At 48.7% G+C, this 141,402-nt stretch overlaps 2 protein-coding genes across 5 annotated transcripts; one reads left to right on the top strand and one right to left on the bottom strand.

Annotated features, from left to right (window-relative positions):
* Window positions 1–4,291: 4,291 nt before the first annotated feature.
* On the top strand, window positions 4,292–91,558 carry TTYH3 (tweety family member 3). 4 transcript variants are annotated; one of them, XM_068146657.1, is made up of 15 exons: window positions 4,292–4,556; window positions 48,335–48,504; window positions 57,334–57,445; window positions 59,394–59,614; window positions 60,387–60,482; window positions 63,364–63,436; window positions 63,781–63,856; window positions 71,837–71,892; window positions 73,151–73,243; window positions 73,352–73,444; window positions 74,173–74,309; window positions 76,317–76,493; window positions 77,954–78,029; window positions 80,200–80,301; window positions 85,793–85,876. In XM_068146657.1, the coding sequence occupies exons 1-14, from the start codon at window positions 4,434–4,436 to the stop codon at window positions 80,278–80,280; spliced, it is 1,584 nt and encodes a 527-aa protein (XP_068002758.1). In that variant the 5' UTR covers window positions 4,292–4,433; the 3' UTR covers window positions 80,281–80,301; window positions 85,793–85,876. The 4 variants fall into 4 exon arrangements, with proteins under 4 accessions (XP_068002758.1, XP_068002759.1, XP_068002760.1 ...); XM_068146658.1 differs by lacking the exon at window positions 85,793–85,876 and adding an exon at window positions 80,479–81,217; XM_068146659.1 differs by lacking the exon at window positions 80,200–80,301 and having other exon boundaries at window positions 85,793–91,558.
* Window positions 91,559–99,671: 8,113 nt separating this feature from the next.
* Window positions 99,672–111,381, bottom strand: LFNG (LFNG O-fucosylpeptide 3-beta-N-acetylglucosaminyltransferase). The gene is made up of 8 exons (XM_068146661.1): window positions 110,931–111,381; window positions 103,927–103,975; window positions 102,942–103,041; window positions 102,641–102,794; window positions 102,451–102,536; window positions 102,010–102,175; window positions 101,641–101,726; window positions 99,672–101,546 (listed from the first exon to the last, which is right to left on the bottom strand). Exons 1-8 carry the CDS (start codon window positions 111,330–111,332, stop codon window positions 101,480–101,482), a joined length of 1,110 nt encoding a protein of 369 aa, XP_068002762.1. The 5' UTR covers window positions 111,333–111,381; the 3' UTR covers window positions 99,672–101,479.
* Between the last annotated feature and the right edge of the window lie 30,021 nt (window positions 111,382–141,402).

Raw genomic sequence — 141,402 nt, forward strand, 5'->3', positions numbered from 1 at the left:
TCTCCGGGTTCCTTTCCAGCAGGGTTACCAGCCAACAAGCTGAGGTTTGCAGTTTGCTTTGGTTGACTGCAGAACTGCTTTCCAAGCAAGGGTGATTTACTGTTAGCTTTTATTCTTGGATGTCATAGCAGTGGCTTGTTTGTTTATTTTGCTTTGGCAAAACAGAGCATACCTATCTGTGTGAGGAGGGGAAAAAAACCTGCTGTGATTTAAACAAGAGCCTTGATAACTGTCTTGTTGTCATGCAATCAAGAATTAACTGAATAGGATCAAATGAGAGATGCTAGAGATGGAAGAAACACAAACACTGCTTCATGATGTGGTACAACAGGCTGCAGAGCCCTGCCATGGGAAGCATAGTGACTTGCTAGATCCTGTCATTTGTTTCTTATTCCTAGTTTGAAATCATTTGGACATTAGGAAGTGCTTTACTACAAGTGTGGTGGAACACTGCAACAAGTTGCTGAGGGAGGTGGTGGAGGCCCTATCTCTGCAGACATTCAAGGTCAGGATTAATGGAGCACTGAGCAGCCCATCTAGTTGGGGATGGCCCTGCTTACTGCAGGGGGCTTGGGGTAGCTGACTTCTAGAGGTTCCTTCCAGCCCAGTGCATTCTGTGAAACTCTTCATATTTTCTTATGTTATTATAAATGATTGCTGGGGAGAAATTTAAACTGCTCATGCTTCTGTTTACTTTGTAATCCCAAATCCTCCTTCTACTCCAATTTAATCCAGTTGTCTCTACAGCAGATGACAGAGAGGCATGCACACAGTGCTGCTCACCCTGCTCCCTTCCCCACTTACCCGTTGTCCCCCTTAAGGCACCTCAAAATGCCACACTGATATTCAGGTGCTTACACCATCCTCCTTTAATGGCATCCATTTGTTTTTCTGTTGTTTGTTCCAAAGCCTTTTGTCAAACAATATCTCAGTGCAGAGTGCTTGCTGCCTCTGCTTCTAGTCCCTGCCCATCGTTTTGCTGACAAAGGTACTTGGGCTCACAGCCTGGTGGGGTTTGCTGTCTATCTAGAGGTCTGTGGCAGCAGAAGCATCCACAGGGCAGATTCTAGCCTTGAGCATTTTGGTGCCAAATTGCATAAACTGAGTGGCATAAGTGGCTTACATAGAGAGATCTCTTGCCCCCAGCCAAGTCTCTCTGCTCCTCTTTGGGCTGTTCAAAGTGAAACACGTTAGATCACCGGGCTTTAAAATAATTCCTTCCTCATCCTTGCTTTCACTCTGTGTAACACAAAAACAGAGGAGGGAAAAATAGGAAGGAAACAAAGCTGTCTGTCATTCAGCTGTCTCCCTGCAGAAATAAAAACTTTTCTTGAAGAAGGCTGGAGGCAGTTGTGGTCTTGTATCTTGTGGTATATCTTGTGCTTGTGCACACACTGCGCGGCTGCGAACTCTCTGACGTGTCTCTTAATGCTCTTTGCGGACGATAAGATTTCTCTTTAGCCGTGTTGATAAATGAAAAGCCTGTCCTAGTCAAAAGCTATTATAGTTGATGCTGTAGTTCAGAGCATCAGCAGAAATGTCTCTGTTTGCTCAGAGTGTGTTAAGCAGCCCATCTTCTAGCATTTTAGGGGTGTGTTTTGCTCTCCTTATGTACAAAATGTATCAGTGAGGGTAGTGTAAAGTGTGAAGTCCTGGCTGCATTTGGGAAAAGTCATGCAATCACACTTGCAGAAGAGATGTCTCTACACTACCTGCTGACCTGCCACCATTCAGGGGAAGAATGCAGTTGGTATTACTTTTTTCTGTTGGTTTTTTTTTCTCCCCAGAGCACTCCAATGCTTGTTGAGTTTTCTTGGACCGCGGTGGTTTAGAATCCGAAGTGGTGCTAATTAGCTGAGGGTTTCTCAAGCCTCTAAGGCACAAGAGACATTTGCTTGAAGCTTGTTAGAAGGGTGGTGGATGGTCCTTTTTTTTTCCTGCTTCCAACTCCAAATTGCATTGAGTGATGCTTAAACCACATTGCTTTCAGCTTGTGGAACCAGCAGTGGGTGAAATGTACTGCTGCAGAGACTTTGGTTTGTGTGACCATACAGAGAGAGAGCAAAGGCCCAGGAGAAGGTGGTCTGAATAGACTGGTCATGTTTAAGAACTGCTGCATTAATGCTGGACCACACTGCATAGTTACAGAATCACAGGATGGTAGGGGCTGGAAGTGACCTGAAGAGATCATCCAGTCCAACCCTCCTGCCAGAGCATGATGACCTATACCACATCACACAGGAACACATCCAGGTAGGTTTTGAATATCTTCAGAGAGGAGGACTCCACAACCACCCTGGGCAGCCTGTTCCAGTGTTCTGTCACCCTCACAGTGAAGTAGTTCTTCCTGTTTCTGTGAAACTTCCTATGCCTCAGCTTCCACCACTTGCCCCTTGTCATTGGGCATTACCAAGCAGAGCCTGGCTCTATCTTCTTGGCACTCACCCTTTATGTACTTAGAAACATGAACGAGGTCACCCGTGGGTCTCCTCCAAGCTGAAGAGCCCCAGCTCCCTCAGTCTGTTGGAAGAAGAATTATTTGATCTATTTCTTGTAAAACAAATCAGCAACTATTTTTATATATTGAAATTGTAAGAGGAACAGCACAGTTTCTGTAAAGAAAGGTTGGGCTGGATGATCTTTGAGGTCTCTTCCAACCAGGTGTTTTCTGTGATTGTGTGAAATGAAGGAACCTGGGATTGCCACTGCTTACTGGTATCTGTCTTCAGTTTGCTGTGCTGTCCTAGAATTATCCAGAGTGTTTATGTACTTCTGCTTTCTGACACCTCCTCGAGGGGGTATGCACCTATTAACCTTTAAAATCAGTTTGATGATGTTGTGTTCAGAAAGAAAGGAAAAAGCTTTTCCCCTGATGTCAGGGTATGGTCCTTGGGAAAGTTGTGTCTGAGTGGCTCTTTGGGGAGCTCAACACACACAGTTGTGTTATGCACACCTCTGCACCAAATACTTTGTTGCATTCACAGCTCTGATGTATGCAGACATCAAACCAGGCTGCTAAGTCAGGTCCATTGAAGCTGAGGCAACAATGTAACTGTTTCCACCAGCAGTAGGGAAGTGATTCTGTCCCTCTAACTCGCAGCTTCAATACTGGGTTCAGTTTTGAGCTCCTCACTACATGAAAGGCAGTGAGGTGCTGGAGCATGTCCGGAGAAGGGCAACAAAGCTTGTGAAGACTCTGAAGAACAAGTCATATAAGGAGCAAGTGATGGAACTAGGAAGAGGAGGCTGAGGGGAGACCTTATTGCTCTCTACAGCTACCTCAAAGGAGGCAGGCAGGGTCGTGTTGGGCTTTTTTCTCCTATGTAACTAGGAATAGGATGAGAGGAAATGGTCTCAAGGTGCCCCAGGGGAGGTTTAAATTTGATATTAGGGAAAAATTTCTTCGCTGCAAGAGTGGTCAGTCTCTGGAAGAGGCTGCCCAGGGAGGTGGTGGAGTTACCATCCCTGGAGGTGTGCAAAAGACCTGTAGACATGGCACTTGAGGACATGGTTTAGCTCTCATTTGGACCTGATGATCTTTGAGGTCTTTTCCAACCTTTATGATTCTCATCAGCTTTAGGTCAGGATCTGGAAAAGCCCGAACTTTTGCCTGCAGAGCAAATGGTGGAAGATAAACCATGTCTCCCTGAAGCAGGTGATTATGTGGCACACTTGAACATCACCAGGGGCCTATCTGCATGTTTAGTCACCTTGGTTCTTCTAGAATTTTCCCCTGGCTTTTGGAACAGGCAAGGCAGGCTGGGGAACAAACGGCAAGACAGTGCCATGGGAACGTGTGTTGCACAAGGTGAGTCACCTCGAGTGGACACCTTGGTGTTCAGAGATCTGGGAACTGCACTTTCCTCAGTGGCACCCAGGCAAGTGAAGTGCATTTTGGGGTTATTTTGTGGGGGGAAAGTGCTGGTAGGACAGAAAGGGAGATCTTTTGATGGCCTGCGTGGGACATCCACCCTGGGCACCAGGCCACCCTGTGTTCCTGCACGAGTCTTAGCGGTCAACGCGCGGCTGCTGCCTGGGCTGCCGAAGGGCAGGGGACCTTAGAGCTGCGTCACGAAGGTAACACCGACCTGCCCTGGCCAGGAAGCCGCCGTCCCGCTTCCTCCCGCGGGCACCTGAACCACCGTGCCGGGGGAGCCCTTAGGGGCCGGGGCGGGGCGGGCCGCGGCGGCGCCAATGGGAGCGGGCGGGCGGCGCCGGGCGCGGAGGAGGCGGTGGAGCCTCTCGGCGAACAAAGAGGGAGCGAGCGGCGCGGCGGGAGGGAGGAGGCGGAGGCGGGGGTTGCCGGCCATGCGGGGCCGCCAGCCGGGGAGCGGGTGAAGAGCGAGAGAGAGAGGAGGGAGGAGAACGAGCAGGGCGGGCGGCGGCGCTCCATGGCCGGCGGCTTGGGGTGAAGTGGAGCGGCGCGGCCGGGCATGGCGGGCGTCAGCTACTCGCCGCCCTGGTGGGTGAGCCTCCTGCACCGTCTGCCGCACCTCAGCCTGCGCTGGGAGCTCACCGCCGCCGACTTCCGACCGCACGACGCCGAGTACCAGCAGGTGGGTCCCGGCACGGGGGCTCTGTGTGTGTGTGCGTGGGGCTATGTCCCTCCTGGGGTCTCCTCGCAGCCTTCCGCTCCCCCAGTCCCTGACTGTCGGAGGGGGCTCCATGCCTTAGGGAGTTCGGAGGAGGAACGGGGACAGGTCTTAGCTGGGGCTTCTCGGGTGGGTGTTTGTGGGTGCCATGTCTTCCTGTGCCGCTTGATGTGTGCCCTCCCAGCGGGGGGGCAGGTAGGGGGCTGCTGCCTAGCTAGGTCGGGGTGCGGGAAGTCTTGGTGGCCTGCGCTGGGGGCAGGAGGCTATTGCCCCTCGGCGGGGTAAGCAGGGCCCCCCAGCTGTTTCCAGCTTGTTGGAAACCCAAGTTCTTCGTGGCAGAAGGTGAAATGACACCTTGCAAGGGGAAGCAGGAGGCAGCCCTGGCCCAGTGTCCTCGCCGGGTTCCTGCTCTGCTGCAGACTGCTGTGTCCCGGTGAAGGCACCATCCTGACCTGATGCCCCCGTCCGGGTCATAACCGCTCATGGCCGAGGATAACGGCGCTGCCCAGTGCACAGCATCATCCATCCCGCCAGTCCCGCACCGCCGAGACCTGCAGAGAGGCCAGCGGTGCCTTCCCCAAACCCACTAAGTGCCTGCTGGAAAGCAGATGACTTAATGCATGAGAGCAGCGTTAGCATCAAGTGCACGGGAAGATGCTCTCAGAACGTTTGTGTGCCACTATTTTTATTTATTTATTTATTGTAAACGCTGCTTAGCCTGCATCCTGTGCTTGGTTGGCTAGGCACGTAATTAAAATGATTGTGGAGTGAATCTGTGTGCTCTAACATCTGTGTTCTCTGCTGTCATCTTGGAACAGAGCTGCAGTGACTCTGCTGCCTCGTTTTGCCACGGTCTCTGGTTTTGAAAACACCATTTTGCTTTTTCCAACATACTTGCAGTGTCCTATATACACAGCCTGCTACCATGCACATGGGCAGAAAGGCCAGGGCATCTGAGTGGTGCTTGTTTATCCTGCAAGTCAAAGGTATTAGAAGTACTTTAGAGAGCAGTATGTTTGGGCTTTTTGTTTTAGACATAGGAACAGGTCTGTGGGGTGAAGCCACAACAAAATGTGAGAGATGTGTTTAAAGAGCCATGAGGTGGATACACAGAAACGTATTTAAACCTGCAAACAAAGCGGACTTTTGACCTAACTTTCGCGTTTGGGGCTACAATTTGTTGATTTGTTTTAAGTTCCCTTGGTTTAGCAGAGTTCAAGATGGCCACACAGTGTACAGCAGATTAACTGTATTTCCATGACCTCAGAGGGTAGCAGCCTTTAAAATCAGGCATACGAGATGCTGAAGATCAGAAGTTAAGAGTTCATGGAAAGATGTTGTTGAGAGCGTGTTATCATGAAGCAAGCACTCCTTGACCTTTGAATAGGCAGTGTACATACTGGTTTTCACTTGAGTTGCCTAAAAGCATTCCTCACAAGAAGTCTGGGGTTGTGTTCATTTGTCAGAGATTTTTTTCCACAGCAATCATATTCCAATGTAAAGCCTTCTGCTGTTCTCCCCCCCCCCCCCCACCCCGGGGTAGCTGCCTTCCTCCCTCCCTCGATGATATTAAGGACTTCTTGCACAGCAGTAGATGGCCTTTTAAGTCTTGACATCATCTCGCAAGAAACTGCCTTATCAAATCCAAACCTGAAGGTCTGGATTGCTGAGGCGTCTGTCGTCAGGAGAATGGTTTGAGCAGCAGCAGCCTGGCTGCTTTTGGCGTTGGTGATGGATAGCGAGCAGGCTCCAGCAGCGCAGCCCTGTGTTATCGGTGTCGCTGGTTATATAACGAAGCTGCTGTGGCTCTGCAAATTGACTCTGGAGTTCATAGCCACGTAGATTAATTCTAATGCAGTGAAACAGGGAAACTTAATCCAGCAGTGGGAACTGTAATGCTGAATGCTCTCTCTCACGCTTTAAATAGTTCTGAAGGCCTTTTGGGTTTGAATTCTAGCTTTCCCTATTAGCTTTGTTATCAAATCGGTGTCTCTTGCTTTGTTTGCAACCTGGGCTGCCATAGCCTCCTCTCTTCTTTGGAAACCTTTCATATTTAGCAGGTGAGGTTGTAAGGCAGCCTGGAAATAAGAAACTCCACATTTATTTGTTTGGTTTTAGATAAATTTTGCACGTTTTTCTTTGTAGATTTCATTGGCAAAAATTGTGTCTGGTTTTGTCTTGTGTTCCATCAGTGGTTGATAACTTGGTTCTCAAGTATAAGCTGTTTAACTGCACACTGCACTTGAGTTCTCCATTGGCTGAAGGGAGGTCAGTGGGAGATGCCAGCTGGGAGCTTATGGGGATGGGAAAGGACAGAGTATCCCTAGTAAGATAGGGTATCTCTATCTGTAGTGAGGAAAGATTACCTTTGCTATACTGAAAATACCTTTGCATTTTCATGCCTTCAAGACCTTGGGTAGCTAGACTGTTACAAACAGGCACAGAGCAGGGCTCAGTGTCCATTCTCACTCTGAATTGTTAAGAGGAAGGAAGTTACATATCCTTCCTGATTCTTCACTGCTTCTCTATAAAAGATTTCCCCTCTCATGACCAAGGGAGAACATTGCTTTCCTTATAAAATTGTCTTCTTTAGTAACCTTTTAGTGAAGACCTACCTTTTTTGTACTCATGTTTTGAGTCTCTGGAGTTGGGGAGATTCGGGCTAGATGTGAGGAGGAGGTTCTTCACCATGAGAGTGGTGAAACTCTGGAATGTGTTGTCCAGGGAGGTGGTCGAGGCCCCGTCCCTGGGGGTGTTTAAGAGCAGGCTGGATGAGGCTCTGTCCAGCCTGATCTAGTGTGGGGTGTCCCTGCCCATGGCAGGGGGGTTGGAACTAGATGATCCTTGTGGTCCCTTCCAACCCTGAATGAAACTATGAAACTATAATAGGCTTTGAACATGTGCATCAACTAAACCTTCATTCCACTTCAACCGAAAGCAAAACACAGTGGCTTGGATTTGAGTACTGTCTTGTCACTTGTTGCTGTGCCATGTGCTCCTGCAGGTGAGGAGGCTGCTGATTTAACAGGCTTTCCACCTCTTCCTAGCAAGGATTACTATAATGCCCAAGCCACTATTCCACTGAAGCAGCAGACAGGCTATTGTGCCCTGAAACCTTTCTGGAGTGTGTGTAGCTCGCAGATAAGCACATACCACTGGTCTTTGAAGTCTAGGTCTTTGTTTTGTCTTTGGGGACCCTAGATGATGGGGGAATATTTAGAAGGATGTATATCTAATGGCTAGTTCTGCTGTTCTGTCCCCTTAGTCCCTTTGGTCAGAGCAGGCGGGACACCCACTGTGTACTGGCCTGTCTCAAGGCAGCTGCATGCATTGTGTACCAACCTACAGGGCTTCCTCCTTTTGTCTGACAGCATGAGAAATACTTATAGCAAAGCTGTTGCCAAGGGCTGAGATCAATGCAGCTGCATGTTTTGGCTCTGTACCTTCTTCACCTGAGTCAGGCTCTAAAATGCTCTCTCTTGGCATTCCTGATCTTCTCCCACAGCATATCGTGTTGCATCAGGCTGGATCAGTGTGTGTGAGTGTGGAGGAGCTGAACAGATCCTTCCCCTCTGGAACAGAGTGTTTAAAAATGTATGTGTACACGTGTGTCCTTCAGGTGCTTTGCTGGCATCACAACAAGCTGTGGACAACAGCACAACTAGCTGTTCCTTTTTTTCTGGGGGAATGGAGGTGAGCTTCAGTGCACAATGAGCTGGGATTGTGATCCTTCTCCAGAGGGATTGGCATGTTGTTGAGTCATGTCAGAGCTGCCTTCATGTGCTGCTTCCAGGACTTGCTCCATAGAGTCAGCCCAGTAGAGGATCTTATCAGACCAGTTCTCTCCCTAATCCTCTGTGACTCCTTGGGTTTGGAGATATCTTGATATGAACAGTTTTGTTCTGCCTGTGTTCTCATCTGAGTCATACTGCAGTGCTCTGCAAAGCCTTTTCATTGTGTAGTGAGTCACAAACTCTGGAGTGAAGGGAATGTAAAAATGGAGCAAAGCTCATGTTCCTTCTGACAGCATCATGCTAATACTGGTTCTGGTCTTTGTGCCTTTTCCTGCTAAACAAATAATGGTCTTACCAGGGCTGCCTACTCACTTTTCAGCTCAATTAACAGGACTAGTGAGATGGTCCTGAGACTGCTGTTGTCAATAGCTTAACCTATTTAGTAGTGTAAGTACTTGTGACCAACTTAGTTGCGTGGCACTGAATTCACTTTGTTTCTCAGGGTAAAGTTGGTTGAGAGTCTTGATGTTGCATGCAGATTACATGCTGGAAAGAAGCAGGAAAGCTGAATAGCTTTTTAATGCAGCACAACAAGAAGTAATGAAATATCTGCTGGAGTCAGGGTGTCTTTTGTACTGACAACACTTTATTGTAGCTCTTAAGTCTCACGGTGTGCTGAGAAGTGTACAGTAAACAGCAGAGAGGAAGGAAAGAGGCTGCAAAAGCTAAGCTGCAGCTACAGAGAACCTTGACTTGAGTTTCTGCTTCTTAATTGCTGGGAAATGGCAATGCTGACCCAAATCTTTGTGAATGCATGGCTTGTGTGTGAATCAGGCTAGAATAAGCCAAAATGCTTCAGCATCTTTGAAACTCTTTCCTTGCACGATTCTCATGCCTTTTCTGCCAGAGTCAGAGCTGCAACTGCACAGATAGTAGGTGTGATGGCAACTGTCTGCTTTAGAAAAAGACAGGGTGATTGATTCATACCATTTAGGATTCAGAACCATGCTAAAGAAAGCACTGATAACAACAGTATGCTCTAGCCTTTGGTTTCGAGATGGTTTCCTTAGTGTAGTCGCCCCGGAGTTTCCTATCGTACATCTCCCAGCGCTTTTGTGTTGTACCATTCCTTTGCTACTGCTGTGTGCCAAGGAGGGATCTGGCAGGGAAAGGTGCTGTGGAGGCATCCAGCAGGGAAAGGTGCTGTGTGAGCCTAATGATGCTTCCCTTTTTTCAGCTTGCAGACTCTAATCCAAAGGATGTGTTTTTGAACCTGTAGGCAAAGGTTCAGCAAGGAATTAATTCAGGCAGGTACTCTCTGGCGCTGTGAGGCTGTTTCTCTACACATAACAGCTAATGTTGTCTTTGGAAGTGTTTCTTGGCCGGAGAAACATGATGGAACCTAAACTGCCAAAAAACTTGGATTAGAGAGATTGTTTTAGAACTTCCTCTACTGTACTGGCGTCTTATTTCAATTCTGAAACCAAGAGTCTTTCTGTAAATTGGAAACATGTGTATTAGTCAAGGAGGGTGACGTGGGGCTTTTTTGTCTAGTTGGCTCAGATCCAGAGGGTAATGTGCCTTTCTTCAAGGGGTTAGGCTGAAGGCTTCTTTCAAGAATAGATGGACCCCTTCCAAGGTCTGATCAGTTATCCTGCTGTAGCACTAGTTCACTGGTATTTCCAGAAAGGTTAGGTGACCCCAGTTAGTAGGGCCCAGTGTTTTCTAATTAAATTGAAGTTGCTTTTAGGGTTTTTTTAAGAGCCTCTTATCAGCAAGCTGGTGTTGTAGTCTGACTCCTTTATTCCATGTTTGATCTGGAAGGGCCTTTACTGGGCAAGTTCAGCATGATGAATAAGTAGAAATGTCGAATCAAGACATTGTTTGATGGCTGGTTTGTTTTTTTTTTACCAAAGGCAGTATCACAGTATGACTAAGGTTGGAAGAGACCTCGAGGATCATCGAGTCCAACCTGTCACCAGACCTCATGACTAGACCATGGCACCAAGTGCCACATCCAATCCCCTCTTGAACACCTCCAGGGACGGTGACCCCACCACCTCCCTGGGCAGCACATTCCAATGACGAACAACTCGCTCGGTGAAGAACTTCCTCCTCACCTCGAGTCTAAACCTCCCCTGGTGCAGCTTGAGATTGTGTCCCCTTGCCTGGGAGAAGAGACCAACCCCTTCCTGGCTACAACCACCTTTCAGGTAGTTGTAGAGGGCAATGAGGTCTCCCCTGAGCCTCCTCTTCTCCAGGCTAAACAATCCCAGCTCCCTCAGCCTCTCCTCATAGGGCTAGTCATACAATGGGTTCTGTTGGCCATGCATCCACTCATGCAGGAACATATGGTATACAGACAGGAAAAAAAAGTCAACCTTTGCCAGCTTTCTGTCCACAGCCTTACTTTTTTTTTTGCTGACCCATGCTGTGCAGATGGTCTCCTGAGAATTGACAGTTTCTGGAAACCCTGACTGTAGTTTACCTTATTCTCATAAAAAAAAAAGAGGTAACTATTCTGAACAGATGGATTTAGCAGACCAAAGTACACACGTGGCTTGAAAGGTAACTTGGAGAAATGTGAAACACATTTTGGAGGGAGGAGGAAAGGAGGTGCAAGTGAGTGTGCATAGATGCAGACCATGCTTGCTTCATCTGGATGGAATCCTAGAAGTACCCTGCACAAAGAAGTTGTAATTGCCAGGCTTGGTGATCTTCCTAGTCTTGGGAGACCTCTGTGCAGCATGTGTTGTTCTGAAGGTATCAGTGCTGGTCTTACCTGGAAGAGCAGAACCATCAGTCTGGTCAGATGGTGGCCAGCCATTGGCATCTTGGTGATTCTGCACCAAACCAACATTTATCCCCTTAACAATCATTTTTTTCCTACATCAGTGTAACAGCTCATGTTTCCTGGTCTGGATTTATGCATTTATGACATAAATATTGGGTAGTGCAGCTCTGAGTGCTGCCTACTTCTTGCACTTACCTGTGTGCACAGCAGTGGGTTTTGATTTATAAGAATAAACCTTTATTAGAATAAACCAAACCAGGTTGGAAGAGACCTTCAAGATCATCGTGTCCAACCCATCAACCAATCCAACCCACCCAAACAGCTAACCCATGGCACCAAGCACCCCATCAAGTCTCCTCCTGAACACCTTCAATGACGGCGACTCCACCACCTCCCCAGGCAGCCCATTCCATAGCGCAATCACTCTTTCTGTATAGAACTTCTTCCTAACATCCAACCTGAACCTCCCCTGGTGCAGCCTGAGACTGTGTCCTCTTGTTCTGGTACTGGGTGCCTGGGAGAAGAGACCATCATCCGCCTGTCTACAACCTCCCTTCAGGTAGTTGTAGAGAGTGATAAGGTCACCCCTGAGTCTCCTCTTCTCCAGGCTGAGCAACCCCAGCTCCCTCAGTCTTTCCTCATAGGGCTGTGTTCCAAACCCCTCACCAACTTTGTTGCTCTTCTCTGGACTCATTCCAGCAAGTCAACCTCCTTCCTAAACTGAGAGGCCCAGAACTGGACACAGTACTCGAGGTGTGGCCTAACCAGTGCAGTGTACAGGGGCAGAATGACCTCCCTGCTCCTGCTGGCCACACTGTTCCTGATGCAGGCCAGGATGCCATTGGCCCTCTTGGCTGCCTGGGCACGCTGCAGGCTCATGTTCAGCCTACCACCGACCAGTACCCCCAGGTCCTTCTCTGCCTGGCTGCTCTTCAGCCACTCTGACCCCAGCCTGTAGCACTGCATGGGGTTGTTGTGGCCAATGTGCAGAACCCAGCACTTGGATGTGTTCAATCTCATGCCATTGGATTCTGCCCATTTGGAGGAGCTGATGTTCAAGGCCCTTACATTTTTCATTTACTTTGGAAAAAGGGAGTCTAAACAGGAACTGAAAATGCAGATGAGGGTCTCTAACCTTCAGATTGCCTCCAAAATGATGTAGCTACTTAGGAAGCTTATCTTGGTGTCCAGCTGCAAAGCCTAATCACTAGCATTCTTGAGACAGGGCTAATCAGAATCAGTTCAGTTTTACTGTCTCTTCCTTTTCTTATTCCTTTTTTCCCTTCTTCCCAGTTCTTGATGCCTTCTCAAGCAGAGGAAAAATCACACTTCAGGTTAACAAAAAGCTTTTGTTTAAATGTTGATCCAATAAAAGCAGCAGTGCTTCAAGCAGATGCTGGTGTGGATTTTTAACTCCTCTGTATTTTTCTTTATTAGGGAAAGTGAGAAATTCTCACCCAGAGGAGCATAACCCATTAGGCATGACTCTGGAGATTAAGGGTAGCAAATCAGGTGCTTTCTTCTGACTTAATCCCAGGGCTTTGAATGTGGATTAAGGAGCTGTGCCATGAATTGTCTTGATCTCTTACTTGTATTTTGGGATTAGATTTATTTTTGAACCTGTAAACAAACAAAAAAGCCCAAATCAGTCAAGTGAGACTGAGACAGACAAAAGTTATAGGCCTTTGGCACTTCAAGTTTCTTGACATATATGTCTTCAGGACAGACAATTGGAGGGGCAAGCGCCCAACAATCCTTTTTTTCCCCTTCCCCCACCCCCCCTTCATCATCATCTAGGACAAGGCTGATTTTACACCTCTTCTCCCCTTCTCCCAGCACACCTAATGATGGAAAGGCTGAAGTCCAGAGCTGATGGTTCATGCTATTCCCATTAATGTGCTGTGGCAGAGCTTGCCCAGCCAGCTCCTGGGAACGCTTCTCTACCTGTAAGGATCATTATGCTGAAGACTAAGCAGTGATGGTTACTCTTCTGAATCATTCTTTACTTTCTTTGATGTCAAGTGAATAGGCTTGGGTGGCTGCAAGCAAGCACTGAGTAAGATGGTGCTCACTTAATTTTCTTGAGATGGGGGAGAGTTAGCATCTCGTTTGCAACTTAACCTCTTGATGACTGTCAGTTCTCCTCTAGTTTCTGTTTTATCTTTTAGTAGTAAACCTTCCACCAGTTACATTGAGATTTCCCATTCCCCTTGAGTGGGTAGGAGAACTTGGCTTGTTTTCAACTCCCGGTGCTGGGAAAGGGGACGTGATGTCTGGGAATTTAATTGCTCTGAGATTCAGATGAGACTTGAGTAACATTGGGATATATCAAGCTTACCTTCTCTAGTGAACTTCAATTCCCACTTTTAAGACCTGGATAAGACTCCAAATACCCAGGGACATATTGATACATGCTGGAGAGTTGTCTCTAATAACAATAAACCCAAACCCCAGTAACCCTGCTGCTCTTTTAGCAAGGCTGCCTGTGCTTTATGGGGCTGTCATCCTAACAGCTCTTTGTTTTAACTGACAATGATGATTAACAAGACAGGTGAGCTAAAGTCAAGAAGGATCAAGCTCATGCAAGGTTTTTAGTTCTGCAGATGCATTTAGGTGACAGTCTACGAGGGGGGACAAAAAAAAGCCATTGCTGTTAGAAATCCTTCCCATTCCTCCACTTCAGGAGGTGACTGAGGCTATTGGTTGTATTGCAGTGGTGGAAAACCAGGAATTAGCTCTGTTAATCTTCAAGCCAGAAAAAGCTTTTGCTGCCTGATGAAAGGGTCTGCAGCTATCTAGTGAACAGTCACTCTAGGGCAGCACCATCCTGATAGTGGTTTTGTTGTTTTCGTTTGGTTTTCGTATGGGATGAGCTAGGACAGGGCAAAACACAGAGCACTTTCATGCTGCTGAGGCTTCAATTTCAAGCTATTTTTATTTATTTGGGTTTTTTTAAGATTTCTGGGGAATGAGCCACTTGCAGCTTTCTGAGCCTGATCTTAGAATTGTGAGCTTTAGGGTTTGGTAAGCCACAAATGTGCACGTTCTCGCAGAGTAGTCGTTTGTGTGCTTAAGGCTGCAAGGCTATTCTCTTGAAAAACAAACCAAACAAACAAAAAACCCACCAAAAAAGAAAGTGGGTTAGCATGCAAGACATGGACACAGCAGTTGGTGTAACTCGGTCACAATGCTTGTACTGATTGCTTTCTTCTGAGCATTTGGACATGAGGGTAACATTTAGAATAATGTCTGCTCTCACATGGTTATCAGGTTGCTTGCCTCAGCAGATGTAATGTTTGCCAGACTCCTTTCAAGTTGTTATTTTAACAAATGAGCATTTCTGTGTCAATAGTAAGAGCAGCAGTGTAACCAGCCAGGAGAGAGAGTTGACCCTCCCCTTCACCCCCGCTTAAACAGGAGCCGCACACTCAGGTTGTGATTTCCTCGGTCAATGCTAAATGCTTTTTCTGGCTGATAAACCTCAGAGCGGTGCCACACGTGCATGTGCATGAAAGCCCTTTGTAGTGTGACATCAGGGATGAAAGATATTGCTAATCAGCCCTAACAATGCCAGTCTTATTCGTGGGCAAGGGGAAAGGGAATGTGGGGAATGGCTGTTTCACAAATGTATAACACATTCAGGCGTGTTGTTATGCCAGTGTCGGTGTCTGTGCATGGGCACCCTTTTCAGCCTGTGAAATGCTGCTGTTCATGCAGAGAATTTCAACAAGCCTTCTATTCAACACTGAAATTCAAAATAATGCCAAAATCCAAATGGAGGCACTTCAGTTGCATAATAGTGTCTGTTACAAGGAGGACTTGGTGCAGGAGCTGATGTAATGCTCCTTAAGATAAGGCCCAGGCTGGGGGGGATAGAGGAAAGAGGATGTTGGTGAAGGAACCATTAAGGCCATTAGTAATGGTATCAAAGCTATCCGTAGGGTGTTAATTAGAAAACCTGAAGAACTGCATAGTTGATTGGGTTACAACTGTACATGGGGCAGAAATGACTCATAGCTTAGTGCTACCTTGCTTTCTCTGATGATTCTAACTGCTTTAGTGTCAAACAGCAGGCTCGGAGTGCTGTGGTGGGCAGAGTATGACCTCACCATACTTCATGCTCTTTTCTGGGGGCAAACTTTGAGTTTGGCAGTCCACTCAAGTTCCTGTGGCTGATCAACTGGTCGTTTTGCTACTTGCTTTAGCAGCTAAGATTCCTTCAGTCAACCAAAGAGGTGCTTTCTGTTGCATTGCTGGAATCGTAATGTTTAGCATCTGGGCTGTGCCTGTAGCCTTGCTGTTTAAGTGCTAGTTCTAATGGATATGTTACTGCTTTGAGGCCTCTGGCAGTTTGTTGCTCTCCTTCCTCCCTGAGCTTATGTGTAGCATATGCTTATTTCCTTCAGTTTAGGAATAGTCCTTTTTTTTAATGTCGCTTCCTTGCTTCAAGTACCTCTGTAGTGTCTTGGCCTGGCATGGTCAGAGGGGTCGTCTATGATTGCTGCCTCGTATATGGCCCCCTCTGTCCCCTTTCTCCCTTGTTTTACAGTATTCTCTCCAGGAAATGCTGAGAAAGTTGAGAGTAATGGAATTCATGAAATTCAAGCTGTGCTTCAATGAAAACGTGTTTTCAATTTCTGCCTCCTTGGGAGCCTGAGACTGAACTGTAATTGTTGGCGCTGGGTGGGGGCTGGGGCTGTGGATGAATGAAAGCGGTGGAGTCAGCGCTCTGCAGAGCCTCTCGCCCAGCATCTTACCACTGCTCAGCATTCAAAGGCTGGTGTGTGCTTTGTGGCAGCTTCAGGAAGCATTTTTGTATTCAGCTGTCCAAAGGGCCCAGGCGTTTTCCTGCTGGGTTTGATCTGGCCCTGTCAGGGTCTGAATGACAGTGACAGGTTGGAGAGGAACGTGATGGGGGAAGCATCAGCTGGGGGTGCTTTATCCCCCCCATCTCTGCTCTTGATCCTGCTCATGCTGTCCTTTGAGTGCCCTGATACTGATTAAGGGTGAGAATTATAATGGCGACTCGAAAGCCTTTGGTAAAACTCATTAATTCATTCCTCCTTTAATTACACATCCAGCCATGGGCTTATAATTTTCAGAGCCTAGGAACGTTTGCAGCAGCAGTAAGCTGTGCAGAAATTGCAGAAAGGAATGGATTTTTTTGACCAATGCAGATGTGGTGGTGCTTGGACTGGGGTTTTTTGTGAGGAGTGTGGAAGGCCATGGATGCGAATTTCAGTATCGGTTCACACTTACTGTTGTTTATCTGCTTCAAAAGAAAACCAGAAGTCATTCTGCCCCTGTACTCAGCAATGGATAGGCCACACCTTCAGTACTATGTCCAGTTCTGGGCTCCTCAATTTAATCACAGAATCACCAAGGTTGGAAGAGACCTCAAAGGTCATCAAGTCCAACATTGAGACGCTTGAACATGTCCAGAGAAGGGCAACGAGGGTGGGGAGAGGCCTCGAGCACAGCCCTACGAGGAGAGGCTGAGGAAGCTGGGATTGTTTAGCCTGGAGAAGAGGAGGCTTGGGGGAGACCTTATTGCTGTCTGCAACTACCTGAAAGGAGGTTGTAGCCAGGAGGGGGTTGGTGTCTTCTCCCAGGCAACCAGCACCAGAACAAGAGGACACAGTCTCAAACTACACCAGGGGTGGTTTAGGTTGGAGGAGAGGAGAAAGTTCTTCACAGAGAGAGTTGTTAGCCGTTGGAATGTGCTGCCCAGGGAGGTGGTGGAGTCGCAGTCCCCGGAGGTGTTCAAGAGGGGATTGGACTTGGCATTTGGTGCCATAGTTTAGTAGCCATGAGGTGCTGGGTGACAGGTTGGACTTGATGATCTTTGAGGTCTTTTCCAACCTCATTGATTCTATGATTCCATGAAATAAAGGCACTAGCTGGGAGTGTGGAGTGGCTGACCTCTGGCTGAGTCTTGCCTCTTGGTGTTGAGCTAAGAGGAAAGGGTGGAGTTGTCCTTCTTACACACACTTAATGTTTGTTTTTTCTTTTGGGAGGTGCAACAGTGTAACTTTCAAGGAGAGAAAAGAGGAAGGAGAATCTAATGGGAAGTTATGCAAACATCTTCTCTTGAAACTTTAGCAACTGAGGGGGTTTCGCTTTGGGAGCTAAGAGTGTAACAGGAGCAGCTGCAGGGTTTGCAAACGGTGCCTGTGTTGCTGTTTGGCAGTGAGGGAATGGCTGAGTGTTCTACAACAAAAATTACCAGCTACTCTCTTTTTGTTTTTGAGTCTTCAGAGACCATGTTCTGGGGCAGGTTGAGTGTTCCAACAGTGAACCTCTTGATCACTTCAGGGGTTATATTTTTTTTTTGAGCTTTTTCAGCCTGACCTGCTGCAAGTTGAAACCTCTTCAAACCCAAGGTCTTCAAAAGCATTTTAAATGCTTTGGTATTAAAGGGTAAACTAAAGGTGATGAATATAGAATATGTCCAGTGCTGCTGTAAAAATTCTCTGCGTGGGCAAGCGGTACTCTGGGACGTGCTTCCAATGCCTGCATGTTAGCAGGCAGCTCCTGGAGAAGCCCTGTGAGTGATAGTAGATGCTGGGAGCATTTTGCTGAGGTGTAAATAACAGGGTTGGACAGTTTATGCTGGCTCTGCTGTTTTTATTAGTGCAGCTTAGCTTTCGCCTCGGGCGGTGTGGGGGTTATGGGAGAAGAAGGAAGGGACAAGCTGTGAGCTTGCTCCCTCTCCCAGCAGAAGATGATGAAGTGTGGGGGTCTTGTTACCCTAATCCCCCCTTGGCTTGTTAATTCTTCTTGTCCCTATACTGTATCTTAAGTCTGAAATTCTTACTGACGCAACTGCTCGCTGTGTCACGTGTGTGTCTCACTCCGGTGCCCTTTCAACCTTGTTGGTGTCTGAGTGGATTTTGTGGCAGCTGTTAAAATTCAGTTGGCAGCTATAGCATTTCATTGCTGTTAATTTTGTTCTCGAGAGAATGTTGCTCTGAGAGACTGCTGCTGGTCTTCTTTCTGCTCCTGAATACACTCAGTGGGCACTTGCTAGCTATTGCATCTTCTGCCTGGGACTGACCCAACTCCTGATGTGCTCCTGGTGCTGAAGAGGAGTGCAGATCCAAGTTTGTCTAGGAGGTAGATCAGAATCATTTTCTGCTAATGTCAGCTACACTTTAGCTTGGGAGGAGATGTCCCTCTGGTACCACAGCAGTGACATATCAAACAGGTGAAATGTAGCTCTGCAAGTATAACCTAAAGGCAGGACTTTCAGCACTGACTTTATTAGTTTTGATTTACTTGCTGGCTTCAGTGAGAGTCATCTTGAATATTTGAAGCAATAAATTAAATTCTAAGGTTCCAAAGGAAGCTTCAAGGCCAGGCTTTGAATGCTCATCAAGTTTTCTGTTCAAACAAGGCATGTCTGTGTTTCTATTCCCTTCCAAAGTGAAGTTTGCTGCTGGATCTCTGATGTAGAGAATGCTGAGTTTTCCAACACCTGTATTTCCTACTCCCTCACACACCACCACTTCTTTGATGCTAAAACTTGTCTTATGAGCCTTCCATGCTTGGGGATGTACTCAACTGGCCTTTGATGTGCTGTTGCCTTCTGACAAGTCACTGGTCACTTCTCCTGGGAAAATAGATCCTGAGTATTTTCTGCACAGCTGCACTCAGACCTTGGTCTATGCCTGGTGAATATAGGCTAACTGTAAACAGGGCTGGATGCTTCTGGAAGCTATGATGTAGTCCTCAGCTTTGTTCTCAGTGAGGAATACTTTTTTTCCCCCCTCTTAGACCTGTGAAGCAGAACCACTGCTGTAAGGAAGCATTACATGGTGCAAACTGATGTTAACTGCAAACTAGATGTTCTTACAGTGAAAACATTAACTATACTGAGATAACAATCTTGTTCTTGGTGCATCTGTGGTTTGGATTGTGCAATGGCTCTTTGGGTTCTACTCTGGCATTTCTCTATCCCCTGATGTAGATATGTGTCCTGATGGCTGAAACTGTGCTATAGGCCAGGAAGAGTTCAGAATCATCCATCCATCTCACCCTTCTGGGGAATGGTGTTACACATTGCATGGGAGCACCAGTGCTACACTTGGGGTGCTGGCTCCTTGGAAAGTCCTGCATTTAAAGATCTTTAGGGAGCTTTAGAGACTGAAGGAGCTGGGGCTGTTTAGTTTGGAAAAGAGGAGGCTGAGGGGAGACTTCATTGCTCCCTACAACTACCTGAAAGGACATTGTAGAGAGGCTGGTGCTGGTCTCTTCTCACAGGTAATTAGTGATAGAACAAGAAGGAATGGCCTCAAGCTACAACTGGGGAGGTTTACACTGGACATTAGGAACAAAATTTTCACAGCAAAAGTGGTCAGGGATCAGAATGTGCTGCCCAGGGAGGTGGCTGAATCTCCAACCCTGGAGGTGTTTAAAGGTCATTTGGGTGTGGTGCTTGGGGATATGGTTTAGGGGTGACCTTTGTAGAGTAGGGCTCTCAGTTGGACTTGGTGATCCTGAGGGTCTTTTCCAACCTGAATGCTTCTGTGATTCTGTGATCTAACGCTCCTCCAGACCTGCTGAGAGGGGTCTCAGTAGGAAGGAAGGTGTCCTGTTTGATTCTCAGCTGCTTGCATGGAATAGAGTCTTTGGGCTATTAAGCTGCACTCCTAGCTGTCATGTACTTGTGGGGGTTGGTCTCTTCTCCCATGTAACCACCAATAGAACAAGAGGACACAGTCTCAAACTGCACCAGGGGAGGTGTAGGCTGGATGTTAGGAAGAAATTCTTCACAGGAAGAGTGATTGGCCATTGGAATGTGCTGCCCAGGGAGGTGGTAGAGTCGCCATCATTGGAAGTGTTTAGGAAGAGGCTGGATGGGGCACTTGGTGCCATGGTTTAGTTGATTAGTTGGTGTTGGGTGATAGGTTGGACTTGATGATCTCGAAGGTCTTTTCCAACCTGGTCTATTCTATTCTTATTCTAGTCTAGTTGTGGGCAGCACCCAGATAGCCTCCTTGCGCTTGTGCCCCTGGTAAACAGGCTGCCAAGGGGGGTTCCGCATTCCAGGCACGCAGGCTGCCCTGCTCCGCTGGCTCAGCCCGGGTCAGTCATGCGTCTCAGCGCCCGTGGCAGATCCCAGACGCTCTGTCTCTCTTGCTCCTGCTCTCTGAATCCTTGCTCTAGAAAAAAGACAGTAAGCAACAAAAGGGCAGTTAGTTATGGAACTTGGTTCTGTGATTTTTGTCACTTCTTTTGCCCCCATCTCTGGACTAGGGAGATGGTGTATTGAGTGCAGCAAAACAATCAGGAGCCTGGGAAAGTGGCTTGGGATGGCAGTGCTCAGCTGCAGGGCACTGTCTGGAATGGGCAGAGCTGATGACAGGCAAATCTGATTTTTCTTTTTTCTTTCCTTTTTTTTTGGTAATCTTTTTCAGGGCAAAAATAAAAGTGAAAACTTCATGCCATGCTGTTTCTTATGGTCATATTTTGTGTCTGGAAGCTACTGTTAAAGCCACTCTCATTACGTGTGGGGTGGCACTGCCATGTCCTGAAATGTGTGCCGAAACCTGCTCCTGTTCCTCCACTTACACATTTTCCACCTGAAGGTATAATCTAGTGACAATGCAATCACTTCTATAGCAATCAGCACGTCATAAACAGGATTATGGTGTATAGGAGGGATGGAGGGCACAGCATTTAGGAAGGAAGTACACCCTCATGTAAATACCCTCATTAACGTGAGGAAGAGCAAATACGGTGACACACGGGCAGAGAGCAGCATCCTCTCTCCTGTGCTGTGTGACACCTGGGAGCCATGCCACCAGGACAGGGGAGGAGGAAGAGCACACATAGAATTAATTACATAGAATAAACCAGGTTGGAAGAGACCTTCAAGATCATCAAGTCCAACCCATCAACCAATCCAACCCACCTAAACAACTAACCCATGGCACCAAGCACCCCATCAAGTCTCCTGAACACCTCCAATGACAGCGACTCCACCACCTGCCCAGGCAGCCCATTCCAATGGGCAATCACTCTCTCTGTACATGCACATGTGACATGAGATGTGTCCTTAAACTAATGCAACAGGGCCTTAAGAAGGTGAATCCTTGTTGTTGGTGAGCCAAAGTAAACCCAACAAAGAGCCTGTTACTGATCTCAAGGTGCAAGAGCAGCAGGCTTCTTTGTCTCAGCTAATGTGATTTAAACCCTGAAGGCACTAGGGACATACTGTATTCATCTCTCTTCTTGCCTTCCTTCTTTCCACTCCCCCATGAAGAGCACCCTTACCCTCCAGTCTGGAGAAGGTGAGATTTGTCTGCTGCAAAGTGGTGCATTTTTTCCCTGCTAGCAGTGTCTGGAGGAGGAAATTAAAATGCTTTCTCTTTCTAGTAAAAACTTGAGCTGGCTGTTTTAGTGTTCCAAGTTGATGGGAAGAACCAGCAAAATCAAAGCTGCTCTCCTTAGTTCCTTCTGCAGTGAAGACTAACGATGTCTTGTGATGTTCTTCTGCAGACCCATAAAGGAAAGAGCTACTTAACGTGCACACAGTTACTGCCAGAGGTATCCTGGTGGGTTTTATACTGCACAGAGTTAAGCGAGAACAGTTACCGAATGCTTCGGAAGAGTGTTTGAGCAGATGCTCTGTTCTGCTTTGTTCTGCAGTTTATGCACCACTTGCTTTCATTCAATAAAAAGCAACATGAAGACATGAGAGTTATTGCAGATATTTGCTTTGTGGCTTCAGGCTATCTTATCTGAGGGCTACTCAAAACTTCTTTCTAGTGAATTGCTCTCACTCTTCTTTTTTTGCAGTGTTTGGGTGATGTAACGAAAGGTTCGATTGCTTCAGTGAGTCCAAAGTACTGCTTGGCTCTATCCCAGAAGCTTTAACACCTGCTAAAAGGGTGAAGAATTCCTGGCAGCTGCTGCCAGCCCTTAAGTGCTGTGAAAAGTCTCTTGTCAAAGATCCAGCTTTCTGTGTAGGTTGGGAGTCAGATAATGTTCCCCAGTAACCTAATGTGGTTTGTCGGAGCAGATCTAACTCTCTGTGTTACTTCCCAAACTCCTCTTCTCCTTGGGGTTTTGGTTTTCTGTCCCAGTGAGCTGAGTTTGTGGCAAGGGATGATCAGCAATGGTGATACAAAAGAGGTGACAAAGCTAAGGAGGGCATGGCTCTCCTCTTTAGCTTCAGAGAATCTGCAGTGAATGCAGTTTTATTGCTAGTCCTGTGGTTAATGAGGTCTGTCAGCCCCACTTGATTAGAGAGTGAGCTTCAGCAAGAGGTGCTGTGAGCTTAGTTTTTGCTTCTCTTTGTTCTTGATTAGGCTGTGCTCTGAAAATAAGCTTATAAATGAAGCTTAAAATACCTATCTATAAAGAGTAGAAAGAAAAATTCCATTTAGGGAAGGGTGGACCTTATCTTTGGGAGCTCAAGTGCTAGTTGAATGTCTCGTGCAACCTGGGTTAAAAATACCTATAAAACAACTCAAACAAAAGAAAAAGACCTGCCTGGCTCCTTCTGGCGTCTTTTATGGGACAGTCCATAAACAGCCTGGGAGGTTTCTGCTTAGACATTGGTGAATCCAGCTTTATGATAATGTTCCGAGGCAGGGAAGCTGCTGATCTGCATGAGTAACAAGGCACTTGGTGCTTCAAGAAGAGCTGCTATTTTCAAATGCAACAGTTAACTGCGAACATCAGTGTAAGTATTAACTCTGGCAGTTATTATAAAGCTAAGAGATGTGATTCAGCAGTTGAGAGAGCTGGCTGAAAGTCCATCCACTCACAGTAGCGAGCTGACAGGCGCTGAATTAAAAGTAAACAAAGCAGGAGATGGTTGGCAAGTAGCAAGTAAGTAACTAAGCACCAGTTCCTGGTGCTGACCTGATGAAAACGTGTTTCAGGAACCACAGCAAGCAGAAAAGGTGAGATCATGTATTTCTACACTCAGCACTGGGGAACTGGCTTGGTGGCAGCCCTCTCAGCTGTTCCTAAGTAGCCCAGTTTTAACTTACATTGATTTATTTGGGTTTGTAATGTTTCTGTAAGCACTCTCTGGGTTTGTTGTTGTTCGGTGGGAGTGGCCAACCTTGGCGGCATTACAAACATAGTGAAGTCATTGTGAAGCATCACAAAGCATGTGTTGGATGGCTTGCATAGCTGAAGATCAGAGATAACCACAAGGATGCTCATGGCAGCAATGAGTTGCTGCTGAGTTGTCAATAGCTGTGGCTTGGATGTTGTGTGAGAAGGTTGATTAAGTATCCCTTTTCCCAAGAGTTTCCAGGGCAGGAATCTATCCTGACTGTGTTGCTTCAAAGTACTCTAGTACATGAGTGTGTAATACTGTCCGTTGGATTTCTTCTTCCATTGCTGGATCCCTTCTGGTTTCCAATTTGAATGTCAGGGGGATGCTTCTGACCCCAGCTGTGAGGTTAAAAACAAAACAGCAGAGTGCTCCTGGGTTTTCTTTCTGACAGGTGTGGAGATGTTGGAGGACAAGGCCCTGGTTTGTGTTTGCTGTCCCTCACATGACCATGTGTAGACATGGTGAGCAGGGGGTGCTGTAGCCAGGTTCTTCAGCTGGTGCTGGTGTGGCTACTTGTGGAGTCCTGATGGTGGCTGCTTACTCATGCAGCAGATGCAGATGCCATGATGCAGGGAGGTGTTCACAGTACATTTCAAGTCAAGAAGCCTTTCTCTTGAGACATATTGGGTGGCTGTGCAAGCACCTCAGGCTTGGAACTGTTAAACTCTTCAACTGTAGTGTTGTTGGCTTGTGATTTTTCAAGGATAGGGAGGATTCATCTCAAGCACTGGTTGTGCATCTAAAGGTAGCATTGAAAAGAGACAAAAATACAGAGTATATCCAGTAATTATGGTATAGCTAGCTAGAGACAAAATACAAAGAGGTTGCTGGGAAGCCCAGCTCAGGATTACTCTGAGGGAACTATCAGCCAGTTTAGGATGTGAAAGAAAATGCACTTCCTCCTCCTACTTTATAATTTTGTCCTCAGTGAATAGTGTTGCTGCTGCTAGCTGAAGGAAGGCTTCAGCATGTTTTAAGGCTTGCATGTTTAAAGGTACAGGGCTACTGCCTAGTGGGGCTGTCTATTGGTGGGAGGATGCTTTCAAAAGGCAGGAGTGCAGTGTTGAGGTGCAGAGTGGGTGGAGAAATGGGGAAAGCCTTTGCATCAACAGCAAATGTCTCAAATGGCTTATATTTCCTAATGAAATACATGGTGAAAAATTGCAAAGGGCAAGTTGATCACAAATGTGAAACCAATTTGCTTTTAGCTTGTGAAGATCACTCTTCTTCCTGGACAAAAGTCATCATTTAATGCACCTCTTCATCAGTAGCAGCATGTAAATCATGCATTGAATTGTCCTAAAAGAAGAGGGTTGCCAGGTGAAGGCATGTCAGGGTGCTGGCTTCCCTCTCTGGGGTTATCAGAAGTGACAATAGCAGGGAAGCTGTTTGCTGTTGTCTCAGTGCTAATGCTGGTACTCCAGGCCCAGCTTTGGAGCAGCAATCCCAAGTACTGAAGCATGCTCACACACACGGTTCAGCTAGCACCAAGGGCTGGGCTGGGCTGGCATGTATTGACAAGGCATGGATCTAAGCAGCCACAGCTACAGCAGAGCATATGGTGTTTGCATTTCTGCCTCTAACACTGGTCCAAGAAGTGCTCTGCTGAGAGGTAGATGCTTTGCTGTAGTTTCTTACCCAGATGTAGCTGCTATGAAAACAAATGGTGAAGGACTTTCTTCACAGGGGCCTTTTCTATCCAGGGTGCTTCAGCGTTCACAAGTTACTGGATTAGCCTAACAGAGGTGGCTTTAAGCAATGCTGATAAAGGCAGAGTATTTCCTGCTTAAAATTATGACTGAGCCACTTATAATTCTGCTGTCTTGCACATTTTTCAATCACAGACTTAATAGGAAAGCTTTGGCTGTCTGAAGTGTCACCACTTCCTCTTTTGTATCTGTTAAGTTGCAGGAGGATTTACTGCTGTCCAAGCCTGCAGCACACAGATTTGGGTTAGTGTTAGAAGAGGTCACTTTTTGTTCTGGGAACTGTAAAGCATTGCAAAATGTTTCCTCCCTTGTGCTGTGTTTGGAAAGACCATTCTTCCTAAAAACACAGAGAAATGGCTTTCTGAAGTCCAGTGTGGGTTGGAGTAGGGGGGTTGGTTTGTTTGTGGGGGTTTGTTTGATTGGTTGGTTGATTTGGGGTTGTTTGCTTTGTTGTTTGTTTGGGTTTTGGCTTGTTTTGCAGCTGCTTAGCCTCAAAGGGCCCAAGTGAAAGCTTACTGTTGTAACTTTCCTTGTAAGTTGGACAAAAGTTTTGAAGGTGCTTAAAAAGCAACACCCACCCACCCCACCCCCCTTTATGTTGTAGAAGTCCATGCAAACAAATTGACTTTAGGTTTGCTTCTCTGTAAACTGAAAATCCAAGAAATATCATATTTCTACAGGTGGGGGATGGTCTCTTCTCCCAGGCAACCAGCACCACAACAAGAGGACACAGTCTCAAACTGCTCCAGGGGAAGTTTAGGCTTGAGGTGAGGAGAAAGTTCTTCCCAGAAAGAGTAATTTGCCTTTGGAATGTGCTGCCCAGGGAGGTGGTGGAGTCCCTGTCCCTGGAGGTGTTCAAAAAAGGATTGGACATGGCACTTGGAGCCATGGTTTAGTTGTCAGGAGGTGTTAGGTATTAGGTAATAGGCTGGACTTGATGATCTCTGAGGTCTTTTCCTACCTGGTTGATTCTATGATTGTGCACAGTCTGGACCTCACTGCATGGTTTGTGCTTGCTGCCTGAATGTGTGAAGAACAAATCCATTTCTCTGCAGTGACAGATGTTTTGTTTTGCTGGCTTTTTAAACAGCCACAAATTGTTTCTGCCAAGCAGGTCATGACTGATTTTTTGTAATGTACATTGGAAATGGCTCTTGAATAACTCACAGGAGGAGGTGACAGTGCACCTTCTGCTGGGTGCTGAGCTGGGTGTCTGGATTCTGTGACAAGCTGAGTTTTGAGTGCCCTGGAAGGTGGCTGTGCTGCACAGTATCATAGAGTGGTAGGGGTTGGAAAGGACCTCTGGAGACCACCTAGTCCAACCAACCCCCTTCCCAAGGCAGGTTCACCTAGGGCAGGCCACACAGGAGCACATTCAAGCGGCTTTTGAAAGTCTCCAGAGAAGGAGCCTGTTTGCAGACAGCAGAGGTGGAGCTTTGCTGCTGCTGGCAGTCCCTAAACCACCTAGAGGTCCAAGGTTGTAGGTACCCAGTTTTTTGTTGATGAAATTCTAAGTAAAGCAAACACTAAATAAAAGTTAGTGCAAATCTCCAGAGGAAGTTGTGGTGAGGGTTGTGCAAGAGTGTGCAAGCTGCAATGCCAAGCTGTGAGCAGAGGAAGGTGTGGGGTGCAGGAAGCAAGGTTCTGAGTTCTGCTATTATCTGCAGCAGTATGTTCAAAGTCTCATTTGCAGCTTTTTCTTCTCCACAGAAGTCGTTTGCACATAATTTAATACAGAGCTGCAGCCATGGAAAGGCAGAGTATTTTTTAATGGCATCAAAGACATCTGCTTCTGAACTCCTGTGGAATGGCACTGCTGTATCACTGCTGCAGTGCTAAGTCCTGTGTGCATTGGTGGGGCTGCTTCCAGCGCCCATTTGGAGTTGATATCTGCACGTTCCTTGTTGGACACTGTTCCTGTACAAGAGAAACAAGAATTGTAGTACAGTATCCTCCCATACTGAATGTGATGTAAAATTAGGCCTGGGCTGTGGATGTTTGTCTGTGCTAGACCTCAGTGGAGAAATAATGCAAAACTCTGATTTCAGCTCTGTGCCTTTTGTTTGTGTAAATGGGACCTAATCCTGAGGGCCTCCAGGGAGGGCATCCTAAAATTGATGAGACTCTTCCACCCCTAATAAGTGTGCAACTTCAGATCCTTTAATCATACCTATCTGCTGGGGAAGCTTGTGGTTCCTGAGGTAGGAGGGTAGCTGGAACACTGTGCGCTCTGGAGCTCCTTGGTGATTAAATCAAGGCAACTGACCTAGTTGAAAGCAGGTTCGAACAGCAGGACAGAGATATGTGTGATCCAGGTTATAGTGTAACTAGCCCTGTTGCCAGGAATAAAAAGAAAAGGCAGTGCTGCTAACTGGAGGCCAAGCTCTTTGACCAGCTGCCCAGTGAACCAGGTCGAGCACCCGATCCAAGTGTAAAATGCTGTTTCTTCTTGTCAGAGGAGTTGTTGTAACCCTGTTCAGGCACAAATATGGGGAAGAAACCAAGTACCTGCGCTTCATAGCGCTTCAGCACTAAGAATCAGGTGGAACAATACAGGACACGCAAAGCTTTGTGTTGGATCTCCCTTTTGGAACATTTTGGGGTGTTGAATCAGTAAGCAGAATTTAGGAGCCAAATAAAAAGTTCCTGGCTGACTCCTGTCTTCACATGACCCCACTGGCTTTTGTCTAAACCGTAGCTGCCCTTCTTTTTTTTTTTAAACCATCATGGAAAAAGCACACTTCTGGGTTTGGTTTATAGTTGAGCTGTTTCCTGCCCTTTATGGCTGCTTTCTGGTTTGGAGTCAGAAACGCTGCTGAAATCTGATAGAACAAACCACTGTTACCACTAGTGAAAAGAGTCTGTAATAGCTTTTTATTTCTGGCTATTTTATGACCTGCAGAATTGTAGCTGAGCTTGGAATATTCCTCTTCAAGTAGTGGTATCAACCTGTCCTTTTCAGAGCTTATTCTTCTTTTGTTTCTCTCTGCCCTGAAGACCGTGCACTCACTTCAGCTTGAGCTGCTCTCACACACACAAACACTCAGGTTGGAAAAGACCCTCAGGATCACCAAGTCCAACTGAGAACCCTACTCTGCAAGGGTCACCCCTAAACCATATCCCCAAGCACCACACCCAAATGACCTTTAAACACCTCCAGGGTTGGCAATTCAACCACCTCCCTGGGCAGCACATTCTGATCCCTGACCACTTTTTCTGTGAACATTTTTTTCCTAATGTCCAGTCTAAACCTCCCCACTTGTAGCTTGAAGCCATTCCTTCTTGTTCTATACAGAGAGAGTGACTGCCCATTGGAATGGGCTGCCTGGGGAGGTGGTGGAGTCACCATCATTGGAGGTGTTCAGGAGGAGACTTGATGGAGTGCTTGGTGCCATGGTTTAGTTGTTTAGGTGGGTTGGATTGGTTGATAGGTTGGACACAATGATCTTGAAGGTCTCTTCCAACCTGGTCTATTCTAATTCTATTCTAATTCTTATTCTATTCTTATTCTATTCTATCTTTGAGGTATCTTCCAACCTTATTGAGTCTTCTATGATAGACCCCTGGAGTTGGGCTGCATGTCTGTAATATAGCTCCAGTCCCCACTGCTCCTGCAAGTTCTGTTGTTGCAAGTCTGTCAGCATTTTGCAGCTCTTTGCTGAGCTGTACTTCTTTAAAAGACTAATGAGGTTGAAAGCAAGATACAGGGCTCTGTGACTGGTTTGGGCCCATCCATTCATCAGGGAAATTGTTTTCTGGTGCTGCATACTGATAGAAGGTGTCAAGCCTGATAAATATGCTCAAGCTTCTCCACTTCCTCACGCTCCCTAGACCCTAGTCTCTAGAAAGAATTGTTGATATGTGAAATGTTTGAGATACTCACCAGGGACCAAGCTGGAGTGGAGACAGGGCAGGATTATTTGAATTTTGAAACTGGCTGGGCAAACAGTCAAACGAACAAACAGTTTTCTTTTGTTTTATCAAGGCTTTATTTAACAAAAAGAAAAAGGAAGGGAACTCAACTTCATACATTGAAGTGTCTGGGAGGGAACATCCTTTCAGACATTTGGTGTGTTGGAGATAACAGCACCCTTCCTTTAATCAGTAGCCTTTTCCCAAGTGGTTTTTTCAGTGCAGGGTCGAGTCAGTGAGTCTGGGCTTCTGGGCATCTTATTTCTGTGCTCTGGTCGAAATAGCTCTTCCTGCTGGAATCCGAGTCGGAAATGACCTGAGTTACACATGCTCAACAAGAGGAAGGTGGGGAGTGGCTTGCTGGCTGGAAACTTGTTAGTTCTGCTTATCTGTTCAGTAGATTGGAAGTGATTACTTCTGAAATGTTAGGAATTTGACCAGTGGGAGCGTTCACTGCCTTGTTGGCTAGGGGAGTATGGTGTTGGGAGGGGAGGAAAAGTGGTGTTCCCCTTGTAAGATTTTAGTTACAGTAAAATTTGTGACTAATCTGCATCAGCCTTGTTAGTCTGAATAGAGATTTCCCCATGTTTGGTGTACAGGAGAATGGGAAGCCAGATGTTAGCCCTGCATGGGGTATGGCTGGGCTGTTACATTGGTTTGCAATGTCACGTTGGTCACACAGTATTTAAACACTACACTGTTTTTCCTGGGCTTCATGCATGAAATCTCAACTGTAGAACTGAGAATCTCTTGAACAAATTCTTTTTTCTTGCAATATTGGTATGTGGGGTCAATATTCAGAAGAGTTGCTTTGTCTTAAAGTTGGTAACTTATACTGATACTTCTTGAATGCTCTTATCTGAAGTGAATAAATAAAAAGAGCTTCTTCTCTTAATTGTTGTGGGGGTAAATCTCTCCTAATGCTTGCTAGGGAGTAACCAACGGATCTAGATTGTGGCTATAGCTTAAAGTTTATCTGCTCAGTTGCAGTGGAGAAGAAAAGAAAAAGGGTGTCCCTGAAGGACATGTTGAAATGGCCAACAAGTCTTAAATGTGAATGATGAGGTCTTCCTAAGTGTAAATGCTTTGCCCTGCCACTCTGAGTGCTTTTATATTTGCTTTAGGACCGTCACTTTCTTCAGACCAGCAGTAGTTCTCAGGGATAGTTGTGTTTTCCAGAGGGAATGATTATAGGAATGGAATTCTCTGAGTAGCAGATCTTTCCTGCTACTAGTAGGAGAGCCTAGAGAAATCACTAAGGACATGAGCAAACAGGACAGAAGACTAAACCTAGTTTGTCTAGAGATCAGATGCTCTCCTACAGGGAGCTAAGATGGTGCTTGGTGCCTAGAGCAATGAGCTACATGAAATAAGCCTGCTCAAGTCCTGGGACATCAGAAGCTTACTTTAAGTTGACCTCCTGTGAAAGGACTTGAAAAGACAGCCCTTGCAATTCAGCTTGTCCGACTTGATTAGATTTTATCTGGAGCTTGATTGAATTTGGGGACAAGATTATGAAAAGCAACATGACTGTCAATGAAGTGAGCAGTCTTTGAGGGGAAATTTGCTAGTATCCCAGAGGGTTGAGCTTTTAAGTTCAGTTATGAATATTAGAATTCCTTGATTTAGTTACAGACTCTTAATAGGACATTCTTGCTGCTGTGCTGTCAATGACAGCAATTTAACACACATCTGACGTGCTGCTTTTTACCCTGGACTTGCTGTTCACTTAAGTATCCTGAAAGTAGAGAGTTTTCTTCCCATCTTAGCTGTTACCAAAGTGGTCTTAGCCCCTGGGATCATAGCTCTTTAGGGAAAAGCTGAGAGCCCACAAGCACAGCAGCAAAAATAACCTTGCTTGTTAGGGTGGAGTTGCATCTGCTGAGCTTTGTTGCTCTTGAGGGTCAGCTTGGATAGATGATGACCTCTGGGTAGCTTGTTTAAACAACACACATGAATGTTTGTGTAGTGGATATCAGCTGAACTCTTTTGAGGACATAGGGGTGGCCTTTTTATAAGATTAGAGGGAAATGGAGGAAAACCTTTATCTTCCTCCTGCAGATGGGGTAAAATACAAGTTTCGGTATCAGCAGTGCTGCCTACTCTTTCCTAGCTCTGTTATAGTCAAGTATGGCATTGTCTACAGCTCAGAGACCACACCAGTGGCATGTTGAAGGGTTGCTTGAACCCAATGAGAGCTAGCCCACCCATCACAGCACTGAATTGTCACAGCATTTCCCTTGTTGGTGTTCTTGTTTTGACTTCTGTTGCTAAACATTCAGTAGTGATGTTGGAGAAGAGGAAGATCTCTGACCCGTTCCTATACAGCTGTGAATGGGGGAACTAATACTTTGTCAACATTAGGGAGATGTTGCTTGTTAAAACAATGCCTTTTACCTCTTTTTGCTGAAGACACAACAAGTTGATGGAGAAATAACGATTCATAAGCTAAGCTTATCTGTTTGACTTCATGTCAGTGCTTCTCATCTGCTTCAGTGCAGTCTGATCAGCTGAGGGGCAGGCAGTTTAGGGGAGGGAGGGACATAAAGCACTGTTGTTTCTGCAGTGCTTGTCCTTTGGTTTATAAAGAGTGGGAAGCAGGTAGCTGTTATAGGCTGTGCAAATAATTGCTGTAATTACAGTTAACATGATGGCAAAAGAGAGAGATGTCCATGCTTCTCCACCCTCTAACACACTTGGCCAGTGAAGAGGTGAAGATGACAGTGTTGTATGTGATGGAACTCCTCAGCTCTGAGGCAGCCTAGAGCACTGAAAAAAGCGAGAGAAATTGTATGTGCTTGTGTTGGAAAATACCTTCTCTCTGCCCCAGAATTCTGTCATTTTCCCCTCCTGGGTTCCTTGGGATATCATATGGGCCTCAGCATTAAATTGTCACACTCTTTCTATGGAGACTATGCTGCCCTAAGACCTTGCCATGGACATTGGTTTTGTCCTCAGAGGCTAACTATGGAATGTAACAGCAGAGAATTTTGATTTGCTTTCTTTCAAAAATGGTAGAAGTTGAGGTGTTTTGATTTGCCCTTCAGTTTTTAGCTGCCTTCCTTCTGCCAGGTCTGCTTTTCAAAGCTGAGAGTCAGCACTGTGCAAACAGCCACTGGCTGCTAAGATGCACCTGACCAGTAAGGACGGTTCACAGCACAAGCACCTCCTACACATACTGGGAGGTGGGGAAAGGGAATTCAGAGTATCCTTTGCTTGCCTTTAAGTACTTCTGGGAGATGATTTTGGACATGGGCAGAAGGAATTCCAGAACTTTCTTGTGCTTAAAGCCTGCAAACAGTTGCTTTGAGTTCCTTGTCCAGTTGCAACCTCTTTTTGTGAGTGTGTGCATCTGTCTTGAAGATTAATTTCTGCTCACATCTGATGTTGTTTTGGTTTAGGTGGTTGTGCTAGGGGGAAGCTGCAACACACTCTCCTGCTGTGAGCCATTGTGCTCAGGCACTAGAGCTACTTTTCCTCCTACACATCCAACATGTTTCACGATCTGTGTTGTGGCTGCAGTGGTGGAAAGCTCAGCAGCTGGAACAGTTGCTTGTCCACATTATGCTGGTTTCTGTACTCTGTCCTGCTTGTCCTTCTGTGCAAAGCTCTGATCTCCTTTTGTAAATGTCAGTGTGATCTAGGACCCTGGGATTGGAGCCCTCTTCACAGGAAAGCCGAAGTTTAGTGTCTCTTTCTGTGGTGATCGTTTCCTCCCTCCCTTTCCTAAATTAATGGAGTGAAACACCTACAAGAGCAGCACTCATGCTGTGCAGTGCTGCCTTGGAGGAGCATTGATACCTTTTGGGTGTCAGCACGCCTCTGATGTGTATCAGACACAAACACAACTCTAGATCTTACCCCTTCCCCTCCATCCTTATTTCTGCAGTACCATACTCCCCTTGCCAAATAAAACCTGAGCCATGGGCAGAGGTAGAACATGGGATTACCCTGTGCTGCTTTTGTTCAATTAACCTGGTGTGGCTGCTCTACATGGTGCTGTCATTCGCTTAACTGAGATCCTCCTTCCTTTGGCTGGCTGTCCCTGGTTGACCTCTGGTGAGGGAAGAGCGATCAATAGTGCAGTTAGCTGGGGAGCTGGAGCAGTAGCGGTGCTTGTCAGGCTGGGCTGTGGGGATGCGGAGGAGGGGTTGAGCAGGGAGCTCTCATGCGTGCTGGCAGCCTCCCACCTCCCGGGCTCGTTGCTGTGCAGCTCTGGAAGGCGGCAGCCAATGGGATGCAGGAGCATCCGTGCAGTTGGGCTCGCCGAATAACTCCCGAGGTGCCTTGGTTTCAGTCTGAAGCATGTAACTTCTCCATTTCTGCTCCCCCACCCTTCCATACCTCTCCTTTCCTTCCCCCTTGGCTGTCTGTCTTTATTGTTTTGAGGAATAACATCCATGCAGCTGAATTTCTCACGTGGTCTCATCCTTGCCACATCTCTCACCCACAGAGTGACAGCATGGAGGGAGATCTGTCACCTCTTGGTGCTTTGTGACTGTTAGGTGGAGTAGGTCATGTAACTGGAGGCAAAACTGGGCTTTGAAGGCTTGTGCTTTTCCTAGCCTTCTAAGCAAGCTTAAAATAGCCCTAAAATGGGGTCATCAGCCATTTCATATGCATGGGCTCTCCTCCAGTTATGTGTGCCAGCATAAATGCTGTATAACTGCAGAATGATTTGGAGCCCCTAGTGCAGGAGAGATGTTGACTAACTGGAACGCACCTACGGGACGGCCACCGAGATGGAGCCTGGTCTGTGAAGAGAGGCTTCGTACTCTTCAGTCTGGAGAGGAGAAGGTGAAAGGAGGGATCCATGCATAGCTTTCGCATACCTGAGGGCAAGACTTGGAGAAGACAGCATCAGGCTCCTCTCAGAGGTGTCCAGCAAAAGGACAAGCCACAACAGCCACAAGCTGCAGCGGGAAATGGTGCTTGGGTGTGAAGTGCAGCCACTCCTGAACGTTCTTCTTTGCAGTGCTGGAGCAGAGGCTGAGGAAAGCTTTGGGAACGGCAGTCTTAGAGCCACTCAAAACTTGCCCGGGCAAGGCTCTGAGCAACCCATCTATTAAATTAGCCCTACTTCAGAGGCAGATTGCACTACAGTGACCTCCAGAGGTCTCCTCCAGCCCATTGTTTTCTATTCTGTGGGATCTTGAGAAATTAAGGTTTGTCTCTGAAGTCTCCTAACAGGAGCATGTTGATTGAGTGGAGTGAGTGCTATAAAATCAGAGCTTTAAACGTGGACACTGAATGTTTATGAGAATGGATCTTTCTGGTCTCTGCCTGGTTTAGAGTTGCTGGGAAAGGGAATAACATGACTCTGAGCACTGCTTTCCCCCTTCTCCTTGAGGTGCTGAGTTGAGGCTGAATGATGCTTTGTCTTCCCAGTTACACCCCCACCTCTGTTAGTGTGATCATTATTTAAAGAGTATGCTTTGCACTCGCTCTCTCCATAGAGTCCTTTCAAAGCAGTCAGGATTAACATGTGAAGAAAGCAGTCATCTTATCTTTATTAAAGTTCAGGGATATGCAAGTGGGTTACAATCTAACTGTAATGAAAAGCTAATCACCAGCCTTTTCCACCCTCTGGGATCCCAAGAGATTACTGGAGCAGCACACTGCCCCAGTTTCTTCCTCATGTGTGTCATGATTGAATCTTTTTGCTTTGTTTGGTGTTTCAAGCATGACTCTTGATAAGCTACTTTGATAGTTGGCTGCAACACGTAAGGCCAGCTTTTGACAGATGACTTCAGAGGGGGGAAAGCAACTTAAGTAGCTTAATAGGATTTAGCTCTGTCTACACTGTCCTGCCAGAGCGTGTTATAAACCACTTCAGTGGGATTCCTTCGTTAAATATAGCCATGACATCAGTGTAGGCAGAACCTCTGAGACATCTCTGGGAACTTGTCTGAAAAAATTGATCTCGAGATGCAGTTCAGAGGAACTGATGAATGAATATCTGCCCAGGAGCTTGAAGAATCCTAACAGCACTCATCTTGCAAGCAGGACAGAAGGATCTCTGAAGGAGGGCTGTGTGTGCATTATTTTACAGATAAATTTCTGGTGGAAATGATCTGTCTGTATTGGGAAAGCAGAGCAGCTAATAGAAGATCCTGTTAGACACAGTGGGGCAAATCCTTGCTTCTTTTAACTGCTATAACTGCTGTTAGAACAGAACAGCCCTGTGTCCCATGTAGTCCCAAACCCTAGTGATAGAGGAAGCTAGAAATGAGGCATATTTGTCCCCACATAGCTGATACAAAGCTGTTATGAAGCAGTTTCAAGGCCCAGCTTGACAGAGTGCTGGACCATCTCATTTAAACTGTATTCTTAGTCTGAAAGGTTGGACTAGCTGATCCCTGAGGTCCCTTCCAACCTGGTATTCTATGAATCTATAAATACTTTGATGAGTATTTTTTCTTCTTTTCAGGCCAGTGGTCCATGACAACTTTCTGCTTTGCAGCAGACAATCCCTAAGAGAACTGAACAGCTTTGCTTAGTTGAAGGGAGACAATTTCCTCTCTTCCCCCAGCCCTGTGGGGAGATAAGCTGTGAGAAGAGCTGCTGAGACCCAAAGATGCAGCACAGGATGCCCTCTAAATACATGTTGAGGCATTGTATTTGACTTGTAACTGCAAAGGGGTTTTAATCTGTATGTGCATCCACTGTTAGCTGCTTCCCTGCTCTCATGAGTGGCAGTCAGGAGGTGAGTTTGAAAAGCTTGTGCTCCTCTTTTTCTCAGCATGAGGACTGGGCAGCAGAAGTGGAGGGATAAGGCTGCGACCACTTGCCAGAATGCTGCTCTTGAGGGGGGCAGCATCTGACTTTCCCCTGGTTGCTGAGAGGGCCATCTGCAGCTCCTCTCTGCTTAATGGGGAAAGCTGTAAAGAAAGCATCTCTATTCAAATTGCATCTCCCTTCAGTATAGCTGCCGGAGGCCCTAATCCCTTCTTGGATTTGGCGAGGAGCCTGCATGAGGCCTTTCTTAGCTCTGTAGCTTCTCTGGTGCAGGCTGCAGTGCTGAGCAGAGAAGTGGTTAATGACGCTCCCACTCTTGTCAGCGGTGCAGAAACACAGGCTCCAGCTGTGACTGTGGTGGGTCTTGGCTAGCTTCAGTAGTTTTTTTGATCTGCTTCCTCTGTTCGTCTCTCTCTGGTATTCTTTTCCTGGATTTGAAGGTTCTCAATAGCGAATATTGGTTGTCTTTGTTGCTGAGTTGTTTTGGTTTGGGTTTGGTTGGGATGGGTGGTTTTTTTTTTTGAGAGAGAGAGCTTTTCTTTTAATTCTTTAAAGAAAGAAAAGGAAGAAAAAAAATAAATCAAAACCCCCCCTAATAAACCCAAGGAAGGTTCAAGGTGGAAATGTTTCCTGCACAAGAATAACCCTCCTTTGGGAAAGGGAAATCTGCAGCTGTTAAGTCAAAGGAAGAAATTTCCTTTTTCCTTTCCCCCCCCCCCCCTGTTTTTTGTTGGTTTGGTTTTTTGGAGTTGTTGTTTGTTGGGTTTGTTTAGTTTAGTTTCGTGGTGGGGGTTTTGGGGTATTTTTTTTTTCCTCCTTAGCTCTGATTAGCAGCCGTCAAAGAGGAAGTTTGGAGGGAATTTATGGTGTGAAGCGTGGCACTTGTTTGTCTCTGGCAGTTATATGGCACGTTTGCCTTGTTTGTGCAGGGAGGTCAGTTCAGGCCTGCACTCAATAGATGGGTCAGAGGTCTGTGCTCCTCCCTCCCCAACTTCCAGGAGATAGCCCTGTGGGATATTGCCCCTCTCCAGTTCTTCGTGGCCTCTCCACATGACTGCCATACTAAATTAAAGCTGACTTCAGATTACAAATTATTTTAAGGAAGCTGTCATAGGGACTAGTAGCTGTAGCACAATGGGTTGTGGCTTTTTAAAGATGTAGGGCAGTCTGCCTTTGAGCCAGCTCTTTGTCCTCTCCCAGAGGTCAGCCATCAGGGCAGCTAGGTCAGAGTGATTTGCTAATGTAATGGAGAGTGCTGTTTCTCTCACCCTGTAGTAGGCTTCCTGTGTATTAAGAACTACACTAAGATTTTGCTGTGTAACCAGCCCTTTGTTGTGCTTCAGTGGTGTAGACAAACACCTGTGGAGCTGAATGGGGTAAATAGCCCTGGCAATGCACTGCCCTGTTTTGATTTGTAGTGTGCTGAGGTTTTTTTGTTGGTGTTCCAAATTTTTCGCTCCAGATTCTGAAGACTGACTTCAGGTTGCAGACTGAGCACAAACAGGCCATGGATCTCCATGTCAAAGACACCTGAGTAGCACTGATCTACCCCTTTCCTGTCACTGGTGTTTAAGTTAATTGGCCCATTTATAACAGCTTACCTTCCTGTACGTTCGCTGCTAAGAGAAGCAGTTTCTGAAGCCACTTGCAGTCTTGGCCAGGAGGTATCTCTCTTCCTCCTAATTAAATTTTGGGTTTTTTTACAAAAAACCTCACTTGCCTTGAGTGCCACAGTGTATGCTGGAGCTTCTTTCTATAGCTGCTGTGTTGAAAGATGACCTCACCAATATAGGCTGGGCAGAGGCACTGGTATAGGCTGGGCAGCGACTGGCTTGAGAGCAGCCCTGAAGAAAAGGACCCGGGGGTGCTGGTGGATGAGAAGCTCAGCATGAGTCACCAGTGTGCACTTGCAGCCCAGACAGCCAATCACAACCTGGGATGCATCAAGAGAAGCAGAGCCAGCAGGTCAAGTGAGGTGATTCTCCCCCTCTACTCCGCTCTGCTGAGACCCCACCTGGAGTACTGTGTCCAGTTCTGGAGCCCCTAGTGCAGGAAGGATCTGGAGGTGCTGGAAGGTGTCTAGAGAAGGGCCGAGAGGATGAGCAGAGGGCTGGAGCTGCTCTGCTATGAGGACAGACTGAGGGAGTTGGGGCTATTCAGTCTGGAGAAGAGAAGGCTCCAAGGAGACCTAATGGTGGCATTCCAGTATCTGAAGTGGGCTACAAGAAAGCTGGAGAGGGACTTCTTAGGGTGTCAGGGAGTGATAGGACTGGGGGGAATGGGAAAAAAAAAAAACAAAAGAAATGGGTAGAGTCAATGTTTGGCAAGAAAGGTAAATCATAGAATCAATAAGACCTCAAAGATCATCAAGTCCAACCTGCCATCCAATACCTCATGACTACTAAACCACCGCACCAAGTGCCATGTCCAGTCCCTTTTTGGACACCTTCAGGGATGGTGACTCCACCACCTCCCTGGGCAGCACATTCCAATGGCTAACCACTCTCTCTGGGAAGAACTTTCTCCTCACCTCCAGCCTAAACTTCCCTTTGCACAGCTTGAAACTGTGTCCTCTTGTTCTGGTGCTGGTTGCCTTAAAGAAGAGACCAACCCCTACCTGGCTACAACCTCCCTTCAGGTTGGACAGCAAGACAGCAAGAAGGTCACCCCTGACCCTTCTCTTCTCCAGGCTAAACAACCCCAGGTCCCTCAGCCTCTCCTCATAGGGCTTGTGCTCAAAGCCTCTCCCCAGCCTCATTGCCCTTCTCTGGACACATTTAAGAGTCTCAATGTGCTTTTTAAATTAAGGGGCCCAGAACTGGACACAGTACTCAAGGTGTGGCCTAACCAATGCAGAGTACAGGGGCACAATGACTTCCCTGCTTCTGCTAGTCCTGTTGTGTCATTTCTCCCCAAAGTGAGTGAGCTTCATTCCTTGTTTGGATCTGACCACTGAGCATCATTCTGATTACAGTCCCACCAGAATGGACCTGGCGGTTGAAAGCCGTGAGTGGAACGAGGTGCCATGCCTGATCCTGTACTGGAAATTCATGGAAGGCAGCCTGCCCTGGCTTTCCAGAATCACTTCAGTCCAAGTTAAAAATATCTTCTCTTAAAATGAACTCTCTTTTTATTCTTTAATGTGGAAATTTTGGAAACACATTTGGAAACTCAGGGTGGATTTTTATCGCTTGGGTGGAAGGGAAGTGGCCGCACTCGGAACTGTTTTCCTCTCAGCTGCTTTGATATGTCTGCCAGTCACGAGCTGCGTGGAGAAGATGCCAGAAAGGCGTAGTGAGGGGAAGAATGCTTGTGCTGGACATCTGTCCTCCTGTCCTGTGCAACTGAATGCATACACTGCTAAGAAATTCCAAACAAATCTTTGCCCAGCAAAGCTTCCTAACTAACACAAGGGATGTGATGTTGTCTCTCTGAAGACAGAAGTGAACAGAACCTCGTTATCTACAGCTGTCAGGCTTATGGAAACACCATGATACCTGATGATAGGAAGGACTAACCCTGTTGATGGGTTGATGTTCCTTTGGGGGAAGTTTCCACACTGGAACAAGGTTTTGTTTTCTGTTCCATTTAGGGGTGGCTCTGTTCATTTCCACCCTCCGTAGCCTCCCTCCCCAGTGCCTTGTTTATCCTCTTGCAAACAGAAATGATTTGTGAGAGCCTCTCACAGTAGACTGGTGGCTGCCTGCTAAGGGGATACTGCATGGTGGATGCAGCTTGCATTGACCTCCCTGCCAGCTTTTTCTTGCTCTGAACACCGGAGCTGAGGGTTGAGTTCATAGAACCATAGAATCAATAAGGTTGGAAAAGACCTCAGAGATCATCAAGTCCAACCTGTCATCCAACACCTCATGACTACTAAACCATGGCACCAAGTGCCACATCCAATCCCTTTTTGAACACCTCCAGGGACAGTGACTCCACCACCTCCCTGGGCAGCACATTCCAATGGCCAACAACTCTTTCTGTGAAGACTTTTCTCCTCATCTCAAGCTTAAACTTCCCCTGGCATAGTTTGAGACTGTGTCCTCTTGTTCTGGTTGTTTCTGTCTTCAAACTCTGTACTGGCTGATTTATTTTGTTCTTTGGAGATTTGGTTGACTGGTTTGAGAGAAGGTGATTAAAGAAGATCAAGAAGCTATTATGAGCCTAAACATGGCATTTAATATTAATCAGTGCCATGTCATTGCCTATCTGGTCCTGGAAAGGATAGGAATAGGACACTTCTGGCCAATGCATGTCTTCACCTCTGCTGAGAGACCCTGTCTTTGTGCAGAGCAGTACAAATTCACAGGAGCAGTATGAATGCTTGGGTTTCAAACCATATCTAATAAGAAACAGCACCAGCCAAAGAGAAGCCCGCCTGCAGTAAAGCACAGATTCCTACAGCTGGAGGCTTGAAAGAGAAGTCCTTGAGCCTGGCATCCACTCAGGAGCAGGCACGGTCAGCATGGAGAGATAAAAATACACAGCCTCCCAGTGCTTTGCTTGACAGTCTGCAAGGCTAGGCACTTAGGAGGGGGGTCGGTATTTATTTTTTCCATCTAAATGAAGTGTATTGTCTCTGAGAGCCTCCATTGTAGGAGGGGGAAGGGAAAAAGGATGGAAATTGGATTAAGTCACTGGGCTTCAAGCCTAAGCATTTCCTGCCTATTTTTTTCCTTTTTTTGGTTGGCTCTTTATGATTATTTTATGAATACACCAATGCTGCCTTGCTCATGTGTTGGGCTGTGCAAGTGTGCCCTGGTCCCTGCCTGGCTGCAGTGGGCAGCTTGGCAGTGCCACGTCTTGGCTTTGGAGAGTTCCAAGCCAGCAAGCACATAGCTGAGCTCCCAGTGCAGAGCTGAGGATGGGGAATTGTCTTGGCATGGGAATTTATGCAACTCGTTGGGCTCAAGCCAGGTAATGCAGGCGGTGTTTGCTTATCCCTGAGTTGTAGGAGCATTAAATTCATACTTCCTTTATAGCATGGGGTTTCTTTCCATTATCCAGTTTGCTGGAAAATTACCTTGTGAGGAGATTGTTTTCAGACTTTAATGGATGATACAGCTTTCTACCCAAGGAACTAAAGCTGCTTCTAAAGGGCCTCAAGTAGAGAAGCTGCTGTTGAGCAGGAATGCGTGAGCTAATCTGTTATGGGAAAGGAATGTCTGGGGAAATTGTGCAGATCTGTGATGTGTGAGTTGGGCAAACTGAGCACGGACATGAGTGGTGCTGGAGACCCTCTGAATTCCCCCAGCTTGCTGTCCTTCACCTCAGTATTCCAAATACTTATCTGATTCTTGCCTCTAAAAAGAGAGTTGCAACCATGAACTTGGTCCAACTGGGAATACAAGGGAGGAGTAAACTTCTAAAGCTGAAGGCCTCTTCCCAAGAGGATTCCTTACACAATTTTCTGGTCTGGGATTCGGGACAAAAACCTGCATGAACACTGATGCATCTGTGGTGGCTTTTTTAGAGCCCTGCAAGGGAATCTGCAGAATCCCCAGAAAGGAAATCCGCCTTTTCAGTGAGAATGCTCATTTGACAAGCTGCCAGTTCTGAGCTAAGCCTCATTTAATAAAGATTTAGTCTGTGGGGACCTGTCAGTGGAAACTGAATTTGGTGAGAGTGTCTCATTCTTTTCATTGCTGTAGTGCATAGAGGCTTTCAGCCAGCATTATGGAGAAACTAGGGATAAGAACATCCAATTTAGAGGACCCCCTTACCTCTGGGAATGTTTCCTTGCTGTGTAAGATGGAGATTGCTGAGTTGGTAACAGCTAAGGGAATAAATGGGTTGTTATTTGACTTCAACCCAATAGGACTCCAGTGTTCACTGTTGATTAGCATGGCTTAGATCTGCATTTGTGGGCAGAAAAAAAAATTCCAACCCAATTGTTAAGCAAATCCTTTCTGCTCAGCACTTTCCTTCTCTTTGGTTTGTGATATGAGATGCTCTGATGAATTCTAGCAGCTGGCCCTGTGTAATCTGTGGAGGTTGAGGTATGCAGATGGATCTGTGCTATATGTTGTTTAACCACAGCTCTCACAACTCTGGTGAGGATTGTATTGGCCTGTTGGTTACTGCAATAAACCAGGTATCAGCAAGGCTGTGTCATTTTGGCCTCTGCCCTGGTGGCTTCTGTGAATTGGATCAAACATAAAGGCAGTGGTGAAAGCCTTTAATTATGAAATAAGGGGTCATGACTGTTAGCATGGAGGAAATGATGATGAATCTTTAATCAACCTAACCTTGTTCTCAGTCCTTGCCTGTAGAAGGGCACTTGAGAAATTAATCTGAATTAACTGGAGAAATAAATTTAAAGCAAATTAGTTAAACCACTTTAAATGCACTAAAGTGAATTAAACTACGCTGAATTAAAGCCATTCTAGTTAAACTACATTAAAGCCCTGTGTGAACACTCGTTTGTAATTAAAGTGGCTTTAGTTCACAGCTCTAGTGCCAGCTTGCTGTAGAGTGCCCTTGCCTGTGCAAATAGCCTCTCTATCTGGAGGAAGCCAGGCTGTGTATTTAACCAACTTGGTTAAATAGACTTGAGCTGTCCAGTCATGCTAGGAGGTGTTTCAGCTGTAGACCTGTTTTAGTCTGATGTGTCTCCTGTATTGTCTTAAGGTGATTTTAAATAATAAAAACTCATGACATAATCCTTGACATTTTCTCCTTTCCAGAAAGGAAAGGCAAGGGCCAAAAAAAGCTAAAGGCAAAGTGTTGTCCTATATTGCTTGCTCAAGTGTGGACTTGCCCTAAATATATGTAGCCTACTGCACTCTCTTAGCAGTGTGCTTTCCCTGGAAGATGTCTGTATAAGGAGAGAAGACAGTGGAGCCTGTCTTTTTTCACTGTGCTCTTCCATGCTGCTGAGGGATCCCTCACGATGGAGAGTACATCTCCATGCTGTGGGAAAAGCCTCTTCCACAGCTTGTTTCCTGCCCTGCCTTGCTCCTCTACTGTGTTGTGTACAGTAATTGGCCTGGGAAGGCCTGTCCCCCCGGACAGAGGAGATAGGGATGGTTTAGTGCTGAGATCAGCAGTGGTTTCCACATCCTCTCCCCACGTTACATTTGCCAATACACGGTTGGCTTCATTCCCTACCAAAGCTCATATCCTTCTGTAGACTGTGGGATGAATGACATCCTGAGATGCTTCAGTATCTCAACAACCACCACATACCACACTTTTCAGAAGCAAGAGTCGAGTCTCTGAACACATAACATGCTCAGACAAGTCGGTGAGGGAGTCTGAGTGTGTTCCTCACGTTGCCAGCATTACTAAAAAGAAAACAACAACAACAACAAAGAAAAACCCCAACCAATTTGATAGGACACAGTTACTTATCTATGAGTAAGCTGCTTATACGTGTCCTGAAGTCTACAAAAGAAAATGGTGTGGGAAGTAGTGTAGGCATGACACTATCCCACAGCAGTTTCTTTTCTTGCTAGGAAGACTTCCGTCCTTCATGGAATAAATAGAGATGAGTGCTCCTTTGGCAGCAGCCCAGTTTGCTCCATTTATTCTTCTGGGTGAACGTTTTTCTCTTCCCACAGTCCTTTAACCTCTTCTGTCTGCTTTATTACTACCATCTCAAGTTGCTGCATAGAAATCCAGAAGGAACATTAGTTGCAGATTCAGTGGAAAGCTTTCTTTTGGCAAAAGCTAACGTTAAGGTAAAACCATAAACATTTCTACATCTGGCAATGATTAAGGCAGCTGTGTTGTTGAGATGCTCACAAGCTGTAGCTGTTTTGTCCTGTGGGTTGAAATGATGAAGTTTTAAGATGAAATGACTTAAAAATGATTGATGGGTGCTTAAAAGCAAAGCTGTGTGCTTTTCAGGAACCACCTGAAGGCTTCAGCTTTGCTCTCAAGTTACTTAATGAGGTTTTAGTTGACTTTCTATCTAGTAGTAGAGTAGCAGTGCTACCCAGAAACAGCTATCATTTATTCCCTGGGAAGAGCTCACTACACCATGCCGCTGTTAGTACAGTTGAGGTCTAATGGATGTGCTAATTGGAAGTTGGATAGGTTGAGATTGGCAACACTTGTACTTAATAAAGCATAAATATTATTTTGAGCCCATGCATGTTCAGAATTAACATTCTAAACCTGTTTTGATCCCTGGACTACTTGTGCCAAGTAACCTTCACGAAGGAAGGGACCTGGTGGTGCGAGGAAGGGTCCCTAAGCCAACATTCCTCGGTACAGTTGGATGATGAACAAACAGCACTTAAGGCAGTGCTAAATCTTGACACTTAACATGAATGCAACCCAGTGTTTACCTTCTGCCTTAGTGTGTCATGGCTTTTTATAGGCTTGCCCTTCTAAGGAAATACACTCAAATATATCTTGTATATCCCTTTTCTCATGTTCTTACGTAGAACACTTCTCTTTGTGACTATGTAGGGAGGGAGGGAGAGAGTATATATCCCTTAAGTGCATTTTCAGCAGCTAAAATTAGCCTTCCAGGACCACAGTCCACAGATTTGGTTAACTGGTGATGTGGATCACAGTTTGGAACTTGCAAGCTGAAAGTGACTGGGTTTTGTATGGGGATTTTTCATGGAGTACACAAGGCTGTATATTGGTTTAATTGATCCACAGTATCATAAAGCATGGTCTCAGAGACCAAAGATTGTTCTAGCTGAAGGCTCATCTACATATATATGCTTGGGTATAATATCAGCATCTGTGGGTAGCCTCACGGCACACAAAAGAACTGAGCAGCCCCTGGGTACGTTTGTGGGGGACGTTTTTGCTGTGCCCTGTGTTTCTTACTGTGATGGTGTCCCTGTCTGCATGGTGAGCTTGATGTTTTGTGACCCTTACTTCTAAAATGAGAGCGAATCCTGACACCTATGATGGAGCTGAGAAAGGATATTAACACTGCAGCAGCCTATTGAACACCACCCCTGCACAAGGCCAGGTGTATTCAGGTCTCATGGTGCCTTCCCAAGCTAGCAATGCTGCTCCTGGTTTCTTCCCTGTCTACTGCTGTTAGCTTTTATTTTGAAAGTGCATCTGAACACTGTAGCTTCGTCTCCTGCCAGTCTGGCTGATACCATTTGGATTTACACTCATTTTCAGGGACTGCTCTGTCTCCACTTCTGCCATTAGTGTCAGCAGAGTGGTAAAATGTTGCTCTTCCAAGTTGTCTCCATTTTCCTGTAAGGGCAGTTCATGCATCATTTGCTATAAAGGTTCTGATAGCTCAGCAAATGTTCGAAAACGAAGGGATGCTCTTTTGCGGCAAAAGGCCCGGTGCATAATTTTACATTTACTGGGGGATAATGTGGCCTTGGATAACCAAGTCCCAGATTTACTGCTTCAGGATAGAGTGTCTGAGGGTTTATCCAGCCTCACCCCCACCTTTTAAATACTGGCATTTAATCCTGACAAGCAGGCACAGGCATATCTTTGGTTGCGACCACTGCCAGCCAGTCTTCTGGATCCTAAACTGACTCATCAGTCAGAAAGATTAATAACTGCTCTGCTGGATGATTTCACTTGTTGTCATGGCACATATCCATTAATGGAAAACAAATACTCTCTGGAAAATGAAACACAGATCATGGTGTCGTGGCTAGCCAACTCCTTTTGGCCAGATACATAAATTAAAACATATATTGTGTCCCTTCGAAGCAAGAGCTTCAGGTTGCTTGCTGCATGGCAGTCTTTAGTGATTTCCCCCCTCCCCCCCTTTTCATATATATATGTTTTCTCCCTTTTAATGGGGGCTGCTCCCCTACACCTGGAGCTGCAGCATGCATTTATTTTTCCTGATAAAGAGTTGGTGGGAAGATGTTTTCCAGCGAGTTTCTTTCCAGTGGCAATGTCTTTTAGCGTGCGCAGGAAGGTTGAGGGTGTGAAGAAAGAAGTGCAGGCAAGCAGCACAGGCAAGCTTTACATTGCAGCAGCCTGACATGTTTAAAAAATAAAGAACATCCCTGAGGAGCTTTGGTATGCCAAAAGTGTTAGTTAAATTAGTATTGAGTGCTCGTACATGGCAAGCCTTCAGAAGTGGGAGAACGTGGGGCTCTGAAGGCAGCTTCCCTCTCGAAGGCCCCTCTCCGCTGAGGAGCTCTAGCAGCGCACACACCATCTGGTGTAACCATGGGAAAGGGGGATAGGCCTCCTTCCCTTCCACCCCCACTCTTCTCTGTTAAAGATCCCAAAGTTCCCTTTCTGCAACGGGACCAAGTTTCTGCTGTTTAGATGGGGAGTGCAGCACCTCCATCCCAGGGCGCTTGATGGGCTTCATGTGGGTTTCTTGGGGCTGGGAGAGCGAAGAGCATGGCGCAAGCGGAGTGTCAGTGCTGCAGGGGTCAGATTTAAGTAGCGTGACTCTCGTTAGCTATGGCCATGGGCCCAACACTGCACTCTGACGTGTGCTTGGCTGGAAAGTGTGTTCTGTGGCTTGGGTAGCTTGCCAGGATAACTCAGCAGGGAGTACCTATGGAGCAGGCCTGAGGAGGGGAGGAAAGAAGGGGAAGAAAAGCATACGAGGAGCAAGTTACTACCAGGCTCTTAGAGGGTCACCAGTTTTGTTGAGAACCTTGTTTAATTGCTATATTCATTGGGTTCTTTGTCCAGGAGGGAGCTCTTTCAATCAGGAGGGAGCATGAAAATGTTCTTTAAGGAATTTCTGCATGAGGAGGAAAAGATGAGTGATTAAAATAATCCCAACCTTTTCCTTTGCTGTTGTTGCTGATAGAGATCTATCTCTGCCTTCCCAGTGCTAGGGCAGCAGTAGGTGGCTTAGAACCTTTCCACATGCTTAAATCATTCCTAATAAGTTGCCATTTGCCACCACTACCAGGGGTTCACACACAATATCACCAAGGTTGGAAGAGACCTCAAAGATCATCACATCCAACCTGTCACCACAGACCTCATGACTAGAGTATCTTCGCTGAGAGAGTTGTTAGCCATTGGAATGGGCTACCTAGGGAGGTGGTGGAGTCATCATCCCTGGGGGTGTTCAAGAGGGGATTGGATGTGGCACTTGGTGCCATGGTCTAGTCATGAGGTCTGTGGTGAGGGGTTGGACTTGATGATCTTTGAGGTCTTTTCCAACCTTGGTGGTTCTGTGATCCACCTGGGAAAGTGTGGCTGGATTTGGTGTTAGAATGGATTTATCTCACAGTATCACATTGACTTTAAACTCTGTTTAACAAAACAGTTTTGCATTTCTGGGGGGTTTTGCCCAGGATTTTCTGAATAAAACAAAACCAACCTTGGAATGGAGTTAAACACTTCTTGCTTCCCATTCTCTCCAGGAACATCTGACTAGAAATAGGCATAACACAATAACTCAGCTTCAAGCCAATGTGTCTGTAGCATCCACGTTTTGTTGTACCTATATGGGGATGGGGATGGTATATGGAGGGGTTTAGCATTTATTCTGGGTCTACCTTGAACAGAAGCAGTGCTTGGGGATTCTTTTTTTCTCTCTCTCTTTTTTATTTATTTTTTAAATCAGTCTCATGCATGTATAATAAATTCCACCCCCTTTCAAACCCACTCATGCACTTGGATTTCTAATGAATAAGCCTGCATATTTATTCATGAAGATTAAAGAACTGTACAGATAGAGGCAGCTGGCTGAACTATTTTTCTTCCCCCCCCCCCCCCCCACTTTAAATCTGCTGACCTGTGATCAGGAGTAAAGAGGATACCACCCTCCCTGAGTCACTCAGGCTGTTTGCAGACTGGGAACAGACAAAATGGCTCAGCTAGTCATTGCTTTGGTACAGAACATGGTTTCATCGAGTGGGATGCAGCGTGGGGAGAAAGTGGGACTAAAATAAATAATAGGTCACAGAATCACCAAGGTTGGAAGAGACCTCAAAGATCAAGTCCAACCTGCCATCCAACACCTCATGACTACTAAACCATGGCACCAAGTGCCACATCCAATCCCTTTTTGGACATCTTCAGGGATGGGGACTCCACCACCTCCCTGGGCAGCACATTCCAATGGCTAACGACTCTCTCTGTGAAGAACTTTCTTCTCACCTCCAGCCTAAACTTCCCCTGGCACAGTTTGAGACTGTGTTCTCTTGTTCTGGTGCTGGTTGCCTGGGAGAAGAGACCAACTCCCACCTGGCTACAACCTCCCTTCAGGTAGTTGTGGACAGCAAGAAGGTCTCCCCTGAGGCTCCTCTTCTCCAGGCTAAACAGTCCCGGCTCCCTCAGCCTCTCCTCACAGGGCTGTGCTCAAGGCCTCTCCCCAGCCTCATTGCCCTTCTCTGGACACATTCAAGTGTCTCAATGTCCTTCCTAAATTGAGGAGCCCAGAACTGGACACAGTACTCAAGGTGTGTCCTAACCAATGCAGAGTACAGGGGCACAATGACTTCCCTGCTCCTGCTGGCCACACTATTCTTGATGCATGCCAGGATGCCATTGGCCTTCTTGGCCACCTGGGCACATTGCTGGCTCATGTTCAGCCAGCTGTCAATCAGCACCCCCAGGTCTCTTTCTGTTTGGCACCTCTCCAGCCACTCCAACCCCAGCCTGTCGCTCTGCATGGGGTTCTTGTGGCCAAAGTGCAGCCCTCAGCACTGGGATTTGTTGAATGCCATCATGATCTCCTATTTGTATTTACAAAACCCAGGGGAATTACAGCCCAACTTGTTTTCAAGGTATGCCTTCAGCACTGGCTTACCGCAGAGCCCGTGAACACCTGGGCCCAGGCTCACATCCCCTGCTATGGCCGTGCTGTGGTCAGATGTGACATTTGTCTCTGTTCTCCACAGGCCCTGCTGCTGCTGGGTGGCATTGCTCTCTCCTGCCTGGCTCTGGACCTGCTCTTTCTCTTGTTCTACTCGTTCTGGCTGTGCTGCCGCCATCGGAAGAGCGAAGAACACCTCAATGCCGACTGCTGCTGTACGGCGTGGTGCGTCATCATCGCCACCCTGGTCTGCAGGTATGCTTGCTCCTGAAAGGCCTCTTCCTTTCACTTGGGGTGGAGTATCCTGGCTGTGTGTTTTCACACTTGATATGCTGCATCTGTGAGGTGGGTTGAAATTACCTCCCCCAAAATAAAATTGCCAGACAAGCTCAGATGGAAGCAAGTGGAGCTGTATTTACAGGCACAAGCAGCATACAGAGTTATCCATGTTGGAAAAGACCTTCAAAATCATCAAGTCCAGCCTATCACCCAACACCATCCAATCAACTAAACCAGTGCCTCATCCAGTCTCTTTTGAAACACTTCCAGGGACGGTGACTCCACCACCTCCCTCGGCAGCACATTCCAATGGCCAATCTCTCTTTCTGGAAAGAATTTCTTCCTAACATCCAGCCCAAACCTCCCCTGGTGCAGCTTGAGACTGTGTCCTCTTGTTCTGGTGCTGGTTGCCTGGGAGAAGAGACCAATCCCCACCTGGCTACAACCAGGTAGTTGTAGAGAGCAATAAGGTCTCCCCTGAACCTCCTCTTCTCCAGGCTAAACAACCCCAGCTCCCTCAGCCACTCCTCATAGGGCTGTGCTCCAGACCCCTCACTAGCTTTGTTGCACAATCCAGAAGTATGAAATGCAATGAATATGTACAAAATATGCAATGTTTACATATATGCACAATTTATAAACAACACAAGAACTCCTCTGGACAAAATCAGGGGGCTACTAATAGCTTCCCCCTCCCTGCTCCCTTCCCCCACCCTATACAAGGTCACAGAAAGAGGGAGAACGGCAGAGAGTAGCTTGTTAGTACTTGGCCATAACAAGAATGCAGCCAAGGTCAGCAAGAGCCAAGCAAATGCACCAGCTGCTAGAGTGAGGAAGCTGAAAAGAGTAAGAGTTAGTTTACACAACTAATTTTATGTTAGTTCACAGAGTCACAAAATCAACAGGTTGGAAAAGACCTCGGAGGTCATCAAGTCCAACCTAACACCTCATGACAACTAAACCATGGCTCCAAGTGTCACATCCAATCCTTTTTTGAACACCTCCAGGGACAGGGACTTCACCACCTCCCTGGGCAGCACATTCCAATGGCCAATTACTCTTTCTGTGTAGAACTTTCTCCTTACCTCAAGCCTAAACTTCCCCTGGTGCAGCTTGAGACTGTGTCCTCTCCTTCTGGCACTGCTTGCCTGGGAGAAGAGACCAATCCCCACCTATATACAACCTCCTTTCAGGAAGCTGAAGAGGGCAATAAGGTCTCCCCTGACCCTCCTCTTCTCCAGGCTAGGCCAATGGGATTATTTAGCCCTTGTCACTATTTCCCCTTTTACAGCCAATGGTAATTTATTCATATGCTATCACTTTTCTCCTCAATCTGTAGAAAATTTTAGGCATCAGCCTAAAATTGCCACAGTCTGTACTTAGTGCTGCCAGCAGTCCCTCTTTCTGTTTGCTATATGTATATTTCAAATACCTGTAATGTGTTTTCTTCCTTTCTACCACTTGCTGAGCTGCCTAATGGTTTGAGCAACGTGAAAAGGAATAGCTAATGGCCTGCTCTTTCATACTCTGCCACTGGTAAATCAAGGACACTGTGCTTATCACTTCAACAGGGTAGATACAGCTGAAATATTTATCAGGTCTAGGTGGAGATTTCTTAGAATTTGGTGCCTGAAGAGATGGGCTATGTGGAAGAGCAGATTAAGAAGAGAGAGACAGAGGTGGCTCTTTTGGGTTTGGGAGTGTTGGTATTTAACTGGAGTAGAGGTTCAGATTTGGCAGCCTGTGTAATGCATTGCTGCATTTCCTTATCTGTGCTACTATGCCATCTCCAAGGCTACCTGGTAATGGTGCTAGTGTCAGCAGCATCTCATGTTATGACAGAGCAATAGAATCTTCTGGAGGTGAGGTGAAAAGGGCTCCTGAATAATGAGGAAGAATAAGTAATTAGTAGAGAAAATATGCAGAAGTTTAAAGGAAAGGGTTTGTGTTTTGTTTGTTTTCTGGGTGGTTGATTTTTTTGCTTTGGATTGGGTGTTTTAATCACCACAAATAAGGATTCCATTTCCTAGAAAGTTAATGGTGCATCTGAAAGCAGGGACATGTTTGCAGATTTCTGAAAGGAGCCACAGACTTGGTTTGTTTTGGCTTGGGCAGAGTGAATACTCTTAGCTCTATGGACACATGTCCTGAGATTGAGCACTGTGTTTCTTACCAGTTCCAACCATCCTCTACTCTTCCCCAAGGCTCCAGTTGGTCTTATTTGTCTCTCTGCAGGGCTGGCAGGGCTGGGAGCAGTTCCCTGTTCTGAAAGAAAGGCATCAAGAAGATTCTAATTTGCACTGTCTCGTGGCTCACTTCTGTTATTAACCTGTTGATAGGTGGTGGATCTGGTGTGTGATCCTTTTGGAGGCTGAACACGTTCCTTGAAGGCCAGCCTTAAATTCAAGGGCTTGACAGTGCTGTTGGTGTATTTGCTCTTCTGAAGGCTTAAGAGAATAGAAAACCCCTAAAGCAGTGGAGCAAGCACTACAGAGCAGGCATTGTGGTGAGTTTAGCAGCAGGAGATGGATTTCCCTGTAGAGGCAGGGGCTCAATGTCAAGGGGGAGATCTGGTGCACTAGCATATTGCCACCTTCACAGGGAGCTCTTCTGTGCTTTGATTGCAAACAGATGCCTGGAATGGAAAGGCAAACCAGAGAACAACCTGGAAAGAAGAAATCTCAGCCTCATTCACCTTACTCTTTCAGTGATCTCAGGAGCTTTAGCTGCGTCCATTCCAGTCCATTGAAAGTGTCGTGGTCCTAACCCCTTCTTACAGAAGCTCCAGCTGATGCTATTTATAGTTGTGCTGCTGCTACAGGCTTTTGTTAGCTGCTGTTATGCAGCATATGTGTCCAAAACAGCTGCTGCAGAGCATGGTAGTTGTTTGTTTTCAGTTGTAGAAAGGGTGAGAAGGAGGGAGATCCTGCACGTCTCCCAGAGCATGTGAGACAAGTTAAGTTGGAAGGTTTGCACATAAATTCTGCTAAAATGCATGTGGCTCCCAGTCAAAACTAGCAAGCTGGAAAACTACTTAGGCCTCCTCAGAATTGGAACCATTGTTTCTTATCCTTGGTGTACCATTTGTTTTTGTGAATATTAAATGCAGGAGTGTCCTTAAAACTAGAATTCTCCCTGAATCTACAGTAACACTGGATGAATATTTAGCTTGACTTTTTCAATTGAGCTTTCAGTTTCCACTCCAAAATCAGTGTGCTTGAGCAATAGCAGGTTGGTACCACCCCTGATGAGTGAAGATGCTGTTCAACTGCTGGTGCTCTCCTGTAAAGCTGAGGTTGGTTTTCCATCCCTCTGATAGCAGCTGGACCAAACAGTGCGTTCAGAGTGGTGCCTCTTGGTGCTCCGTTCTCAGCATCTGGTTGGGAATGCAGATATGGCTGCTTCTAATCCGTGCCAGCAGGAATCCCAGTTAGATACCCACAGTCAGAGATTAGGCCACTGGATATATCTTATCTTAGCTGTGCCTGCCATGTAATAAAAGTGCTGTTAAGTTCCCAAGTGCTGGGGAGTAATGCTGTTCCCAGTGGCTGACAGTAGGCTGACCAGTAGGCAGCTGGGAGCACCATACTCAAGGAGACAGAAGCTGCTGGATGCTGATGCAACAGCAGCTGATCTTGCCCAACCAAGTACTGTGGACTGGTGTCTTCCTAGCTGAGAACTGGTTAACTCTGGTTAAGTCCAGCTATGCCTACTACATGCATGTGTAGGTTGCAGTTAATCCCAGAAGGCTGTACTGTGAATCCTGCTGACTGCTGTGGGTCACTGTTTCCTAATGACTCAGTATTTCCTGCTGAGCAGAAGGAAGAATGCTGAGCCAGCAGGAAGGCTTAACTGGTTAACTGGAGCTCTCCAACAAACTGTCTCTTTAATGAGCCTTCCCAGTTGCCCTAGTCACAAAGATGCAGGACTTATTTGCCTAGATTGTTCCTTGAATAGTTGGTTTCAAGTCCTTACCAATTTTGATTGGCTTCTGTGTATAGCGAGCTGTCTTGTAAATCATCTCATCCACCAGTTGGGTGACTTTAACTCTCCCAGAAGGGAGCTCAGCTCCCAAGGTGGGTAGGAAGCTTTGTGGAGAGGATAGCTGAAATAAGTGGGTACAAATAGATGGTGAAAACTTGCTTTCTTAAGTGCCAGTAATAGCACTTTCCCTCGGTGCGAAAGTGCAAGGTGGTAATTAGACAGACAAATTAACATTCCTCCTGAGAACATGAAGTCTAAAAAGGGCTCTCCTTATGAAGTTACTGTAATTACAGATGACTTGGTGTAGTTAGATTATTCATTTCTAAGGATGTGATATGAATGGCTAGTGTTCATCTTTTCAGACTGCTGACTGGATACCCAGAGGGGTTTGCTCTGTGCGTGTGTGTGTATTACAATGGGAAGATCTCTCCATCAGAAGATATTTATGTGTTCTCTCTATCAGGTGAACTCTGCTCTTTGTGTATATCTTCATATATACCTCCTATAATCCTTTTTGCTTGTTTGTTGCGAGGTTTTTTGCTGTTTTTGCAGGTCACCTTGCAAGCTGATGCAGAGTTGGGCTTGCTTTTTCTCTTCTAGCTCTTTATCAAGGGATGTTCTTTATCAAGCCTGTGTGACTCTTACATAGAAATAAACAGGGGAAGGCTATTCTTCAGACCTGAGGAAGACTCAAGACATTCAAAAGGGGCATGACATCCTGCTCTTCTGTCTCATCTCATAGAACTTTTCAAAGAGCTGGCAGAGCATGCTGTGCCTCGGGTGTGTTTCTGTGGGTGTGCACTGGTGGTGATGGTGTCAAGTTCAGGGCAGTTATTTTCTTGTTTTAACATAAGAGGGTTTCCCAAAACTTAACCTAATGGCTTAGTAGCTAAGTGGCTTTTTAAGTGCAGTATTGGATGGCAGGGGCAAGTTTTCAAATTCCTTGTATGAGCTTGAGAGGTTTTTGTTAAGGAAATATGAGTAAGAAGGGAAGGCAGGGGAGAAGTGGGGGCAGCGAGAGCAACCGGAGACTGACATGGGTGGGTTTGGAAGGAGGAATTGAGGATGGGACAGTGTGGATTCAGGGGGGGGTGTGTGTGCTAGGGAGGGTGTTTATGTGACAGGAGCAAGAATAGCAGAAGGGGAGATGACTTTGCCATAGAAGTGCCAACAATGCGTTGGAGTATCTTCCAGAGGGTGCTGGGGTGGAAACAAGCTGTGCCATTCAGGAATGCTGTTCTTGTGTCCGCGCTGCGTGGCAGAAATGCAGGTTTCCCCAGTGGAGGATGAGTCTTACCATTCTGTACCAGGAAATGGATCTGCTGTATCTTTAGGCTTAGAGAGCCTCACAGGGTTTGCACAAGAAGCTGTGTGATTTGTCCTGACCTCAAGGACTTACACTGCTGGGTTAAGAGGAGTTCATCTATTTTTACCTTAAAAGAATTGCTGAAAGAGAGCCCCTCTGTCTGCCTGTAATCAAATAATGTAGTTAAAAACTAGTGCAAATCCTTAAATCTGCTTTAAACAATAGCAACTTAAACCAGTGTGTATAGGCAGGGATTTGAAACAACTGCTGGATTTAGACGAAGCCAAATGTAGATGGAAAATTAAACAGCAACAGTTCTCTCCCTTCCTCCACTGCCTTCCCCCATCAGCTCTATCCCCTTCTCAGTCATGGCATGGGCCCAGGCAGCTGCCCCTAGCCTGGACTTCAGGGATGGTTTCCCTCCCTCTCTAGCATGGTGGAAAGGGGAATTGCCACCAAACTGTACAGCTTGCTCCTAGGAGAAGAAATGGCTGCACAAGTGGCCTTGCTGGCACAGGGTGTGAGTGCAGAGCTGGCATTTGCTGGGCAGTGATGGAACAGTTAGTGCTTTATGTGTGGTTCCAGTGAATGTGTGATAAGCATGCCTAGAGGAATTCATCAGTTGAATTACATGGCTTTTATCCCAACTCCTGTTGCTCTAGTGTTTCTTTCAGGGGTAGTGGCTGTGCCTAGAGGGTTAAGGGCAGTCCAAGCTGTGGTTCCAGCCTGCAGATGGCTGCTGGGGTAACTCTGCCTGGGGCAACAAGCTTCGAGTCATTTGCCTGTAGTTGCTGGCACTTCATACCTGGCACCTTTGAGTAAACTGGCTGATGCACCTAGCTGTGCTGCATCTTTAAGGGTGACAAGGTGACTGCTGCTAATTCAGAGTGCTGTTTCTGAGTCTTTTCCATCAAAACCCTGCTACTGTGCTGAGAATACTGAGAGCCAAGCAGCAGGTTTTGGGCACTTACCAAGCCTTTGCTGAAAGAACAAGCATTCTAGTAGCTGTAACAGGCTGAATAGAAATTGCTCACCAATTAAAGGGGTCAGATCTTCATGCTCCATGTCAGGAATGTTCTGGAATTTATTTGGTGACTACAGTTGTAAATAAATGTTGAAGTTTTTTGCTGCACAGGAGAGTGGAGGAGTCTCTCTGAACTTGCTCTGATAAGACAAGGAGCAATTCAAGCCACAGGTTTGTGATTGCAGTGATGGGATGCTGAGTTACCTTATCCTGGAGCTGTAGTCTCTAGTTCAGGAGAAGGGGGGAGGGGTGTGTGTGTGTCTCTGTCCCTTCCACCTCCCTGCATCCTAGGCATGTGTTATCAAGCTCTGATAATAGCTGCAACCAGGGAAGAAGGCAAAGGGCTTTTCTCCCTTTAATTATCAGCATCATTTGCATTAGAAAAATGTCTGAAGAATGGTGTTCATGAAGAGACTGAGCACTAAATATTAGGAGTTACATACCTATTGCCTCTATTTTTGCTCATGATCAAGTCTGTCTGCTGTCCTTGGAAGACCAGCTGAGGCTTTTATGGGCCAAGTGCTCTATAATTTATGGCCATGTAATTGTTGGAAAAAGCTTGAGTCTGACACAGATTGTCATAGTGGCTCTACTTTTAGTCCATCTTTCCTTCCATTTCCTGTATGTGTGAAGAGAAAGCAGACATTAAGCCAGGTGAACTGTACTGTTCTGCTCACTTTCTGATGTGGCTGAGCCCAGGCAAGGAGGGGAGGGGTTGATGCTGTCCTGCTGCAGGAGGGGAGTGAGAGCAGGAACCAGTAGTTGGGACTGCAGATGGATGTGTGTGCCAGAGCAAACCAGTGCAAGGGATGGTTATCTAGACAAAGCCCACTCTGGCCTGCCTGTTTAGCTCTCTTCTCAGCCAGTGATGGTGGTGAAGAATGCCTAATGTCCTTTACTGACCCTTCATATTAAACAAAGGCACATGCTTGTTCTGAAAGCTCTTTGGCTTGTTTCCTCCTTCTCTTTCTTATTCTTCCTTCAAACCATCCCTGTAAGGGCAGGGCTTTAGCTCAAGCACAAAGTTTCTGTGAAGAAACTGAATTGTTTCATCCAGAATAACTGTAGATTTACACCAAAACCACCACCTACCTTCCTTTCTGCTACCACAAATGTGCAGTGTCTTGAGAACCTTGCCAGAAAAGATCCTAGGTGCTCTGAAGCTGGAGGTGCCATGAGCATAGGAAATGTCTATCTTGGTAATAATGTTTGTTAGCCCTGAGTTTAGTTGTGTGACCTCTTCACCAACTCTTCCCTCTTCTGTTATTAGGAAAAATGGGTTTGGGAAGAGTTCCTGCAGTGTTGTCTTAGAAGAAGTATCGCTGACTCACATGAGATAATCTCCTGGTTGCAACTCCTTTACAGGATCTTCCTCCTTTAAGTGAGGCTTAAGCTAATATGGTTTACTTTAGAATTGGGGCAGACTGATATGTGTGGACAGTTATGGCAAATCAGCTGATAGGTGGTAATTTCCTAAGCAGCTGGAGTTGAATTGTGCCTGCAAGCTTGAAATTCATTTGCTTTAAAAATAAATAAGTCTTTTGTTCTGGTGAGTTATTAAATCTCCCTTCCCAGTTCTCTAAATCAGTGTGACGCAAATACCTCTAATGGGAAGATAAAGCAAGATAGATGATGTTCATAGGTAATTCACAGTGCAGTGAGGAGGGTATGGAACAGGTATCCAGAGGAACCACCACAGACAAATAATGAATGCAGGCCCTTTGTGTCCTGCTTTTAAAAAATGTAGCAAACCAATCTGTATTTCGTGTCCAGGCAAGGCACATGTCTCCTCTTGCAGCACTCACTGGAGAGCCACTTGGCTGCCTGGATTTCTGCTTGCCCGTGGCTAAATCTGAATTCTTAACAGTTCTCTTATGCATTTTCATTATTGGACCATAAACAAAACATCCATATTGAGAAGGGATGGTGTTCTGCTCTCCATCAAGTGGATGCTGTGCAGAGAGTCAGTGGCTGTGTGAAAAATAGCAGGCAAATGTTAGCAGGTGAATTTCTTTCAGTGGTTGTTGAGGAGCACGACTATTCCAGCTACATAAAGGATGGAGAGAGACTGTTTACAAAGGCCTGCAGTGACAGGACAAGGGGCAGTGGCTTCAGACTAGAGAAGAGTAGATTTAGATTGGATATCAGGAACCAGTTCTTTGGTATGAGAGTGGTGGAAGACTGGAACAGGTTGCTCAGGGAGGTGGTTGTGGCCCCATCCCTAGACATATTCCAGGTGAAGCTCAGTGGCTGGGCAACCTGATCTAGTTGGGGATGTCCCTGCTGACTGTGGGGAGGTCGTACTAGATGATCTTTGGAGGTCTCTTCTGGCCCAGACCATTCCATGATCCTACCCTTTGGGAGGCACGTGGCTTCCCTTTCGGTGGAAAGTGCTGACATGAGTACCAAGGGTGCTGTAGGAGTTAGCCATGCATTCTACAGCTTCCCTTTTAGCTTTAACTCTACCCTTTCTTGCTTGCTTCCTCTGTAGTGCTGGAATTGCTGTTGGCTTCTACGGGAATGGTGAGACCAGCGACGGCATCCACCGGCTGACCTACTCGCTGCGCCATGCCAACCGCACCGTGGCTGGGGTCCAAGACCGGGTAAGCACCACTGGCTGGGCACTGTGGGAATGAGCAGACGTGCTCAGCACCTCTTCTCCTGAGTCTCCCTCTGCCTGTGTGGTGGGTTGAAATTACCCCCCAACACAAAACTGCCAGGCTGGCTTGGTTGAAAGCAAATGAAGCTGCATTTACCAGCACAGCTACGGTCTGGGAATAGGGAATGCAATGAATGTGTACAAAATAGACAATAGTTACCTCTGTGTACAATTGATAAACAGCACAAGACCCCCCCTGGAAAAAACCAGGGGGCTACCAACAACTTCCCACTCTTCCTTCACCTTCTCCCCTGTAGATGGGACAAGGGAAAGAGAAGAGCAGAGCTTGTTAGTACTTAACCACAACAAAGAACACAGCCAAGGTCAGCAAGCCAGCAGAATCATAGAATCAAGCAGGTTGGAAAAGACCTCAGAGATCATCAAGCCCAACCTATTGCCTAATACCTAACACCTCCTGACAACTAAACCGTGGCTTCAAGTGCCACATCCAATCCTTTTTTGAACACCTCCAGGGATGGTGACTCCACCTCCTCCCTGAGCAGCACATTCCAATGGCCAATTACTCTTTCTGTGAAGAACTTCCTCCTAAGCACCTGTTAGTATCTGCCAGAGCAAAGGAAGTCAAAAAGAGAAAGAATTAGTTTACCAAACTAGGTTTATGTTGGTTTTCAGACCAAGGGGATTCTTTAGACCTTATCATTATTTGCCTTTTTACATCCAGTGGTAATTTCTTTACGTTCTACCACTTTTTGCTCAAGATCCATGGAAAATTTTCTAGAGCACAGCCTAAAACTACCACAGCCTGTATCTCTTTCTGGTTTTTGTTAGTCTCTGGGCTTAGTGATGTGCTAAAATTTCCATTAGCAGAGTGGTGCTTTCTTCAGCTTTTCTAAAAATACCAAGCACAGCTTGTTAAATGAAGCCTTCTCTTTGCTAGAGTTAAAAACGGCTTCTGATCAGCTCTCTTCCACACCCAGAAGAGGAGGCAGGCCAAAGCAGACAAGTCTTTCACTAAAATGTGTCATTTTAGTACAATCACTTCTTCCTGTGCTACCTCTGACTTCATGATATCTTAGTGCAACTCTGGGGGGATACAAAATGTGGGTGGGGGGGATAAAAATGTGGGTGGGTGGGTGGGTGTCAAAAGCCCAGCTGAGATGCCATCACTGGACAGCTTGCTAGCAGTCTACTTTATAGATGCTTATAGGTTGCTTTTGAAGGGTAAGCAGTCTGAGCCCCTTAAGACAGAGGGCTGGTAATCTAGAAGCTATCCATGATTTGCTAGTAAGAATGAATTCTCTTTTACTTCAAGATCCACCTGGATGCATTCCTGTGTGACCTGGTATAGGTTTCATAGTTTCATAGTTTCATTCAGGGTTGGAAGGGACCACAAGGATCATCTAGTTCCAACCCCCCTGCCAAGGGCAGGGACACCCCACACTAGATCAGGCTGCCCAGAGCCTCATCCAGCCTGCTCTTAAACACCCCCAGGGACGGGGCCTCGACCACCTCCCTGGACAACACATTTCCAGGGTCTCACCACTCTCATGGTGAAGAACCTCCTCCTCACATCCAGCCTGAATCTCCCCACCTTCAGCTTCATTCCATTCCCCCTAGTCCTATCACTACCTGAGATCCTGAGAAGTCCTTCCCCAGCCTTCCTGTAGGCCCCCTTCAGGTACTGGAAGGCCACAATTAGGTCACCTCGGAGCCTTCTCTTCTGCAGACTGAACAGCCCCAACTCCTTCAGTCTGTCCTCATAGGAGAGGTGCTCCAGCCCTCTGATCATGTTCTGGCAGGGGCTTGTACTGGATGATCTCTTGAGGTCCCTTCCAGCCCCCAACATTCTGTGATTTTGTGATTCCTTGACCTTCTATTCTTCAATTCCTTTTCTCTTTTTGGTTTTCCCCTTTTTCTCTCTCATACTATAGGTACTAGATACTTCAGTGGCTCTGAACCAGACAGTGGAACCCAACTTGCTTGTCCTGGAGGAGATGTTCACGAAGCAGACAGACTACCTGCGTGTTATCCAGAAATTACAAGGTCTTTTGGATGATCTGGTCAGGCAAACAACTGAGATCCCCTTTTGGAAGAATGAAGAGCTGTCTCTGGAGGAACTGGCAATTCAGATTGACCTCTATGACTGGTACAGGTGTGTAGCACGCTGTAGTGCGGTGCTTGTAGCAGCTGCTTGGGCCCATTCTGCAGCAATGATGTGTGTGTATTCTGAATGGCTGAGCCAAAGGCTCCATATATTGCTGCAGGTGCTCTTGGCCCATCCAGCTGATTTGTTTCCTACAGCAAAATTGCATTCAGCTTAAATCAAAATGCTTGATGACAACATTTTTCTTAACTGAGTTTATTACCAGCTGAATATCAACTTTTTCTCAGGCTGCAGCCTGTGTTCTAACACTGGGGGAAAACCAGCCACAGAAATGGCTATTGTTGTGTCCTAATAAGTGCACTGTAATTGTGTGACTCATTAATTAAAGGAAAAAGCTGCACTAGTTCTGTTAACACCACACCCTAACATGTCTTTTTGTTCAGCTTTTAACAGAAGATTGCATCAGCTGTGTTCCATAAAAGCAAACATCTGTCCTGACATGTGGAATAAACTGAAGCATTTTCTAACAAATGTCTAGGAAGTTCAGGATGCTGCAGCGTTGCTTCTTCACCTGGTGATGTCCAGTTGCATGTAACTTTACACTAGAACAAGACTAGCAGTCTACTTTCTCCTTTCTCAGCAGCTGTGTATGTTGGGTGTTATGCTTTCAACTGCCTCCACTCTGAACTCTGCAAATATTTGGATTTCTCTGGAAATTAAGCTTTTACTTGAAGAAAAGGGCTACAATTTCCCCATGAGTCACACCAGCTTCTTGATCTGTGTCTTTTCTACACCCAGCTATGTTCTTTGTTTGCTGCAGGTGGCTGGGATACCTGGGCCTGCTCCTGTTCAATGTCCTGATATGTTTGCTGGTGCTCTTTGGGCTCATTAGAAACTCCAGAGGCATTCTTATGGGGTAAGTCCTGACTCAGGCACAATGAATACAGGAAGGCCACCTGAATGCAGGTGCATGCTAATTTAAGCTTCTAGAGTCTTATCAGTTGATGTCAAGGACTTCTGAGAATTAAACAGCTTGAGTTTGTCTCACAAAGTGGAGAGATTTTGTAGAGTGTGCCCCTGTGGGTAGAATTTGGGCTACTTACAAGCACTAGTCACAGGAATTTTCTTGAGCTACAAAATGCAATGAATAGTGGTGTCCATTGCTTTCTCATTAAAGATGAGGAACTCCCGAGCAGTCTGCCTTCCACTGGGTGGCATTTTGAGCCTCCATTTATTGGGAGATGGCAATGTGAACATCCTCCCTTCAATTTACAGGCTTTAAAAATCTCTGCTTAATTCTCTGCCACATGTTAATGGGTGATGAGCACTGCATGTGCCTACACCACCTGGCAGCAGACCTTTTGTCATGATCTGCTTTTGTTTACCTTTTGGTTGTCACACCTGAAGAAATCACAGTATCACAGTATCACAGTAGAACTTAGGTTGGAAAGGACCTCGAGGATCATCGAGTCCAACCTGTCAACACAGACCCCATGACTAGACCATGGCACCAAGTGCCACGTCCAATCTCCCCTTGGACACCTCCAGGGACGGTGACTCAACCACCTCCCTGGGCAGCACATTCCAATGACGAACGACTCGCTCGGTGAAGAACTTCCTCCTCACCTCGAGTCTAAACCTCCCCTGGTGCAGCTTGAGACTGTGTCCCCTTGTTCTGGTGCTGGTTGCCTGGGAGCAGAGACCAACCCCTTCCTGGCTACAACCACCTTTCAGGTAGTTGTAGAGGGCAATGAGGTCTCCCCTGAGCCTCCTCTTCTCTGTTAAGCTGAGAACAAGCAATGCTTTGTATAGCTATGAGGATGAGTCCTGTTGCCATGGTGTTGCAATATTAATGCCTGTTTCTCAAAAGCACTGCAAATGCTGCCATGCCCTGTTACAAGTAGAAAAAAAAAATACCCCTCTCCCTGTCCTGTAGCTTGGTTTTGCTACAGGCAGCTTGGCAAAGCTACTGGCATCATAAACATAGTGACAGTTTGACAACTGCCATGGCCAAGAGTTTATCCTGATCCATGGTGATGCCATTAATAATTGGAATCCATATTCAGGTCTATTATTTGCCAGATGACTTCATACCTGGCAGGTTATACAGACAAAAGTCCAAGTGTATGCACAGATGGTAAACCCAGGGTTTAAATTAGAATCTCATTCCCTCTTAGCCAGAAGTTCATATTAAGGCTTTCCCCAAAGGGAGCATGTGGCATAAAAAGCAAGTGTATCACAGCCAAGCAAGATGGTGAAATGCCAGATCTAGATCTTGCAGCCAAGCAATCAGCTACTGACCCAGTCATCTTCATTTGAAGTGAAGCAACAAATGTATCTTATTGATTACCATGCTCAGCTGGAGGCCCCAAGCCCTGCTCTCCTTATGTCATAAAACCACAGAACTTTGCTGGTCCATGCCTGATGATTTTTGCAGCCACATGGAAAACAAAGCATAGTGAAGTTTTTAGCCTCTTACTCCAGAGCGCTGCTCACAGGTCAGTCTGGCAAAGCTCCCATTACTCCTGTAAGATGAGCCACAGATCCATTCACAGAACAGGGCTTACTCAGAAGAAGTTGATGAACTGAGGGATAGGTTTATTTATTTCTATTTAATGGAGAGCCATAGATTTCTTCTTTTCAAAGCTCTAGTATTCAATCAGACAAATGTAGCAGAAAAGAGGTATGTTCCTTCCTCACAGAGATGCTTGCACTAGGTTTGAATAAAGAACATCTTGGTTATGAAAACATTTTTGTTTTGTTTTCTTCAGGGTGTGGGTGGGAGGGAACCTACTTGTGTTTGAAAGCCTGCAGGAAAAAGCATCCCTGAGAGCAAGCCAGCATCCCTTTTCTTTGAAGAGAGGGATGCATAAAATGAAACTGCTTATTAGTTTGTATCTCCATACCTGAGGGAGCTGAGGAGCACTTTTACCTAAATACCTCTAGCACTCATACTGACAGCAGAGGTGAAGAGCTAATGTGCTGGTTGGGGAAGTGCAAAAGCCTTTTCTCCTCCTGTGTGCTAGCTGAATGTCACTGCGGCCACTGCTCTGCCAGCTCTCTGCCTTGTGTCTGCTTGGTAGCAGACACTTCCCTCTATTTCTGTCATAACGAGGTCCAGCTGTCAGAACAAAGCTTTTAAATCTTGGATGGACTGGCATGGCAGTGGTAGACACCTACCCTGTTGCTCTGAGCTGTTTACCTGCAGGTGTCTCTCTCCTGGGACTGTGTGGGATGCTTAGGTGCTACACAGGTGCACAGAGCTTGGAACCAGGGAGTGTTCCCTCCCACTGTCTGTAGCCTTGCCATGCTTACACCTGACAAGCACATTTGTTCTAGAAACAGGAGGGATTCATCCAGTTTTGGATCAGTATGTTTCTGTGGGTTATTTTTATGGCATATTTTTCTTTGAGTATCTTTAGACCCAGAAGGTAAAGCCTAGAATGCAAACAGTGAAAGTGGTGGGGCTGTAGTCATCTATTTGCCAGTCTGCCTTCCCTCCAGCCACCCTTGTGCCTTTGTGCCTTTGGCTTTCCTGCTGGAAGTGGGTTAAGGCTTAGTTCCCACCCTGCTCTTCCTTCTCCTGCAGCCCCAGGACCAGGGGGCTGCAACCAACAGCTGGACACAAACTTCTGTGGTTGCTGCTGTCCATAACACACAAAATGGGATGCTTTATTGGAAGATGGTTTATACTGTACTGGGCTTCATAATTGTTTTGGACTCCAAATAACACATCTTGTGAAAGGATCTGCTTGAAGCCAGAGCTTCTACATCTGCCATCTGCATGTCTCCCACAGGGTGTGCTTGCTTGGGGTGTTTGCCCTGATTGTCAGCTGGGGATCCCTGGGTCTGGAGTTGGCTGTCGCTGTGGTAAGTGGCTCTGATCCAAGTCCCATTCACCTTTTGCTGCAGGTTTATCAGACACAAGATTAATTTTGCACTGTCTCTGTCTTAGAGTGCATCTTGTTCTAAGTAGCTGTCCTAGCAATTTGCATCTATGAAAAGAACAGAGCTCCTCCTTCCTCTGTGCTGTGGTGTGCCAGCTGGTACTGCTGTAGTTGTGTGAAGCAGTGCCACTGGGGATGGCAATGAGAGACTTCAGCATATGAAACACCCTTGTAGTAAAGATTCCCTGATGATAACCTGGCTCAAACTGCTTTTTGGTACTGGTATTCTTTGATGCTCCTTTCCCCTTTTGTCTTGCATCTATCTAGGGCTCCAGTGACTTCTGTGTTAACCCTGATGCATATGTCTCCAAAGTGGTTGAAGAGAATGCAGTGCTTAGTGCTGGTAAGTGCTGGGACTGGCTTGGGCACAGGGTGCTGTGGCTCCAGCTGTCAGTAGTGTGCGAGTGGCTGAAAATTTCAGGCTCTGTTTGGAACAGAGGGGTTTGCCTATGGTGGGTAAAGTGTATATGTGAGCTCTGAAAACCAATATTCCTCCCAAAGAAGCATTTGCACTGCCACCAGAAGTGGACATGTACTTCTCTTTTGTCAGAAGAGCTTCAGAACTTCTGTCCTGACTCTTGGGTGGAACAACCCTCTGGTATGATGGAACAGCACAAGTCCTTGGATTATTTTGCTCTGAATGTAGCACTCTTCAATCATGTTCTCCTCTCTGACAGAACTGTGGCAAAAGCAGTGTGTACTTTGAGTTTCCATGTCTTAAACTTGCACTTGGATACTGTATTCCTGAATCCAGAATACTTATTTTTATATCTGTTATCAACAAAAAGCATTTCTTTCTCTCTTAATGGTCACTCTAAAGAGTCTCTAATGTGAATTTAAAGGGTGATTGAATGGAAAGAGCCACAAAGAGAAGCATGAATTTCCCTTTCCATCATAAATGCAGTATTTTGATTGCTCTGTTTATCCTGTTGTGTTTAAAGCATTGTGCCTGCATCACAGTGACCTCCAGCTGAAGCACTGATGGATTTTGAGTTTGTTGCTCTTTAAATTTAGACTCAAGTGGTTGGTTAGAGGAGGGGTGCCTCCAATCTGGACCTCCTGAGGTGAAGAGTGCCTTTCAGAAGTGTGTCTTAACAAAAATATGGTTGGGCATCTGTCAGCAGAGAATACCCTGAGTGTTTAGAAGGAAAAGTATTTTTCAGGGCTGAGTTTACTGCCTAGGTAACAAAGTTAACCTTTTTCTCTCCTACCTCCTATCCCCCTGACAGTTCCTCTGTGTAGTTTTGTGTATGATTAAACAACTAAACAATGGCACTGATTTGCACAAGGAGCCACTTGTTTCTCTTGGTTCTTATTTGCTGGAATTGGAGAATCCTTGCCTCATGTACAGAAAATCTAAAGCATGGCCATGTGCTTAGCCCAAATGCTGCCTCTTACTGTGCAACTCACTGACAGGGAGCTAGGTGTGTAGCTGTGGCTGAGGAAGCAGGGATTGGAAGCAATAAGAAATGTTTATGTCTGGAGGCAGAATCTAGTATAAAAGAATGTACAGGTTGATATTACCACCTTAGAGCTTATTTTTTGAATGCCTTATTCATTGGTTTTCTGGGAAGGAGAGGATAGAGCCAGGCAGCTCTCTTTGTGCAAAGAAATGCAATAAGGGAAGAGCTTAACTCTGCACAAGATGACAATCCTCTCTTGGCTGAAGGTGAAGCTGATGTCTTTAGGCACCACACCAGTCTCCTTGTTCAAGGAGGCAAATGGGTCAATGAGGCCAAGGGGAAATACCTGATGCTAATGCCAGTTGTGTGCTGTAATCTGGTAACAAATCAGCTCTGGAGCATGTTTGGTAACAATTAGATTGTCCCTGGGACACTGAAACAATGCCCTTTTGTGCTACTTCTCTGTTTCAGTTGTCCTTGTCTGCCTGGACCCTGCAGTTCTTTCATTTATCAGTATCACTCATCTAGAGGTTATCAGTGGGTGACATTCTGTCCCTCCTCCTGCTTCCCCCGTCAGGGACAGTCAGCTCCCCTGGGTGAAATCAGGCTCTGTTCTGGCAGCACCACCAGCTATAACAGTTGTTAAGACTCCATAAATAACAGTGAATGGGTTTAAGTGAAATGCTGAAGAGGAGGAAGAGCAGGTGTTGTCACAGGCTTGACTTGGAAGGGTGGCCCCTTCCGTGGGCTGCTGGTGTGTCAGTTCCCTGCTGTTAGGCAGCCGTTGGGTGTTCATGAGCTCCTGCTCTTTTTTTTTAGTAGGAAATCAGTCTAACTTCTGAGCCTGCCACCACACCAGGCAGCTGGTTGGGAGGTGACTGAATGTTCTGCCTTCCCACATGGATTTTCACTGCTGTGTCATAGTTTATGATCAAGAAGCTATAGAAATAGCTCTCGGTTCCAAATGTCAGGACCATCCTGCACACCTGAGCAGGAAGGAAAATCAAGACATGAGAACTGAACTGTGACTCTGCTCAGTGGAACTTTAATCCCAATAGAAACATCTTTTTAAAATCTGAACAAAAAGCACTGGTATCCCAGAATATAGAATATAGAATATAGAATATAGAATATAGAATATAGAATATAGAATATAGAATATAGAATATAGAATATAGAATATAGAATATAGAATAGAATTAACCAGGTTGGAAAAGACCTTTGAGATCATCAAGTCCAACCTATCATCCAACACCATCTAATCAACTAAACCATGGCACCAAGTGCCTCATCCAGTCTCTTCCTAAACACTTCCAGTGATGGTGACTCCACCACCTCCCTGGGCAGCACATTCCAATGGCAAATCTCTCTTTCTGTGAAGAATTTCTTCCTAACATCCAGCCTAAACCTCCCCTGGCATAGCTTGAGACTGTATCCTCTTGTTCTGGTGCTGGTTGCCTGGGAGAAGAGACCAACCCAATGGTAGCAGCTACTTTGTGATCAGTTGGGCCATGTATACCAGAGTGATGAGCCTGAGGATATGGGACAAGCAGCTAGAAGCCAGCACTGATGCTTTCCTTTCAGAGGAAGATGCCCTATTTGAAAGCCACTAGTTCTAGTGCATGGACTTGTCACACTCTGGTTTGCTGCCTCTGCTCGTTGGATGATGCTTTCCACCACTAACAGCATTATAGAAAGATGAGGCAGAAACACTCTAAGATTGCCCCAGAATCTACCTGACCATAGAATCACAGAATAGTTGATCTTGAAGATTATCTAGTTCCAAAACCCCTGCCATGGACAGGGACCTTCCACCAGATCAGATTACCCAAAGCCCCATCCAACCATAACATTTTCAGTTCAGAGGAAAAGGTAACTGAGTGAGTGTGAGTATATGGAAGGGCTCAGGTAGTCCATGGAAGAAGAATCCATTGGGAGTTATCCTATATGCAGGAATCACTTCAGCTGAAGTTGGGCTGAGAGGCCATTGGTGTTTTCAGTCTTAACCCAGGCAGCTGCTTTTGGCACGCTGCCATCTATCTTTAAGGCTATAAGAGCCAATGAGTAATCTTAAGAAGCTTTGTAGTGCTGGATCATTTTTTTCCCCCATTAGTCACTACTTTGTTGTTGTTTTTAGGTGCAGTGTGTTATAATACTCCCAGCCCTGTGCTCTGGCATTCAGACTAGAACTGAGTCATCCAGATTTGCATAGCTGCAGTGCTTTTGTGTTGGTGGAGGTTAGAGTAGTTTTCACAGCAAAAGAACTGTGGTGGGTACTGGGCAACCAGTGTGTTAATATTCCTGTTTGTGTATTAATTGCTGTTTGCAAATCTAAATGGAATTAATGGAGCTGAGAATAATCTGATTAAGTGTATTATTATTGTTGTCATGTTTTTAGCTGGAGAGGAGATGTCCTTGTTTTGTAGACAAAATGTGCTGCGTTAAAAAAGGGATGGTGGAGGGGGAGAGAAGGAGGGCAAAGAGCCTTAATGCAGATTCCCTGGAGAAGGAGAGACTTCAATCATTTTGCAGAAGAGGCTGATATATGTGCCTCACTCATCCAGTATTCATTAATTGAGATGAAGCCAGTGGAGTTGAACAGTGGCTGTATAATCGGCTCCTGCTGCTAGTCAAAAGACGTGGTGCAACCAAGTTGTTTATTTTCGAAGCAGGAGGCCATCTTCCAGTCTCATTCTTTTTCACTGGAATTATGTTATTATCAGATGACTTATTGCATGCAATTAAATAAAAAGGCATGATCTGTCTAAACACCAGGAAGAGCTTCTCCAGATTCTCTTGCTAGAAATCTGCCACTCACTCCAGAGGAAGGAACTGTAAACCTCAGGAGATGGATAATGGAACCTTTTACCAAGTTGGTCAGGCTGGATGCTGAGACTTAGCTGCTCAGATCTAAGCAGCAAACATCCATGTCACACACAATCTTCTAATTGGCCTCTTGCTGATTCACTCTCATCTTAGAAGCCCAGAGCTGAATGAATCAGAGGACTGACACCACCACCAACTACCTCCCTTGCTGCTCTGGAAGTAAGGTCAGGACAAAAGCTCACGTGGGGCCTGTGGTGGTTGCACAGTTATTACTTGGGCTGAATAAGCACTGCAGAAAAAGTTTTGCTCAAAGCTTCACTCAGGTGTGTTTTGCTGCATGGTTTTGTTGGGCTGATGAGCTTTGGGTAGAGGGCATGTGGGGATGGCTACTGCTGAAGGCTCATGATAAACGGGTTCACCGGTAGAAGTGTGGTGTAGATGAGAGAAGTAAATGTTGTGCTGATGCTTGCCTTTGCTGTCAGGCTGTTGCCCTAGAGAAACAAAACTCCTGGTGGAGGGCATGTTACCTCAGCAAGAAAATCTGGCCAAAGAAATCCTCTTCACTTCAACATTCACTGAGGCTTGAACCCACCGAGATGGACTCATCCAGATGTATATGTAAAGCGCAAGCTGCTTAGAGAATGCTCAAGTAGAGGTGAAGGGCTGGGAAAAGCTCTTCTAGGCATGGGCAGGTTTAAAATGCAGGGTTTGGGGGTTTTTTGTCTCTTTTATTTTAAACTAGGATCTTTTATTTTTCCCCAAGTGCTCCTTACCCTGCAGACCTTCTTGCTGCCTTTTGGTGGGTGTGTAAAGTCAGTTTTGCATTTTGGCTGGGCTTTGAAGTGAGTAGTAAATCTCCATGGTTGCAGAAGCAATAAGTAGTTCTAGCAGCTGAAGCTGTTTTTAGTAGGCAGCTCTACTTTCCTTTCTAGGAAAAACAGACTTTGCAAAGAGAAAGCATTTTGGGTAGTTCCCTTCCTTACCTTCTGCTCCCACACTGCCTGTGCACCAGGAGAGTGGGTCAGGAAGATTGCTGCTAGCACCAGCAGACACAGACAGCTGCAACTGCAACCCTGCCTAACCCTTCTCCTGTGAACTAGATTGCCTAAAGGCTGGATTAAAAAAAAATCAGATCCAACCTTGAGGAATTTTCCTTGTGAGGAAAAATGCATTGGAAAGATGACTGCAGAAAGGAGTTGCCTGGAGCTGTTAGCTGAGTGCAAATGATGGATTATTACAGCTGTTTTCTAGACAGAAATGTGGGATTTGGTGTGTACAGGATAGTCTCCACCAGGTTTCAAACTGCTAAAGGTGCCTCCTGCTCTTTAGTCTTCCTCATCCTGGTGGTATGGAGATGAGGGTCATGCTTCTCTTCATTTCCAGGCCTTGCAGCACAAGATCACTTTAAGGCAGCTTCACTGCTGATGGCAGCTTTAGCTTTAAAGCACCACAGCTGTTGGCACACTGGGCTCAGTGCAGAGGAAGGCTGCTCCTGCTGGCATTGCTATTTTGGAAAGCACATTTTATGTACAGAGTGTCACAACTGTCAGCTGCAGAGCCAGTGAAGCCTCGTAGATCCTGCCTTCCAGGGTGAAGCGAGGCAAGCACTTAGTTCACTGTACTGCTTTCTGCTTCACTTGTAACCAGCAACCTTTATCCTGGGTTTACAAGCTGCAAACTACTATGACATCAGGAACTCTGGTCTCTAATGTGTCCACCAGGATTGATCCAGAAGGCCCTCAAGAAACATTTCTAAGGCTGTGTTATTAGCAGTATGTCATGCAACTTAATGCACTCACAGAGGTGCTGTAAACTTGATACCACCATGGGAGCCTAAGAGAGACTTTTGGTGGTTTGTTGGTTTAAAATAAAGAGGTGACAAGATCACAGCTCCTTTAGGTCACCATGTGTGATGCTGTGGGTTGCTGTTGCTATGCTACTTGCTCCATGAAGATGCATCTTAATCAGTTTTTCCCATAATTGCTGAGTGTGATTTATAAGCCTGGGAGGAGCAGTCCTTACCTTGGCTCAATAGCTGTGGACAGTTCTTCGTGTTGCCTGCCCAAGTGAAGCACACAGAGCAGTTCTTGCTGCCCTCCTATCTGCTCAGGTTTTGCTACATGCTGTTTAAAGGTTTGGCTGGGGAGACATAAGTCAGCCCCAAGAAAGAGTCGTGGGGTGGGGGGAAGGAGCAGCTGGCAGAAGCTGCCCCCAAAGTAGGCTAATGAATTATAAATAACAGCTGTCAGGTTGCATTGCCAGCATGCAGGAACTGACAGTCTGTGTTGCACCATGTGGTCCCCAGTGTGTTGGCTTGCCCAAAGGTGCATTCAATATTTATGGGAAGCCTGACAGTGTCAGGATACAGTCAGGTCTGCTTCCTCCACAGCTCTGTTGGCTTGTGGTTGTGCCTTCCACTGATTTCTGAGTTGGGATTGATTAGAGCAGCATTGCAGCCTGGAATATGTGTTGTTGAAAGCCACAAAAGGAAGCTTTAGAACAAAGACAAGAAACCAGAGAGAAGGATGCTAGTGGGGAGGGAGAAATGCGGAGTGCATGTGTGTTTGGGAGGGGGGGGTTTAGTTACCAAGTCACTGTCACCCCTTGGTTTTGCTGAGCTGTTGCACTCCCATGCATCCAAAGAGGAGCTGTAAAGCTTTGAGAAATAATCTACAGGTATGTGGAGCTCCCTGCCTCAATAGAATTATTGAAAATGGCTGGGGAAAGCCTGATCCTTGTAACTTGTGCATGCTGGCAGTTGGTGTAGTATTACAGAGGGCTCATGAGGGCACCAGGCTGGTTTCATGTGCATCTGAATGAGCAGGAATAAAACTGTGTCTTCAAGCCTGGGAATAAGTGCTGCTGCTAGCAGAGCAATGTGACAGTCATAACTGAAAGGGTATGAGTAGATCTTGACCATACAGTGATTACTGGTAGAGCTACTCAGTACTAAGACTAACTTTTGGGACGTCACCAGTACGTGATCTGAGGTCCCTTGAGCAGTTGCTGCTGTCCTAATACATGCTAAGAGCCTTGCTTTTCTGATCAAGTCTGTACTATTGACTCAACACCAAAAGTACCTTTTTTTGCACGGGTCAAAAGGAGGATCGAAAACAAATGATGTAGACTCTTTTAGTTGAAGTCTAATTAAAGCCTTCTAATTAAAATCTAATTGTGTGCAAGTGGTATACTTCAAATGCAAACTGCTGTTTACTAGTTCATGGCAGAGATAAGAACTTGTTGTCTTCCATCCCCTTTGATTGCTCTCAGAGTGATGCCATTTGTAGGAAATTGTAGTACTGAAAGTGAGGATTTTCTTGAATTAGGAAAGCTTTATTGATGTGCTTCTGCAGAACACTGCCTTTAAACCAGACTCTCCTTGAAGACAACAGAAGGCTCTCTGGTTGTGAAGATGTCTTCTGCCCTTTTTTGCCCTTGAACTTGTACATTTAGGAAGCACAGAGGTGTGTTTATGCACCTCCTTTAGCCCAACAGCGTGCTTCCACAGGTGTTTCGGATAGCAGTCTGCATTTATGTCACTGCTACTACCTCTCCTGTGCTGCTGCTTTATGTCTGCATAGTGACCTAGCTGGGGAACTGAGCTGGCTGAAAGTTGCATTATGCCTTAGGCATCAGTCTGTGATTGCTTTTTGGTGATCATGGAAAGGTTTTCTGTCAGTTGGAAGTCACAGAAACTAAACGTTTAGTTAGGTTCATCCCAGACTGAGGCCTTGTGTTGGTACAGTGGGTAATCCTGACGTCTGAATAAAGCTTCTGGTATGTTTCATCTGTTTAAATGGGGCAGTCCCATCGCCTTTCACTGTTTAAAAGACAACAACAAACAATCCAACAACCAACCAGCCCACTAAATCTTTCTTTTCTCCCCAAAGGCAGCTTGCAGCTTACATCCCTTTCTCTAGTGCCATCCTCACACTGCAATCCTACGTGGAGAGGAGGAAGAGATTCCATTTATATTGCATTTTCATTTTATGTGTTGCTTTCAGGACTTAACACCTCCCTTGTGGCAGCTGTAAAATACTGCAGAGCTGGAACAATGCACCTGGCATGATTCTCTTCTCTCTTGCCTTTTGTAGATACTCTCCGCTATTACATCACCTGTAGTGCTGGATACCCCAACCCTTTCCAGCAGGTGAGTGTAAGCGTTGGAGCTCCCTCCACCCCTTCTCAGAATCCTGTGAGAGAAAGCTCAAAGGCTTTCTAGTCCAGCATGCAGCAAACTGCAAGGTGTTAGCTTTAGGGAGCATTCCACCTTTTAGCAGCTGGTTGCTGGCAGTGCAAGGGGTAGCACTGTGATTTAGTGAGCAGATTTTTCCAGCTCCATCATCACTGCCTCCATAGCTTCAAGTCCAGGATGCCCTCTTAGAAGGGCCCATGTGTGGTGTGGTGAGGACCATGGCATTGTGGTACCTCTGTTTACATGGCACTCTTCTAAGAGCATCAATATGGAGACAGATCACCCACAGTTAACATCAGGGTGGGAAACCACGTCCTTGTGCTTTGAATCTCTCCTTGCAGGTTCTTTTGAGTTAAACAGTAGCAACACTCCACTCCCAAAGTGCAGCCTTTTCTGTGGGTGGGGGGAGTGATTCTCATATATGCCTCTTGCATCCCTTGGATGTTGAAGGATTTGTATCCTGAAGTATAAATGTGAGTCATTATTCTTTCATGTGGGGGCTGAAGAACAGCACCTGAGCCCATCCTAAACTTTGTCTTGCATATCAGAGGCCAGAATGAACCCACACCACCTACCATTTGGCAGACACCAGCTGCTTCACCATTTATATTTAGGATTTTTTAAGTCTTATCTTCCTCTGTTTCAAAGGGTGGGGTAAGAACACTTCAAGCTGTGGTATGATGCACCATTGCCATCTGTTGCGTTTCTGGTTGCTCAGTACAGTCTCTGACATGCTATTGCATGTGAAATTCCCAGGGATGCTTTAAAGGGATGTGAAGGCTGCACTCTAATACAAACAACTTCTAATGTTAACATTAAGTCTTTCTCAGCCATCTGATTTAGTAGAAAAATCCAGCTGTGCTCTGTGGTGAGAACATGAGTGTTTTGTGTCTTTTCTTTCTTCTTCCCTCTGCCCTGGACCAAGCCCCAGCTGTGTGTATATTTTTGTGTATGTTTATGTGTTTAGGGTTTGGGTTTTTTTTTTTCCCTCTTGACTTTTCCCTTCTCCTCTTCTTTCTGTCTGTACTTCTTCCAGGTTGGTAAAAGTCAAATTTAACCCTATCACAGCTTCAGTTGTGACATCCTTAACTTGTACCATTCATACAGATGATGCTTCAATATTCAGGAACTAGGATTTAAGTCCTTTTCCCAGGAGTTCCACTGGTGCATGTGACCTGAGTTGCTGAAATGTTGCATGTTTTCTGTTGAGCAGAAGCTGTCAGGAAGTCACAAAGCTCTGGTTGAAATGCAAGATGATGTTGTGGAACTCATGAGGTCAGCAAGCAGAGAGCACCCCACCTCCAAGGTAATTCTCCTCAAATTTGCTCTCTCTGTGCTTTCTGACTTCCCTTACCCTTGTACAAGGCCCTGCTAAGCCATAGCCTTGCAGTAATCCCTAGCTTGTTGCTTATAGGAGTATCTTACTCGGATCCAGGAGGTTTTAAATTCAACAGAAATCAACTTGCAGCAACTGACAGCTTTAGTAGACTGTCGGAGTCTTCATTTGGTGAGTACTCAGCAACTGGGTTTGAGCAGAGAATTTACAAAGGGGGTGTAGAGCGTGCAGCATACTGATTATTTTGGAGTTTCACATCTCTGATGTGCCAGGATAGTTTACAACAGCTTTTACTGATTGACTCCAGCAGAAAGGAGATTGGGAATTTGGATCAAGTTAGCTTTCTGTTTAAAGGTCAACAGATAAAACTAGATACATGCCTTTATACACCTACAAGCTGCAGCCCTAAGCTTTCAGGGGCCTTCAGTTTGTTGGTTTTTTTTCTGTTGCACACAACTTGTTGCCTTTCCCATGGAGTGGAATGCCTTGCAACTGCATGTCCCAACCGTTGATCAAGCTGTGTCTCTAAAGGCAGAGAAGTGCACGGCCTGTGCTTGTGTTCTTGGGCAATGGGAGATAGCATGGGAGCTGAGAGGCTTAATGGAACATTGGGCACCTTAAGTTGGGTGGATAAGTTTGACTTGGTTTGGTTTTTCTATTAAAGTCTTATTAGTTGAAAATGTTTCTGTGTCTAAATCTGAGCTGGGCTTTGTGAGAATAAACAGAGATTAGATCAGATATGAGAATCACCAGAGGTACCTAATGCAGTCCCTTCTCCAGAGCATATTTCTGTGGTTCCTTAAGTTGTCTCAGAGAAAGTAGCTCAGGGGAAGGGGGTTTGATCTAGAGTTCGATATTAACTCTGTAGTGACCAGGAAACTGCTTGTTTCTCTCCCCAGGATTACGTCCAGGCTTTGACAGGCTTTTGCTATGATGGAGTGGAAGGCCTCATCTACCTGGTTCTCTTCTCCTTTGTCACAGCCCTCATGTTCAGTTCCATTGTGTGCAGCGTCCCACACACTTGGCAGCAAAAGAGGTATAGAGAGGATTTAGAGCCTGTAGTGTTGTAGAGCTCTTTCCTAATGAAGACTGGCTGTTGGATTTGTGCCTGAGAGCATATGGAACTCTTTCCCATATGATCCCAGGGGTGTGAGGGATGAGGCTTTATAAGCACAAGTCCAGCAGAAGAAAACCCACAACTGTTGGCTTTTGCTGTGGCCATGGTTAATATTTACATCTGAACCTTATAACACTGTTTGTGCAGAGTACTCAGTGCACTGTGGGAGATGAATGATCATAGCTGTAGAGAGAGGTAATGCCTGAACTGTGTGCCATCTCTGTAAAAGACCTCTTCTCTGAGGCATTTGCTCTGGGATGAGCTACAAGGATTGGAATAAGAAGATGTCCACACTTGCCTTTTTGGTTTGCTCACACTGGGGTGACTAGCTTGCACAACTAATAGAAGCTGGGAGCCACCTTGTTGGCAGTAGCATGGGCAGATGAGACACTTGCAAACTGGTGGCAATCACCTAACAACAGAGTTGTTTTGAACTAGCATTATTGATCTAACCAGGCTGATCAGTATGTCTTGAGCAAGCCTTTGCATCACCTACTGGCTGCTGCCCCACATGCAGCTATTAAAATAGCTTTGAGTTCTCTGTTCTTGCAGAAGGGCAGTAGATTGCAGCAAATTCTCTTCTGCATTCCTGAAACATGATTTCTAATTTATTTGTGTGTGTGTGTGTGGTTTTTTTTTCTAAGCCCAGGATCAGGGTTCTACGTAGAATAGAACATCCTGAACAATAGCAGGAAGCCAGAGCTATCCAGGGCTGCAGTGCCCACAGAGAAAGCCTGGGGAAGTGCATCAGGACAGGGCTTAAGAAAATGGCTGTTTCCTTACCTCTCCCACATGCAGCTGCACAGAGATTATCCAGAAGAGAATGGTAGTCTGCCCGTTTGCAGGAGGAAGGTTTACACAGCGGTGCCTCTTGTGCTGCCTTCCGTGTGGGCTGCTGCCTGCCCTGCCAACCCCAGCAGGGCCAGGCTGCTTGCTCTGAAGGGAAGGATTCCCTGGCGCATTCCCTGGCGCACCGTTTCTGCCGGTGCCTCCCTGCGGGAGGTGGAGGATGTCACCCTTTTGCTGCCTGCAAGAGACCGTGCAGGCTGCAATTCCCTGAGCAAATCTTCAGTGCCACCTCGTGGTACAGCAGCCGCAGGTGGTTTGGGGGATGTCCTAACGGCGTCCACGGTGTCTCCCCGCCTGCAGCAAAGTGCTTCCTGTAGAACCTTTCTGATAGGTTTGTCAGATGTGGCTAAAATATTTCAAACCTTGGTGCTTCGTTCCATAATTAGGGAGGTAAAATAGCACTGCGTGGTACAACAGGGGAAAGGGAATGCTATGGGAAGGAGAGGAGGAGCCAGCTGGCAAACAGCTCTGCTCTGCATTAAAATGGATGTAAAATATTGGCATTTGTGTGAAAACAAATCAGACACAAACGTTGCAGCTTAGTCCCTGTAAAGACTTCAGAGATTTTGCAAGGAGCTGAAGCAGGCTCTTTGCAACCAGGATGGAAGTTCAGAGAAGTATTCAGAGACTTAACCTTTACAGCTTTTTAGATATGGCTACAAGGAATGGAGGGACACAGATGGCAGTTTTTAGGACTGCTTTCTGTGGGGTTCATGGTGCTCCATCCCTGCTGTCCTGCTCTCTGTTTAAGTGCTGTGTATTTCAGGATGTGTGTCCATCCTTTGGTGGAGTGCCTGGGCAGCTGCAGAGCTCTGCTGTCTGCCAAGCCCTGAGAGAAGACTCTTGGGGATTGCAGGGGATCACGCAGTATAAAAGTCCAGATGGTACCTGTGGGAGGTCTGAGTCACTGTGGTGTAGGCTGTGTTTGACACTGCCACCCTGAGGCATCCCAAATGGGTATAAATGTGGAGGTGTGGAAGATGGTTGGGAGGTTCCTAGGATTACCATGGTTTCCTGCAAGCCCCACGTGTGGGGTAATTGTAGGGTTCTAGGAGGAACTTTTTCTCCTTCTTGCAGAAGCTCAGATGATGATGGGGAAGACGAATCAGCTGCTCAAGGGAGTAGACAAACACACGATAATCTTTACAGAGTGCACATGCCCAGCCTCTATAGCTGTGGGAGTAGTTATGGCAGTGAGACCAGCATCCCAGCAGCAGCACACACAGTCAGCAATGCTCCCGTCACAGAGTACATGTGAGTATCCCGACAACAGGGCTGGACTCTGCTTCTCCAGGCTGCTTCCCTCTCGTTTCTGCTGTTGCTAAGTGCTGCAAGGCTGGCACTTGCCACCAAGCGGTAGAAAGCAAGGAAGGATTTTTTCCCTAGTGTCAAAAGGCATCTTCTCTGCTTGGCTTCTGCTGGGAGAAGGGAATAGCTTGGAAGTGCTGCAGCAGAAAGAGTTGTGTTGGACAGCATGCTCCAAAATGAGAACAGCTTTGTCCTGCAGGGTTTAGAAATCTCTGTAGAGAGAAGTGGGAAATTATTGTCTGAGGTCCTCACTACACGCCAGCCCTGCTCACCAGAAGGCTTAATTCTTCAGACAGAGCAGTCTTGCCACAAGATTTTAAGACTCCTGAGAGACTTGAGAGCCAAGACAAAACATGTGGATGGCTCTATCCTTCCACAATATTTGCAGTCAGTTCTGACACAGAATCACAGAATGGTTTGGGTTGGAAGGAACATTAAAGTTCATCCAGTTCCAACTCCTCTGCCGTGGGCAGGGACACCTTCCACTACACCACATTGCTCAAGGCCTCAGACATCTGTTGCAGGTGGGATCTTCAGAGCTTTCTCCAGATGTATCTAACCCTGATCACACTTGGGTTAGCTTCAGGACCCTTTTTTTTTTTTGGGGGGGGGGAGAGTGGGCTGGCACATCATTTTGTTCTTCCCCTTGCACTTTATCCTCATTTTATCTCTTTTTCTTCAGCCTGGCAGCTCTGATGCTGCAGAGAGGCAGATTTTCACACGGACCTATTTTTAAATCACTTGACATGATTCAGTGTGAGCCCTTCTGAGTAACAGTGAAAAGATAGTGCTCAGGCTGAGGAAAATAATGCTTGGTTTGTGCCCATGTCTGAAAAAAGAGAAATCCACCTGGCCTTGCAGGAAAGCTTTCAGGCAGAACTGACCTGATAGGGTCATTCTGGGAGTAGGTATGCTCTGTCCCATGTTGCCATCAGAAGCCCTATGAGGAGAAGCTGAGGAAGCTGGGGTTGCTTATCCTGGAGAAGAGGAGGCTCAGGGGAGACCTTATTCTCTACAACTACCTGAAGGGAGGTTATAGACGGGGGGGGTTGGTCTCTTCTCCCAGGCAACCAGCACCAGAACAAGAGGACACAGTCTCAACCTGTGTCAAGGGAGGTTTAGACTGGATGTTAGGAAGAAATTCTTACCAGAAAGAGAGATTGGCCATTGGAATGTGCTGCCCAGGGAGGTGGTGGAGTCACCATCACTGGAGGTGTTTAGGAAGAGACTGGATGGGGTGCTTGGTGCCATGGTTTAGTTGATTAGATAGTGTTGGATGATAGGTTGGACTTGATGATCTCAAAGGTCTTTTCCAACCTGGTTATAAAAAATACAAGAAAAAAGAGACCTTCCCCAGAGAAGCATGGCACATACCCCTTGTTACCATGTGTGTCTTCCTTTCCTAGGAGCCAGAATGCAAATTTCCAGAACCCCCGTTGCGAGAATACCCCGCTCATTGGCCGGGAGTCCCCACCTCCCTCAGTAAGTCTCTCTTTACTGCTCCTCTCTGCTTCAGCAACTTTGGGCAATATACTTTTACCACTCCTACATACTCTCAAGGGAGCTGATTGTGCAGCCAAACACAGGATCTGGCCCACGAATGGCAGCAGTTTGAGTATACAAGCCATGTCTCACCTGCCATGGAGAATAAAACCCTGCTATGCTGCTTTGGACATCACACATACAAAGAATAAAACTCAAATCTCTTGACACTGGTAATCCTATGGGCCCAGTCCTGCCACCACTGAAGTGCATGAGTCTCTTGGTGGGTGACTTCAGCAGGATGATTCACTTGCATGCAGTGTACTTGCTATCTATGGCACTGGTTCCTCAAGCTTATAAAACCAGAGACTTGTTAATGCAGTAAGTTCAGAGTTATTGCTGAACCTCTCTCCTTAATCTGCCCTAAAGAGATGGTAGGGTGAAACCTGTATTTATTTAATTATTATTTTTTTTTATGTTGAGATTCTTTTTTTTTTTTAACCTTCCTTTCACAACTGTTTTACTTTCTTTAGAAATCTGTTTTTGTATTTAATTTCCTATGGAGGAAAAAAAAAACAAACCAAACCCAAACAACAGCCAACTTTCATGGAAGGTTTTGGTGTTGGGAGTGGCCCTATAGCCATTCTGTGTGCTGGATAAAACATGGGCTTGCCTTCATGTCTGTGTAAGAACTAGATGAACCTTGCCCTCCTTCACTGGATCCTGTAAGCCTTCCTTACACCAGAACTTGGAGAACATGCCATCGCAGTGCTCACTTGACTTGGTGGTGTGAGGACAGAGGATGAGTAGTAGCATGCTCAATAATCAACCAGTCTCCAGGTATAGGTAAAGAAAATACTCCATGATGCATGGCTCAAATTCGTGGGAAGGGGAGGAAGAATGGTTTGGAAGCTGGAGTAGGAAATATGGTGGAAAAGAGGACATCACACTGATGTTTTCCCTTCAGAAGGACCAGTTCATCGTGCTGTAGAGGAAGTGGAAAAGTGGAGGGTAGATCCTTGTCTCTGTACTTGGCCAGACCTCTTTCAACCTTCACAAAGTTTTTCCTGATCCCTGGTGGTACTCTTATTGCAAGCTTTGGTAGCATTATCTGCTCTCAGCAACGAGATGGTCCTCAGGAGAAGAACTGATGTACTTCACGCAGTAGAGTGTGACAAACGCTTTACTGTTGGCGTTTCCTGCTGTGGAAAGGGCACTGTTCCTCTGGTACTGCTAAGGCACATATTTGTTCAATGTCTGTAGACCAAGGTCCTGCTTTCCCTTGTCCTATAGCTCTTCTGCTTCAGAGAAAGCACACTCCTTTCTGCAGGGGCTTTAGTTATGCAAGAAGTTCCCTGGTTCTTCTGTAGCTGTTTGCATTAATAACCCAAGGGGCGATCGGAGTCCTGGTGCCTTAGGCTGATTTCTGAGAGTAGATTAAGATGAGATTTTATTTCCAGGGTAACTTGACTTGGCAGTCATCACTATGGCCTACAGGGAAGTGCAAGAGCTGAAGGATGGGAGTACAGTGTGGTGCCAATAGAGAAGGGAAGCTTGTCCCTAGACAAGGCAAGGAACAGGCTGTAGGATAAATGTGTTTTCTGGAGAGATGTCGTAGATGGGCAGACAAAAACACTGTCTGCTCTCATACTGGCAGGCAGCAGGGAAGGGGGGTTTTCTGGGATTGTTGTGTTTGCAGCTTTCCATAGCAGATGGCTGAGACCCTACTGAGGCAGAAGAAATTGTAACTTTTCATAGCAAATTGTCTGTGGGAGGAGAGACAGCAAAAGAGAATAACAATGCACGTGTCCCTGCCTCTTTTGGGGAGGGAGGTGAGCAGGGGGATAACCATCCAGATAGGTTATGTCCAGTGGGTGGACAGAGCTGCTATATTCTGTTTAGCTTTCTGTGAACAGATGGTGAAAACTTAAGATGTGATGATCCTGCTGCATTGTTTGTCCGTTACTTTTCCTGGCTTTTTGTTTGTTTGTTTATTTCCCTTCTCTCATTCCTTCTGTTTTCTCCTTCTTGCCACAGGGCTATTCCCTTAGGGTTGTAGAGCCCACCTTGTCGCTGACACACACCACAACGTTTCACTTGCTTGCACTGTGTTTTTCATGCACGTTGAGGCTGCACTCTCTTTTTCTCTCTCTTTCTTGCGTCATCACAGTTGTATTTGGCTGCCATGGACAGTAGCAGCCATATGAGCTGGCAGCTTAAGCCCTCGGACAGTGCACGGACATACTGGTAACAGCGCCCGCAAATGGAACAGGTACTGGAAACAAGGTCCTTCTTGCTCAACCCCTTCTCCACTCCCAACCACTCCCTTCATCCCTGCACTGTTTATCCCAGGCCAGTGCCTTTTATTTCTTCACATTCCTTCCCTCTGCACCTCCCACCCCATTCCTCCCTGCCAAGGGTTAAAATGAACATTTTTGCTCTGGTGCAGACTCAAGGAGCTCTGTCTGCCTTGCAAAGGCTTCTGGTGCACCTCCTGAGGGTTATGGGTGCCCAGGCCTCGCAAAAGCTAACTCACGGCAGCTTCAACTCAGAGTCCACGCTTGAGAACGACTTGAACACTTAGTACTGAGTGCTGCTCAAATATACAACTGGCCTTGCACTTCAAATGCAGAATAGAAGATCTATCATCACAAGAAGCCATTTCCTAGAAGCAAAACGAAACACTCTAGCAGCTTTTCAGTCTGGACTGGTTGTCTTAATTCAGCTTTTGGCTTCCCTTGAGCCCCACTGCTGTTCTGTTCATCTTGACTGGTCATAACAGCATGTGCCTGAAGCCAGCAGTACCTACCTGCCACAAGCTTTTAGCTCCTCAGTGGAAGTTTTAATTTGTTCAGGGATCCTGGCTGGTAATGGTGGCCTGCGCTGAAGAGTTACTTCATTGCCCGTTAAATCCGTGTGCAGCTTCTCCCTTTATCCTTGCATTCAAAGTTAGAAAGGAGCAAGTTTAACAATAAACAAATAAATAAATAGATGCCTTCCTTAAATAAATAAATAAATACCTCCCTTAAGGGTCCAGACATAATCACTAAGATCTATTTCATTCTGTTTCAAAACCTGTTACTGTTCTGTTTGTTTTGTGCGTCCAAATCATCCTATCCATGTCCCACAGGCTCTGTGAACAGGGCCCTCCTAGTACCATTCCACTGTCCGGTCTCCTATTGGGCTGTAGTTGCTGATGTTCTCCAAGGTGTTTCCCTTGATGTGGCCCATCACAAAGCCACATGCCCACAGAGAGAGTAGGTGGTCTGCATTAGGCCTTGTAGTCTTCTAGCTTGGCTGAATCTAGGGTATGGTTAATGCTACCAGGCAACTCACCTGGTATGAAGGGTAGTGCTCCTTCAAGGGAACTCCAGTCACACAGTAGCTGGGAGGTGTTGGTTCCACTTGGACAAAGGATCTGTTACTTTTGGCTTGTGCAATCTAAGATCTATATCTTGTATTCTGTTCTCAGAAATACATGTCCATAAAGCTGCTGTTCCTTCTTTTCTGCTGTTCCTGTGGGGGCTTTTGTCAGCCTTGCACTGGATTCCTTCCTGTCATGTTGCTGCTTGGTCCGCGTTCTTGCTGCCTCTTGCCATTTGTCTGCCTGCGTGTCTTGATGCCCTCTGCTGTGGTGCATGAAAGCTGACTTGTCTTGAAGCATGGTGCTAGCACCCTTGAAAGAGTCACAACTTCCTTTGCTCTTAAGTCTTGCAAAGACTGCTCTTGGGCATCAGCTTATGGTGGGTTTTCTGCTTTTTGGTTCCGGCAGGAGGTGTCGTAGTGATGTTAGATGGGTCTGGTCCATGAAAGAAAATACTGCTTGTTTGGGGGGGGCAATTCTAGTGTCCTCACTCTGGACTTGAGGTCTCCTCTGGGCCGAAACATGACCTGATCTCAGTCTGCACTGTCTTCTGTTTACTGTAGGTCACACCCACAGTTTCATGTGGCTGTCTGCAGGGCTAAGAAAAAGGCATTGCATTCCTTCCAGGACTTTAAAAGCCAACAAAACAAACAGAAGCTCTGTTCTTCTGACTTTGAAAGCTGAAGTCCCTTTGAATTCAGAACCCACTGGCTGGAATTGCCTGTTTCCCTGCATCTTGTACCTCCCATACCTAATGATACCAAACCTTGTGTGTTTACTGTGCTCTAGCAATTTGAGAGGTGGATCCACATTTAATAACTTGAATCCAGAAGCTTTGGTCTCTGTTGGATTACCTGAATAGCTCTGGCAGGAAATCAGAGTCAAAGGTAGCTGAAGAGAGATACCTGTGGTTTTTTTAACCACAAATAGTTAATGGCTTCTACTCAGAGCCACGGTTTCATATGGTAAGTGATCTTCCAGCATAGCTCAGTTAGCTGTGGAGTACTCAGTCTACACAGTTCACAGGAGCTGGTGGAATTCATGGTCTCAAAAATGATCAGATTATTCCCATTATTTTTGTTGTGCAACCAGTGACCCCTGTGTACCGATGATTCCTTTGTACACAGGCTGTGTGTGTTAAGCACCTAACTACTACGTGCTGGCAAACCATACCTACGAAAGCTTGTACCCTCCACAAGGCTGAATGTGAAGGAGACACTCTTCTTGTTGCTGTTCCTTTGGAGAAATACAAAAATAAACTTGTGTGCAATCAGCTCTGTTTGTCCTAGCTGCCTGGGAAGTGGCTGGGAGGTGTGCTGTGTTGAATAGCACGAGCCACCAGGAGACAGGCCAACAAGAAGTCTTGTAGGCATTCTTCTTAGAAGAGCTGACAGTGTGGTGTAGGTATGGGTTGGAACTTGTCTTCTGTGCTGTTTTTGAAGGGGTAAATGAGGGTATAGAGGCACGTGGGCACTTCAGCAGGAGTACCGGAAGAATGGCTGCATTGTGCATGTTCTTTAGCCTTCTATGAAAGCTCTTCTTTAAAGGAAACTAAATGCAACTGCACACCTTACAGCTGTGTCAAGCACTGCATCCAGGTTACCCCAGAGTAGAGCCCCAGACCTCCTTAGCTGTGAATTATGCTCAGATTTTACTTAGAATTACTTTATAAAGGAGTGTAAGACTCTAAGTATGGATAATGTAGTTTGGTTTTATATCCGTGTGACCGACAAGCGTCTGCTGATACAGCTTCATCTGCTGGCCAGGCCACATGTTGGAAGCTGTGTATTGCACAGCATTTTCCCAGCAGAGGATGCACTGAAGGACTTGGTTGAGGCACTACTGTCAAAAGCATGTGGAGCAAAGCATTTGTACATGTCTAATGCAGTGACTGAAGATCTGGTGCGTGCTGGCAGAGCTGTGCTGGTTGAGAGGTGTGCAGCGGAGTCTTAGCTCTCTACTTCCAGCTTCCAGTCGTACTTAGCATAGCCATTAAAATTGCACTTCAATAACAGAAGAAGAAACTGGCTCAAATTTTAATGGGAAAAGGTACAAAGGCACAAAAATCCAAAGTTAAGGAGAGACTATCAGCCCTAACTCTGACTACTCTGAGTCTTGATTTGCTCCTGGTGGTGGATTGCAGGTAGGTTTTGAATGTACAATGCTCTCTGCTTGACTATTCAGATCTCGTGCTCCTGACTGCTTTGTTTTAGTGACACTTAAACAACTCTGGGGGGGGGGGGGTTCTTGGTGGAAAAGGAGCGAGGAGTGAGTTCCTTTTGGGATTTTCCCCCTCCATGATGGATGTGCTTTCTACATCCTACAAATGCAGTTCAAGTGGCCCTTCTTGATTTTTTTTCTTTTAATGATTGATTTATTTCTATTTTAATGCTGTATCTTGCATGCTGTGTGCAGAACCTATGTGACTTGTCCAGGAAGATGCCAAATAACCTTCCATGACCTGAGATTTTACTTTATTTTATCTTTTCTGAACATTTCTTACAAAACCTTGGCACCTGGAAGTTCTCTGCTCATACTCATCTCCTATCCCATGTCACTGTACAGAATACAGATGGAAAGTGAGCAATCAGATGCATTTTTTTTTCCTTCTAAGACCCTCTTCTTGGCATGATGCTTGGCTGGTAATTTCAGCACTGCACTGTGTGAAACGTGCCCTGCTTACTCCATGAGAAAGTTCTTCAACTTCTAAGCCTCTCAGAGCCTGTTGGGTTAGTCTGGTGTTTTAATCATGCCCTAAGCTCTCTGAAACAGTAACCACATTTATTAAGCTGCATAGAACATAGGCCTTAAACTAGCTCAGCTTGGTCTTCTCTACCTTTTTCCTTCTCACTGACAAAAGACATGTCTTAAAGACAAAGAAGAGATTGTACCCTTTGTCTTCTAAATATAGCTGCCTTTTCTGGGCCAGAGTTTTATATTAAGATCCATGTTCTTCAGAAAGTTTTCCAGTTATGGAAGGCACTAAAAAAATGAGCGTGGAAATAAGCCACAGGTGTCGTCTTCTTGTGCCGATGGGGTCAGCTCTGCCAAAGGAGCTGTTTCTCTCCCCTATTGTGCAGAGGCTGAGCCCAGGTCAGCCTTTGAAGGAAAAAAATGATGAAATGCTATTAATTCTCTGAAAACCCCCTTGGACAGTGAAGCTTTTGAGGTTCTAAAGATGCCTGATAATGTTCTTTCCCAGTAGGCAAGATAAATCATAGCTCCTGGTGTGGAGCTGCCTTTCAGTTGTCTCTCTGCCAGCTTAACCAGCTATTTTATGTGGTTCAGCTTTAAAAGTGATAAAAAGTTAGTATGCTGACGAGCACTCTTGGGAAGTAAGATGTGGGTATTACAGAATTATTCAAGCTCCAGCTGGTATAAAAAGGGGAATAAAACGTCTGTCCTCGTTGCTTGGTTGTTAGTATCATGGAAGCAGAATCCCAGAAGCAGCAATGTGGTCATGATGAAAGCATTGAGCACATTGGCATAGAGGGGGCAGAGTCTTTTGTTCTTACTGCTGGGTATTGTTTGCATGCTTTTCAGCTCGTTATTCAAAGCTGAATGGCATGTGTTACCTCAGTAGCCTCTGGGAGCTGGTTTGGATTACCTTGCTTAGAATAAAGAAAAGAAAGTAAGAAAAAACAACCCTGAAAATCAAAATAAACCCTCTCTTCTCTCTGACTTTCTCTTCTCACCCCCAAGCTGGAGTCTTGTCTGCTACTGTGCAGTATGCAGGTTGGATCCCAAGCCCCAGAGGACCGTTAGCCATCTGAGAACAGTTAGCTAATATCATCTTGTTTGATGGCAGCCCGTTCCCAGCCTGGCAGGGTCTGTTCTTTCTTGGGCATGAATTGATCAAAGATTCATTCTTCTACACTTCTCTTTCAAACTGCCCATCTGTGATGCATACAGTCTTCTGATGTCCTCAGTGCTGTAAAATGCAGTGTAAAAATGCAGTGCACACTCATTTGCTTTTCAGCCTCCTTTTTCTGGCATGGTTGAAAGCCATAACACAACTCAGAGAGAGGGCGAAGGTGTGAGGCGGGTTTTTACATCTGCATCATTTCCATTTCCCTCTCTTCTCGCAGGCAAAGTGTGCCATATTTCAACTCAATGGCTATTGGATTTCCTTCTCTGTAGAGAGCTTGAAGGAATTGTTAACCCATCTGCACTGAGCTGGCCAGCAGGCTGACAGAGTGTTGCTCAGAGCGGACTACACAGCGACTTGTGAAACTTTCCTTGTCAGACTCAGCCACCAGCTCCTTGATAAGGCTTGCTGTAAATCCAGACTGTTTGGTGATGGGAGGTGGTCGCAATCTGTGGTTCCTTGTCTACATTAGACATTCTGACTTACTTTTCTGTTCTATTTGTTTTGTTTTCTTGTCTTGTCTTCTTCCAGTACACCTCCAGCATGAGAGCCAAATACCTCGCCACCAACCAACCTCGTCCAGATGCTGGCAGTGTGCATTAAAGTGAAACAAGCAAAAGCAAAAAAGCAAACAAACAAACAAACAACCCCCACATGTGCAGTCAGACTAAACAATGTGCCAACTGCTGTGCCCCTGTGCTGTCCTCGTAGAACAATCCTGCTGTTCTGCCCAAAACCCTTCTGGTTCTCCAGTCCAGACCACCCCTCCAACATGGTACCTGCCCACTGGAGTGGAAGCCCCCTTTGAATTTAAGCCTCCACCTTGATGTGCAAGAGAGAGCAAGCACATGCAGGCAAGAAATTGGGTCCAGCTGCCTGGGGGCCAGCTTATTAGAGTAGCCTGTCAGAAAAAAAAAAACTGGTGAATATCTTCTGCCCCCCTTTTTCCCCCTTCCGTTCCCCAGAGGAACTGGGTGAAAGATGGTGGTAGATCTTCTTCACTTCTGCAGTGGGATCAGCAGCCTGTCACACCCTGAAGAAGCACAGGCTGGTGCCCACGGCTAGTGTACAGCAAGGGGATGCTGAGGCAATGCACATCGTGGCATTTTGGTGGGAGCCCTCTGGTTTGGTGCTCTGTGTGAGGGAGGAGGGAAACTCCTGCTCACTGCATATCCACTGTCATTTGGGAGCCAGGGGCTCTTCTAGAGCAAACCATTCCACTACCCTGGTTAACTTCTTTTTTGGGTTTTTTTTTTTGGTTGTTTGTGGGTTTTTTTTAATCCATTAAGAAAATGCCTTTTTCTTTCCCACTCTATCTCATATGTGAAATCTTGAGGAGGAGCAGAGGGAGCCCAGCACCAGTCAACTACCCTGACCTCTCTGCTCCATCAGGGAAGCCCAGGTACTTGCAGATGGCATTCTGGGTGCTGCCTTGATGAGGCTGACACACAGATCAAACAGGAGCCAGCCACTCACTTGGTGCCAAATTTGTCCAGGAAAAGACCTGCAAGGTTTGATGGGATCATTTTTGCACTAAAGAGCTCCAGCTCTCTGATGCTAGGTCTCGTGGGACAGAGAAGCTGGAAGCACCAATGGATTTCTAGCAAAAGTGAGGCCTCCCTGCAGGGGTGACCTCTGAACTCTGCTGGACTTTTTTTCTTTAAAAATAAATAAGAAAAATCATGATTTACAGCACAGGGTTGCTGAACTGGCATTGCTGGAGGCTTCTGGGGCCTCAGTTCTAACAAACTCACAAGTCTGTCAGTTTACCTACTGCATTCCAGAGCCAGAAACCCAAATGACACCTGAAGAACATGGTGACTGGCAGAACAAGTTTTTGTTTCATTCTGTTTCACTTAGTTTTGTTTCTCAAGGCACATTGCTAACCACTATCTGACCATATTAGGGCACATGTAAGGCATTTTTCTAGACACGAGGCTGAACAAGGCTTGCAAAGAGGCAGCTGGATGCCTGCAGAGGGCAACATCCTCCATTGGTGCTGTACTTTCCACTGAAGAGCAGTGCTCCTGTGGGCACTGACAGCTTCCTCCTGGAAGAAGAGACTTGCCTCTTGAGAGGTACTGTCTAGTACTGCCCTTTCAGTAGGGTAACAATGATGTTCCTTTTTGTCTTTTTACCTCTGAGCAAGGGCATCTCAGTGTGGCTGCTGAGTATTAGCTTAAATAACCAGCAGAGGAAGTCAGGTGGGCAACATCTCTCAAACTGGAGTCGAGCCACTGGCAGAGGCAGTTTGTCTTCACCTCAGTGATGTTCAGACTTGGTGTCTGTTTACCCCACGTTTGCTGTTATGGGGCACAGAATCTACCAACCTGCCTTTACTCTAGCCAGTTGCCTTTTTGCAGTGAGGTAGGAATTGCTCCTAGCTAAGTGGGAGCTGTGAAAGGGTACCAGCTCTGTGGAAGAGCAACTTCTGAGACTCCTCTTAAGATAGAAACCACTACTAGACTGCAAAAGCTGTAGGCCAGCAGTTACCATTCAAATGAGCGAGGTAGACAGGGAGGAGGCACCACCATGCAGACAGGAAAGGAAGGTTTTGGAGAAAACTTGACACTTCACCCCAACTCTGGAAGCAGGATTTTCTTGCTCAGGACTGAGTATGCCCTTTCAGATGTGTTTGATGGGCTTCACACTGAAACATACCTCTGTGTTGTCAAATAACAGGGGAAGGGAAATGTAGTCGCAGGTGTCGTGGAGTGACAACTGTGGTTCATGAGCACCAAGTTTTCTACCCTGTCTTAAAGCCTACCAGGAGACCTGGGTGTGCAAGCTTGAGACATGGTTAGCTTGCAGGGTCTGAAGCATGCAGCTATGGGGAGCTGAACCTTCCCCTTGCTTTGAAGAAAGAAGCAACAGCCATATAATCCTTGTCAGACTGAGTTGCTCTGCCGTCACCTCTCCTTGCAAGGATGTGCTCGGATTGCTACTTACACTAAATTGTGGGGGACCTGCTCTAAGCTCTGTGGCCCAGTGTGGATTGAAGGCAAGTGCTTTGAAGGCTGGAGGGTGTGGGGAACCCAAGTGCTTTGTGTACTGACTTCTGTGTATCAGAATGCATTGTGAACGTCTGTGTGACTGCACCTTGGGCTGGATCTAGACTGTCACAGTGGTATTGCCTGTGCCAGCAGGGCTGACAGGGGAGCCAGCCTATGCCTTTTTGTTTGCAGCATCTGATGGAGCAGCCACCTTGACCTGCTTCCTTCCAAGGTTTGGTGTAGCCATTCTTAACACTCAGAACAACCTCTAACGATGTTTGGGGCTCGCAGCAAGGCACAGATGTGGAGATATGTGCTCTGTGACTTCAACATGTAACTGGAAAGAATGTTACAGAGATAACCTTTCGCTCTCTGGAGGCCAGCATAACATGACTGCAGTGTGAGCCGTGTACCTTTGTCCAGCCAGCACTTCCTTTACTTGACATGGATATTGCACTTTTGTAAAGCATCCTGGAACTCTGCTGCCCCGCTGCATGCTGTGCAGAGCGCTGGATAGGAAACACAGACAAATGGGTTTCTTTTGGGTTCTTCTTATTACTACCTTTTTTGTTTCTTTGTTTTTCCCTTTCCTTTTTTTTTTTACTGGAACCTTGAGCAACAGTGTGGCATTTTCTGCAGGCTGGTCTGAACAGATCTGCTGAAGAACAGATGGCCTTTGCCTATTCTTATGGCTGCGACATAATCAGTCTCATCCATATGGTCACATTTTGTCTGAGGAGTGGACTTGCAAAAGCCAAGATCTCCCAGACTCTGTGCCTCCCTCTTGGGTGAACAGCAGGTGCTATCTGGCGAAGACTCATCTGTTCTAGATGGCATTCATGGTCGAGGGAGCCCAAACTCTTCACGCTGTAGGGGAGAAAGCTGTAGAGACTTCTCTCTCGTCCATCGTGTGTCTCTGTTTTTAATGTGACAAAATGCCAAGGCCATATCACTTGGTGTGTCCCAGCTGACCTTATTGGAACATTACTCCTGTTACTGGTTGCTAGCAAAAGGGTCCAGAATTCAGGGGAGATGAGATTGGCCTCCGGACACCTCGCTGACTGCAAACTCAAGGCAGCTCGTCCAGCTGAAGGTGACTGCATCAGTGAAGACACTTCATGTTACTTTTTCAGAAGCACAAATGTGGGCATTGGCTTGTCTGGTTGGCTTGGTTTATTTCCACTGCATCATCATGGGTGAATGACACTTTCTTTTGGAACTGAGAACTCTTCCAAGCACACAAACATCTCCACAATGTGAAATGTAAATAGCATGTTGGACTCTTGTGTCCAGTGTTCAAGACTGCATTGTAATTGTAAAGGAAATCGAATCAAGACTTGGCTGTGAATTTCTTGTGCTGTCTTGGGAATATAACTGTAGTGTTTGTATCCTGTATGTACTATTAAACTGAGTTCATTTTTATGTGCTGATAAAAAGGGTTCAAGCTAAGATTTTTAGCGTGCATCCATGTATCCAGCTGTGAAGGATGGAGTGCTCCCTTCCCCTCCTGTCCTTTTTAAGTTTTCTCCATTTGGTAGGTGCTCATTTTCCATGTACAGTCATCTCAGCCAAGATGCAAGGAGTGTGTTGAGGGGGACACGGTGCATGGGGGTTTTAAGTGCTCCTAAGTTAGGATTTCCATAGCAGTTCCCTGAAAATACCTGAAAAGTCTGGCCCTGCTGAGAGAGACCGTTTCTGAGGGGGCCATTCAGCCATTGCTCACAAGAGCTCTGGGTGCTGCAGGGGGATAGCAGCCAGGACTGGGTGGATACCCTTAAGAGCAAGGTACCTCTGTGGATAAACCTATGCTTCACTGCTGGTCCCGCCTTCTCTCCTAGCAGCAACTGAAATTCCACACTGAGCCCTTTGAAGGAGAGAGCAGTGTCTTGGCTTGTTGGTTCTAGCCACCCCACCCCATTCAGGAGTGGATGAGGTGGGTGAGCTTTCCTTTAGCTGGGGAGAGGAGCTGTCTTTGAAGTACTTCCTACCTGGGGACCAAGAAGAAGCTAGGGTCTTCCCCGGCTCAACAAGTCTGTTAGTGTAACTCAGTGAACATCTCTGGGTGGGAGGGGAAAAACCTTCGAGGGAGATACTAGGGAATAGATCTGCTGCCTTGAGAGAAGAGACCTGCCAGGACTTAATGTGCTCTTAACCAGGTGACTTCTTTCATCGCAGCCTACACCCCCTTCTCTAGAAGTTATTTGTATGCATGCTATGGATGGCTTCCCTCGTCATTCCAGGAGGCCCAGCAGAAGTGTGGGATGTTTTGGTAGCAGTTCCTAGATGGCTATCAAGTGGTCTGTGCTTTTTTGGGGGGAATGGGATGGCCTGCCCAGCCGTGATGGTGAGCGTGTTGCCCAGCTGAGAGAGAGAATGGGTTGGGTACTGGCGGCCTGGAGCTCCCGGGTGCTCACCCAGCCCCTCTGGCTGCATGCATGAACTGAGTGGAACATAAATTGTTGTACAACCAGAAAGTTCAAAAAAAATTCCTTACCTAAAGAGGATAACTGTAGCATGAAGCTCTTAGGTGCTCTGCATATTTAATACCACATTGCTCCTCACTATGCAATTCCCAACTCCTTCCTTCCTGTTCCTCCTCTAATTTCACATCAAGGCTTCTCCAGTGGCCTCTGCGCAGGAGGCCACTGCAGTCCCAAAAAAAAACCACAAACAAAGGGAAAGGTTCATTTCTTCCATTGTCCTCTGCACTGGGTCCAGCTGCCCGAGCCATCATCGTGTGCCTCAGGTCCCTTGTTAATGGGAGGCCCCCATGAGTTCCATTCACATCATCCAGAGGGAAGTTTTCTTTTCTTGGACACTGTGCACAGAAACCTAATGGTGACCATGTACCTGGCCTTTTGGTAACTTTTCTGTTCTCTCTTTCTTAACCATAATGGTTGTATATCATACCACTTTATATACATATATAATATATAAATATATATAATTTCCCCCCCTCCCCCCCCCCCCCCCCCTTTCTTTTGCTCTTCTTTTATTTTTACAACTTTGGACCTGCTCTTAGTTTCTTTCAAGTGTTCCTGCACTTAACCCAAACTGTTTTTAAATTGTGAGGATTCAAGAGGATTGAGCCCATGTTTTATTTCGGTTTGGTTTGGTTTGGTTTTGTATCTTTACTTTTAATTCTGTAGTTCTCTTGATTGTAATGTAGCTATTTTTTACTGTAACTTTTTGGTTGGCGAATACTAAACAACAAACAAAAACAAAACCTAAATGTAATTTCTGTGGTTTCTATTCAGCTTGGGTTTCATGTTTTAAAAAAAAAAAAATAAACAATTTAAAACCACTGCTCCTCTGGATGGATTCTTATTTTTTTCCCCTCTATCACCCTCTTTCCTTTTCTTTCCCCTTGCTCATAAACCTCCCTGAAATTTTGTTAGCTTTCATACGTCGTGGTAGGTCCAGGAAGGGAGGATGGGTAATGGTGCCATGAAGCCTAATAGCTAGTAGAGGGTGGAAGGACATTGAGACTCTTGAATGTGTCCAGGGAAGGGCAGTGAGGCTTGGGAGGGGTCTGGAGCACAGCCCTGTGAGGAGAGGCTGAGGGAGCTGGGAGTGTTTAGCCTGGAGAAGAGGAGGCTCAGGGAAGACCTTGCTCTCTACAACTACCTGAAGAGAGGTTGTAGCCAGGAGGGGATTGATCTCTTCTCTAAGGCAATCAGCACCAGAACAAGAGGACACAGTCTCAAGCTGTGCCAGGGGAAGTTTAGGCTGGAGGTGAGGAGAAAGTTCTTCACAGAGTTGTTAGCCATTGGAATGTGCTGCCCTGGGAGGTGGTGGAGTCACCATCCCTGGAGGTGTTCAAGAGGGAATTGGACGTGGCACTTGCTGCCATGGTTTAGTAGTCATGAGGTGACAGGATGGACTTGATGATCTTTGAGATCTTTTCCAACCTTATTGATTCTATGATTCTATGAATAGGAACATGAGTGCCAGTAATCAAATGGTTAATGTCCCTCCTGCTCTGTAAGTGTTGCACAGGTATTGCCAGAGCTGCTTTCTTCCTTTGCTTATAGGTCTCAACCTGATCTGCTTGTTGTTAGAAATCATAGAATCATAGAATCAAAGATCATCAAGTCCAACCTGTCACCCAAGAGCTCACAACTAAACCATGGCACCAAGTGCCACATCCAATCCCCTCTTGAACACCTCCTGGGATGGGGACTCCATCACCTCCCTGGGCAGCACATTCCAACGGCTAACAACTCTCTCTGTGAAGAACTTTCTCCTCACCTCCAGCCTAAAATCACTGACTCTGGGATTTCAAATCCAGTTTGAAGACTGGACTGTTAAAATTGATCTGGACAGCTTCAAAAGAACCTCTGAAGAGAAATGATCAACGTGGAAAAATGTCCAAAGTGGGTATTTCCTTCAGGGAAAGCTGCACCAGTCCTGCTTTGGAAACAAGTTGGCTTCTCACCTCTGCTGAGGAGGGGTGAGGTTTGGCATGGGCAGCCTGGATGGGGCCACAGGGCCAGGCTCATCTCTGCTGTGAGGGGTCCTCATGCCAGGGGCCTCCAGGAGCTACAGGCACTGCTGCAGAAAATGCTGGAGCAGCTGAGAAATGTGGGCATCAGGCTGTGGAGCTGTTTACCCTGCACACAGTGTGTGTGATACCCTTCCTGAGCTGCCTCTGCTGCTTTGTTTCTGCTGCACTGGAGCATCAGTGAATACAAGTGGTTTATTTTCCACAGCCAAAGTACAATGAGTGTGGAAAAGTGGTATGGGGGGCAGGGGTACACCACCAGCTCAGCCCTGTCAGGATGTCCCTCTTCACAGGATGCTGCAATGTCTCTACCTGCCTTTGGTAGCATCAGGAGCTGGGGGAGCTCAGCGTGGGCTCATCTTTCTTGGCTCTGCCCCAGGCTATCGTGGGCTCCTTTTTAGTTCTTCCTTTGTACTGCTCTCTGATCATGGGCCCACTCATGCTGCATCTCTGTCAGGGAGTGAACTAAACCCTTCACCTTCCTGTATTTCCCTTGATCTTTTTTCTCCCTGATCCTCCCAGTCAAAAGGAGGGATTGAGCTCCTGCCTCTATTCTGCACTATTCTTGCCTTAACCTCAGCCCATCCCATGCCAGCTGTGGGTCTTTGGGAAACTCCCCACCACCAAACTGCAGTAAAACCAAACAGCATCTCCTGATGCCCCTGTGCCCTTAGGACAGGGTTGGAGGGACAGAATCAGCCTCTCATGCAGGAACGTAGGTCTTTTGGAAAAGAGCAAACAACTGTGAGGTGGGGAGGGTCATGGAAAGGCCCTTGGGCAGCGTTTGGTGAGAGCAGATAGCTCCAGCAGCGCTGCTTGCTCTTCAATTGACCGCAGGTTAAAGCAGAAAGCTCCCAAACTCCCCAGTGATACTGAAGGACCAAGCTGATGGTCCTGGATGTCACCACTAAGTGGCAGAGCCGGTTTGAAGGCCACTGGGAGGGAACTGCATCCTCCAGCACTGTGACGGTTGGGTTCTCCTCCTCAGTGTAGCTGGTCCTGCCCCGCTCCTCAGGGGAGTTGTCTGAAGGCCAGCCTGGTCTAAGCCAGGATCTAACTCAGTCTATATCACTGCTTTAGTTTTTTTAAGCTCTACAGGTGTTTGTATGGCTGAAGCCCACACCCATGCTCTGAAATCCTGCCCCTGGGTGCAGTGCAGAGCCACAGAGCACCTCATGCTGTGCCTCTCAGCCTCGTGGCTCTCAGCAGACTCTGGTCTTCCTCCCTTCACTAATAACTGACAGATTTGCCTCCCTTCTTTGCTTTCTTTCCACCTAAAGGGGGGAGAAGCCACATTTTCCAGCTTCAGCCCCAGCCTGAGAGGATTAAATCTGCTCTCTGTTGCAAAGGGCTTGGAGTAAAGGGAATCTGATGGCATGAAGGAAAATAAAGCCCCCATCAGAGTCAGCATGGAAATATTTTACCAGGTTTATGAACTCCTACCAGGGATGGGAACATGTGAAGGCCACCTGCCCAGTGACCTTTCCCAGTGCCTTCCAGCCAGCCATCCCCAGCAGTTTCACTCACCCTGCTGCACTGCTCCCTGTCCCAACAGGAGCAGGGCAGGGCTCTCCTGAGCCATGCAGAGCTGGGAGAAAGCAAGAGGGGAGGGGCAGTATGTGTGTGAATAAACCTTGCCTTCTGATCAGCCTTCAGTAGTGGTCTGTTAGGCTTCTCCCCTTGGAGATAAGGTAGGAGGGATGCCCTGGGGAGATGCTTTCAACTGTGTTTGTTCCTGTGGTGTACTGAGCTGTGCTAACAGAAGGGTTGCCTCTGGGAGCTGTCAGTGGCTTGGTGGCTGGCAAACCAGCAGGTAGAGATGGTGGCTGTTGTGTGCTCACTGGGATGCAGTTACTGACTGCATGCCCCATCTCCTGTCACCTCTCAGGGTGGGAAATGGCCTGTGCTGCAGGGAGTGTTTTCTGCAGAACATGGCACTGTGCTTGCAGTGTCTGCTGCTGCTGGAGCCTGTATCTGCCCAGCTTCTTCCATCAGCTCTGCGTGAGAGCTGGATCCATGGTGCTCCTTCAGAAGGGTCCCATCAGGACTCTGAGTCCCTGTGGATCTATCTGGAAAGGCAGCAGGGAGCTGAAATGACATCTCACCATCCCTAACCCCTTCTGAAGCATCCTTGTCCCTGAGGAATGACTCCATCTCCCCAGACCACTCTACCAGACTGCCTCCACTTCCAGGAGATTGTGGCCTCTCCTAGCACAGTGGGGGAGACCAGGACAGAGAGCTTAGTGTCCACTGGCCTGTCAGCTTGAAGGAGAAGCCTGACTGAGGAGAGATTCTGAGCTGTCTGACCGCATGGGGATGCTGAAGTCCTGCTCTTGGCATTTGGAAAGCTTTGCAAAAGGGGAGAGGGGAATGAGGCTCCCATCCAGCCCCAGGGCTCATCTGAGCTCCTCCACATCCCATGTCTGCAGCCCAGCCTGGACCATCTTGGTAGGTCACAGCATCACAGTACAAAGGGATGTGACTGCCCAGTATACATACCAGCAGCCTTCACCTGCTCAGGTGGCCATGCAGGGAAGGAGAGTGACCTGGCTGTGGCCACCTCAGTCCTTGGTCCAGGCACTGTGATGAAGCAGCCAGTCACACTGCCATGTCCTTCTGCTGTTGCTTGGTGGAGAGGGGAGGCAAGAGGGGAAGAACTTGTCCATCTGTGGCTGATGTCTCTGTTGCTGCAGGGCAGTTTGCCTTGGCTCTGCAGGCAGGAAGGTCTTTGCCTGGAGCAGGCAGAATTTCTCACCATGACCTCGGCAAAAAATCACTACTCAGGGATTTTCAATCCCTCCCCATTCTGTGGAGGGGAGTGGGAGGAAGTGCAGCTCCCTTCTCACTGCGAGGTGTTGCAGATGCTGGTGCTGCAGCCCTTCTCCCACTCACTTCCTCTTCCCACCAGCTGAGCACCACGGCGCTTGCACCCTATAAATCACTTGCTCATTCATGATTGGTTCCAAATGCTGTGCTTCAGGGCCAGTGGAAGGGCTGCTTGGGCAGGGAGCCAGCAAGGCCCCCACTTCCCAAGGGGGTTCATAACACAACAACCCATCCTGTGTACCCCTAAAGGGGGGGGTGGGGGAGGGGCTCTCCTTGGGCTGAAGCAGACATGATCAGAACATCACTTGATACTGACTGCTGGTGTGCCATTGCTGCTCTCAGTCCCCTGTCCTCAGCAGGAACAGGCACAATGCTGGCACCATCCCTCCAGAGAAGCCACTCCAAGCTGGGGAGGCTGGAGGGGGGACACTACTACTGAGGAGGAGGAAGGAGAGGTTAGGAGGAGGAAGGAGAGGTTGGGAGAAGGGCCATACAGAAGTGCAGTTCATTCGACAGCACCATGGGAAGTGTTCAAAGCTGCTTTTAAGATGCTCAGTTCATCTCCTGCTCCACTCTTGGCTTGCCAAGTGGCTACAGAAGCAGAGCTGGCCCTGCCAGGCAGCTGAGGTAGACCAGAAGGAGTGGGTGCTGGGAGCTCTGGGGTGGTTGGTGGAGAAGGAATTCAAGGGTGGTTGTAAAAGTGAGGAAAAAAGAGAGGAGAGGAGACTCAAGGAGAGGAGAGGAGACTCAAGGAGAGGAGAGGAGACTCAAGGAGAGGAGACTCGAGGAGACTCGAGGAGAGGAGAGGAGACTCAAGGAGAGGAGAGGAGAGGAGACTCAAGGAGAGGAGACTCAAGGAGAGGAGAGGAGAGGAGACTCGAGGAGAGGAGACTCAAGGAGAGGAGACTCAAGGAGAGGAGAGGAGAGGAGACTCAAGGAGAGGAGAGGAGACTCAAGGAGAGGAGACGAGACTCAAGGAGAGGAGACTCAAGGAGACTCAAGGAGACTCAAGGAGACTCAAGGAGACTCAAGGAGACTCAAGGAGACTCAAGGAGAGGAGAGGAGAGGAGAGGAGAGGAGAGGAGAGGAGAGGAGAGGAGAGGAGAGGAGAGGAGAGGAGAGGAGAGGAGAGGAGAACCCACAACTTTGGAGGGCTTGGGACTATTTATTTTAAGCATCTGCAGGTGATGCAGGAGTGGGAAATAGTAGAAAGGTGAAAAAAAAATAATAAAAGAGGATATGGGCAATGTCCAGGAACTGCTGAGGGGTGAGGTGAGACAGGCACAAGACAGACCCTACACACCACACTGCCATGTGTTGGCCATCCTGTATCCATCACTCTCTGCCACAGGGCTTTGCAATCCCTTGCTCCAGAACAGGTGATGCTAGTTGGGGGGAGGGGGGGATGATTTAGTGGCCTCCAGCTTCACAAAGGTGCTGGTGTGAAGCTTATGTCCCCACAGGGACCCAGTGCTCTTCTGTCTCAGCAGTGAGACAGGCGACTGTCAGAGCTGCAGTTGGAGCCCTGTATGCAGTGCTCAGGCCCTGCAATTTGGCCACTTTCATGTTTGCTTCCCACAAATATTCCAGTTTGCTGGCTCAGGGCTGCTGGAAGTGGTGCTTCACCCACGTTCTGTCGGTTCCCAACACCGCCTCCCACCCCAAGTCTCAGCTATTTCTCGCAGCCATCGGTGCCAGGAGTGGTGTTTGTCCCTTCGCCGTGCACACAGCTCCCCACTGAGAGGTCTCCGCGCCGCGAAGCTGCCGTGCTGCAGCCGGGCTGGGAACGCAGTGATTCACACAAAGCCCAGGACATGGAGTGACCCAAATGCAAATTAAAACCAAAAAAAACCCAAACCCCAAACAAACAAAAAGGGAAAAAAAAGAGGAGGTGGAACAGCAGCAAAAAGGATGAAACCAGCACTCTCCACCCTCAATGCTGCAACTACCCAGGGACAGGGAAAGCTTTTGGCTGGACACAGCGCTGGAGCATCCCCTGGGGATGGTGGCGTTGGCACAAGGCTGGAGCAGCCCTCGGGCACCGTGGTGTCGACAGCAGTGGTCCCTACGGAACAGTGGTGTCCCTGCTGAGCTGGGCTTGTCCCCACCCCACCATCACCCCCCAAAAGGTACAGGCACGGTGTCAGCTGCAGAGCTGGGGGAGTAAACAGGACGTCCCACCACAGTGCAGATGAAAGCAGGCTGGCCCGAGGAGCCTGCCAAGTATGTGAGAGCAGCAGGGCTCTGCTTTTGTTTTCCTTTTGTTTATTAATGTGTGTATTTATTTACTTTTTGGCCCACAAGTAGGGAGGGAGGGGAGAGGGAGGCTGGGAGTCTGGTGTGGGATAAACTGGTGTGCTGCCTGCCTCTGCTCCTGAGGGCTCTGCGGGGTGGGCTGCTTTGTTGTTTCCTTGTGGCTGCTTTGATTTTTTCTAATTTTAGTTTTATTTTTCATTTTATTTCATTTTTTTTATTCCACTAGCACCAAAGGTGTTGCACCATACCCAGCAACCCTTCCCTGGCCTTTACCCCAGACAAGGGGCCCCTGCTTCTTGCAGCAGCACCCCAGCCCCATTCCACAGCCCCCAGTGACTTGGGGGGGGGGGGGGTCCTTAACACAAGATTTGGGCTGGTTGAGGCCGTGAACAGGCTTCCTACACACAGCCCTGCCTTGGGAGAGATGGCTCCTGCCCCATCCCAGCTGATATCAAGTTACTGAACAGGAGGAAATAGCCTCAGATTGCACAAGGGAAGGTTTAGGTTGGATATTAGGAAGAATGGCAAGGCATTGGAAGAGGCTGCCCAGGGTGGTGATGGAGTCACCATCCCTGGAGGTATTCTAGAGACACGTGGGCATGGCACTTTGGGACATAGTTTAATGGCTATAGCGGTGTTAGGTTGACATTTAGACTTGATGGTCTTGGGGGTCTTTTCCAACCAAAACAATTCTATGATTCTATGATCCCTCCCAGGGGATAGAGGGAGGGCCAGCCTGCAGGAGAGATGACAGCATCACTGCCAGGAAGCACCCACACCACTGGCACCACAGCCCATGAGCAACAGGAAAGCACGCGGGTGAGTGACGGGTGGCACATCCCCCCACGCCTGACCCAGTTCCCCTTCCCTGACCCCATCCCAGTGGGGCCAAGGGGCACCAAATCCTGCACCCACCCCACAATCCCAGCCCCCAGGATGGCAGCTTTGCAGTACTTGTTGTTCACCCTCCCCTTTCTCCCAGGGAGTTGCTTGGGTACGGTGGGTTTTGGGGAGCCAACTGAGTCAGTTCCCAGGGCAGGATCCAGAGTCTGCCCACAGCAGCCCAAGGGCTGCAAAGGTTGGGGGGATTTTGGGGGTTGTCTGAAAGGTGAGTGAGTGTTGGGGGTGGTTGCTGCTTTAGCACACACTGACTTCCTGCCAGGCTGTATTTTTAGCAAGGCCAACCCCTGATAACCCAGGGAGCCAAACGAAGCTGTGAAGTGAGTAAGTGTGCCTTGAAAAGAAGAAAAGAACCCTCTGCTGGGTGTGGAGGAAGGTGGGGGGAGGAGAGGATGGTACAGGTGAAACTGGCACCAGTGTGGCACAAACAGAGCAGGCTTTGGCATGAGGCGTAGACCTGGTGGTGCTGCCACAGCCAGTTAAAGTTGGGGAGTTGGGGTTTGGTAGTGGCAGATGAGTGCTTAATGTTGACTGAAAGAGCGGAGGGGGAGGGCAGGAGCTCAGCCCCTCGCAGCCCCCTATCTTCCCACGCAGACGCCTGCCTGCCGGCTGTTAACAGCATCCTGCTAACAACCGGCTCTCACCTCGCCCCCACCACCTCCGCTCCCACCTCAGAGCCTGGGAAAATCCAGCCTCAAGGTGCCAAGCCCTGAGAGAGCCTTTTGGAGAGGGGAAGGAGGAGAGGACCCTCACACCCTGGGATGCAAATGGCCAGCAGACCCCGGTACCCGTGGGAAAGAGAGGGGATGTAGGCACAATCCACCCTGGGCGCAGCTCTGAGAGCTTCTCTGGAGGTGATAACACGCAGAGGGGGAGCGAGGGGTGGTCAGCACACTTCATCCATAAAGAAACACCAAAGGCCAGGACCAGGTGACCACGGTCAGCAAAACAAGCTGCTTTATTGGGTGAGGGCTCCCACGGGAACCCTGTGGCAGCAATGGGGTTCAGGTCCCTGAGAACACACACTGTCCATGTCGGTTCCCCAGCCCAAATCTCTTGCTTGAGACACATCCTAGTTACAAAAAGCAGGGAGTGACGTTCCAGATACTGGAACATATAAATTAAGGGAGGTGATAGTTCCAAGACATTGCAATTATCCTTTGGGGGGGGTGGGGTTTTTTTTTTTCCTTCTTCTTTCTTAAACAGATTATCAAAGGCTGGAGATTTCTTACTTCTTCTTGGTTCTTTTTTCCTCTTTTTTTTTGTTTTCTGATCCACAGAAAATGTATATATATAAAAAAAAACAACAACCCAAAAAAAAACCCATTTAAACATCTACATATCTCTCACTGTTTGTGATTTGGGAGGGGGGTTTTGAGGGGTGGGTTTTCTTTTCTTTTCTTTCTTTTCTTTTTTCCTCTTTTTTTTTTTGTTTTGGTTTTTTTTCCTTAAAAAAGGCACAGTAAAAAAAATACTGGCACAATAACATATTTACAATGCACCCATTATGGGCTATTTTCACTCAGCTCCAGGTTGGAAATGTTCAGCTCCAGCTCAGCCTACTTTACCGCAAGGGGGTCAGGGCAGGTGGCTGCAGGCAGGGCATGGGGGGGATGGAGGGGAGTGAGAGGTCCCTCTCCCTCCCCAGCTGAATCCCTCCCTGGCAGGGAGAGAGCAACAGTCAGGCTGGGAAACACTCCCTGCCCACAGCAGGTGCCAGCCCAACTGAGTGCCTTGGATGCCCTGACAAGCCCAGCAGCAGCCACAGTCAGACCAGGGCTGGAGGATGCTCTGGCCTCATGGCAGGGCTGGAGACAACCTAGGCCCTGAGTGGATCTTGCAGTGCTGCTTGGCAGAGGTGCAGGGAGGCAGCACTGAAGGGAGATCTGCACAATCATCTCCCACATCACACTGGCAGCTCCAGGAAAGCCCTCCACCCACCCTCCATATTTATAGAAAGCCTTTACATTAATCTCTATAAATAGTGCACGGATCAATGCTGCCAGCAACACTTCAGCCAGAGGTGGGAAGCACTGGGAACTGGAGCCAACGATGTCGGCTCACAGCCCACCCCCCCGTCTCCCTCCAGTGCAGCCATCGAGCACCCAGCAGCTCTGCAACACCCTGGAGCAGCATTGGCCAAGGTTGGGAGGCTTCCTCTGCCCACTCTCTGCCTGCATGCAGACCAAACCAGGCAGCAAAACTTGCCTGTGACCCTTCACTGGAATTGGGAGCTGGATCTTCTCTGCTGAGATTTTTGGGACTGGGAGACAGGATGGGATGGAGGAGAGGTTGTGGGTGTAGGCTGGGTGGGTAGAGGCAAGGGTGGGAGGTACACACCAAAACAAACCATAACATTTGAAAGGAACAGAAAAAGGAGAAGCAAGCCCGGGGGAGGCAGAGCCCCGCAGCGCCTGTGGTCGCTCCCCACGCATGGCGTAGGGCCCACCAGCACCGCGGGGGTGCCCCACGGTTAAGTGCTCAGGACCCATCCCCTCTCCACCGTCCTGGCCGGAGCAGGCAGCGGGCATGGGCAGCCGGGCAGGCAGGGGACAAGGGGACAAAGGGCCGCACAGCAGCCTTCAGTACACACACACTGTGCAATACCACAGCAACGACGTCCGTCCGTCCGTCCATCCGCCTCGCGGCGAGGCCGGACCGACACACCCGCACTCGGGTCCCGCGCGCCCGTCGGATACCGGGGAAACTCGGGACGAGGTTGGAGGGGACATGTGCCTCCTAGTACACCACGTTGGCAGGGCACCACGGCGTGTCGGGGTACAGCAGGCAGTGCACAGAGCGAAACCTACAGAGGAGAAGAGCGATGCTGAGCACGGGGCAGTGGCGGCCTCACATCAGCCCAGACTCGCAGGGGAAGGGGCCGGGGAACCCCATCTCACCTGGATGGGTCCTCCTCGACGGAGAAGGCTCCCTTCATGTGGATGGAGTTGCGTTTGTTTTCAAACATGCCGTAGCTTAGTGTCACCTGGTGGGGACAAGAACGGGCGGGTCAAGCAGCCGACACGGCCACAAGGATCAGACAGGAGCATGGAGGGGTCTGCAGAATTCATCCCCATTTCCCAAAGCCTCCTGGCACACTGTGTCACCCCACAGGGATGGGCCAATGGGGCTTTCCCCTTCTGCTCACGTTCTGGTTGCATGCCAATAAATATCTTAGCTGTGATTTTTAGGCGACTGTGTGAAACCAGGTGATGGTACCACCCACCCCAACCCCTCCAACCCACCCCAGGGCATCAGGACAAGGATACCTGTTTGTGGATTTCTGACTTGGGCACCTGATGGAGGTTCTCCAGGTGTGAGTGGAAAAGGTTGCTCCGGATAAGCTTCACCCCCAGCACAGACTCAATGATGTAGCCGATGGTGCAGTCGTCGGGCAGGCGGATCTTCTCTGCAGTGCTCATGAAGTGGCCCCCGCTGTGGGGAGACAAAGAGGGGCTGCAGAGGAGCAAAAGCCCAGGGGATGTGGGCACCCTGCAGGGTCTTGGTTTAGCCTTGCTCTAACCAAAAATCACTTAGGGAGAATCAAAATCCTTCCCAGCTTGTTTCCACACCCCCTGCAGACACCTCCAGCAAGGCAAAGAAAGCAAGACAGTGGGATACATGCCAAAGTTAATCCCCTAAGTTGTCACCACTCTGTGCCCATCTGAGACCAGTGAGCCCCCACAAGAGAGCAATACCAACGCTCTTACCTAGCCCATGGGCTCATCTTCAGTGCCAGTCCCCTGCTGATGCAGAACCCTGCTCCGCCCGTGGCAAACCAGAAATGCACTGGGTGCTGCGAGAGAGGGGAAGCAACGGCAGTGAGACCTCCTGCCACCGACCAGGGAGCAAAGCCCAGCACAAACTCGGCCAGCCCAAACATCTCCTCCCCTGCCTCACCATCTTGTTCTCACTGATCCTCTCCGTAGCCTGGATGGGCCGGTCCAGGCTGGGCTTCCCAATGTAGATGTCCTGTGTGTGGGGGTAGCTGGAGAGCAGCTTCACCAGCGTCCGCACGTTCACGTAGTTGTCATCGTCCACGTGGCAGAACCACCTGTAGCAGCAGCAGTGTCACACTGGTCAGGGCAGCTCCCCAGACCCCATGCTGAGATACATCCCCCCCAAAATGTGAAGAGGTCCTGCTTACAATGTGTCCCTGCACAGCCCTCCCAACCCCTTGGCAGCCCTGGGTGCCACTTACTTTCTGCCAGACTCGATGAACTTGTCGTACTCCACAGCCATCTTGCAGGACAGGGCCTGGCGGCTGTGGGCAGCTGAGCAGTTGGTGTTGATGACATTCCCTGTGGGAAGAGATGGGGTCAAAGCTGGGCATCAGGGTATCCTGCACCTTCTCACCACTCACATCCCAGGCATGCCAGGAGAAGGAAAACCCCACGGATGTCTCCAATGAGTGGTGGCATCCACACCACATCACTTAGGGCAAAGAAGGAATGTTTTGAGGAATGGCTTTTGGGTACACATGAGATAAGTGAATGGTTGGACCTGATGATCTTAAAGGTCTTTTCCAACCATAGTGATTCTGTGAAGAGATGAGCAAGGGATGCTGATGCAGCAGATGCACCAGGCTTGAGCTGTATCCCTCATGCCCATATGCTATGTACGATGCCACTGGCATCACGTTGCCCAAACTGGGGCCATGTACCTGCCACTCCGGGAGTGAGAGAGTGTCTGTGAACTGGCTTCTTGAGCACATGACAGCCAAAATCCTGCCCTACTCCCACTGCAAAAGGCAGTGGCCACCTGTTATTTGCTCACTCGACTCAAAGGCAATCGCTTCCCGGCCTGAAAAGGAGTCATTTGCATGGGGACAATAGACCACGCTGACCCTGGCTCCAGGGAAGGGCTGCCAGGGAAATGCTCCCATGAAACTCTGGCTGCATTGCCCATCAATCCCAGCTGCCCTTAGGGACACACTGGGCAGAAGGTACCTCAGCCCAGTACAGTGCTTCACCAGCAGCATTCTGTAGGACATAGACTGGGTTGACTGGGTTCCCAGGTGGGGCTCCCAGTGAAATAAGTTACCTCATTTTCAGCCCAGGTCCTTGTGGTGAGGGGACCTAAGATCAGTGTCTAACCAGGGGCATTGTGGCCATTTTCTCAGGGTTCCCAGGGCAAGACGCACACCAGCCATGCTCTCCACAAAGGGACAAGGGTCACAGACTCACGTGCTTGCTTCTTCAGCTCCTCATCCTCCCCATCTGTGAAGATGAAGGTCTGAAAGAGAAGATGAGGCACCTTTGAGGACCAAGGGGCTGAGGCAACAGGGCAGCACTGGAAACCAGTCCCTCCAAGATGCCAGTGGTCACGACTTTCCCTTCACCAGAACCAGAGCAGCACCAAAGAGCTGAGCATTCCCACAGTACTCTCAGCTTCAGATCAAGAAGGGTGCCAAGCTGTCTCAGCTGGACACAGCACTCGATTCCAGGGTGACAACCCCAGCCCTTTCTCAGTGTCCCTGCTGAACATCCCCATCCTCTTGCCTGGGGCAGCAGCAGGCAGGGAGATTCCAGGCAACCCAAAGGCCATGCCTACCACACAACCACAGGCATGCAGAGAAAAGCAGGTGATGGGGGCGGGTGCAGAGCGTGGCTGGGTCTGAGTGGGGACTTCAGACTTTAGCCGAGGCATGCAGCCGGGGATGTCAAAGCATTTGCTTGGCATCTCGCCCTGCCCAGGCAGGTGTGTTTGCCTGTGGTGCCAGCTGCCAACTGTGTCCCCACCTGTGTCAACAGCACGTGGCTCTCCTTGTCCACTTACACAACACCCCACAGCTCCTCTTTGCTCTCTGGGCATCCCCCAGGGGTGGCTGAGCTGGTGCTGCTGGGTGTCACTCACCAGCCCCTAGAAGGGTATGGTCCTCACAGTGCCAGGCACCCCCTTGGGCACCTGCCCAGCTGCACTCCACTAATTACACGGCTAATTCGTGGCATATGCTGCCTGGGAAGAAGGACTGGGGAGGGAGAGCTGCTGTTGGATTTGGGGAAGGGCAAGAAGCGGGAGAGAGCAGGGGGTAGGAAAGGCATTGCCATCAATCAGCAGGCAGCAAACAAAGCTGGAGGAGAGAAACCACAACCAGCTGCCAAGCGCTATTAAAAACCAGACGTGCACAAAAGGGCAAAGGAAGAAAGACAAAAGGGGCTGGGGGGGAAAGGCAGGAGGCGATGGGGCTGGGGATGATGAATTACAAGTGAGCTGGAAATTGGGTGCCACCCCGCAGCCGGGAACGCGCTGGGGTTTTGTGGCTTGTTTGAGGAGGGGGCACAATAGCAGGGTTGACTTTACTCAGCAGAGGAGAGTTAAGCAGGCAGCGGTGGATATTAGCATACAGCTGCACTGGTTAACCCGGCTGGCCCGTGTTTGCTCAGGTCCCAGGCTGGGAGGCTGGTGGGGAGAGGCCAGATCTGCAGGAAAGTTGAATGGGAGGGGAGGAGGCCGTGTTCCTGGGGACGGGGCTACAAGTGACCTTTGGGGCTTGAAGAGGAGAATAGAAAAAAGGGGGGAGAAAAGAAAAGAAAAGAAAAGAGATGGAGGAGGTGGGAAGGCAAACTCTCAAGTTCTCATAAATGCCTGCCATGCAGCCTGGCTTTTGCAGGGAGAGAGGCTGGCTCCCCAAGGGGTTGGGAAGGCCTTGAGGAAAGGGTTAAGGAATGGGGCACCTGCTGATAATGAGGGTAGAGCTGGGGCATGGAGACCTTAGTCCATCAGCTTCAGGGACAAGGATGCCCATCATCATCATGGCTCAAGGCACACATTGTGGCTGGGCTGGGACAGGATCAATGCTGTGCATGAATGAGGTTGTCACCCCTGACTAATTTGGGGTCCAGCCACACCTCGCTGCTGGTCTTCATGTCCCCCAGGTGCTCAGGCAGCTGCTGGGGGTACAAGCTGAAGCAGGCCAGCAGGAGAACATCCAAAGATGCTCCAAGACAAGCCCATCACAAGCCCTTTCTCATTGACCCCAAGACACATGGAGCCTCAGTACACCCCCATACCAAGGCTCCTGCCTCACCAAGGCAGGATGGGACAGGCAGGGGACACGGCAGGCAGGGGACACGCAGCCTCCACACAGGCAAGACAGAAAATGTTTGCTTGATTAGCTCAGAAACGCTGTCCAGCAACTGCCTTCAGCTGCTCCAAAAATAACCCCACAACTAATCCTGCAGCTCAGCCACTATAAATAGACCACAGAGACAATTGTTTATCACTTGCCTGCACCGAAAAGCTTCATCCTAAAGGGGCATCTTCCCCCCAGCCTCTTCTCACATGTATCCCCAGCACTTTCCTGGTGCAGCTGAACCAGGTGACACCTTGAGGACCAGGGGAAGGGAACAGAGCCTTGCAGGTCACCTCATAGGGGTTATCAAGAGTCTCATAGGTTCCCCACCTCCCTCCCAGCTCTGTCACAACATTCAGTCATAACTAAAAACATGAAAGCCTTTATCTTTTAATTAATTTGTCTGAATTTCTTTAAGTGGAACTGCACCCTTCCTGCAAGGGGGGAGGAGCAGATGTGCCAGGAAAGGAGGGGGATAAGAAAACACCATGACAGTATGAGAAGGAAAAAACATAGATCAGGTCTGGGCATCAGGGAAGTGCTCAGTTTACAGCTGGGCAGCCAACAGCCCAGAGCTGTCACCTACCAAGCACCATCTCTAGGTCCAACAGCAGCAGGCCCAGTCCCCCTACCCCTCTCCTAAGCAGAAAGCACCCAAAGCCCTCTCCACTTCTCCTCCACTTGGCCCCTGTGCCAGCCATGGCACTCATGGGTGCCAGGACCTCTTGGGCCACCCTGCAGTAACTTTTCCTGTGGGGTGCAGGAGAGGAAGGACCTGCTGCCCCCCCCAGCCCCTGCAGGAAACCTCATTGTTCTCAAAACTGCAGCTTCAAGAAACACAGGATGCCAAATCCCTCCTGAACAATAGCTGCCACCACTCCACACAGCCCAGCACAATGCACAGCCTCCGTGTACAGGGACAGAGAGGCACCCAGGGTCCCTAAGGCCGGGATGGGGGCAGCCCCCCCCTCAACTGCTTGCAAGGAGCCAGGCAGCTGCCAGTAGCCCCCCACCTCCTCCCCACCCTTTCTTTTTACTACTGGTTTTTTTTTTCTCTCCTTTTTTTGCCCTCCTCTTTATTTCTTCTTTCGCAGTGACTCATTTCCCCCCTCCACCAACCGAGCTCATGGATTGCTCATGGCTGGGTGCTGTGCAAGGGGTCTCAACAGGCAGAGCCACCCCAGGGTCATCCTGTCTCCATCTGCACAGTCTGGCCAAGCGGTCCTGACAGCTTCCTGGGGTGACATGCCCTCAGCAGACCCTGTGCCCCCTGCCACCCCCACCTCACCAGGCAGTGTACCCACCAAAAAGGGGAACTTTGGCCAGGCAGGCACCCCTGTGACCCTGTGGCATACAGACCCTGCCCTCATGTCATGTCACACTTCCTTGTGAGCAGCACCCAAGTTAAGGGGGTTGCATCCCTTTCACCTCAGGGACAAGGGGAAGCAGCCACCCCACTTCAGGTGCATGGGAAGGAGGCAATGAAGTGGTGCTGGAGTCGGGGGGCTGTCTTCAGCTGTGCAAGGAGCTCAAGTAAATGTGTGCTGCCAGAGTGAGTCCCTGCCCAGCTTTGTGTCCCCTATAGGAGATGTTTTCCCTCCAGACTTGGAGAGCTAGGAGATAAAATCCACCCCCCACTTCACCAAGTTGGGAGCACCATGATGGCAGTGTCCCTGTGACAGAAGTGGCTTTCCCCAGGACTGGGGTTTGGGGTGGGGGGGGTGTGTCTGTGCTGGCACAAGGGTCCCGGAGCTGGGACTTGCCGAAGCGAGGAAGGGGCTTGCAAGGCCGCAGGCTCTTCCTCCCCCCTGCTCCTTTCAGCAAGAGGAAGAATCCTCCACTGTAATTTTAAATGCTATAATTTTTTAATAACCTCCCTGCAGACAATGAGCTCATTGTGCAGTCAGGGTCCCCCCACCCTCCCGCCCAGCGCTCCACGCGCTGCTCGCCGGCTTCGGGGCTTTCATGGGCAGTGACAGTGGCATCGTTTGGGACAGGCAATTAAGGGGCCCCTAACCCCCCTAAACCACAAAGGCTGCCCAGGGCGGGACCCTCACACACAAGCTGAGTTCAGCAGTGCTCAGTGTGCCCTGGCACACAGCCCAGGCTGGGGGAGAGCCAGTTTGAGATGAGCAGCCCCCTTACCCCCCAGTCCCAGTCACTCCAGGGGAAGTCCTAGTGGGACACACAGGCCAGCACTCTCCCCTGTGGCCATCCCAAGGATGGGGACCCTGGCCAAGGTGCTAGAGAAATTTGAGAGCTGCCCTGAAAGGAACGTGCTCCCCAGGAAGGCAAACCTACTCCTTCTGCCCCGAGAGCAGGAATTTTTCAAAGCCTGCAATTATCACACCAGGCTGGAGGAAGCCAGCAGATCCCACGCTGGTGGGACAGCAGCCCAGCTCAGACCCCTCTGGGCACTGTGGCATATGTCAAGCTGCCTGACTGCCTTCAGGGTGCCCTGGAGACAGGGGATGTTTCTTATGCAACTCTACCACTGCAAATCAGCCGACTCAGCAGAAAGCATTGGGTTTGGACTCTTGTCCAGGATCTCTGCCTAATGGCCATTTCCCTCCCTCCTTCTCTTTTCTTTCAAGCACAAAGTTTCCCCAGATTGCACTCCAGCATCCTAAGGATACTGAGACAGCTGGAAAGTCTTCCCAAAACAAGGAGGGGAAAAAACATAGTTCTCCTCCAAAAGCAGCTTGTCCAGCCTGTATTGTGCAACCTAAGCAGAAGATTTAGAAGGGAATAAGGATCTGTCCTCCTATGCAGACAGAAGCAGGAAGGAGGAGGGGGTGCCCTTTGCAGTGTCTTAGAGGGGACAGAGGGCAGGAAACAGGGACTATTGTGGGCAGAACAAAGAGCAGCCAAAGAAGGACACAATAGCTATTGCCCCTATCTGCAAGGGTCCAGCCTGGAGTTACCTGCTGTATTTAACCCCTTCTCGCCAGTGCCTGAATCCCTCCTGCTCAGAGAATGGCCTGGTTAATGAATAGCCAAGAGGGAGACTGGGGTTTGATGAAGAGGAGGATCAGGGATGCGGCATCAGGCTTGAGGGAGTCTCAGCACTCGGGCAGGAACTTCCCTGTGTTCAAGGCAGCATGCACGTCTCAGAGTCGTTAGTGAAACATGAGTGAGAAAGGCACAAGATGAGCAGAAATGGTCCTGACTCAATCCAAGAGAGACGTTTGAGCAGAGGCAGTGCCCTGCTATCACCAAACTTAGGGCAGAAACCATGGGGCCAGGCAAGGCAGGGATGAAGACACTGCACAGCCAACCCAGGACAGGGAAGCAAAGGAGAGAACGAGCCCCATTGCACCAATCCTGCACTCTGCAGGCAAAAAAAAGCCCCTAAACAAACAACTTGATGCCGAGCTGGGGGGAGCCCAGGGTGCCCCAAAGTTTCCCAGAGACAGCAGCCAGGTCAGCGTGGCTTCATCTCTTCTGCATCCATGTGTCGCCCCGGCCCCTGCTTTGCTCTGCAGGAGCTTGTGCCGCCTCCAGCTCTCTCGGCAGCTCCTTGTCCTCAAGTGCTGTACAAGAGCCGTCACTCAGCGGCTTGGCTTGTCAGGCGGGCACCTTGCCGGGCTGCAGCCCCCCTGGCTTCATGGCCCTCATCTCTAGGCAACCTGACCTGGACACAGCCAGCTCTGGCTCTCCCGTTCCCATGGAAAGTGCCACACAAGAGGCTGCGAAGCCTTTTCTCTGCGCCAGGAGAAAAGGGGCTTTGTTAGCTTGCCCAGGGGGACAGCGTGAGAGCCGAGCCTCGGGTCTCTGGGAATCCAAACGGACAAACGAAGCACAACACACACACAAAAAAAGAACCTAGAAGAAAGCCGGAGCTCACAAGACGGAGGGAAAAAAAAAGAGCAGCCATTCCCAGGATCATCTGTAGGTGCTCAAAGAGCCTTTCCCCGCACCACCACTCGCCACCCCCCTTGCAGTGACAGCAGAGCATAAAAGAGGTTTCCATTAAATAACTGTACCAACGAGAGCTACTGCCAAGCACAGTAAGGAAAAGGGACAAGATTCACAGGGTGGGGAGGGAAAAAAAAAAGCAAGATAATGCTTGGGGTAAGTTACAGTAGCCAAGATCTCACAGAGTCCAGCAGACCCGGGTGAAGGAGGCAGGGGCAGGCCGACTCTCCCCTCTCACCTCCCTCAACCAGTCCAGATTGCAAAGGAAACAAAACAGTTTGCAAGCAAGAAGCACAATTCCAGGCCAGGAGGAAACACGTGAAGACAGTAGGATGGAAAGGTTAGGACCAGGCATAACTTACTCGGGAAGCTGTCTAAGGACAGCAAATATGTCTCAAGAGCAGATGACAAGATGCATTTCCTAAGGAAACTGCCTTTCCCCCCCCCCCCCCCCTTTTCAATTTTGCTTCAGCACTTGAAGAGCAGAGTAAGGCACTGCCAGGGCTCTGGGCAAGACATCAGTAAGATCAGGAATCAGACTAGCTGGAACTGTCATGCAGGTGAACCAGAGCAGACCTGCCAGAGACCCCAGCCATTCCAGACCTGTCCAGGTCCTGGCAACGGAACTAAGAGCCTCGGCACGTCCCAGTGCTCTCCCAGCCCTGGGCTGCTAAACTGGGTGTGCTTAGGGCAACCCAATTGCAAGCACCTCACGGGGCCCTGCTAAATTTCACTCACAACCGGGCCCTGCAGTTCAGGAGATCACCCACAGGGTCTTGGCCCCTACTGTGTCACCAGTGGGTTGAGTTGCATCCCTGTGTTGTGCCTCACTTTCCCCAGTGCAAAGGGGCAAACTCTGCTATTGGAGCCACTCAGCAGAAGGGACCCCAGAAAGGAGTTTTAGAGGCATCTGCTGGGTGTGAGGAACACAGGTCAGGCTCCCTCTGTCACACACCCGTCCCAAACTCACTCTACAACACTGCATTTTACCCTCTGGAAGCCCAGCCGGCCCCGATATACCATCCTGCTTTAGGATATGGGGACAGTGTGAAGAGAAGTTAGCATTTGCCAGGTCACAGCATCCCCCTCCCCGCCCCGAGCTCCTCACAATGAAGGGCCGGGGCACCAGCTGACACCCGTGAGCTCCATCGCGGCCAGGGACCCGGACGGTCTGCCTCTCCATCCCCATCCCCTTACCATGTCGCGATTGCGGGAGATCCAGGTGTCGAGCAGCAGCTCCAGCCGCGCTTTGTGAAACTTCTTGGTGGTCTTGACGGCGATGAAGACATCGCGGGGAGAGATGTCCTCGGCCGGCGGCCGCGGAGGGCTCGGAGGGGCGGCAGGAACCTCCCTTCGGGCTCGGCTCAGCCGCCCGAAGTAGTCGGCGAAACTACGGAGACCGGGGGAACCCTGTGCCCCAACCGCGGGAGGGGCCACCGCCGCCGCCGCCCCCAGGCTCTGCAGCGCCCGCTGCGCCCCGCCGGCCTCCCCCCGGGCCAGCCCCGGCCTCCCCGGCGGCTCCACCATGAGCACCAGGAGGCAGGTGAACATGGAGCCCACGAGGGACAGCAGCAGTTTCCTCCCGCAGCTCTTCAGCATCCTCTCGCCGCTCCGCTCTTGGCCGCGCCGCCACCACCGGCCGCGCTGCACCCGCTGCCACCGCCGGCCCCCGCCGCGCCGCCGCCTTTAAACCGCCCCCGCCCCGCCCGGGGTTGGACGGACCCGGGGACGGCCCCATGTGGGGCGTGGGCAGCAGGAGCCCAGCCCTGCCCACAGTCTGCCCGCTCCCTGGCTCCGGGTATCCCGCCGCATGTGTCCTGCCCCTTGGCTCCGTTTTGCTGGCCCCTGCCCATGGCTGTTTCTGCTCGTAGAACTATGGAATAATGGACTCACAGACTGTTTTGGGTTGGAAGGGACCTTTAAAGGTCATCTAATCCAACCCCCCTGCAGTGAACAGGGACATCTTCAACTAGAGCAGGTTGGTCAGAGCCCCCATCCACTCTGACTTGGAATGATCTCAGCGATGGAGCATCTACCACCTCTTTAGGCAACGTGTGCCAGTGTCTCTGAATATCCCCTCTTTTAGTTTCACCCCTTGTCCTGTGTCCTGTAAGTCCCCTTTAACTCCTGCAAGGCCACAAGAAGCTTTCCTCAGAGCCTTCTCTTCTTCAGGTTGAACAACCTCAGCCTCCTGCCTGTGCCTTGCCCTGCCTTGCCCAGGCTGGGAATGCATGGCATGGTGCAGGCAGGCTGCCTGCTTCCCCTTCCCTCCCCATTGAAGCCCAGGCAGTGGTGGGCAGGGTGCAGCATGGGCTCATCCCTGCAGCCCCCATCGCTCATGCTTCATCAGCACCAACGGGCACATTCCCCTCCTGCTTCTCCTGAGCTGTCATTTTCCAGAGCCCTGAACCGAGGTTTTCTCACAGCCATGTCCAAGAAGTTACCAGAAAGCCAACCAGCTTGACCAATCTCCAGGCAGTTTCCCATCAATCTCTTTTGAGGTCAAGCATAATTAGGAGGGGAAAAAAAAACAACCACACACATACAAAAAAAAAAACCCCAGACATCAAAAAAACCCCAACAACCCCCAACCCCCCAGCAATCCTCCAACTTTCACCCAGCTCCAGTTGGTGGGCAAATCTAGAAAAGGAAAGCTGGGGGCTTTGTTCCCATTCCTACTCTGAGAGACCTGGAGATATTCCCAGACCTGGCTGCCCTCATCCCCAGTGCAGCACCATGCTTTGGAGGTGGTGCCGATGGGCAGCCCCAAGGTGTAAAAGTGTCCAAAATTAAATGCTACCCAGATGCCAAGCAAGCCCCACAGTGACTGCTGACCATGATAATGATGCCTTGTTAAACAGAAGTCATTTTTCCTGCCAGGAAGTGGGAGAAGTCATTGGTTACAAGGGTAAACTGGGTTGAAATCTGGTCCTGGATGTGCCACCAACCTGCTATTTTACTGACGCCAAGCCCCAGGGCTTCTTTTCCCCTTATCCTCTGTCTCTGCAGGCAAGGAGCTCGTGAGGTTTTATCTCCCAGGCTGTGTGCTGCTACAGGGAGGCAGATTTGGGTTTGGGCCTGGGCTGCAATGTAATGCCATAATCAGGGGCTGCTGCATTTTTGGGCAGGGACCTTGTCCAACTTGCATTTTTCCTGCTGTCACGTGCTCCATTCATCTCTGGCACTGGATAAACAATACCAGGCAGGACGAAGCAGGGAAGCTGCTTCCTCAGGCAAGCCCCAGCATCTCCCTTCTCCTGATTTGAAGCTACACATTCCCCTGGTCAGCCCTTGAACCATGGCTCTGGGCTAGAAACGCTGGGGGAGGCTGTGAGGTTTGGTTTGGCATAGCACTACCCATGTCTGGGGAGAGACCCATGCTGGCAAAGAAGCCTCCTATAATAAAAACCAAACCAAACCAAACCAGAACAAAAAAAATCAGCAGTTAGGCAGTACAAACACAGGAACCGAAGCCCACACTCCCCACTTCCCGCTAGCTTTGCACAGCCCAGCCTTCTAGTCTCGGTTTGTTGGGTTTTTTTCGGGCGCCCTTTGTCTTCAACCCGATGGCACAGCAACCGCGGCTCGAGAGGCAGCTGAAAGCCTGATCGGCAAAACCCTGAGCGAAGAAAGAGCCCCTTTCTCCGGCAGCCAAAAGGGGAGGAAAGGCGCTTTTCCCCCGACCAGCTGCTCCCCCGCTCCCGCAGGCTCGGCGCTGGCCTGGGACACGCGCCGCAGCCAGATGTTGGGGTCCCGGCCGGTGCCGCGGGGCAAGTGACAATACAGGCTCTGTGCGCCGCCAGCCCCTGAGCTATGCGATGGGGGCTGCCGAGCAGCCGTGACACCACCAGTGCTGGCACAAGGGCTGTCCTAACCCCGGGTGCTGCCCGTAAACCCTTCCCGGGGCTGGCACTCAGCTCAGCCCAGCTGCCCGAGGTCACAGAGCCGCGGCGGCGAGGGGAAGCCGTTCTTTCAGCAGCATTGTCCCGCTGGAGCAAGACTCCCCCGGGATTGTCCTGCCGCTAGCTGTGTCCCCACAGGCTTCCTCTCCAGGCGCCTGACCTCCTGGCTCGGCCCTCATGTGCCACGTGGATGTCTCCAGCCAGGCACTGTCCCCCTGGGGAAACAATGGTGGGGTAAAAGTTGTCCTGCTTGCACCTCAGTGGTCTCAGCATGGTACCCAAGGGGCAGGAGAGAAGGAGGCTGCAGTGGGGAAGATGGTTTCAGGAATATCCTGTGCCCAATTTGTTGGCATCCAGCCACCAGACAAATTATAGAGCTTCATAAAAACAAGGGCCACAGGAGAGGGACAGTGTCATGACTGCTCTATAGGAGGGATGCCAGGGCTGGACTGGGAGGGACATCTCACTTCCTCCCCTCAATAAGGATCTTGTTTTGGACATGGTCCATAACTGCACCCATTGGGATGTCGTAAGGTGAGCCTGGCTGTGGCTGCAGAGTGGTGGTGTGCTCCCTGCTCTGCCCAGTTCCACAGGAATACGATCTGATCCAGAACCTACTGCTCAAATCCCTAAAATCTCAGAGAGGTGCCTGAGTGAAGGAACTCCACCAGCCCATTCCCACTGCAAATTAACCTCACCCAAACCCCATACTGGTTTTTCATGGAAGCCGGCTGGAGCTCCATACCAAGCCAGGGCTAGGACTGCACATGGAGTATCTCTCTTTCAGCCATACCATGATATTAGGTCAGTTTAAATTGGTTTAAACTCTTCACAACGCCCTTGCTTGCAGCCTGACCCCAGCACTCAATAGGTGGTCCCTAAGAGGCTCCCAGGTTCTCAAGGCTGCTAAAAATGGTTAATAAATCCCCAGCAAGAAAGTGTTCAGGTCATCCGAGAGAAACGCTGTGCTTAGGCTGCAAAGCTGCATTGTCCACCCGGAACGATTTGCCCGCTTCAGTGGACAGGGGTTAAAAGCTCTGTCGGGAGCCGACTTTGCCGCCATCGTATTGTCGCGGGTATTTAACAGGGTTCGGCCCCGGCATGCGGCCGGGCGGCCTCTGCTCCAACCGTGCTGCTGAGGTGTGCGAGGGAGATAGAGGAGGCGGGCAGCCGGAGAGCTGGATCCTGCCCGTGGCCCCCTCTCACCCCCTGCTTCTTCTTTCTGGGATTTTCTGAGCGCACAAAGGGGACTTTGCATCAATTACTGGTAGGAAAACGGCAGCGCCCCGCGGCAGACTTCTATGGCTCCCCAGCCTGGGTTTGGTTAATTTCCCATTGTCTGATGGGCTTCACTATTCAAGGCCAGCACAAGGGCTCAATTTTTAATCTACTGGTGTTTTTTAACCACCTTGGGGAACATAAAATCTTCCTGCCCTTGTAGTAGAGGATGTAGCAGTGGCACTGGGGTAGCTGCAAAAGAGCAGAGCATGTCAGTGCCTCTCTGCCCAGCTGAGCATCAGGAGATGCATCATGAGCACCCAGATCTTCTGAAATGGGTGCTCATAATGCGTGCCCTGATGCTCAACTATCCCTGTTGTCACCATATGTGCTCCGGCTCTGGCACCGCTCATCTCCAGGACCTGTTGCTAACTGCATCCACCCTGTAGCCTCAGACCCTTTCCCCTTCCACCTCAAGGGATCACAGGTCCCTTGGTGGGGCTGGGGGGACATGATGCCATCCATGCAGGGCGCTTGGAAATCCCACGGGGCAGGGCACTATACAAATGCAAAGCGTTATTATTTTCCCGGGGCTGCAGCAGAGGCCTGAGAAAGGTTGAGCGAGAGAGGCAGCGAGCGGGGAACAGCGGGGGATTTAGCTCCTGAAAAGGAGCCGGGGAAAAAAGCAGGCGAAGAGCTTCATTGTGCACTGGGCAGAGGGGGTCACGAGCAAGTTAAACTGGTTAATGTATTGGAGCAGCTTCCTCTGAGCTGCTGGGAGCAAGCAAAGCCCTGCAACAAAAGGCCGAGGGAGCATTCTTGCGGGGAAAGTGGGCTCTCTTTAAAAGGATTTGATTTCTTTTCTGTCAGTTGAATGGAATTTGGTGGTGACTCCTCCAGGTCTAAGAATTTGGGGCTTTGGCGGTGGCGGGAGGGGACGGTCCCCGTCCTCCCCTCCCCGATCCCGCATTCTTCTCCATCTCCAAGCCTGCTGCCCCCAGATTACGGCCCCTGGTGTTGCGGGGGGAGAGAGGGGCTCGGGGAACACAAGCGGCCCCGTAGACGCACTGATCCTGAAAGAAAGCGAGGGCCACGGGGCCATTCCCACCCAGCCTGGTTTCTCATGCTCCTTATTCAGCCCAGGGGAGGTAGAGGTGGGGTGAGGGGAGGGCAGCGGGGCAGCAGCCAGGGGTTTAATGCCTCTCTTGGGGCTTCATGGTTGAGGTGTATCTCAAGAGGGTTTTGGCAGTGTAAGCTGTGGAAGGGGAGCTTTCCACTCCTTCCTTTGGGGAGTGATTTGTTTTTGAGTTAAAACCAGTAAAACAGGAGAGAAAAGGAACCTGAACTGGACCAGCTGAATCTGACTCTGCTTTCCCACAGCATGTGCACCTCTCTCCTACCAACAGCAGCTCTTGGAGCAGCTGAGGACTGCCTTTGCATGCCTGGCTTTCTCATTCCTAAATCTCTGACCTGGCAGCTAAGAGCCCCTCCTCCTCATGGGTACATCCACGGAGTCACAGAGCCAGGGGACTGCCAGCAGCCAGGGATGCTGGGTTGAGTGCAGACCTCTCATTTTGCCTTGACCCTGACAGAAAACCAGGGAGCTGTAGATCTGTCCTGGGCTGGAGGCTTGTTTAGATTCACCTTGGGTGATTGGGGTGATAAAATCAAATTGACTATGCAGAGCTTAAATGACACACAGCCCTGCACTGTATGAGCTGAGTCATACAGCTCATACAGTGCTCAGCTAGGTGGACAGACAGACAGAAGTGAGTGGGGCAGCAAAGGCTCCCATCAACTGTGCTGAACTCTCAGTGCCTCAGTTTCCCAAGAGGTGACATGGCTCCAGCAGAAATCCTGTGGTCCTTCTCTCCTGGGCAGCTGCCTGCTTGGGAGATTCCTGTATGGGCTGCCCACAGAGCTGTACGTGTCCATCTGTACAGGCAGGACCAGAGTACAACGAGCTGAGATCACAGTTTGATGGCCAGCCTGTCCCAAGCTCCTTCCAACAAGAGGTGGGGTCAGAGAAGCTTGCAGCTCCTGGCCTTTAATTTCTGGCCTTCTATTCTTTCTGGCCCCAAATCTCTTCACATTCCTGTCCTGAGCTGTTCCTCTCCCCAGTGCCTTTCTGAAGATGTGCCAGGAGCTGATGTAAGGGCAAGCGCTGAGAGATTACCCCAAGGAGGAGGTAGTCTCACACTGGGCTGGACTGGACTGGACAAAGGCCCAGTGAACCTAGTGTCCCATCTCCAGCAACAGCAGAACTGGAGTGTAAGGAACAGTAAATAAAGGCAGGCTGCTCCCAGGCCCTAGCCAAGCCCTGCTCTCTTTGACACCTATGAATGGAGCAGAGACAACAATTAAGGAAGACAGCAAATGGGAGCAGGGGAGGTCTGTCCCCAAAATGCTGTACCTCAGTCCAGCTTTGGACAGAGCCTAGCTGTGCCCAGCTGTGCCAACAACCACAGCAACAACCCTGATGTTACACTGGGGAGCTGAGATGAGCCCAGGTGGATGCTTGGTCCCACGGCTCCCCTTCAGCTCAGCACCTAATCCTCTAGATCCTCTAAATCCTCTGCTATAAGGTCCACATTTGATGCAGCAGCTCCCTCCATGATGAGACCCCACTCACTCCTTTCCTGCCCACAGCTACCTACAGCTCCAGATCTCCAAAATGTCTTGGGGAGAGGGAGCCAGGGAGACAATCAGGGATGCATTTTAGCTCCCTGATCAGAGCTGAGCATCTCAGTGCCCATGGCTTTCCCTGGAGCAGCAGTAGCTCCTGCAGTAACCTGCACACACCCTCTGCATCCAACCCAGATCAGATATGTGTGTCACCCTGGCCCCGACACACTCTTGCCAAGGCTATTTCCAAACGCTGGCTGCCCCCAGGGAACTTGGCTTCTCTCTGGGACCCCACAGCTTCTTGGCTTCTTCCTTGCCCCCGGGGTGTCCTGATGAAGCTGCTGAGCATTTTTTCCAAGGTAGATCAGTGAGGCAGTATCACCCACCACTTTCCCCCAGCTCGCCTTGGTGGTCTCCGAAATCCCATTTGCCATCGTACCCCTGGTAAATTTTTCACTCCTTTCCCATTCCCTCTGCAAAAGGGATTAAAAGCAACAGTTCATTTTTCATGTGATGTTAGTCTAAATAGGAATTTCACTGCTCTGGCTTCGCCTGGTTTCCGGGAGCTGAAGCCTAGAGAGGGTGGTATTAGCGCTGTGCAAGGCAGGGAGGAGGAGGAGGAGGAGGGAGGTGGGAGCTGAAAGGAGGGAAAGGGGGTGGGACGTGCGGGGGTGAAGATGGGATTAAAACATCCCATTAGAATTTCTGGTTTTGGAAAGCTCACAAAAATGTTGACATGTAGCATGACTAACATAGTGCAAATGTCAGCCCGGCTCTGCGAACGGGGGCCCTCACTCTCCTCCCAACACGCTGGCCCCCTTTTAAGGCAAAAATATACAATGGGGCTCACAATGGCCGAATTCCAGAGAGCAGCGCTAATTGTTCCGCCCTCACGTCGTAGGGCTAATTGCTCCGCTGCAGCTATTCGTGCCTGGCCTAGATCCCACGTGTTTTTACCATTTAATTAAGAGAGAAAAGCTGGGGCCAGGAAACGGGATGAGATAAAGGCAGGCAGGGATGGAGGACAGGTCGAGTGCCCTAACCTGGAGAGGAGACGCGCTGTATGCGCTCTGGTGGGTGAGTGGGAAGGGAACGACCCCTGCTCCACACCAGCCTCCCGCAGGATTGGAGCTGTGCAGGCACCTGGGAGAGGAGTGACAGAGCAGGATGGCAGATGAGCCTGGTGAGGGTAAATAGGAGAGGGAGAAATGCCACCACTGGCAACGTTTGCAAGAAACACCTTCATCCAGCTGTGACTGCTCCAGACCCCAGACAACAAGGGTGTGCATAGCTCTTCACTCAGCGTGGAATTAAAAAGCTTGTCCCTTTGCAGACTGTGTGCTGAGCTTGATCAGGACCAAGAGAAAGGAACAATAGATGGGCAGGAAATGCCTTTTGGTGGCTGCTTATTGTCTCCTACCTTTGGGGGGAACTGGAAGTTTAACTATAGTCTTCCTCTTTCAGGTATTCCTGTACGTCTTGGTCCTCGGAGGATGAGCCTGGACCACAGCATCGTCTGGTGCTGGGCTCCATTGTGCTGAGGAATGTGCATGTGGTTTCCCCTTTGACCAGCTCCTCTGAGACCACAGCGACCCAGAAGCACTGAAGGGCCCCAGAAAGAGCACAGGGGCCCATCACACCCCCTCCAAGGAAAAAGGGTTTGCTTATGGGTGCCACTGCCTCCTCCAAGGTGCAGAGCAGCATCTCTAAAGCCTCTCACCCCACCACTGGGCTGCAGGTGATGTCACTCCCCATGCTGCAAACAGGGGTGGGTACACAGGGTGGAACATCAGCACTTCCTTCCCTTTCTCCCTATCCATGTTACAGAGCGCTGCTTGCTCCACAGCATCCTCTGGGAAGCCTTCATCCAGGCTGCATGGTTTCATGTATAGGAAAAGCCACTTAATGGATATGATCTGACACTGAGTGGGCCCTGATGGAGCTGTATCTGTAGCTCATGGAGGTGTTTCATCTCCCTGTGAATGCAAAGAACCAGGGATTCCTCCACTGCCTATTTACATGTCCTCCTCTGGCGAGAGCAATCAGCAAGAAGCCACCAGCCTTGCTCATCTGAAACACTGGTCTCACACAAGTCTGTACCACCCCTCATGCCACAGTAACCTTCCCAGCACTTAGGATCACTGCAGTACAGTTTGTACTTGGCCACTTCAATTGCTCAGTGGCCTCCATGTCAGAACAGCTCTTGACCTTACAATCAACACTCCTGGTGGGTTTGTGCACTCATCACAATCATTTCAGATCAGTGTGAAACGACTGTAGTGTAGTTTGAAGTGCAAACCTCAACACGAACTTGGCTGAAGCCTCCATTTCTACTGCAGAACAGCCCCAGGAGCTCTGCTGCTGGACTGTCACACCCATGTGGGCAGAGAGGCTGCAACATTTATGGCTGGAAGCATTTTCTTCCAGCTGTTCTGGAGCTGAGAGATGTGCTTGGACTGTGCATCCCTCCCAATCCAAGGCTCTTGGCTGTCAAGTCTCTTGAAAATAGGAAGCATTTTGCCCAACTGCAGGTGAAGGAGTGAGTAGCCACATGGAGCAAACATGGAAACCGCTGTAAATGAGGAATCCAAACTTCAAACATGCCTCAGAAAAACTGCAATTCTCTGTCCCAGTATAACAAGGGTGATCTCTTTGTGTTTCCATGAAAGCCCATAAAAGCACACCCACACCCTGAGGACAAGGATGTGAACAAACACTGGAATTTACAGCAGTGATTTATGCAGAAGAAAGGCTCCAGGTGAAAAGGTTTGATACTTAAAAAAAGAGAGAAAGAATTCTTCAGAAACACACAGGCAAAACTTGCAAGTCAATATATGAAATATTGGAACATGCAGAAACAGTTTCATGAATAGGCTTCAACTCAGCTCCAAGACCTCATTGTTCAGAAGCATTCAGATCCACTTCTTAAACTTTGTTTAAAATGTGTGTTTTTTTGAAGCCTTTGGGGAGCTAGGAGTCTTTTATGGCAAGTTCTTCTAGCCATTGAAATCCACCAGTACCATGGGGTGGCCTGGTGGTTGCTAACGAAGAACAGATGATCCCTTTGGGAAAGGAATATTTTAAACCCCCAAACAGACAATTCAGAACAAATCCATGTGGCAATAAGAAAGCTGAGAATATTTCTCCCCAGGTCAACTGGTCATATACAAGCACCCAGATGATACTTTGTCTGGGATTAATTCCCCACCCCACACATGTTTCCAGCTCCCTCCGTGTGCTGGAACCTCCCACCAAGATGCCCAAAGCGTGTCACTCACTTGAGGTTTTGAGCAGTCTCCTTGAAGCTACTGTCATGTGTGTAGGAGCAGAGTACCTGAGAAGCCCAGGCAGCTCTAGGAGCTGCTGGCCAGGCACAGCCCAGGTATACTGCAAGCCAGTGCCCCTGTCTCACTCCTCTGTCCCTGTCCCACCCACAGAACCCAGTGGGGAATTCCCTAGTCAAGGGATGCAGAAAGATGCTTCCAACACCCAGAGAGGCCAAGAGCCTTGCTTCAGACCTGGATTGGTTTGCAGAAGAGAGGAGAGACAGTCAAAATACTGTGAATTAATTTTCCTATCACAATGTGTAGAAAATAACTCAGTCTGCACTGGGTACTCTGGGAGCTGTTGTCCCAGCTTGTTAGGTTGCCTCTTAACCTGCTGTGAAAAGCCAAGAAGCAAGCAAGTGCACTGTAGGTACATTTGTGCCAAGATGTAATGGAGAACCATGCAGTATTTCTGTGTACCACCTGGGGAAAACTTAGGTCAGTGACCACCATCAAAAGCTGGTAGTAAAAAATGAGGAAACTCCTTATTCCTGTTCCCTGTGGCTCAGAAAGGTTTGCATCAGGAAGGGTGGAGGCCACTCATTTTGTACTCTTGGAAGGGACGAGGCGTCCTCAACAAAGTGATCATTCCTCTTGTTGCTGCAGAATGGCCTTTTTCCTTTTCCCCACAAGGGTCCCCTTTGTCCCCCAGTTCCCTGACCTTGAAGAAGCACATCTAAGGATGACAAGGGTAGTTCTTTTGGGTTTATTTCAAGCGTTGCCCTATTAGAGAATCAACTGCAGTCTCCATTTAGGGATGGCGTGCTGGGTGTGTGTTGTCCACTCTGATGGAGAAAGGACGTTATTCCACAAGAGTTATCCTGGGTTTAAAATACAGAATAACATGACCTTTATTCTAGAATAAGCTGGTTGCTGGCTGCTCCTATGGAACAGGGTCAGGGAGCGTGCCAAGCCCGTGGAGGTGATGCAGCCACCTGCCCCATCGGAAGTGGGACCTCAGCCAGCCGGCAGGGTTTGCGCACACCGCTGGACAGGCACCCAGCAGCAGCATCTTCCACTACCGACCTGGGCTGCATTCAAACTGGCAGCTGAGAGGGAAGAGGAAACCATATTATGGTGTTATCTCTCACCTTGCTTCCCTTTTGTAACAGCCCCATCCCTCTGCAAAACAGAAAAACAAAGCTGGTGCTTTGCAGAGCCTGCCGGAGCCCTCGCTCTGAGCTGGGGCCAGCCAGGGCTGGAGCTGCCCTCGCCAAGGGCTGTGCACAGACAATCCGTCACTTCCCCCAAGCACAAACTGGGTCAAATGCAAAAGGGAAAAGCTCAGGGAACAGCAAGACTTTGTTTCTCAGCTTGCTCTCGGCCTCTGCAGAGTGGGATGCTGTTGCAGACAGGCTTTCAGCCGGAGGAAGTACAATGTTCCTGGAGGTGCAGCACCTCTAGCTCCAAATCCCTGTTGTGTCAGCTAATCTCTTTTACCAGGAGTATGTATTATAAGTGCCCAAACTAGGCAGAGATATGACTCACAGATGTGTAGGGAAAGAGAAACTAAACTCCTGAGATGGTTGCCATCATACCCTCCCCTTGTGTTGTGCAACAGTCCTGTCTCTGTTTTGTGTAAGCTTCTGATGTCTCAATCCTGGGGTCTAACAGAGTGCCTGGCTGTCAGCTCTGCCCACCATAATCCATTCATGTGGCTCCTACACAGGCTCTCAGGAGTGACAGAGCCCACTTCTCTTTTTTTCTTATCAAGAGAATTCATTACTTGGTTTCACATTTGTTTTTCTTTCAAACTCGAGGCTTTGCAGATATTAAAATATAATCCAGGAAGAATTTGTTTTGCGAGGGAAGAGTGTGGGATCATGAAGGGGAGAGGGGTCACTGGGGGAGCACTCAGAGGTGGGGGTGGCAAAGAGGTTTGCATTTCTCATCTGTGTCCCGTTGGGATGGAAGTTTTTACCTCCCTGCAAACACCACTGGCCAGCATGGGACCTGTTAGAGGGTTTGGGAGACTCCAATCTTCCCTGAGGTAGGAATTCATTTTTGCAGCAGGAATTTTAAACATTGTCCATAGTGAGGGCAGAAGAAACACTCCTTAAAGGTGGCAAGAACTCGAGAAGATCTGGCTGAGACCGTGGAGAAATGAGTAGAAAGGAGAAGAGAGAATAACTTGTTAGCTTTCCTGATAACAAGTTGTTGCTCTGCATTAAAAAACAACCAAACAACCAAACCAAAACCTAACAAACAAACAAAACCCCCAGCAACAACCCCCAAAACAACAACAAAAAGGCCAACAAATCTAATTTGTGTTATAGGTAAACAGAGGAACTGGCCAGGCAGCACAGGAAGGCAGGGCCCCGTCACAGCCCCACACTGCATGAAGAGATAAATAAGAATCCTAGAAATGTGGAGAGAGGCTTAAGGTGATTGCTCAATGCACAAGGAAATAAGGGGCAAAAGCCAGATATCAGGGAGAGGAAGCTGGAAAAGGGCAGGCTGATACAAGCTATGAGGTCAGCGCTGCAAAAATAGTGCAGGAAAGCTTCCCGGAGGCAGCGAGACAGCCGAGCACACGTGTCCCCACTGCTCCCCTTCCCTTAGAGGCACAGGTGGAACGGGCTCACTAACTCTGTGCTGGGTTAGAACAGCTCCATGGTGGTGAATTTGGTCCATCAAAGGTTCCTAAGCTGCAAATCCCATTTCACAGCACCTGCAGCTGAGCTTTATTCCCAACGGAGCACTTCGAGATCGACGCAGCTCCGTTGGCAAAGTCACACTGAGTTGTGAGAATGAGAAATGAGCAACTGCATCCACTCAAACCAGCCATCTTTTCTTAAATAAATGTAGGCCCCAGCTTGCTGTCAGAGTAAACACAAGACAGACAGACTGCCCTCCTGGCTTGGGTTTGATCTCTGTCCCCCCTCTCATGGTGAGCTCATCTTCTGGACTGCAAAGCACACTGCTGGGAGAGCAGCCAGCTGACCTGCAGCCCCATCAGCACTGGCAGCGTGGTTTGTTTGGGTTCCTGATATGCCAGGGGTCTTGAGGCTCACGTTGGGTTCATCTCAGTTTGGCAGTTTTGATGAGTTCTGCATTTCTGGTCTGGTCACAAGGAGTTGGATGTTCATACCAGTCTTGCTCTAAGACAAACAACATCCATAAATCTCTGGTCGAAGCCAACAGTGTCCTCTTTCCATTGCTCCATGCTGTCCCCTCTGCGATTTGAACCCCTAGTGCCCTTACAAGCATGGAAGTCTTAAACAATGTCCCATCAAAAGCGGCAGAATAAATCTTGTTATCTTGTGAGACAAGGTCACACTCCCTGTGTGGCTGTCTGGCAACAAATGGGGCTGCTCTTTGGGTTGTCTTCTCTTTGCAGGAAGTCTTACATCAACTCTTGCAATGCATGAACCTCTTGTATGTCTCCAAAACACAGTTTCAGCAGTTGTCCCTTCTGTGGCTTCTTCAGTGGGTCAATGATCAAACCAGAGGACTTTCCATTATGATCCACTCTATCAGTACATGCTACTCCAAGGAGACTATATGGTGTGATTCCAGTCTTGCCCCCAGGATCTCACATGGAGATCTCCCTTTAGGATCATATGCAGTATTGAGTAACTTCTCCAGCATGTTTGAACTGTGTTCTTTTTCAGTAACCTACAGAAGCAGGAATCTCTGCCAGGAGGAGGCCATGCTTTACCATCTCTTGTGCTCAGATTAGTTTCTCCAGCTCATCCACCTTCTGCTCCTGCAGTTTAGTTTCTCCAGCTCATCCACCTTCTGCTCCTGCTGTTCTGCTTCCTCCCATCTTCACAGCTATTTGTTAGAAGATTGCACCAAAGCCTGACAAAAACTGCCTCTAACACTGGTGAGTTTGGGTCAGACCTTGAACTTGAACTCATAGGAAGAACTACTTTTCTACCCCATTGGACTGGCCCAGACATGGACCTGCTGGTGGGACCCTGGGCTTTGGAGTGAGGGCAGCCCTGCTGACACAATGTGGTTTTAGTCTATTTCCCCTTAACACCCCCGGGCAGGGAAGGGGATGGAGCTGTTCTGTGGCTCTTTGAAGAGGACACACAGCTGATGGTGACCACATTCGTGACAGTGTTTATTTGCATTTCCAACAAGCCTTTGATAAAGCTCAGCTCCTGCCTGCGCTGCCCAAGCTCCAGGGACCATGGGAATGCTGGGAAGACTATGTCCCCATCTGGGAGAGGACACTGAAAAACCAGTGACCAGCCTATTGGCCCAGAGGCACATTCAGCTGGACACACATCCCCTTCAAGGGACAAAGAGACTGCTTGAGAGAGGAAGAAAGCCTGTGTGGCCTACAGGAAGGAGGGGGCTGAAGAGTACTTGACTTCACCGGTAGTGAGGAGGGAAGATAAGGATGGAAAATCAGATTGTTTCCAGCTCATGTCCAGGCAGTCCAAAGGGAAAAGGCTATTGGATCCATGTGTGATGTGAAGGGGCAGGAAGCTGACAGGGTTTGGGAGACCCTCCAGGACACCCTATGAAGCCTTTTTGTCCCTAGGAAGGTGATGTCTCTTGCCTCATTTGAGGTGGTATGAGAAGGATCTGACTGTGGTGGAGTGAAGCCAATTCCACCACCATCCACTACACTCCAACCTCTGCTGGACCTCATCACAGTTACTGTTTTCAGATCACAGAAAGAACTTTATGGGGAGCATCAAAACATCTCACCTCATATGAAATAGCATATACAGAGTTGGAGAGACATGGAATAATGATAGAGCATTTCACCTTCTCTTTGGGCACCCTCCAGCTGTGTCTGATTGCGTGGCCACCAGCAGTAAGGAGCTGCTGGGCAGAGGTGTCTGCTCACCCTCCCCAAGAAAGTGGACCCTGGACCCTTTTCTACCTGTCACTCTATAGCCATGGCCTAGTTTCACCAAGGCGTATCTCAGCCCCTGGCTTTTTCCTTTTTGTCTCCTTTCTTGCTGTTCCCCTCCCTCCCCTTTGGCACCGGCATTTGATATTCACTTTCAGGCTGGGAGGGACAGAGGAGGCTTTTCCTTGTGTTGCCCTCACATTGTTCCCTGCTGGTATTTGGGAACAAGTATGACATTCAGGGGAGCCAGAGCGGACAAAGCCTGCCTGGAGGTAATCATACCACAGGCAGGCGTATCGGGTATCCCTGGATGCAGGGCATCCGAGAGCTTTTGATTGCATCTTTTTTTAGGAAGAGCTTTCTCAGCCCTGGTATCTCTCAGATTAGGTTTTGTCCCCAGAGGAGCCTGTTGTGCCTCCATTGTAGGGCAGCTGTGGGAACGGGCAGCACAGCTCGGCACCGGAGCGGTGGGACAATGCCGAGAGGCACCGGCGCTCCTGACCTGTCCCACAGGCAGCGCTCCGGCGGTCCAGAGGGACAGATCTCTAACGAGGAGGCTGTGCCGACAGCTGCTTCCCGGCACCATCTCTTCTGTACTCAGATGTCCACAAAAAAAAGCAGGTATGGATGGAAGTCCTGTGCCCTTGGCAAGCATCCCTGAGCCCATGCAGGGAGATGGAGAGGATGAGACACACACAAACACACAAGCTGGAAATAGATGGTGGCTGACATACCACCTACAGATCTGGGCTTGTGCCTTGGATGTGCAAGGAGGAGGCAACACAATTCTACTTTTGTCCCATTCCTCCTAGTCCTATCATTACCTGACACCCTAAAAAGTCCCCCACCAGCTTTCTTGGTAAGGGACTTTTTAGGGTGTCAGGTAATGACAGGACTAGGGGGAATGGAACAAAAATAGAAATAGGTAGATTCAGATTGGATGTTAGGAAGAAATTCTTCCCCATGAGGCTGGTGAGACACTGGAACAGGTTGCCCAGGGAGGTGGTGGAAGCCTCACCCCTGGAGGTTTTTAAGGCCAGGCTGGATGCGACTCTCAGCAACCTGATCTAGTGTGAGGTGTCCCTGCCCATGGCAGGGGGGCTGGAACTAGATGATCCTTGAGGTCCCTTCCAACCCTAACAATTCCATGATTCTGTGATTCTAAGGAAACTATTTAGTCATCCCTGGATCTGTACTGAGGCAGCAGCAGCAACCCCAAAAATTCAGCAACCAGTGGGAAAATGCAGAAGAAAGCCCAGAGCTGTCTCTCTTTCCTCCACACCCTTTGGCATGGCCAGGCTGAGCTGGTCCTGGCCACAAAGCACCTACAGCCTCCTGCAAAAAGTGGCAGACGCACACCTGTCTCTGTCTTCTGTACTTAAGGATTTACAGGGATGTTAAATGTTTCCCAGAGATAGAACAAAGTGTGTTGGTCCCCAGACTCAGCTGCAGCAGAAGCTCATGCTGCCAAGCATCCCATCTGAGAATGTTGAATCCCATCCAGCACAGACAAAGCTGCACGGCTGCATGGATCTACCCATCCCAGGATGGGATGACATCTAGAGCACTGACAAGTCCAAGGAGACCGCAGTGTCTCTTCTCAATGAAATCAGCACTCACTGCTCCCTGATCCCATTAGAATGCCTGATTTAGCACAGATACAAACTGCATTTAGTCCATCTAAAGCCACCTCTGGTTCCTTTCTGCTGAGGAGCTGCGCAACCCCAGTGAAGTCTCACTGACATAAACCAGTCATTGACTGATCCCTTATCTCCAGGCTTGTGCTGACTGGTTCCTCCTCCTTCTCTCAGCTGAGCTTCTGCTCTGGATTCATACAGACTTTTCATCACTTTTTAAATCCTGGCACAATAAAACATTAAAGCATTTGAACATTAATGGGACTGTTTACTTGCTTGAACCTAAACATGCAATGTAGTTGGATCAAGACCTTTCTCTTCCTGCCCAATGCTTCTTTCCCCAGTGTCCTGGCTGCTCTCTTCTGCATCATCTGTGGTTTCTCTCCACTACAGTCCAATGTCATGCAGAATTTGCAGTTTCCCATTTGTGACACGCTGGTTTTGCCTAAGGTGACAAATGACCCCCTCCCTTGGTGATAAACCAATTTACTCATCCCAGGCTCATCTGCAAGCTAGTCACAGCCTGCCCTCAGAGCCGAGGCTTTCATTTCTGCTCAGCATCTGCACTACAACTGTTTGCCACTGGCTTTCCCCTGTTGTCTTTAGCACCCAGCCACTCACATCCCATTGCCCTTCAGCTCATTGCTTTTCCTTTCATTATTCTCAGTTCTCTAAAACAAGCTGGCTCTTTGCTGTGTCTTCTGGGAAGAGCAATCCTTGACCAGGCTGTGAGGCAGCCCTTGGTGGCTCAGTGTGATTGAGCACAGTTAGTTTGGAGGGAAAGCGTGAGCATCTCTGGGAACAATGGGACAGACAGGTGGAAGAGAAGGCTTAGGGGAGACCTTATTACTGTGTACAGAAAGGGAGGCTACCAAGAAGATGGAGACTCCCTTTTTACAAAGCATCACGTGGAAAAGACGAGGCACAATGGGCACAAGAACCTTCTGGGGAGATTCTGACTGGAATCCAGAAGAAAATGTTTCACCATGAGAACAGGCAGATATTGGAATCATCTCACAAGGGAAGTGGTGGATACACTGAACATTTTTGGGACTCAGCTTGACAGGGTGCTGGGACAGCTCATTTAAACCAGCCCATTCCATTACCTAGAAAGGCTGGAGCAGAGGGTCCTTCGGGTCCCTTCCAACCTGGCATTCTGTGGTTCTACGAGATGCTGCTAGAGTGGCTGCCATCCTGGCTGGCTGGCTTGGGAGAGTACATGACCTGCTGCCACAGCCGTGGATGGGCAGGGATGTGCTTGGATGGGTAGAAATGACCATGCAGCAGCTGGGGAGCGCAGCAGGGAGGCCAGCCCGAGGCTGGTATCTCCCCAGCGCTGTGAGCCGCCGCGGCATGCGCGAGCCTGCAGCCCGTCGGACGCGGCCCTGACGGAGGTGTCTGGGAGCAGGTCCAGGCTGATGCGAGTCGGGCTGGCTGCCGAACACGCATCCTCCATGCAAGGAAAAGATGTCTTAGCAGGGATACAAAGCGCACGATGGGCAGGGCCCTGGATGAATCCACTTCCCTCCAGCACATCTGGAAAACTGCTCTCCATTCCTCTAGTAAACAGCCTGCCAGAGGAAGAACTGTGCTAGTGTTGTCCTCCCTTTGGGACGTGATGGAGCCAAGGTAGGAAAATCCAGTGGGATGGGAGGAAATAGGCTCTCCAAAATAACTTACAGCTGTCCTGGAAGCTCAAGAGACCTGGAGGGCTGAGGAGCATGTTGGCAAAGTCACAGATTTCATCAATTTTCTTTATTCTTGGCGAATGGCCAAGGGAAGACCCAGTTTCTGCAGGACAGCAGGAATGATGGAGGTCCTTCTGGAGTCTCTCTTGAGTTCATCCTTTTATCCCACCTCCACAGACCCAGAAGAGGAGCAGCAGCACAGCTGGGTCTCTGGGCCAGACTCAGGTGAAAGCCTGGAGGAGCCAGCACAGGTTGTCTCAGGAAGCACAGTGATGTGATATCTTTACAAATCATTGCACAACATCAGCCATCACTGAGGATGGATGCTTTAAGAGGCTGGTGAGAAGGAAAAAAGAAGCAATGTCATGCTATGAAGTCCTCCAAGGAAGCAGAAGGGCTCAAGAGAAGGACCTCATATCCTCAGCCCCAGAACAGAATGGGGTGAGAACGTGCTGTGGTTCTTGGAATGCAAAGGGAGCTTTTGCATAAATCTCTGGTAACAATGATTATGTCACAGCTGCCAAGGAGATGACCCAGAGCTATTTTGTTAGAGATTGTGAGCCCAGATATGGGTAAATTGGGAAGCTCAACTCTCTCTTCAGAGTGGGATATGCAAAGAGGTTTTTCTCCAGTGTAGGTGGTTGTGAAGCAATGTGCTCCCTCCAAGCACCACAGATAGATGTCACACATGAAAAAAAACACCAAATTAGAGTCATGATTCTATGGTACATTGAGTGTGATGCTGAGATTCTGCTTCAAGATTACGCCTCAGCCTTAGCCTGATGCGGGAAGGGCAGCTGCAAGGTAGCCCTCAGGGCATGCTCAGGCCTTGTCACCCCAGTATTGTAGCCCTGGGCAGGTGACAGAAGTCACTTTTCCAGCCTCCCCCAAGCCTCTCCCAGATGAGCATCCCTGGGCAGTGTGACAAGGCAGACGCTGCTGAACACACAGCTCTGAATGTGCCAACGCTGCTTCCAGTGAGACAGCACTCCCAGGCAGACTGACCAAAGCCAGAGCAGTCTCTCCTCCCTACACTGATACCTGCACATTCAGCACCATGAGAGCCAGGAGGTCCCAGTGCTGCTCTGTAGCTGGGACACCAATCTCCTGCAAGAGAAGTGAGCTGGTGGGTGGTACCACTAAAAATGGGGTCTTTGGGTTAAGGGGTCAGCACTAAGCTCTGGAGGCTATTGACATTTTAAAAAACCACCTACAGGAGCCTGCTCAGCTTGAGCATTGCAGAGCTCTCTCTTTTCTGCCCCTCTCCCCTCACCCACAGTGTGTCTCCTCCGAAATCTCCCAAGTGACAAAAGGCTCTCTGGAGCTCAGCATCAGCCCTAGCCCATTGCCCGCCTGGCCGGCCACATGGATGGAGGACAGGACCATCTGCTCCAGGGCAAATGAACCCCATGGCCAGATGCTCTGCTTTGCTAAGAAGGCTGTAAAAGCCTTGGACCCGGTTCATGGGAACCACTTCGCTCTCCCCCGCCTCCTCCTCCCACACACATTAACCTCTTTACTGCCACTGATGTCTTTATAGCAACATCTGAAGGAGGAGAAGGAGGTGGGTGAGAAGGCACGGGGGCGGAGGGGCAGGATGCTGTGGAGGTGTGCTGGGAGCTTGCCTGACACGGTGGTGTGAAGTTTGCCGTCCTTCCTCCCCGCTTTGGAAGGACGGGGAATAGGAGCCCCTTCCCAGCGGGGAGGCTGAAGGCAGCACGGGAGCGGGTGAGAGGCACCACAGGGGTGGGAGGAGGAGGTGGCAGGATTGGCACTTGCTTTGGAAGTGTCCCCGCAGGGGTTCGCTCTCCAGTGCAGCCGATTCCCACGAGCCAAGCGAGCCCCATCCCCCAAAGCCTGGCACAAGGTTTCCACGAACCATCCCGATGGTTCCCATCATTAGGGCATCAATGAAGGCACCTTGTGTTTGCTCCAGATACTTCAGCTCTGATGGAAAGGACAGGAGAGACTGTGGCTGCCCTCGGGTCTCTGTGACTACAGCTCCCATTGCAGCCCGTCCCTGCACCAGTCACCCCACAGCCCACTGCTGGGAGGGGGAGACACACAGCTCAGCGTGGGGAGCTGGGTGCCACCATCCAGGCCTGGGTCTGTCCTGCCAGTCACAGTTAATGTCCTGCCTGCACAGCATGGCTAGCAATAGCATGGATTTGCACCAGTATATGATACATGGTTTCACCAGTGTATGACATACATTTGCACTGAACAGCACAGTTTTAGGGGGCAGATGAACCCATAAGTCCTGCCTGACAGTCTCTGTCGTGCTGCTCATTTGGAAGAAGACAGATAACCTTTATATCACCCTGATCCCTTCCAGGGACGGAAAGGGAGGATCAGTCCCACCAGGACTGCTCTTCCGTGCAGCTCTCCAGTTTGGGCCAGGGCTGACTAGAATTTGGGTTGTGAGGATGGACCACCTGTGTTCTGCTCAGTGCTCTGAAGTCCATGACGTAGCAAATGAGTAATTGTTGATCCATTCTACCTGCCTGGACAGGGAGATTTTCAACCTATTAACAGACACTGGGTGATGCAGCTTCTACCTCCACGATGGACTGTCTTTCCTCTCCCTCCCTCCCCCGTAGGTTTTCTGCCCTCTGAATTAATTTTTAGTCACGCAGGCCACCAAGGGTTAACACCACCCTGCTCCGGTGGGCTGTGTGGGGGTGGGTGGGGACGGAAACTGGGGACATCACAGGTGGGACGCAGGCTTGCAGAGCACAGTGGCCCGCTGGAAAAGACCTTGACTATTGAACCCTGAAAAATCTCCTCCTTTCTAGCAGAGCTTTCCTTGCCCTGGTTCCCACAGGGCTCCTCAACCATCCCCGCACCTCCAGGAAGGTCACACGCCGCTGCTGTATCTCGCCTGGCGCGGTGGGAATCCGATTAACAACCGACCCCCGGCCCTGGGATTGGGCAGCGATGGGTGAGCGAAGGGCCCCGCGCCGGAGAAGAGCTTTCCCACACTCTGTCCCCCCTGGCCTGCGCCGGCGGAGGAAATCGTCCATATCTAAATGTGTCCTGATAGCTGCGCTAATCTAGGGCTGGCTGTGTGGGGTGGGCTCGCCGGCAGCATTAGCGCAACACATGGCCCGTGTTCAGCTCACACAAAGGGCCGTATTCTTCCTCGCCCTGCTCGGCCTTCCCATGCTCCGGTGGAAAAACAGAGCAGCGCTGGGGGTGAGGAGGGAAGAGGGGAGACCGTTGAGCTGGAGCAGCTGGCTCCCCTCGGGGACGCTGGGGAGGATTTTTGACCCTACAGAGGGTTTGCTCTTCACCCCATGTATGTCCCCACCGGACAGACAAGAGCGAGGGATGCTGCACTTGCAGCTCTGAAAATTCGGCAGAGAGAAGGGGGAAATTTGGGTTTCCCAAGCATCAGGGTGGTATTTTGGGGATGGCTGCCTGGCAACCTTCATCCTTGGTTTGAAGGGGTACTCCATGGGATGGGGTTTCTCTGTTCACTCTCTGCAGAAGAGACTAATACCAAAGGGGAAAGGTTGGCAAGACTGAAAAAAGAAAGGTCAGTTCAACTCAACCTGAAACATCCCCCCCAACCAAAGCCACATGTTTTTTCTTCCCTTTTTTTTAAGGGGGGGTGGGTGGGTGGGTGTCTTTTTTTGTTGTTGTTTTTGCCACTTTTTTAACCCTTCACCTTTTGACTCACAGTAGCAGTTCAAAGAGGAAAAGCTGTTTTGAAATGAAGAAGGCAGGGGAAAAAAAATGTTTTGTTTTGCAATAAATAAATAAATAAATGAAAGAAAATGTTGAAACAAGAAGTTTCAACATCTTCCAAATGATCTCCCTCACTTGCTTTGGCTGAAGCTCTGCATTTGCATTTGACCTGGATTTGCCCATTGATGGTTCCCCACAAAAGGGCACATTTTGCAGTGAACTCAACCCCCCTCACCAACAGGCAGCTCGGCTCTGGGGCCAGGTTCTGTAAAACAGAACATTTCAGAGTGATGGACCAAGTGTCTGGTCTGGATGAAGGTGAAGATCTGCTTCTCTGAAGGACCTTAAAATACTTTGCTTCACCACACAGAGTTCTCCTTTCCTCTTCCCCTTTTTCCTGCACAGTCTCTTCTCTTTTTGCCTCTATGCTTAGACCAACCTCTCACCTAAATCTTTCTTCAGCTAACTCCCTTTTTTTTTGTTGTTTGGGGGGTGGTGGGGGATGGTTTGTGTGTAATTTTGTGACTAAATGCTGCTGCCAGGCTTGGATGCAAGTTCTTGGAGCCTCAGAAAGCCCAGAAAACCCTAAAGGCCAGGATGGGGGTAATCTCCCCTTGGAAATCATTCTGGGTCACTGAAAAACTCTCCAGCCCTGGATAAGGGAAAATTTCCCCTGGAAGAGAGGTGCCCCAACCTAGCCTGCCCTTCCTGAGGCCTGGGGATGCCTCGGAGATGGGTGTGAAGGAGCAGGAGGGCAGGTGTGCCGGCACATGTGGGAATGCCAGGGCAAGTAGCCCTCCCATAATCATCCTTCAGTTCACATTAGCAGCAACGTCCCCACCCTTGCTTGGAGCCTTGTCATGCAGCAACCCATTGCCTCCCCACCCCACCACCAGTGGGACACATTTCCTCCTCCTTGCCAGGAATTGGGTCCTTGCGCTGGGGCTGGTGGGTGCCAATGGGGAAGAAAATCTCCACGCCGGGATCTGGGAAAGCAGCGACCTTCCCAATTTCCACTGGGAAGGGCGGGGAGCACGGGGAGGCAGCCCTTCTGCTCCTGGCAGATTCTCCACCATCCTCTTTCTGGGCCCTGTGGAAATCTGCCTGTTTTAACTTGTCTGTATGTCTCACTGGGGAGATGGACTGGAAAACACAAGGCAGATCCAAGCAGCTCTCTCCACGGGGAAAGCTTTCAGCACATAATAGTTCAGGGCTTGTTTGATGCCTGGTGTAAGATGCAGCTGAATAAAACCACGTCGAAGGAGCTTGAATAGTAAAGGGCATCTTGAGAAACAAGCAGCCTTTTCTTCCCTTCACCCACTGCAGAAGCTGCCCTGGAGCTGCTGTATGTGAGGGGAGAGGGGCTGGTTCCCATTTATTCTCAGGATGAAGGCTGCCACTATAAATGAAAGTAAATATATAATTCCTCCTATTCCTGCTTGGTTGCTGTGGAGACCACAGTTTAATTAAGCACAGTGCTGATGCCCTGCATGCCACGGAGCTGCCCGGGAAAATATTACACATCTCCATACGTGCCAGGCCTATGGTTATTTCTCAGTCTTAGTCACTTCCAGAACTTGCCAAAAGTACCTGATAGGCCCATGGTGCTACCTGGCATCATCATCATCATAAAAGCCATACTCACACTTCCCACCAGGGACAGAATGAGAAAGCAGGAGCCACTGAAAGCAGATTCCTTCCTATGATATTCAGGCTGGATGGGAAAATCCACACACATGGGGAATTTCCAAAGAAGAAAAGGGAGAGATCAGCTCTATTTAGTCTTCCCAGGACTTGACTTGGAAAACCCATGGAGATACAGCTTCTGTGATCCCAAATACTTCAGTTTTGTGGACTGTGGCTTGGCAAAGGACAGTGGAGTGGGTGCAGAAGGTGACTGCACATCTCACCCATGCAAGGCTAGCTCCCGAGACAGCCTCTGGCTGGGCCCTCAGGCAACCTTCATAAGGAGCTGAGCTTGGAAGGGGGTTTACCTTCCTACCAGAGACTTGCTGGAGTGCTTCCATCATACTCAATCTCTATCTGAAGGCTGAAGTCGATCTACTCTGCTTCAAACCCTCACACTTCTGTAATCCCTCCCTGGTGGGGAGCACCAGGGTGAATCCACCAGGAAAGCCACTTGTGTGAGGGGAGGTTTGTATACCCCTTGCTATCCCCTGATTTCTCCAACTCCTCATCTCCAGGGGAGCTGCGTCCCCAGGAGCTGCGTAGGGACTGGGGAGAGACCTGCAGCAGGGAGCTGGCAGAGGCGCAGGAAATCCAGCTGTCAAGAAGACTCCGTGGTGCTTACCCATCCCTGCCTCCCGGCACCTCTTTCTGGTGCATGTTTGTCTTTCAGACAGCACTGCTCCTGCCGGCCAGCCCCTACCTGCCGGCATCTGTCAGACACCGCAGCAAAGAGTAGCCCCAGGGCACGAACAGCCCGCCACGGGCCGCACCTACACCACCTCCGTGATGCAACGTCTTGCGCGCAGCTGCTCGCCTCGCTGCCAACAGCCCCCGCGGCTCCGCGGAAAACCGCCTCTCCGAAATAGGAGCCTTGGCACCTCCCCAGCTGTTTGCTCAGCCGCAGTCTTGAAAGTGAATCTCAACAAAAGCCAGCAGAAGCCTTCTCCTACTCCGCAGAAAGAAGTCCAGGGGTGAAGGCTTGGCTTGGCCGGTCAAGCGGAGGAGGAATGAGCAATATGAAGACCCATCCCCAAAAGTTCACAGCTGCTGCCACCATGTGAGCCAAGGAGAATGGGAAAACTCATCTCATTTGCTATCAGCAGGGCAAGATCAAATCTGGACAGCCACCCAGCTGCTGTTATGGGGACCTCAGTGGAGGTGGACCATGGTGGGAGGGCAAGTTGTGGCCTTGCCAGTTAACATTCAAAGATGCTACAGGGCTTGGAGGCAACAACAGCTGTGCAGCCATGCTGTGTTGTGTGTGACAATAGATACCAGTTAACAAATCAAAGGAGGGCAACAGGCAGGGTGTTTATGGGGTTGAATTTAATTAGCCAGGTCCTGGGAGGAGCTGGTGCAGGACAGCTCCACTGTTATCCCACCAAGAGAATCCACATGGGTTACACCAGCATTACCACAGGCTCTCATCTGCATTCCTGGGAGCTGCATTAGCACATAAACCACTGCAGAACCCAAAGCTCAGCCAAAGACAAAGGAGACACAAGCTCAGGCCCCAGAGGGACAAATATGGGGGACTGCAGAGGAGGACAAGCTGTCTGGCTGCTCCAAATGACCAGATAGTCTTGACCCCATCCGGAGGGACTCACCTCTGGCACATTGAGAGGGTTTATTTTTCCTTCTGGAAAATTTAGACCCTCATTCCTATTCCCCATCTCCCTCGGGTCCTGGAGGAGTTCTTCAATGTTTTTACAGTTTGTGTTGTTTCCCCTCACCCTCTGCTTTCCTTTTCCTCTTCTCCATGACACAAAGCTTAAAGAAACTCCTGGGAGGGGAGAGAAGAAGGGGGAACAAGATGCAGCTGTACCTCAGCATTTCTGCAAGATCCCCAGAGATACAGCACGGGTTTAAGTGGCCTGCAGGGTGCAGGCAGAGGGAGAGTTGGGAGATTGACCTTTGGGTCAGTCAGAGCTGGCTGAGTGATACAAATTGCTCTTCGTCACCTTTCTCATCTCTTCATCTTGGGCTCTGATCTGACCACGCACAGGAGCCAGGATGGCTTGAAAGAATGTGTTTTTCTGAGCTGGTTTCACTTATAGAACTGTAGAATCACAGAATGTTTTAAGTTGGAAGGGACCTTTAAAGACCATCTAGGACAACCCTCCTGTGGTGAGGAGGGACATCTTCATCTAGATCAGTTTGCTTAAAGCCTCATCCAACTTGACCCTGAATGTTTCCAGGGATGGGGCATCTGCCATGCCTCTGGGGAAAGAGTGTTTCATCACCCTCATTTGAAAAAATGCCTTCCACTTGCCCTTGCTCAGCGTAGGAAGCTGATATCCACAGTTTCTGCTCTTTCTGTTCTCTTGGGTGAGGTGTCAGTATAGCAGAGGATTCTGTTGCTGAAGAAGCCCATAAGATGCTCTCAATGTCATGCAATTGGGAGGTTAGGAAGCCCATTCGTGGCCTTGCCAGGCTGCCAGCTACACTACACCTCATTGGGAAGCTGAGTCCCATTTGGCCCATCTGTTAGGAGCTGAGCTGAGGACCTCCAAAACACAGGGGACAGCTTTAAAAAGCTGGTTAGCAAGGGCTTGTCACCATGATCCTGATCGCTGTAGGACATGCAACATGAGAAGCAGTGGGCATCTGCTCAGCCGGGGTCCAGTGTCTATCAAGGCTGATGTTTTGGGGACAGATATTGAACCATCAAAACTCACCCAGTGCCTCCTCAGTGACTCATCTGCCAATCTGGGGACAAGAGGGACAGCAGGTTGGGGAACAGCCCTGGCTCAAAGGCCATAAATTGCAGCCAGTGGGAACAACAAAAACACCTTGTTGGGCGGATGGGAGGCAAGAAGCATTGCTTGGGGCTGCCTGAATTTATGGCACCCTCTGGCTCCTTTAGCAATGGATGCTTTCAACATAAGTCTCAAAGCCACAGCCTTAAAGGGGGAGATAAAAGGCTGGGTGAAAAGAAAAGATCATCTTTTTTCTCTTCTTTCTCTTTTTTTTTTTAATCAGCAGGGAGAGAAGAGGCACCATGGCAACGCCAGCTCCTCGGGCAGGATCCTCTGTGGTGGAATCCCCGTGCTAACCACACTTCTCTGATCCCACAGCCTTTGGCAAACCCTGCTGCAAGGCTGTACCTGACTTCACTGCTCCATGCATCATGGACCCATCACCAGCTCTGCCCACCTGGCTGGCAGGAGAATCCAAGCCACTGCCTTGACACCTCGGTGCAGAGGAAGAGGCAGCAGGGAGGGAAGGGTGACCCTGTTAACAAACCCCAGCTAAACAGGCTGCTTGGAGCTGTGCAGACAGAGCTGAAACCCTCATTGATATTGAAATTGGGTCCCATCCATCACTGGGAGAACAGGCTCCTTCCATGGGAAGCTGAAAAGAGCCAGTCTCAAAGGGAGGGGGAAAACTTGTCCAGGGGAAGGGCGAACGAAAGCGTGGCAGGTGTGGTATGGAGAGGGATGCTGTCCACGCCAGGCGGTGATTCATTGCGGAGCAGAGCCATGCCATTGCCAGGGCAGGCATGGAGTGCAGGCAACAAAGTGCCCCCTGGATGGTGGGAGGACAGTGGGCATGGAGATGTGTTGGGGTTTGCTGGAGTCTGGCGGGAATGCTGGCATCACAGAGGGAGAGCAGCTTTGGCATGCACCCCAGCATGGGAAAATCCCTGCAGGAGGAGTCAGCATGACCAAGCAAGCAGTTTGTGGGTATTGAGAGACAAGGTGGCACTTAGTGCTGCCATGGGATGTGTCTCCTAGGCCACCCCAATATCATTCACCTCCTGGAGGGTCTGGAAAAATCTTAACATCTGAGAGAACTGGGATTGTTTAGTCTGGAGAAGAGGAGGCTGAGACCTTCTTGCTCTCTACAACTGCTTGGAAGAAGGTTGTAGTGAGGTGGATATTGGTCTCTTCTCCCAAGTAACAAGAAATAGGACAGGAGGAAATGGCCTCATTTAGATTGGATATTAGGGAAAAAATCTTTCTTTGCTGGAAGAGTGGTTAGATATTGGAACAGGCTGCTCAGGGAGGTGGTAGAGTCACCATCCCTGGAGCTGCTCAAAAAATGGCATTTCAGGACATGGTTTAGTGGGCATGATGGTGTTGGGTTGCTGGTTGGACTTTGATGATCTTAGAGGTCTTTTCTAAGCTTGATGATTCTCTGATTCTTTGTGACTGAGATCCCAAAAGTGCTAATTTGCACTTTCACCCGTGGGTGCTGTGGGTCCCCATGGGGACAGCCCAAACCTCTCGTGTGCAGAGGAAGTTATGATGAGTCATTTTGTTCCTCATTTTGCACCTCTGCAGCTCCGGGGGGCCTGAGGCTGCCAGCCGCACTGGGGTACAACACTGACACTCCTCCAGGGGCTCTCCAGGCAGGGATGGAGACCAGACCACAAAGGCCCTTGAGCCTGGGTGGCTCTTCTATCTGTAGGTTGAGCTCAGCATTTAAAAAGCAGCAACAAACCAAAGTGAAACTGACTTTGGTTTCCTGTGTCTCAAACCAACTTTTCACTGAGCTTGAAGACCACAGCCTTGTGTGATGGGGACCACCTTCATGGAGAGGGACTTGAGAGCTGGGTCAGTGGGAGGAGAAGACACTGGGGATGGTGACCAGCATTGTGAGCTTCCCAAAACTGTGTCCCTACTGCAGACAGCCTGTGGGCTCAAGGCAGAGCCTTTCTCACCCCACAGGATCTTGTGTTTCAGTGTATATATTGAGGGTCAGCCTGGAGTCATCCCACCAGAGCCAGTGCTGTTCAAGCAGAATGATGCCAAATCTGTCCCAGCATCTCAGCAGTGTTCAGCCTCCAGCCTCAACTCCCTGCACCTGGATGCAATCACAGAGCCTGCTGGAGAATGGGAAAAATCCATCGGATCCAGGTCACCAGCAGCTGCTGTTTATTTACTTGGGATGCCTCCTACAGAGGATAGATGGAGCAGGACACAAAGCACTTCCCACCCCTTGGGACTGCCTCTCCAAGGACTATGAGGTGTGGGGGGATGCCCCGGGCAGGGGGGTGCGGGGTGGTGGTGACGTTCTCGGCAGAGTTGTGAAAGGACCGCTGCAGGTTTAGCCTTTCCCAGCACGGCGCTGGAGGCCCGGGGGGAAGCCCACATCTGTGTGCGGGGGAGCAGGGCCAGCGTGGGTGTGGTGCGGGGGCGGGCGCCGGAGGAAGCCAGCGGCAGACCCAGGCTACCCCGCGGAGGAGGTGGACGTTTCAGAAATTGCATTCTTCTCTGCTTCTCTTTATTTTTTCTTTCCCTTTTTGCCTTTGAAAAAAAAAAAAAGTAGGAAAGAGGAAAATCATACAAGCTCTGGAGTTAATTAAGCAGAGGACAGAGAGGCTGGGATGTGCAGCTATGAAAGCAATTCTGCTCCAGCAGGAAAAGAGTTTGCTTCTTGTAGGGTTCCCTTCGCTCCATGTCATGCTTTGCACTGGCCATGGGACTAGCACTGCGGGTCTCAGGGCTGCTTTGTGCTCCCCTGTGGCATCCTCCATACTCCCTCTGATCATCATCCTTGATGATGTGAGCAGAGCCAAGCTCAGCTTCAGTGTTCTTATAGGGTTTGTCATTGTAGCAGTGAGTGATGCCAGCACCAAATCTCTGCCCTTTCCTTACCAGGGAGGCTTGGCCATGGCATGTCCCTACTTCATGCCTCAGCTGCCTCTCTGTCTGTTGGCTTTTGTGCATAAACTCTAAGGAACTTTTTGGCAGGGCAGCTCTGTACAGCACCCTGCGCCACAGTATGTCAGTGAGACTTGCGATGCTCCCACTTAAACATCTAATAGTCAATTGAGAGCCACATGAGACTGGAGCACACGAAGGAAATCTCACCTCTAGCCCTGGGATTAGGGCATTTATCCCAGGACATGGGCTCTGCCACACCAAAGCAGGCAGGCACCCCTCAGGGGAAGGCAAAACATCCCAGGCTGCATCTGTGCCATTGTGCTCAGCTGAATGATGGGAAGGGGAGCGAAGGGGGAAATTAAATTTACACCCTGAGCCTGGAGATTAGTTTCCCCTTATTGTTGTAGGAATAATTAAAAATTGTGGGCTGCATTGTTTCTTTTCACCTTCTCATAACCCACTTGCTGTATTTGATTCCCCACCACCCCCCACCCTCCCATAATTGCACATCACAGTGTGCTTTAGAGTCCTGCACATTCCCTGTGACTGTGGGCTTTTTCTCATGGCTGCTTTCCCTTTTCACTCCACCATTTGCCAGCAGCACTTTTCCTGCCATCCTGAACAAAGCCTCATCCTCCAGTGCTGGTCTGGGAGGCCAAGATAGGTCTCCATGGACCAACACAGGGCAGTGATGGATGCCCATGTTGCCCTAAATGACCAAGCACAGGCATAGATGGGATGCTCTCCTGGGCTTGCCAAGGAGCAGATCTGTTATCCTGGATGGATTCTTGTTGCTATATTCCCTGGAGCTGGGTTGGACAGGGCCCTGCCTTGGCAGCCCTGCCTTGCACTGTACAGACCCCAGCAGAAAACTGCAGAGAAAGCTGTGTCTGGAGAAAGCACATTCCCAGGCCAGGGGACTGTCAGTGTGATCCAGGCGGGAAAGCAGGAGCATGGCTGGGATGAGGGCTGCCAGCCGAGCAGAGCCGGCAGGGACCAGCCCTTTGGGCCACGTTAGACAAATAAACAGAGAGCCTGGGGCTGGCAGGGGCTGAGGCAGTGACCGGTGGCGGTTTCAGAGGTCACAGGACCCCACGGCTGCCATCTGCTACTGCAACCTGCAGGTCGCCCAGGGCTGGCTGGAGGCTGCGTGTGGGGGTCCCTAAGGGCACAGCGATGGTGGGACAGAGACGAGGAAGAGGAGCTGGAGCGAGGCTGCGAGCTGGGGAAGGCATGTTCTGGCAGAATAGTAATGCAAATAAACCTCCCTGGACTTATTTTTAGCCCTGATGATGATATTTGGTCTATTTTGAGGCTGTCTGACACTGTAGTCTGGGGCTCTTTGAGGAGGCTCAGTTATCTTGTGTTTTGTCCTTCGATCGTAAAGCTTGGTGGGAGAGAATCATTCTTTGTGAGGGTCAAGGACCCCGTGCCTAGGATGCCTGAGCCCTTTGGTGTGGTAAATA

Source organism: Melanerpes formicivorus, unplaced genomic scaffold (assembly GCF_026170545.1).
Source record: "Melanerpes formicivorus ecotype bairdi unplaced genomic scaffold, bMelFor1.0.p_v2 SCAF_14, whole genome shotgun sequence".
In the NCBI taxonomy this organism is placed as follows: Eukaryota; Metazoa; Chordata; class Aves; order Piciformes; family Picidae; genus Melanerpes; species Melanerpes formicivorus.

Excerpts from the sequence above, each read along its gene's own strand:
- TTYH3 (XM_068146657.1), top strand. The coding sequence starts at position 4,434 with ATGGCGGGCGTCAGCTACTCGCCGCCCTGGTGGGTGAGCCTCCTGCAC. Across the intron at positions 48,505-57,333 it reads ATCGCCACCCTGGTCTGCAG|TGCTGGAATTGCTGTTGGCT; the intron begins GTATGCTTGCTC and ends CTTCCTCTGTAG. Across the intron at positions 60,483-63,363 it reads TCCAGAGGCATTCTTATGGG|GGTGTGCTTGCTTGGGGTGT; the intron begins GTAAGTCCTGAC and ends TGTCTCCCACAG.
- LFNG (XM_068146661.1), bottom strand. The coding sequence starts at position 111,332 with ATGCTGAAGAGCTGCGGGAGGAAACTGCTGCTGTCCCTCGTGGGCTCC. Across the intron at positions 101,727-102,009 it reads AGTCAGAAATCCACAAACAG|GTGACACTAAGCTACGGCAT; the intron begins GTATCCTTGTCC and ends TGTCCCCACCAG. Across the intron at positions 101,547-101,640 it reads GTCGAGGAGGACCCATCCAG|GTTTCGCTCTGTGCACTGCC; the intron begins GTGAGATGGGGT and ends TCTCCTCTGTAG.